At 43.3% G+C, this 144179-nt stretch overlaps 2 protein-coding genes across 2 annotated transcripts; both read right to left on the bottom strand.

Annotated features, from left to right (window-relative positions):
• Positions 1–34637: 34637 nt before the first annotated feature.
• Positions 34638–89636, bottom strand: LOC126088231 (monocarboxylate transporter 12-B-like). Its single transcript, XM_049906359.1, has 4 exons — positions 89168–89636; positions 71000–71311; positions 42750–42941; positions 34638–35863 (listed from the first exon to the last, which is right to left on the bottom strand). Exons 1-4 carry the CDS (start codon positions 89634–89636, stop codon positions 35739–35741), a joined length of 1098 nt encoding a protein of 365 aa, XP_049762316.1. The 3' UTR covers positions 34638–35738.
• A 2490-nt stretch (positions 89637–92126) lies between these two features.
• On the bottom strand, positions 92127–120038 carry LOC126088230 (monocarboxylate transporter 1-like). Its single transcript, XM_049906358.1, has 5 exons — positions 119926–120038; positions 108167–108264; positions 102547–102673; positions 95337–95480; positions 92127–92290 (listed from the first exon to the last, which is right to left on the bottom strand). Exons 2-5 carry the CDS (start codon positions 108254–108256, stop codon positions 92127–92129), a joined length of 525 nt encoding a protein of 174 aa, XP_049762315.1. The 5' UTR covers positions 108257–108264; positions 119926–120038.
• Positions 120039–144179: the final 24141 nt, after the last annotated feature.

Genomic DNA, 144179 nt, shown 5'->3' with positions numbered 1-144179 from the left:
CATACTTGACCTCTTATTGCTAGCAACAAATATTCCTGAGTTAATAACGAGCATCAAAACGGATGCAGGGATTAGTACGCACATGGTTGTAGTAGCGAGACTATATACCGTAACTCCCGAACCCACTAAAAATTTATGAAAAATAAATCTATTCAAAAAAGCAGATAAAAATTCACTTGACTCCTTTCGCAGATAGGTCCTCCACTGCTTCCAAATTAACACTGTAAGTGTAGACCAGTTGTGGCTTGCAATCAAAGAAATAGTATCGACAGAAAATGAGCGATTTATAACAAATAAATTATCAAACGACGCAGGTATCCACCATGGTACACAAAACAGGTCAGAACACTGTTGCAGAAACAACGAAGAAAGCATTCCAAATTTAATGGGAAGCAAAATCCCCAATATTGGCGATCTTTTACAGAAGCTCGTAATTTAGCGCGGACTTCAATGTGAGATGCTTATAATAGTTACCGCAACGCAACTTTATCTGGAAACTTGGCAGAAAATCCAAAGAGAATCTGGTCGTACGTAAAGTATTCCATAACCCGAATCAAGAGCAGCTGCCAACCTGAGCAACCTGAATAACACAGAAGTAGAGTAGTGAAGCAACTTAAATCACTCAATAAAAGCAATTCTTCCGATCGAGAGTGTATACCAGTAAGAGTCCTTTCAGAGTATGTTGATGCAATAGCTCCGTACTTACAATGCTATACAACTACTCGTTCGGCGAAAGATCCGTAACCGAAGACTGGAAAGCTGAGCAGGTCACGGCAATAATCAAGAGAGACAATAGGAAGAATCCACTAAATTATAGCCCATATCATTAACGTCAATATGCAGCAGGATTTTGGAACATATATATGTTCGAGCATCATGAATTACCTGGAAGAGAACGGTCTATTGATACACAGTCAACCAGGTTCAAATTATTCAAATGGCTTTGAGCACTATGGGACTTAACTTCTGAGGTCATCAGTCGCCTAGAACTTAGAACTACTTAAACATAACGAACCTAAGGACATCACACACACCCATGCCCGAGGCAGGATTCGAACCTGCGACCGCAGCGGTCGCGTGGTTCCAGACTGTAGCGCCTAGAACCGCTCGACCACCACGGCCGACGTCAACCAGGATTTAGTAAACAAAGTTCTTGTGAAACACAACTAGCTCTTTGCTCACACTAAGTGTTGGGTGCTGTCAGCATGGGATTTCAAATTAATTCCGTATTTATAGATTTCCAGAAGGATTTTGACACCGTACCTCACATGAGGATTGTAATCAAATTTCCACTTAGTTAAGTGACTGGATTCGTGATTTCCTGTTAGAGAGGTCACAGTTCGTAGTAATTGACGGAAAGTCACCAAGTAAAAGAGAAATGATTTCTGGAATTCCCCATGGTGGTGTCATAGGTCCTCTGCTGTTCCTCACCTATATAAACGATTTACAGTACAATCTGAGCAGCGGTGTTAGGAGGTTATTTGCAGATGATGCTGTCGTTTAGGGTGTAGTTAAGTCACCACAAGTTCAAAACAAATTGCAAAACTATTTAGAAAGGATATCTGTATGATACGAAAATTGGCAATTCACTCTAAGTAATGAAAAGTGTGAGGTCGTCCACGCGAGCGTTAAAAACAATCCGTTAAATATCGGTTCACGACAAATGAATCAGAAAGAACACATAAAAATGTAGTGGGTAAGGAAAATCGTAGACTAAGTTTTATTGGCAGAACACTTAGACGCAACAGATCTAATATAGAGATTGCCTGCACCACGCTTGTCCGTCCTCTTTCGGAGTTCCGCAGCGCAGTGTCAGATCCTTACCACATAGGATGAACGCAGTACATCGAAATAGTTCATAGAAATGCAGCACGTTGTCTATTATCGTGAAATAGTGGAGGGAGTGTTACGGACATGGTACAGGATTTGGGATAGACATAATTAAAACAAAGGCATTTCTCGTTGAGTCAGCATCTTTTCACGAAAATTCAATCACCAACTCTCTCCTCCGATAGCGAAAATGCTTTTTTGTTGACGCTAAGCTTCATAGAGAGAAACGATCGTCAAAATAAAATAAGGGAAATCAGAGCTCGCACGGAAAGATATAGGTGTTCGTTTTCCTTCACTGGCTGTTATAGAGTGGAATAATAGAGAATTATTGTGAGGGTGATTCGATGAACCCTTCGCCAGGCACTTAAACGTGATTTGTAGAGTATTCATGTAGATGTAGATGAAGAGGAAAATTTTGAAACATTTCAGAATCCTGGGCATCAATGTGAATCTTTGGATTAAATAAACAATGCGTCGGTACTTACTGGTGAACGGGACAAAAAAACATTCCGCGCCTGTACAATAACTTTTAGTGGTGAATAGACAATAACCAGATCCAAACGTTGCAATTTTTGTGCTGTCCGTGGCGGGACAGGCAAGGCACTACAGAACAAAGGCGGTAAAGGTTGATGATCTACAATCAAATAGAACTTCGTAACGCCATAGATAATGGCGACTGCCTCTTTTTCACGCTGACTGTAATTGCACTGTGATCTGTTCGGAGTTTTCGAGGCAAAATCAATGGATCTATTGCATTAACCCATGCTATGGGAGAGCACAGTTGTCATCCCGTAAGAAGATGCATCTGCAGCTAACACAACAGTCTTAGCTGGATCAAAATGAGTCAGACCACGACTTAACAATGCTTCCTTTAGCCGCTGAAATGACTCCTGGCGTTCTTGGGACGACACAAACGGTTCATCCTTCTGTCACAAGTTGTTCAGCGGATCAGAAATTTGCACAGCGTTTGCAATAAACTCAACATAATACGAGAGTTTTTCCATGACGGCCTGAAAAGTTTTTAATCGCAGGCAAGTGCGAACTAGCAGAATGAATACTCCGTGTTGTTATAACATGTTCTAAATATTAAAGTTATTCGTGGAATAAGAAACACTTTCCCTTGTTTCCCTTTAAGTCAGCCACAGGAAGAACATGAAACCAATGGTCTAAACCTGCCAAATGATCAGCAGGCGTATCATCTGTGACGACAGTATCGTACAGGTAGCTTATACACGAAAGGACTTTGGCTGCTAATTTTTCCAGGAAAAGTTGAAAAATAGCAGGAGCTTGTGACGTCTCGTTTTGTCTAGGTTCGATGGTGATGGATGTCCCAGTCGAGATGACGTGGAACGGCGGTCGTCCATCACGACAACCCCAATCTGTAATTATTATAAAAACAAACTCCTCGCACGGTTTGGTTATTTTTCAGATACTGTCTCTCAAAACGGATATCAACGTCTCGATGGAGCAGCGCGCCGGAGTGTGTGCGCCGCTCTAGCTTGTAACTAAAGCAATGGTGTTCGATGTCTATCGATATTCTCCACTTATTAATATAGCGACTGCACCACTCGACAACGCGATGACTCCCTTGATCTGAAGTGATAACCAAAATTCCTTTGGGTGTTCGCGACAGACTTTTCAGTTTACGTGAACTTGCTGACAGTAGTTCTTATGCCCGATTTGAGAATGGGTATTCAAACGCTGAATATATGTCTTGAATCATCAATCCATCACCCAAGCCGATGTCACATCATGATTTTTGTGAGGATGTTGAGTTGTTAATTATTATTCCGTCGTCAAGGTGTCGCTACATCGCGTATTCAACAACTACACGACGTAATTCCAAAGATAACATACCCTTTGGCAATGTTCAGAATGCGTCGTATTTCGGTGTAAACATATTGCTGTTTATAGTTAAATTGTCACTAAATCACTTTTCACTTTTATGTTATCCGAATAATTAGTTAATTCCACAAATACATTTTAAATGCCCATTAAATGATGTATGCGTCACGCAGAATTGAAGTTGAATTAAAGTTTATTGTTCTTCGCAATTATTTTTTCCTACACTGAGCGCACACGCCGATTTTTCATTCAGTGAATTGCGACTGTTAGCATCAGCAATTCTGACTTTCACGATAGCTTCTGACAACACGACGCAGCTGTAAGTTCTTCGTGATTGAGTTTACTGTTGCTCACTCTAGTCTAATAATTGAGCTTATGTCGGTGATCAGTCTCTTTCTGTGTCCTTTGATGTTCGTGACAATTAAGTATTACGAAGACTAAGTCCCATCATAAATTAGCAATCACACGAGTTATTTTTCTGTCACATATATTAACTATCCCGTTATCTGTCTAAACGGTAAAGATGATTTTACTTTAGTCCGAGTTCTGACTAATACTTCCAACCGCAAAACTTTTAAACTTCAGATCGGTTTTAAAACAATCTAGTAGAGCTTAACATGGGTACTACTATTGCAGGAGTACAAGAGAGAAGCGAAGTTAACGTCTCCACTGCCGAATTACATTGTTACAGTGTAGTCACAGCGAACTTACAGCTAAATGCGGCTACAACTCTGTCAGTTTATAGTCTGGGCTTTAACCTTTGTAAATAATAATTTTTTGAATTATTTCTTTAAAGTTTGTTTCGTATCATATGGTATTCTTTCATTCAGTCCTTTATTTATGATAAGCATTAGTATTTACGTAACATTCTTGTTACTCAAACTGTCAAGAGTGCAAATTTTGTCAGTAGCTGTCATCACTGTCAGTCAGGATGACAGATTTTTCTATTTCTTTTTGCAACAAAAGGGTGTTTATTATGGGTTCCATAATTGGTGTGTTACAAGCTGAAGCATTTACAAATGGTAGTCAATGAAACTGGAGCCAACATAGGTGCATGTTGATCACAAAATATCTCTTGGACTGATCATCCAGTGCGCCCCAGGTAAATCAGTCTAGGCGCTGTCCGAGTCTGTCCATTAATTCCTCCTATCATGGGAGAGGAAATAAATCCACGGTAGTCTGTGGATTTACTGTGGTTTTGAAATCAGTACGCAGCTGACAGCTTGTTGCACAAGTCAGAAACATTTATATGAGGCACTGAGACATGAATTTATGAGACATTGGAATAAATCAAACAAGTCTAAATAAAAAATGTCTGCACTGCTTTTAGAACATAGCACATGAAATGATACACGGTTTGTAATGTCACGAAAAGTTACTGGTAAACTACATAGAATAGAAGTAGGCTTCCGTAGAAGTGAGCCACCAATGATTTCATAGTTGTCTTTATTGATTCGAGAAGCAGATGCAGCTGTTAGTAATATAAACTTAATAACTTTATTCTCTTTTGAGCAACTCGTAACAGCGCAAGAATTTCGTTTTTCTTCCTGTGGACTACAGCAGAAGTCCTCTGCGAAGCGGAAACGTCTGCCGGAGTATGTGCTTGTAGTAAGTATTTGCCTGGACGCGATAACATGTACTCTCTGCGAGCTACACGGTCGCCTTGTGATTGATTGACAATGTGAATCGTAGTGCTGTAAAAATACCATCTGGATACGACCTTGCTTACCACAGTGGAAACTTTGCGGTACGAACAGTAAATGATTGTCTATCACGTCTAGAAAAAACACTGAGGACAAGATTTTCTCACATTGTTCGGAAGTACACCGTGAGCACTACTAGACTGAAAAGACCTACTTCTTCTTTTGCCATTGATTTGATCTTTGTTTTTATTCATTCTTACATTCAATTTACATTGAGTACCTGGTGTACTATGACCAAGAGAAATAAATGGAGACTCAAAACCAACTTCAGATGTTTCCGCAATGCTTTGAGACTCCACAATAGAAAAAGCTGTTGTTGATGATCACGTAGAAACTGAGCCTGAGTGGCACTAGACTCGGACATAAATAACTCGCCATTTGCCGCGGCATAAATAAATACATGGGAGCGTGTCTACATCGACGTCTCCAATTCGTGATACAGCTGGCGGCGACCGTCTTTATCGTTCATGCCGTCATGAGATACCGGCTTTTGCACCAGACGTTCTACGGACGTTAACACACAATGTTCTACCACCCCAACTGGAGTTTGTTACAAGACAGGTAAGCACTCGGTTTTCGTACAAACCCAAAAATTTAGCTCAGCGCAGGTAATTGTACAAAACTATTAATGAAAATCACAAACCAAAGTAAAATCAGCGTCATTGTGGCACTCGTTGGCCATGCAGGATTTACAGCTAATGAGACAAATCTGGAACAGTGGGATGAACTGAAACTTCTCTTTACCCTTGCAGAAAATGAAGATACATTTTATACAGCTGCGTAGCTGTATAACACAATGGAGTGCCCAGCTTACAAAGGCCTCTTAATTTTTCTACGAAATGAACTAAAGCGCTTTCTGCAGAGTGAATTTTGTTTTCCGAAATGACGGAACTGAGCCACTTAAAGCATTGAAAGATATGTTTATGTTCCTCAAATCTGTACTTAAAACATTGTTGTCCCTTTTGAATTAGCAGAGGTTGAAAATACCGCTAGATGTAAATTACTTTATTTTGAGACGACCGGTTTCGGACTGTTATAAGACCATCCTCAGGTGTCGCATCTTTGCTGTGGTCTCCGAGCGCCGCGTGTACCAGGCGCGGTGTGCTGCCTATGAGCGCAGAACAGCGGATCAGCAAAAAGATTTCGAACCCTCTCTTTTTAACTTTCAGAACTATATAATACATAGTTCCGCCATTTACTTGGGTTATGGCTTCGAATTTAGACCAAAGAGTTTTTAAAACCGGAAGAATCTGCTCATGTACATGAACAATGCAAGTAATTTTTGTTGTACTGTGCAGTAAGTTGCAAAACCGCACACCAGAAAATACTTATGTTACGAACATGATAATCGTTTTTCATCCTTCTTCTGCAGCATCACAACAGAAACCAGACGTCCTTCCGGTCGCCTCAGATTTCAGCAGATAAAAGTTAAATGGGTCAGTTGGCGATGCTGTGTCAGAATGGAAAAACCTGCAAAATTAGCTGTGGAAAAAGACATTGAAAACCATATCATTCTGATCTCACGTTCTGAACGATAAAAATACGGCTGGGAATGGCCCGTTTGGTGATATTGCAAACTTTGCCTTAGGAATGTTACCAGTTCCTAATCACATTCCACAGTGGAACGTGTCTTCTCGGTTTTTAACCTTTTTGAAAATAAACATAGAAATAGGTTATCGTTGTAACTGACAAATAGTTTTGAGCCGTGCGTGGCTCATGTTCAGGCCATCTATTATGTAACATCTTCTTCTACCGTACGGCCGCCTCGTCATTTTAAATTGCAATTACTGGTGTCACTGAATTCCTGTCTTGCCTTCCCGTGAGTGGCAGCAGCAGCGCGTATCGATATTTGCTCTACCGTATTATCTTTGCTGGAGGGCTATTACTTCCCGGTCGTCGTGTGTCGTAGAGGCGAGTTCGGACCTGGCAGTCCTCGAGTTCGAACGCGGCAGAAGTGTCGGGTTGGAGCTGCAATGAGCTCCGGATAGTCTAGACTCGCCCGACCGTAGCTGACACACATGGTCTGAGTGTCAACGACCTTGGTTGGATGTTGGTCGGTCGTCTGGTCAGACGACTTGTGTTTCGTCACCGACTGTCTTTCGGCTTGGTGTGTGTGTCCACCTGTGATTTGTTCGAGTTGTTCATCAGTGATTCGTTTTACGGGTGTTTGAGTTTCTTGTGGCAGTGTTTCCTGGAACACTGTGTACACTGTGTCAGTTCGACTGAACAATGCTTTAAATGCTGTAATACTGTCTGCGTACTGCAGTAGCCAGTTGGTCGGTTGCGGGAGAGCAGCGAGTGAGTGTTTTCTTACCGTGTTTGTGCCGTCCGGCACGGCGTGTAGTTTAACAGCCGTTGCGATGTTCATGTATGTCATTCGTCATTGTGCCCTGGCTTGTTAACATGCCAATATTTGAAGGTGAGTGTTACTGGTCTCTCGCCTCCCTGGCATTTTACACTCCTGGAAATAGAAAAAAGAACACATTGACACCGGTGTGTCAGACCCACCATACTTGCTCCGGACACTGCGAGAGGGCTGTACAAGCAATGATCACACGCACAGCACAGCGGACACACCAGGAACCGCGGTGTTGGCCGTCGAATGGCGCTAGCTGCGCAGCATTTGTGCACCGCCGCCGTCAGTGTCAGCCAGTTTGCCGTGGCATACGGAGCTCCATCGCAGTCTTTAACACTGGTAGCATGCCGCGACAGCGTGGACGTGAACCGTATGTGCAGTTGACGGACTTTGAGCGAGGGCGTATAGTGGGCATGCGGGAGGCCGGGTGGACGTACCGCCGAATTGCTCAACACGTGGGGCGTGAGGTCTCCACAGTACATCGATGTTGTCGCCAGTGGTCGGCGGAAGGTGCACGTGCCCGTCGACCTGGGACCGGACCGCAGCGACGCACGGATGCACGCCAAGACCGTAGGATCCTACGCAGTGCCGTAGGGGACCGCACCGCCACTTCCCAGCAAATTAGGGACACTGTTGCTCCTGGGGTATCGGCGAGGACCATTCGCAACCGTCTCCATGAAGCTGGGCTACGGTCCCGCACACCGTTAGGCCGTCTTCCGCTCACGCCCCAACATCGTGCAGCCCGCCTCCAGTGGTGTCGCGACAGGCGTGAATGGAGGGACGAATGGAGACGTGTCGTCTTCAGCGATGAGAGTCGCTTCTGCCTTGGTGCCAATGATGGTCGTATGCGTGTTTGGCGCCGTGCAGGTGAGCGCCACAATCAGGACTGCATACGACCGAGGCACACAGGGCCAACACCCGGCATCATGGTGTGGGGAGCGATCTCCTACACTGGCCGTACACCACTGGTGATCGTCGAGGGGACAGTGAATAGTGCACGGTACATCCAAACCGTCATCGAACCCATCGTTCTACCATTCCTAGACCGGCAAGGGAACTTGCTGTTCCAACAGGACAATGCACGTCCGCATGTATCCCGTGCCACCCAACGTGCTCTAGAAGGTGTAAGTCAACTACCCTGGCCAGCAAGATCTCCGGATCTGTCCCCCATTGAGCATGTTTGGGACTGGATGAAGCGTCGTCTCACGCGGTCTGCACGTCCAGCACGAACGCTGGTCCAACTGAGGCGCCAGGTGGAAATGGCATGGCAAGCCGTTCCACAGGACTACATTCAGCATCTCTACGATCGTCTCCATGGGAGAATAGCAGCCTGCATTGCTGCGAAAGGTGGATATACACTGTACTAGTGCCGACATTGTGCATGCTCTGTTGCCTGTGTCTATGTGCCTGTGGTTCTGTCAGTGTAATCATGTGATGTATCTGACGCCAGGAATGTGTCAATAAAGTTTCCCTTTCCTGGGACAATGAATTCACGGTGTTCTTATTTCAATTTCCGGGGGTGTAGTTGTAGTGCTTTCGGCCTGATGGCCGAAATCAGGTAGGTAGTTGGTTGGTTCGTCTGCTGTCTGTCGGTTGGGTCACCTCTCGATTTAGAGATTGTTACTCAGGCTGGCTGTCTCGCCTAAACGGGCGTTAGTTTTACAATTCCAGGTCGACCCTTCGAAACTTCTGAGCACCGTTCCGTGTTTGTTACATAGTAACTTCCCTGTATGAGTTTTAGTATTTTGGTTAATGTGTGGCCTTCTGCCGAGTTTTAATATCTCCTGAATTAATGTTCTTGTCTTGCACTTAAGGCAAGAGATAGTTATTCTTAATTATATATGAAATGTTTTATGGTACGACCATCTGCCTTTCAAAATTGAAACCTTTCTTTTAGGGCTTCAGCCGTTAATTTATTTGCTGATGTGCGGCCTTCAGCCGAGTGTTGATATCTCTTAAATTAATGTTCTTGTCTTTCCCTTAAGGCATAAGATTGTGATACTTTTGTTTGCTTGAAATGTTTTAAAGATAAGACCTTCTGCCTTTTGATTGAAATTTTTTTTTTTTTTGCTTGTTACGCGACCTTCAGCCCAGTTCCATTAAAATTAAATTGCTAAGGCCTTCAGCCGATTAGATTGAAGATTTAGAAAATATTCTTGGCTGAAACCTCCAGAAGAACCTTGTATTTCAGTTTTGCTTATGTCTTGTGTCTGGGATTTTGAATGTGGCCTTCAGCCGATCTAAAGTTAATCAAAGGAGGTCGATTAAAATTTTGAGTGTTTTGCATCGTTGTTGTAACATTGTGTATTGATAAATGAAGCTTATATGATGAGTCCAACTGACAGCAACTCATTTTGGCCCCTTTACACAACCTAATCCGTTCTGGCCTGCTAGCCCAGGCATTTCAAATTTGTTAACTACGCGTCTCAGAGAACAAGACAAAGTAAGCAGGCTATGGCAAGTGAAACATCACCTCCAACAAGGGTTTGCACAGGCGGGTGACGTTTTGCAATCTCTCTGGACGTCGACAAAAAAAAAGGAGTCGTACCCTAAACAAATCTAATTTGAATAAATGAATGAAGAATAATGGCGTACATAAATAAAAAGAAACTAAAATTAATGTTAAATATTGAACCGTAAAACTACTACTGGTTCACGAGAGGTTATTAATCACAATTAATACACAATATGTAAAGTGGAAGTAGATGCCAAGGAATAACTGGTGATATTACACACAATTTTCATTAACACTCTTTATTCAAATGTGGTGCAAGACTTGACGATATTTAAAAAAAAAACAACAATCATTTAACGAGTAAGTCACAATTTACGATAGGAGAGGACTTTTAAATTATTAAATTAGTATAAAAAATTTCACGCCAGTAAAAGGCAAGTACAGGCAAGCAATTTAACGTATACAATGCGACGCTGCATAATATTTCAAACTCAGCTAAATTACAGGTGAATTTTACTCCATTAATAAATGAATACAATTTGAATATATGACTTCACTTTTGGGCGGACGAACTTCCCATTTGGTTACAACGGCGGCCGCCCACAACAGCCTCACTCAGGCTCATTAAATCGCGCAGAATCTAACTTTTCTGCATCATATAAAGACAATCCTGTTTACAAAAGTTCTCAAAATAGAAAAACCAAAACGCATGAGTCATGCACACGGGGTGGGGGGGATACTCACAGTTAATAACATTAACATTTCCAAAATATATAAAGAACAAATTTTACAAATTTATGACATTTAACTTGCGGCAAACACACACGCTCGCAAGGTAGGACTTGCGAACTTTTACAACATTTTCCTTTCAAGGCAACCATTTCTACCTGTCATGAAATGGCAAACTTTTGCATGGCAAGAAAACACACAAATAACCAACTACCTGTATAAAACACATAAGCACGTTGAGTAAAAGCCTTAAAAGTTATTGCAATGAAAAAAAGCACACCACAGTATTTGCTGACTAGAAACAATATTTAAAAAAATCCACTACGTGCATTCACAGCCTTGCTTGACTGTAGCCAAATACACATAAAGACGAATTTACGTAAGTTACAGCTTCCAGATGAGCAGGAATTCGTTATGCAACTGACTAGTTTTTACAACGAGGCAAAAGGAATTTTTCTTCTTTCTTAGAGTACCTTTTACACGTGAGTCTAGTAATATTAGTTATGGCAGGCGAGAGAATGGATCAGGTCTTAGTGCCTTGCGTTTTAAACAGTACTGCCGTTGGTGCCTTAGACTTTCACATACATCGCAGAGGCTAACAATCTAATAACTCGTAGGTAAACTGGGAGGGGAAAGAAGCAATCCAAACCACAGATCTTACTCTGACTCCCCACCCTCCCCGCCGTTTCGTCCTCAAAAGGGGACAAACGGACCACCCTTTCTAATATTACCACCTTCTCGCGGGTGGGCAGACGAGAATGGATGGCGGGAAACCCCCAAAATATACGGCTGGTATAATTAGCAAGAATAAGTAAATTGAATTCAATTAAACTTCATAAAATCTGTAAACAATCAATACTCAACTTCTGGTGCGACTCCCAGGACTGAACCAATGCAGCACCTCCAAATGCTCTGCCGAGCCGCCCGCTGCCAGGCGTTTCAACGGACGCAGGAAGGCGCGCCGATTTTCAGAACCTCCTCGCCGGTCGACAGCATACGGCCGAACTGCAAATTAGGCCCCTTGCGAACCCACGCTCAGGAAGATTCCTTTCGCGAAGAGCAGTTAACGCCCCATACCACGTCGCCGCTGCTCGCGTCACTTAGCTGATGCCGAGGTCTGCGTGCTGTCCCTCTAGCACCGGCAGAGAAGTTGCTTCTTGATGTCCCGACTGCCAACTCTCCACGAGAGCCCATACAGCCACCTCTTAAACCCACGCGAACCGCCCACTTTTTCCCTTTCCCGCTAGAGGGAGACACAAAAGCCTTCAATTGCGACAACGGCGCCACCGCCAGAAAACGGAGGGCGACTGCTTCATGTTACGCGCTGCGGCGCGCTTTTCAAAGCGAACATTACAACGGTTTAAATATGCCTGTACACACTTACCTTACGTTACATTTATTTTTCTTGCTTTGGCATCACCGAATTCCTGTATGACGCCCTTGTAATCCAAATTCAACCATACTTTCTTCATTATAAGAATAAACATGATTTAAACAAATATAGACGCGATGATTGGTCTGCAGCCTTAGTATACGTACACTGGTGTTGTTACGCTCTTGCAAGTAGGTCCTACCTATATGTTCGATGTCTTACAACTCTGTTACAATAAATGAAACTTTAAGATATTCTGACTATTAACAGCCATCGCACCGCCCTCAGATTTAGTTGTAAGTTGGCACAGTGGATAGGCCTTGAAAAACTGACCACAGATCAATCAAGAAAACAGGTAGAAATTGTGTGGAACTATGAAAAAATAAGCAAAATATACAAACTGAGTAGTCCGTGTTGAAGATAAGCAACATAAATGAGAGCGAGAACTCAGGAGCGCCGTGGTCCTGTGGTTAGCGTGAGCTGCTGTTGAACAAGAGGTCCTTTGTTCAAGTCTGCCCTCGAGTGAAAAATTTAATTTTTTATTTTCAGCACGTGTTCAGATTTGCTTGGACATATGCAGGATTTGACGGTCTACACACGGAAAAATTTGAAAACGTTAAAAACATATGTTTTGACAGAGCACAGGGAAAACTATGCTACTGTGAAACTTGCATTCATTTGTTGTAGTTTATGTGACAAACTCTTATGTTTTCATCACTTTTTTGTGAGTGAGTATCACATCCACAAGGAAACCTAAGTCAGGCAAGGTAGAAGAATCTTTTTACCCATTCGCCAAGTGTACAAGTTAGGTGGGTCGACAACATATTCCTGAAATGTGACGCACATGCCGTCACCAGTGTCGTATAGAATATAACAGACGTGTTTTCCTGTGGAGGAATCGGTTGACCTATGACCTTGCGATCAAATGTTTTCGGTTCCCATTGGAGAGGCACGTCCTTTCGTCTACTAATCTCACAGTTTTGCGGTGCGGTCGGAAAACACAGACACTAAACTTATTACAGTGAACAGAGCCGTCAATGAACGAACGGACAGAACATAACTTTGCGAAAATAAGAAAGTAAACTTTTCGCTCGAGGGAAAACTTGAACCAAGGACCTCTCGTTCCGCAGCTGCTCACACTAACCACGGGACCACGGCGCTCCTGAGCTCAGATTATCCTTGATGTGACATACACTCCTGGAAATTGAAATAAGAACACCGTGATTTCATTGTCCCAGGAAGGGGAAACTTTATTGACACATTCCTGGGGTCAGCTACATCACATGATCACACTGACAGAACCACAGGCACATAGACACAGGCAACAGAGCATGCACAATGTCGGCACTAGTACAGTGTATATCCACCTTTCGCAGCAATGCAGGCTGCTATTCTCCCATGGAGACGATCGTAGAGATGCTGGATGTAGTCCTGTGGAACGGCTTGCCATGCCATTTCCACCTGGCGCCTCAGTTGGACCAGCGTTCGTGCTGGACGTGCAGACCGCGTGAGACGATGCTTCATCCAGTCCCAAACATGCTCAATGGGGGACAGATTCGAAGATCTTGCTGGCCAGGGTAGTTGACTTACACCTTCTAGAGCACGTTGGGTGGCACGGGATACATGCGGACGTGCATTGTCCTGTTGGAACAGCAAGTTCCCTTGCCGGTCTAGGAATGGTAGAACGATGGGTTCGATGACGGTTTGGATGTACCGTGCACTATTCAGTGTCCCCTCGACGATCACCAGTGTAGGAGATCGCTCCCCACACCATGATGCCGGGTGTTGGCCCTGTGTGCCTCGGTCGTATGCAGTCCTGATTGTGGCGCTCACCTGCACGGCGCCAAACACGCATACGACCATCATTGGCACCAAGGCAGAGGCGACTCTCATCGCTGAAGACGACACGTCTCCATTCGTCCCTCCATTCACGCCTGTCGCGACACCACTGGAGGCGGGCTGCACGATGTTGGGGCGTGAGCGGAAGACGGCCTAACGGTGTGCGGGACCGTAGCCCAGCTTCATGGAGACGGTTGCGAATGGTCCTCGCCGATACCCCAGGAGCAACAGTGTCCCTAATTTGCTGGGAAGTGGCGGTGCGGTCCCCTACGGCACTGCGTAGGATCCTACGGTCTTGGCGTGCATCCGTGCGTCGCTGCGGTCCGGTCCCAGGTCGACGGGCACGTGCACCTTCCGCCGACCACTGGCGACAACATCGATGTACTGTGGAGACCTCACGCCCCACGTGTTGAGCAATTCGGCGGTACGTCCACCCGGCCTCCCGCATACCCACTATACGCCCTCGCTCAAAGTCCGTCAACTGCACATACGGTTCACGTCCACGCTGTCGCGACATGCTACCAGTGTTAAAGACTGCGATGGAGCTCCGTATGCCACGGCAAACTGGCTGACACTGACGGCGGCGGTGCACAAATGCTGCGCAGCTAGCGCCATTCGACGGCCAACACCGCGGTTCCTGGTGTGTCCGCTGTGCCGTGCGTGTGATCATTGCTTGTACAGCCCTCTCGCAGTGTCCGGAGCAAGTATGGTGGGTCTGACACACCGGTGTCAATGTGTTCTTTTTTCCATTTCCAGGAGTGTATTATCCGCATGGACCACTTAGTTTGTATATTTTGCTTATTTTTTTCATAGTTCCACACAATTTCTTCCTGTTTTCTCGATTGATCTGTGTTCAGTTTTTCAAGGCCTATGCACTGTGCCAACTTATAACTAAATCTGAGGGGGGTGCGATGGGGAGGTTCCCTTGTTAGTCACACCTTAGGTATGTAGTTTTTATTTCAAAATTCGTGATCAGTCTCACTCACTGTGCTGTCGTGCTTTGTCGAGCAGTTAATACGTACTGTGTAATTGGCGGACTCTGCTTCGTGCTCCATACTGTTACATCCCCTTGGAACACCGTTAGTGACGAGACTCGAACTCGGTGCCTTTGCCTTTCGCGGACAAGTGCTCTACCGACTGAGCTAACCAAGCACGACTCGCGACCTTTCCTCACAACTTAACTCTGCTGGTACATCGGCTCCTATCTTCCTAACTTCACAGAAGCTCTCTTGCCAACATTGCGGAGCTAGCACTCCTGGCAGAAAGGATACTGCAGAGTCATGGCTTAGCCATAGCCTGGGGGATGTCTGCATGAATACTACCGAACCGAACGAGGTGGCGCATTTGGGGTGACGACGGTTCAATCCCTCGTACGACCACCCTCATTAAGGGTTCCGTAATTTCCCTAAATCCGTCCAGGCAAATGCCGGGATGGTTCCTTTGAAAGGGCACGGCCGAATTCCTTCCCCGACCTTCCGTAATGCGATGTGTCCGATGACTTCGCTGTCTGGTCTCGTCCCCCCAAACAACCGAACCCATCTACCGAACTATCATTCTTGTAGAATGATAGTTCGGTAGAATTCATGAATCTATGGTACAAATCTTGCTTTGCTAACCCATCTGTTTGTTCATTTCGGAATTCCTAAATCTTTTAAATGTAAAATTCATGAAATATATGCTAATTAACATATCTAATCATCATTTTAATGAAAATTACAGGTGTTCTTGTTTCTAATAAAATGTTGCGTGCAACATTACCGTACTACTGCACTTCAAAGATATACTGTTTCTCTGCTCGTCTATTTTTAAGGTCGTAAATGTTAACTGCTCACACCACTGCAGGTTAGCTGGACCAGCAGGCTAGCCAGAGCTGTCCTAGTTAAATGCTCCGGTAAAGTTGTTGTCCCGTATTGTCGCTCAATCGATGTGCGCGTAACGCACAGCAGCAAACGCATCGCTATTACCGTACTTAACTGTACTCGAGACAGCTTGACTTCCGCTCCAAGGGAAAGGAAATCCAATGAGATTCTAGAAAACGCGGAAGAATACATGGTTTAATGTTTACCTAGGTTTATTCTCAAGATGAACACGGAATAGTAGTTCTTCAATCGACACCCGTCGCCAGACCACACAGTCGTGCCTGTCCCACTGTTGAATTCGGTACATTTAATCAGTTTAAGCTTCAAAGACATTCTTTCTACACTTGCCACTGTCACTGGTTGTTTTAGCACAATTCCTAGGACTACACTTACGTTGATCGCCAAGTCATACTCCAGAATGAGTTTCAAAGTTTAAGATGGTGTGCTACCGTGCTATATCAACATTGCGACCAATTTAACTTCATCTTGAAAGTCAGGAAGATGAGGTCCTTGGCTGGCCCATGACTAAAACTACAGCACAATTTGGAACATTTGATTGTTGGAACGTCAGGTCACATGTCTTAAACTGCACTAATGTCATACAATATGTGAAAAAGCTGACTGCGGCTTTAAGCTGTTTAAAACTCTCGCTGAGAGCACATTTTGTAACATCCAGTACTTCAAAGTAAAAATCTATTTGTGCTGCGTTTCTGGATCTTCAATTTTCTCATCTCCCCCCAGATGCTGGAACTGTTTCTTCTCATAAATCTTCCGGATCTCAATTGTTCCACATATGGTTAGGTTTCCTATATCGAGTTGGGTTGCTAGTTTATTAGTATGTAGCAGGTTCTCTTGAAATCTGGAGTACTAACTGCAATTGTGAAATACTCTGTGTCCTAAAGTACGTCAGTGAGTTTCAATAAAATGGCTCTGAGCACTATGGGACTTAACATCTGTGGTCATCAGTCCCCTAGAACTTAGAACTACTTAAACCTAACTAACCTAAGGACATCACACACATCCATGCCAGAAGCAGGATTCGAACCTGCGACCGTAGCAGCCGCGCGGCTCCGGACTGACTTTCAATACTTCTGTGGTAATACTATGTAGCTTTATGCTGAAAACATTAATATGGAGTACTGTATCATACCATATCATTACTGAACAAAGGAACTTATGTCGGGAATAAGATTTGACAGATGGTTCTTATTTTCGTCTCTGATTATTTCAAATATTTCAAACAGTGTATCACAGACCTCTTCTATGTTTTATTTACATCTACATCATACCCCACAAGGTACAGTACGTAACAGCGTGTGGCCAAGAGTGTGTCTGGTAAAACTAATTGATCTTCCCTTCCCTATTCCACTTGCGAATGGCTCGTGGGAGTCTCCATCTTAGCTTCAGTTCTCGTGTTCATGTCTTGAGATGTATGTGGGTGGATGTAATATGTTGTCCTATTATCCCTGGAAAGTTCTCTCTCGAAACTTCAACAGTAAACCTCTCCGTGACGCACAACGCCTCTCTGACAACGCGTGGCACTGGAGTTTGTTGAACATATCGGTGACGGTCTCGCGCCAGCTAAACAACCGTTGGACCTGCTCTCTCTGTTCTGCTAGTTCTACTTAAGAATCGGTCCAACAACCGCCTTGTAAACCTTTTCTTTCGTGGATGAGTTACATTTCCTTAAGATTATTACCACGAATCTCTGTCTGGCGTCAGCTTTTCTTACTATTTGCTTCATGTGGTCATTCCACTTAAGGACGCTCTGGATAGTTACGCATAGATGTTTTACGGCAGATACCGTTTCCAGCAATTTGTCATCAATATTGTAATTGTACAACAGTGCATTTCTTTTCCTGCGTAAGCTCAATAAATTACATTTATTTTTGTTCAAGGTCAACTGCCAGTGAATGCACCATCCGCCAGTCCTCCGTAGACCATTCTCCAAATCGTTATTGTCCTCATGGTATTCCTACTTTCTTGTAGACAACCACAGCATCTGCGAGAAGCCTTAAAGAGCTTCCGACACTTTCCACTGGATCTTTTATGTACGTTGTAACAGAACACTTACCTCTACATCGGCGCTTTTGTTCCGTTAAGAGCGACATGTTGCGTTCCACCTGGAACGAAGTCTTGAATCCTGTCGCAAATTTGGTCAGACACTCGGTGAGTTCATATTTTTTTTTCATTAAACTACAGTTGGGACGGCGCTAAATGCCTTCCTGAAGTCAAGGAACACGGCATCAAACTGAGCATCTTGTCTACAGTGTTACAGTGAGGAACACAGCGAGCTGAGTTTCCCAAGATCTCTGTCGCGGAATCCATGTTGAATTTTACAGAACATATTTCCGTTCTTCAAAAACGTAGTTTGAGCGTAATACATGTTCCATAATTCGACAACAGACTGACGTCAATGATATAGGCCTATAGTTACGTGCGTCTGTAGTACAGCCCTTCTTGAAAACAGGATTGATGTGCACTTTTTTCCAATCACTTGATACCCTTCGTTGCTCCAGCTATCTACGATAAACTGGAGATAGAAAGGGAGCAAGTTCTTTCTTTAGAGAATCTTACTGCTATCTAAATTCGCCCTGATGCCTTTCCACTACTAAGCGAGTGTAGCTGCCTTCCTACTCCGCGATCGATTATCTCAATAACCGCCATTTCTATGTTCATATGTTGATTGAAAGTAGGGAAGTTTCGGAAGACTGAATTCAGTATTTTGGCCTTCTCTTTGTTATCTCCTGTTGAGGTTCCAGGATGATCACTGAGTGAATTAATAGAGGATTTCTAACCGTCTAATGATGTTTCGTACGACCAAAACCTTTTCGTGGTTTTACTCAGATTGGTTGTTAAAATTTTACTTTTACATTGCTCTCGTTAGTTTACAGGGGCGACTGCGTCAACTCCGCTTCCCATCGTGTTGCTTTCAGTGGCTTCAACGTTAGGGCAGATATATGACGGTTCAAGACTGCCCACCTTAGCGTAGGCACAGAACAACAGTCATAAATTTTTCTCACCATACAAAAGAGCGTCAATATCAGTGTGGAATTCACATTAAAGAAACGCACTGTTATTATCATTTTCGCAGGACAAGAAATGTCTGGTGTGCACTCCAAATTTGCACTGTAATATTTAACAGCTTTCAGGAGAGATTGCATTTTGGTTTTAATTTTGTGATTGAGAAAGTGAAATATTGCATTTTATATATTTTCCCAGATAATAATGAGACTTATTTTCAACACTAGATGTTCTCCCAGAACTGAAATAAATTTTCCAAATAATCCGTCCAACTTTAAGAACGTTTCCTGGTTGTGAGTAAACGGCTTGTCTGAAGTTCCTCTTCAACGAAGACACTGTGAAGCCAACACATTTACACTGCTGCTTTTGCGCATTCAATATCTCCAGAGTTCCAGCATCGATAATATTGACAACTTTTAATCTTTTGCTGAGCTCCATCCACTTTTGGTGTGATTCCGAGTACACTTGGATGCTACCGTGGCTGCAAAAGTTCTCAGAAATGTGCTATCAGTTACTGTAACCACCTGAAGTGAGCAATATTTTAATGTTAGAAAAAACAATGTTAGAAAAAACAATAGCGCCTTCTGAATAAACTGACCATATTCTCTGAGCAATTTCACCATTTCACAAACTGTAATTGTAGGTTTTAGAAGTAGAGCGACAGTTAGAATCATCCTTAGACTAATTCAGTAATCTGATCAGGAGGGCCTCTTTCGACTAAGGTTGTCCTAACAAAATCATTTGTTTTTCCAGGCTGTTTTGCGGGATCTGAATCTACTGCATAACTTCCAATTTGATTGTCAGACGTGCAGTTGTTAGACTAGGCTCGAACAGTGTCGCATTCATATACAACGACCGTTTTACACTGTGACGTTGAAGGAACATCACTTACCAAAGGCTTGGACTGATTTATGTCTGCATCTGCATTCGTGCCTGGAGCATCTTGTTCAAAACCTTTAACTTGAAAAAATTATCTAATGAAAATTTCAATTTTTATCTACATTTTCTCTTTCAGCTGCTCTTTTCCTATACTGACTTCTCAAGACGCGCTTCCTGCCGTCAGACATTGTGAGACTTTATAGCATTCGCAGTATAGCCTAAAGAAAACACGTCTCACTGCGAAAGTCTTTTCACATTAAACCACTAAAGCCCGGACACTATCAGCCGACCATACAAATATTAACTTTTAATTCAATCATTGGACTCGTCTTTACTGGACTGCCTACAGGAGGGATATAATACCGGTGACAGAAACTTCTTCACCTGCACGATTATTGTTCGAAGTCAACAGATAATAATGAATTGTGTTTAGCAAATGAAATATGTTTCCAACAGCACAGCACATTTGGACCTGTATCAGCGGCACAGACCACAGTTCGACCACCATATCACAGTTCACTCGGTACTGAACTGTTAGTTGTAGTCAAAACAAAGCAAGTGAACATTGTTACTCTACAATGAAGTTGCCAACCTACGCGTCGGATGCTCGCAACCGGGAGGAGAGTTTCCAACACCGTCTTGGAAACTGAACGGTAATACTGGTGACAACGGTAACGGCAATCGTCGGCGCTTCTGCTGTACAAAGTAGGTCATACGACAGCAAATGACTTACCCTTAAATGCTTTATTTTTATTTGTTGAAAAAAATGCATATACCGCAAGCACCTCTTTAGTGTGTCAACCTATACTAGCAAGTTTTATGTAAAGGCAAGTCGTTGCTTAACGTTTTACCGAAAAACTCGAAAAGTTCTTATCCGCTTTACTTAAGAATTTTTACACAATACTTTAATAAACGTTCGGATGAGAACACACATACACACACACACACACACACACACACACATATATATATATATATATATATATATATATATATATATATAGCGTGAGCTCATCCGTTTTGCAAAATTCTCGAAAAATTCTTGACCGATTTACTTCCTATTTTTATACCAATAAAAGTTCGAACAGATGTAGGCTACATATTTAATATACAGATAAGACATAAATGATAATTATGCGCAGCAAAAACGTTTAAAAATTGTTGTCAGGTTGACATCAAAAAAATTTTCATGATTGATAAACCTTTGGACAGACGTAGGTTACTTATTTGTTTTATATGTATGGTTATAAATGTATATATCTATACTATTAGATAATGTCAAAACATTTTTTAACGTTGTTACCAAAAATCTCGAAAAGTTATTGACTAACTTATTTTAAATTTTTACACAGTGGTCTAATAATCTCTCGAATGGAAAATAGGCAATATTTGTTGCAATATATATATATATATATATATATATATATATATATATATATATATATATATATATACACTCTTGGAAATTGAAATAAGAACACCGTGAATTCATTGTCCCAGGAAGGGGAAACTTTATTGACACATTCCTGGGGTCAGATACATCACATGATCACACTGACAGAACCACAGGCACATAGACACAGGCAACAGAGCATGCACAATGTCGGCACTAGTACAGTGTATATCCACCTTTCGCAGCAATGCAGGCTGCTATTCTCCCATGGAGACGATCGTAGAGATGCTGGATGTAGTCCTGTGGAACGGCTTGCCATGCCATTTCCACCTGGCGCCTCAGTTGGACCAGCGTTCGTGCTGGACGTGCAGACCGCGTGAGACGACGCTTCATCCAGTCCCAAACATGCTCAATGGGGGACAGATCCGGAGATCTTGCTGGCCAGGGTAGTTGACTTACACCTTCTAGAGCACGTTGGGTGGCACGGGATACATGCGGACGTGCATTGTCCTGTTGGAACAGCAAGTTCCCTTGCCGGTCTAGGAATGGTAGAACGATGGGTTCGATGACGGTTTGGATGTACCGTGCACTATTCAGTGTCCCCTCGACGATCACCAGTGGTGTACGGCCAGTGTAGGAGATCGCTCCCCACACCATGATGCCAGGTGTTGGCCCTGTGTGCCTCGGTCGTATGCAGTCCTGATTGTGGCGCTCACCTGCACGGCGCCAAACACGCATACGACCATCATTGGCACCAAGGCAGAAGCGACTCTCATCGCTGAAGACGACACGTCTCCATTCGTCCCTCCATTCACGCCTGTCGCGACACCACTGGAGGCGGGCTGCACGATGTTGGGGCGTGAGCGGAAGACGGCCTAACGGTGTGCGGGACCGTAGCCCAGCTTCATGGAGACGGTTGCGAATGGTCCTCGCCGATACCCCAGGAGCAACAGTGTCCCTAATTTGCTGGGAAGTGGCGGTGCGGTCCCCTACGGCACTGCGTAGGATCCTACGGTCTTGGCGTGCATCCGTGCGTCGCTGCGGTCCGGTCCCAGGTCGACGGGCACGTGCACCTTCCGCCGACCACTGGCGACAACATCGATGTACTGTGGAGACCTCACGCCCCACGTGTTGAGCAATTCGGCGGTACGTCCACCCGGCCTCCCGCATGCCCACTATACGCCCTCGCTCAAAGTCCGTCAACTGCACATACGGTTCACGTCCACGCTGTCGCGGCATGCTACCAGTGTTAAAGACTGCGATGGAGCTCCGTATGCCACGGCAAACTGGCTGACACTGACGGCGGCGGTGCACAAATGCTGCGCAGCTAGCGCCATTCGACGGCCAACACCGCGGTTCCTGGTGTGTCCGCTGTGCCGTGCGTGTGATCATTGCTTGTACAGCCCTCTCGCAGTGTCCGGAGCAAGTATGGTGGGTCTGACACACCGGTGTCAATGTGTTCTTTTTTCCATTTCCAGGAGTGTATGTTGTTACCAAAATTCCCGAAACGATCTTGACTAATTGACGTCAGACATTCACACGATACTCTTACAAACATTTTGAGAGACATAGGCTATGATAGGGAAATGTATTTAGCAACAATCTCTGACACTCTTGAGCAACGTACTTCAAATATCCACACGACACTATATAAACATCCAAACAGAAATAGGCTACATATTTATTTAAACGACAATGTACAGGTTTCTTGTTAAAACAAACTACGAGAATGGAAAGGCTGTGCTGTGTTGTAAAAACTGGCGTTTTAGTTTTCTTTCTCGCTGTCGGTTTTAACAGAAAACAGAACAATGTATTTTGTCATATCCACTTATGATGTGAAAACAACGACTACTACTACGAAATCGTCCCAAGCCTTGTAATCCCAAGTATTTGCAGTTTAAAACTACGTGAAAACTATCCTCACTGATCCAGGAGATGAAGAAGTCTCCAGTGGATTTACCCACTCATTTTAAGCGACTTGATTTCCCAATCAAGATTTTGTTTGCAATAACAATAAAGTAGACTAATGGTGAGGGAGTTGGGAATGTGTTGGATAGAGAGGGAAGGAGGAAATTGACAAAGAGTGGTGGAAGGAGGACAGAGAGAGGGGGGGGGAGAAAAAATGGGCGGAGATAGGATGAAAATGTGCTGGACGGAGAGTGCGGAGTAGGAGAAGATGGACAAAAAGAGGGGGAGGAAGGAATGAGCAGAGAGAGGAGGAAAGAATACTTATTTAGCAACTGCAAAACGTAGCCGGGTTCGCTAGTAGTACATAAAGAGAAAACGGCTGTGGTAGGGTATGGAGAAGGTGTGCTTTCCGAGATGCCACGTTTGCGATTCTTGGCTCAAAACAAAGTTTTGAAAGTACTTTCATTTATTGTAGTGAAGGGTAACAATTAAATTCCAAATGAAGTTTTTGAGACGCAAACAGTCTGAAATACCGTGAAACTGAATAAACAGTTAGTGTAGTGCAGTTTTGTTGCTTCAGCTAAAAAATAACGGTTTATAGGTTTTTCCCGTATTCTCTTAATATTAATATCTATTTATTATGGGTTCAACACAGAGAAGTAACTGGGAATGGGGGATAACTTAAAAGAAACTACAAACGAAGGAGGAAAAACTAGAGGAGTGTTGTAAGAAGAAGACTAATGCAAATGGTATTAATGGCGGATCGCAAGAAGAGGTAGTGGTGACGGATGGATGCCGTGCATCTTTCCACGTTTAAACGCCGCTTAATCTCCACAATGTCAGGGTTCAAAAGACTTTGACGTGTGACGAGCAGCGCATATTTCACTTTTTAAATATTGGTTACAATTTTGCTCAGCGATATTGCTACATGTGTTTAAGGCTACTGTATAATAATAACTATTAGTTGATCATACGTTGATATGTACCTTTATTTCTTTTTTCGGTTCTGTAGTTGCTTTCAGGCTGACGTAGGTACTTCTCAAGTACTGGGTAGGTGCATGGTAGACGTTGAGTGGGCCACACTGCCACTAGCAAGCTTTGCAATTTTGAAAGACACACCAGCTCCGCCGCTTCGTTTGTCATCCATATCACAATACAGTAGATAGTTTCCGGCAAGACAATAGACTTTATGAATGATTTGTCTTTCCGACTTTTTATCATACTTCTCCGTTGATGCAAAACCTTCAATGTCTTGTTTAATTCATTCTTTTTAAAAACCTTACAATTTAAGATTTTGGAGCCCCCAAAAACCTGCCAGCCTTTGCGGTGGCGCTATTCGCTGCCTCCCTACCCCCCTCCCCCGCCCCCCACCTCCCCCGCCTACACCTCTGGATCCGGCCTGATCGCTATTTCTGTGTAACTGCTAAGCGAGGAGAACGGCGTGTGTATAGACTGATGGTGACAGTAGTTTCTGCTCTAGTAGTGATACAAACAGTTATGAATTTAGTTATAAACTGCATCAAGACAAGTACTCAACCTTGACAGGTACATATTACTTGTCGAGCCATACACTTGTCATACAACTTGTCGAGGTATCTAGTTAACTTGTCACCCAAGTACTCACCCTTGTCAGGTACACATTACTTGTCGAGCCACACATATGTCATACAACTTGATAAGGCATACATAGCTTGTCAGAAAAGCACTCATCCTTGTCCACATTACTTACAGCTACTCATTACTTGTCGAGCAATACACTTAACATGTCTGTGAAAAACTTAACCTTGTTAGGTACACATTACTTGTCGAGCCCTACACTCCACTTGTCGAGCAAAGCATCAACATTACTTAAAACACGCATGAATAAGCAGACATCGCGTAGATTATTCTTCGCATGTTTTGTGTTAGGCGATTCATCTCAGTATTAAGATATAAATAGTTCCCATCCTGAGGTTATGACCAGAGCTTGTGTGAAGCTGGTATATCAGAAGTGGAAATTCCTCTAAAATGTTCCATACAGAGAATACCTCTTACCCGCTAACACCAAGCGAAGTGCCGCAGTGCTTAGCGCACTCGACTCACATTCTGGAGGACGACGGTTCAAATCCGCGTTCGACCTTTCTGATTTATGTATTCCGTGATTTCCCTAAATCACTACTGGCCGATTTCCTTCTTCATCCTCGAAGCAATCCGAGGTTCTCCTACAGCTCTAATGGCCTCAATGGTGACGAGGCGTTGAACACTAATCATCCTTCCTTCCTTCCTTCCTTCTTATCCATTAACACTTCGCCTGGTATTTGTCTGAAGTCCCTGACCCTTCGACGAGTCATTACACGAGAGACCGCTCGACATCTATAGGCAGGGAAAGAAACGTAACAAACAAATTCCATATTGCATCTGTTTAATAAGAATGTAGCGTCACACAATCGTTGAGAACACACTGGTTATTAATGTCATTAATGGCGAAATTGAAGATGCAGTACTGTTGAATTGTATGAATGCACACTGCTTACTAATTTCGCTAAAGTTGTGTCGACTGATGACCGGTATGACCTTGCTTCCTTCGATTTCTTTTCCTGTACAGTCCCTTCAGAGTTTTATTTACATCCAACTTCTTCAACCCTGTGTCTGCTTCTTCTACAGCGTTTGCTCTCTGTGGCTCGCTTTAGTAATTTCAAAGTAATTCTCCGATGCCTTAACACATATACTATCATACTGCCGATTCTTCTACTTCTTCCACATAATCCCTTCCTCGACGATTCTGCGGGGAACTTCTACATTTCGTATCTTACCAGCTCACTAAATTTAAAGTTCAAGCATCTTCCTGTTACACCACATCCGAAATACTTTGATTCTCCTCATTTCTGGTATTCTCACATTCCATGATTCATTTCTATACAGTGCTATCCTTCAGACGTACCTACTCAGACATTTCTTCATCAAACGAAGGCCTACGTTTGATGGTTCAAATGGCTCTGAGCACTATGGGACTCAACATCTTAGGTCATAAGTCCCCTAGAACTTAGAACTACTTAAACCTAATTAACCTAAGGACATCGCACACACCGATGCCCGAGGCAGGATTCGAACCTGCGACCGTAGCAGTCCCGCGGCCTACGTTTGATATTAGGACATTTCTTTTAGCGAGGAAAGCGGTGTTCCTGGCCAATCTCATTTCTGCTATTTCTCAATACATTCATCTTTCTTTGATGTAAGGTATGGAGCACAAATTTCGACCTCTTAGAACGTTAGGACCTGTATAACTCCTGGAAGATTACGGAAAAGTTTAGAAACTGTTATGTATATTCCTGAATTTATGCTCCACATGAAGGCAAGTTACAATTAAAGTGTTGTAACATATTATATCCAGTATTTGACATAAACATTAACGTTGTAAAAACAGAAACACAAAAAGAGTGTTGTAATTTTGCCCCTCACGAAAATTCTCTAAGGTTCTATTAATTTAAATGTAGTTTGCCATTCTAACATTGCCAGGGATTTTCACTATTATGAATCACTTGAATGTCATGAATGAACAATCTTTTCAAGCTTTTTCAGCTTTCCAAAGACGTGTACCTTATGACTTTGTATGCCAGTATAGGTAAACAGCATGTTTCGTGATAACAAACTAAGAATTTTGTGCAACGAATCCATTTCTCTCCCTCTGCTTTTTCCAATACCAAAAGAAATAAAAAAACATTTCTTATAAATACCACATGAAATCTGTGTTTAATAACTGTTCTCAGTTTTGTCTCCGGGGCGAAAATAAGAAGTGCATGGGGGAAGAAATTACGAACATTTTCAGATTAATTACGTTGGCCGTTACAGCAGCATAAACAAAACCCTTGACTATCACAGTTACACACCCTAGACTTCAACACACGATTGAAATGTAGCCCAGTATTTCACAAAAAGATTTGCAGGCTGTTAATGTGATCGCTACACTAACTCACCTTGTTATAAAACAATGAATCCCTTCATACATGCAAGCTACACGTGCTCTACACAACGAACTTTGTCAACAACACAGTGGACGTATATTCGATACACGCACCTAATTCTGTGTGACCAACTGTGGAAACCGAAAATTTCTAAGGAGACGAAATTAGGAGTGGAGCTTCAATGAGGCTGAACATGGATCACTGAATTTTGTTATTACTATCCTCCCATTTGTTCTAACCCTTGTCCTAAACCTTTCTTTTTCTTCCCTTGTTGTTTCGTCGCTGCGCAGGATGAACAACAGGGGAGAAACGCCTAATCCTTATACTATGCCCTTTTTAATCTGAACACTTATCTCTTGAGCTTCCATTGATATTGTTCCCTCTTGTTTATTATTCATATTGTATATTACCCAACTTTCGCTATAGTTTATACCTGTACATAGCGCCAATAAATGAATGGTTTGCCCTGCAACTGTTACGGTGTCGTACACACTATTGTGTTTTATCGTATGTAGTGTGTTAAATTAGTTAGATATGTGTACACATATCGTGGCTTTTGTTTATCTTTAAACGATCTGAATATGTTTGATAATTGCACGATGCCGATATTAGTGCAATGGGAGACATTTCAAACACTAAGCTCTAGCAGATTCCACCACCCTTAAGTATATCAAGCGTTCATCTAATATTTATTAATTTTATCACAGCTTCAGCGTTTAAGGAATACATAAACTTTACGAATCCACGGTAGAAAATTTATCTATTTTATAGTGTATTAGGACACGTACTATAGTTTATCTCAAGAATTTCAAGTAACAAATATCTTAAGTACCCTATCTACATCTGTGTATGTTCTGGCGTATAGTTCAAGTTTCTGCCACTAGTTGGCACTTTCGTCGCAGCACTGCAGTCATTCACGATGCCAGAAAATAAAAAATCCCAGATGACGAGAGGCTACGCCCCCATATCTATCAAGTGACAAACTACATCCTCCTTAACTACGACATCATCATCATCATCATCATCATCATCATCACCATCACCATCATGTGAAACATGACACCCTCTCATTCCATCTCCTCCCTTCCCCCTCCGCATTCCCTCTAAAGTCAATAAGAGTGTAGTATTTAAACAGAGAATCACAGTGTAGCATTTTAGTGGCCATTAAAAGAGTGTATCACACTGTAGCTCAAGAGCATCCACCTCGACTGTGTTCAAAAGAATCTCAAGGATCTGAAATTTTTGTGCCACATGGAAAATTATGAAGGGGAGACCGGGGCTAGTAAGCATATGGCATAAGAATGAGATTTTCACTCTGCAGCGGAGTGTGCGCTGATATGAAACTTCCTGGCAGATTAAAACTGTGTGCCCGACGGAGACTCGAACTCGGGACCTTTGCCTATCGCGGGCAAGTGCATGTTTGGAAGGTAGGAGACGAGATACTGGCAGAAGTAAAGCTGTGAGGGCCGGGCGTGAGTCGTGCTTTGGTAGCTCAGATCGATAGAGCACTTGCCCGCGAAAGGCAAAGGTCCCGAGTTCGACTCTCGGTCGGGCACACAGTTTTAATCTGCCAGGAAGTTTCATATGGCATACGTTAGCAAACAGCTTCTTTCTTCTACGGCTATAAGAACTGAGCGCTAGGATCGCAACAGTCAAATTTACAAACGGCGTTGTACTTTCCATTGTAGTTTAAGTCTGACGAGAACTCCCAGAGAGGAAGGACTTCATGTTTCTAGTTTCTAAGACGGGAGAGTATTTTTTTTTTTTCACTGTAATGTTTTGTTATTACGTGAGCTCTAGAATCCGTCGGAATTTTAAGCAGCTGTGACGGGTAGAGGAGACAATAATAATTGTATTCAAGTACTGAACTGCTTCGTAAAACTTTTTATATAGCGGTGAGGCATCTATCTTGTCTAATATGTGTTGTTGGGACAAGTTGGCATCTTAGCTTAAGGGCATGTTGGCGTAGACCACGTGACGTATGCCATCTTACCCCTCACTGACATTTCTTTCACATAGGTATCTGCTGAAGTTTTTTAACTGCTTTCTGATACATTTCGTTGAAGTTTGCCTGTGAGGAATTACAAGAGAAAGACGGAACGAGCAAACCATACTGCTCGGAACGTAAAGAATGCCATACGTGCTTACATTATCGACAAAAGAATCCTAGACACCTCAGCAGAGGAACTCAACATCCCTGTACGGAGCTTAGCTAGATATTGCCTAGAAGCGAGAGAATTTGATGCTTCTACTGATGAAGCCCCTTATGTTCTAAGTGGATATAAAACTCCTAGGAAGGTATGTATCAGCCAAGTGACATAACTTTAAAAAAATACTTATGTAAGCTCTTCCCTGTAGGTCTATTGAACTCCAAGGCCATATATCTTGCTACCACACATGCCTGACATAATATTAGATTCTCAACTGACGACATACTTCGTATTTTGTGTGACAAGTTTTCTCTCTTGAACAGGAGTATCTATTAAGTGAATACCATAAGAAAGCCTCAGATATTTATTTCGGCTTAAGCCCGAAGGACGTTAGAAAATTTTCTTTTCAATACGCTACCAAAAATGAAGTTAACGTATCACATTCTTGGGAGGAAAAGAAAATGGCGATTTCATGAGGAGGCGTCAGAGTTTATCCATCCGAACACCTGGAGCCACAAGTCTAGCCAGGGCCACAAGTTTTAATGAAGAAAATGTGAACAACTTCTTCAGTTTGGTTAAAAAGATTTAAGTTAGACTGAAGTTGCAAGCTCAGGATATACGGAAAATGGATAAAACGGGGATCACAACTTTACAGATAACAGACAGAGTGGGGGCACGGAAAGGTTTTAAAGAAATTGAAAGGATAACCTCTGCTGAAAGAGGCAGTCTCGCAAGCCTAGCAATGTGTGTATCAGCTGGAGATAATGCTATCCGTTTGTTCTTTATATTTCTTAGAGCAAAATAAAACCAAATTTTGTTCTAGAAGCTCCAGGTGGCTCTGACAATGATGCCAACAAGTCAGGTTGGATAATACACTCCTGGAAATGGAAAAAAGAACACATTGATACCGGTGTGTCAGACCCACCATACTTGCTCCGGACACTGCGAAAGGGCTGTACAAGCAATTATCACACGCACGGCACAGCGGACACACCAGGAACCGCGGTGTTGGCCATCGAATGGCGCTAGCTGCGCAGCATTTGTGCACCGCCGCCGTCAGTGTCAGCCAGTTTGCCGTGGCATACGGAGCTCCATCGCAGTCTTAACACTGGTAGCATGCCGCGACAGCGTGGACGTGAACCGTATGTGCAGTTGACGGACTTTGAACGAGGGCGTATAGTGGGCATGCGGGAGGCCAGGTGGACGTACCGCCGAATTGCTCAACACGTGGGGCGTGAGGTCTCCACAGTACATCGATGTTGTCGCCAGTGGTCGGCGGAAGGTGCACGTGCCCGTCGACCTGGGACCGGACCGCAGCGACGCACGGATGCACGCCAAGACCGTAGGATCCTACGCAGTGCCGTAGGGGACCGCACCGCCACTTCCCATCAAATTAGGGACACTGTTGCTCCTGGGGTATCGGCGAGGACCATTCGCAACCGTCTCCATGAAGCTGGGCTACGGTCCCGCACACCGTTAGGCCGTCTTCCGCTCACGCCCCAACATCGTGCAGCCCGCCTCCAGTGGTGTCGCGTGAATGGAGGGACGAATGGAGACGTGTCGTCTTCGCCGATGAGAGTCGCTTCTGCCTTGGTGCCAATGATGGTCGTATGCGTGTTTGGCGCCGTGCAGGTGAGCGCCACAATCAGGACTGCATACGACTGAGGCACACAGGGCCAACACCCGGCATCATGGTGTGGGGAGCGATCTCCTACACTGGCCGTACACCACTGGTGATCGTCGAGGGGACACTGAATAGTGCACGGTACATCCAAACCGTCATCGAACCCATCGTTCTACCATTCCTAGACCGGCAAGGGAACTTGCTGTTCCAACAGGACAATGCACGTCCGCATGTATCCCGTGCCACCCAACGTGCTCTAGAAGGTGTAAGTCAACTACCCTGGCCAGCAAGATCTCCGGATCTGTCCCCCATTGAGCATGTTTGGGACTGGATGAAGCGTCGTCTCACGCGGTCTGCACGTCCAGCACGAACGCTGGTCCAACTGAGGCGCCAGGTGGAAATGGCATGGCAAGCCGTTCCACAGGACTACATCCAGCATCTCTACGATCGTCTCCATGGGAGAATAGCAGCCTGCATTGCTGCGAAAGGTGGATATACACTGTACTAGTGCCGACATTGTGCATGCTCTGTTGCCTGTGTCTATGTGCCTGTGGTTCTGTCAGTGTGATAATGTGATGTACCTGACCCCAGGAATGTGTCAATAAAGTTTCCCCTTCCGGGAACAATGAATTCACGGTGTTCTTATTTCAATTTCCAGGAGTGTAGAAACAAATTTTATTAAGTTCTCCAAGCACTTCATTCGCTATTCTAAAAGTTCGAAGAATCACCCAACACTTCTACTGCTTGACATCCACGACTCTCATTTGTCTATTGAAGCACTTGATTTACTGAAAGAAAGTGGGATGGTTGTTCTATCATTTCCCCCACACTGCAGTCATAAATTGCAGCTTTTGGACCGGAGTGTGTTTGGGACACTTAAAAACTATACTGCTTGTGGTGCTTGGATGAGTAATCGTCCTGGCCAAACGATTTCACTTTATGACATACCTAGCATTGTGAAGCTGCTTTTGCACTGCAACAACCCCATCCAGTATCACCACAGGGTTAGAGTAAGCGGCATTTGATCTTTGAATCCTGACATATTTCATGAATTCGACTTTCTGCCATCATCTGGCACTGATCGCCCGCCTCCTGATGGTGTCCAGACTGTGAATTCCGACGTTGTAATTGGTCCGCTCCCCCAGTCTAGTCCTTCCACTCCAAGCACACCATCATCGTCCCGAATTGTAACACCAGATGAAATTCACCCTTTTCCAAAATCAGGCTCACGAAAACTGTGTAGCTGTGGCAGGAAAAGGAGACATACTGCTATCTTGACAGACATTCCCACCAAAAAAGAAAGCAAGTCTCAAGTAGTAAGCCTATTTTAGAGAAGACAGGCATAAGAGCTGTAACTCAAAAAATGAGGAAGGGAAAACATTTTCAGGGAAATGATTCAGTGATGATGGAATCTGAACACGAAACGACAGATGCAATAAGCTGTGATGATTCGGAGGACAGCGTCGTTTTCCCACTAAGTACAGACACTGAAGAGCAATATGGGCCCAAGTCTCCACCATATCGATAATACCAGTCAACACCGACTACTAAAGAGGACACCACGAATGTAGGTCAAGAAGACAATTCGGTGCAGTATCACGTGGAAGACTGTGTGATGGTGCAGTATAGTGCACATCTGTGTCCTGGAAAGATATCGGAAATTGATGGTGATGAAATACTTATTTCCACAATGGTGAAAGAAAAGAAATATTGGCGATGGCCTGACGTTCCTGGCTCGATTTAGTAGCAAAATCGTGCGAAAACTAAAATCACCAGTTCAAGTGAGCAATCGACCTATTATCTTGGTGGACACGAAGTTATGATTCTATAATTTCGTTGCTATTTTTTATTTTATTATCATATAACTTTTCTGTGTTCATTTACTAACTTAATTATATTTTAATATTGTTGGCATTTTGACAGACACTAATACAGTATGTACTAGCAAATGAAAGATCTAAAAGTAAGAAAGTGCCAACACAATTTGTCCTTCATATGGTATTGAAATAAAAGAATCGTAGTTACTAACTTGTGCCTATTCCTCAGAACCTGTTAACCATGCCAACTTACCTCATCACGTTTACCAACGTGTCTCACATGTGGGGTAAATTGGGATAGTTGTAACATTTTAGTAAACTTTTTTTACGAATTAAGCATGCAATTCTAAGTGATGCTTTCATAATAAGTTAATAGCCAAGGGATACCACTATCTGCAGTATCGATCATAAAAGCGAAAAGTACTATAGGAAAAACTAGAAAAATCGTAAAGTAATATACTGAACATGCAACTGTAAAACCAGTGCTTCAAATATGAATTCCCAAATTAAGTGCTTGACTGTTATGTACATACCCAAAGACATGTGACTAAAAATAACATGCTACAAAGGCAACTAACATTTCATGATTAGATTCAAGGGCGATGATATAGCAAAAGTAATCTGACAAAGCCCATAACGCATGGAACAAATATTGACTGAAATACTATGCTAAGCTGGCAAGCATACAGACAAGTAGGTAGTCTAAAGTACTGGCAGCTAGCGGGAGAATGTAATTAGTTCCTTTTCTAGGTCTACACTTGGTGTAGACCTCAATGTAGTACAGATTAAATAATTCCACATGTACATTTTTCTATACATTTGTCTCAGGGCAATGGTATCTCCATATCTGAAATTTGTAAAGTGCGCTGCCATTTCAATCTCATGCTATTTTTTGGTGGTTTATAGCACAAACTGTCATCACCTGTCATTTTTATAAGTTTACCAGTAAAGTTTCATCTTGCACCATTTTTGGAGCATCAAAAATAATCCATCATGGATTACACTAGAAAAAATAATCTTTGTATTGAAGAGCCTAACATTGCTTTTTACTTGCATTCCAACTATTCCTGTTAGAGGCTATGTTCAAAACGAGATTTCGAGAAATGCTTTAACATTTACCAAATGGAATTTTGGTGCCAAGGCTCTCCAAAATCTTTGCAGACTGTATCTCCCATTATCACACACCTAATAATACCATAAATCTGGTCAAACTATGTGGTGTATTGAATACTTAAACTACATAACTTTGTAACACACAAGGAGAAGTTCCTAACACAAATAGATTACATTCAACACGACTTGACCAAAGAATGTGGTGGAACGAGACAGATATGAAACATGTCCAAAGGTAGTGGTTGAACAAGACACAAACGGAAAATCGATATCTCGAAAATATAATCTTTCTCAGCAAAATAAATGTATTTATAGTAATAAATAATGATTTTCAGTACAAAACACATGCAGGTCTCTTATCATAAAACACAAATATAATTACAAATCCCTGACTGCGAACAAAAATCAAATTTTGCATGAAAATAAAATTACGTTACTTCTCAAAATATGTATGACTTCCAACACAAAACACACATGACAGTATTATCTTAATCCTTCTATAAGATTTTTTGTTGGCAACCAAAGTTTGATCTTTGTACCACGCTTTGCAAGCACAATGGGCATACAAATTAAATATTTCTACATAGAAATTGTGTGTATTAATTACAAAAATTCATACGGTTCACACTACTGAAATACTTTACAGGTTGGTCGACGACTATAGTCTATTATTTGTAACATGCATTAAATTAATGAAAAAACATAAAATAGGTTCTATATAGTGCTGAAAAACACACAAGGGCACTATAACTCATCCAATTTACAGCTTAAAGTGCACTTTTCCATGATAATTGCCATGTTATTCCAACAGCATTGGCATTCACATCATCCCTTACTTCCAAAAAGCAGTTTGAGGTAGTTCATCCATATATTTTTCTATGCTCGGAATGGATTTATCAAAGAAATATGTTCAGAATGCTGCTTTTTTGAATTTCTTCTTCAACAGTTAGTAATTTCATTGTCATTTGAATTAATGTCTACTGCTTTTGAAGCTAGCAAGGACAAAAATTGCTCTACCAATGCATTCAGGTTATTCCAGTAGACATATACGATATCTACTGAAGATTCGTTGGAGATTAACTTCCAATTTATTATAAACTTCGTCTTCCTCATCATGACCACCTTCTTCTACTTTTTGCTCATCGTCATCTTCCTCACTGTAATCTTCATCTTCATGATCTCCACCAATACATCCAGCTTCTTTTTTCACATACGTATGGTTCTCTTTGTAATTAACGTCTTCTTCTTCATCATGCTTCTTCATCATGCTCTGTCTTCTTCTCCACACAATATACGAGATATGGTGCATCTTGGTGGAGTCATTACCTCTGAAATACTTGTCTGGGTGTCTGTGCAGCTTGGGAGGTTTCTCATCTTTGAGTTGAGTGCCCAGCCTCAACTCTGCAACTAGTCTGTGGACACTTTCTATTAGCTGACTTCCTGGGCTCAAGTCTTTATGTGTCGGATGAACGGAAATTGGTACTTTGACATTCTCTATACAAGGAAAGCCTAATACATAAAGAAACTAAATAAATTCTGAGATATTGGCAGAACACAAGACACGTCTTTTTAACTCGTGGTTTGTACAACACAGTTATCAAGCTATATCATGCAGAGCACATAGAGAAATTATTAAGAATCATTACCAAGTGTCGTTTCGGAGCACGACTTTTTCACGTACTATGTCTGTAACTAAGCTATATGACGGATCTCACCTCAGTCTTTATGTGCTACAACGTTCATAGTACTAAGTGAAAAATTATTTTGTTACATCATCTCCTCATTCCAGTGTTGACACAAACAAAAGTGTATTTTCCCTGGTACAGGAACAATGTTATGTATAAAAATCATGACAGTTTTGTTAGTTAAACTTATGACACCAGTCATAAGATGGCCCAAATTCATCTCTTGCGGCGACACCAGTGCAGTACGCCTTCGACGAGCCAGGAAAACATTGCTATTGCCACCAGGACTGACAGCAGGTGCATACACAGTGGATAGTTCTCAGTCTCATCACGGACGTATCCTGAAAGGAAGAAAAATTTCATGCACTCTCGACTAGTTACAAGTAATGAGATTACGTCTAGGACATTTTTCTTATAGGTATTAAAGTGAACCACTATCATCATTTTTATTGGCAAATCACTACGTTTAGTATCAGTATTTGAGCACTTCTGCAGTTACAAGGCTTCTGTTCTAAGTAATGATAGAGTGTAGAGAGTGAAACTGTCTCTACCCACAACAATGAGACCCGCAATTCTCTCAGCAAATCTCACACTAGTCGTCCGTGCTACATTCCGCGTAAACCACCATTGAGCCAAAGGGATTGTACGGGTACTGGCGCCCTCAGGGGCTCACAGTGGTCTGGCACTGCCTCCCGCCCTCCCCCACCCCACCCATATTCTTTGGCACTAGGGAATGTCAGCCAGGAGTTCCCCTCAACCGTCCTAACCCTTCTGGTGACGCTCATTACAAACCAAGATACGTGCAGCAGCACGGCCTGTTGACCTTGTTTCGATGGTATTGTCTATGTTAGTCTCGTTTTTGGTAAAGTTTCATAATTAGTGAGAAGAAAAAAGGCGAGAAGTTATCGCTAAAATGAAAATGTAATTAATCCTTACGTTTCAAACCACAGAGAGAGACTGTTAGTGTTTCATTGAAACATAAAGCGGCCCCCATTGTCTGTTTTGTGACATAAAATACAAGTGTCGATGTAGCATAAATTGACGCCGGCTATGGGGGCAACGAAATGGCGGACAGGCATTGGCAATGAGTACGGCAAAGATCCTGATTTAGACTTTGAAGACATCGCTATGAAACCAGTGGTGCAATGAATGGAAAACTTCTAACGTCTTTAGGGGGCAGCCATAATGAAATTTTTATCCTTGGGTCTCAGTATACAGTGGTATACAGTGGTATTTCAAAATATCCAAAGCAGGTTTTCTGTAATGGCGACACGCCGAAAATTTAAGCACGAACGCTACAGAAATAGAGTGCAGCGACTCGGAAAGACGGACTTCCGCTACTCTGAGTGTGAAGAGGAAGAAAATCTCAACTATATGATAGTTTTCTGTCAACGAGGAAGACAGGCGACAAATACTTCTAACCTGCAGTTGAGGAGCATGAAATACAGCAGACAATTCAACGTGAAAACGCTTCTGGCAAAAGCATACAACAAAATTCTCATATTGTTGTCATATTACCTTGCGGTGTCGAAAGTCGAAGTCATACGATGTCTAATTCTTCAACAGAAGAGATGCAAAACCTTAAAGGGACTTTAGTTTATTAATTAACTGTTTATGAATATGTCTTTGTAGGTCGGGCGCTGATAACCTCGCTGTTGTCCGCCCTAAAACACTAATAATCATCATCATAATCATCTTTGTAGGTTTTTTATAATTTCTATGTTTTTATCGCGTTTGTACGAAATCTTATGGACGTAACCAGTGCGATTCAATGACATCATGGTAAATTCATCACGTAGATTTGTGACTGAAATGATGTACATGGCTTGACTGTATGAGTCTGGGACTAAGTGAGTAAACAAGAAAATTTTTCAAACACGGTGTAACGAAAATGAACGTCGCAAATTGCAGGACAGATTCCTCTTCATGAAAAACAAACATGAACAGAACATACCAGCATACCATAAGCAACTCTTTCTCATGGGAGATGTTCATTATGCGCTCCGTGGGTATTGCTAAATGCATCAGTCCGCCATCGTAGTGAACCCCGGATGCAGTGATGTATCCCTGGAGTACTGCTTATGATTTCGCAGCCTTCCATAACAGCTCTGAGGATCTTGTACGGGGTTTCCGTACGTAAAAGCTTCCAAATGCTCCCACAAATAAAAGTCCAGTGGAGGCCATACAACTGATCCGTCTCTACCTATCCATCTGTCATCGAATCAGTTGTTTAGAAGCCGACGGTTCAAAAAAATGGCTCTCAGCACTATGGGACTTAACATCCGAGGTCATCAGTCCCCTAGAACTAAGAACTACTTAAACCTAAATAACCTTAGGACATCACACACATCCATGCCCGAGGCAGGATTCGAACCTGCGACCATAGCAGCAGCGCGGTTCCGGACTGAAGCGCCTAGAACAGCTCGGCTATCGCGGCCGGCTGAAGCCGACGGACATTAACACTAAAATGAGGACGTGCTCCATCGTGCATAAAGTACCTGTTTTGTCGTGCAGCTAAAGGCACATCTGCTAACAGATCAGGTTCAACACTCTTTATGAAAATATGGCCACTTTGTCCGTTGAGCCTGGGTGGAAAAAGTTGAGGCCCTAAAAAGTTGTCACCAACAATGCGGCCCAGACATTGACAGACAATCTGTTGATGACTTGCTTCAACAGCTGCGTGAATATTAACGTCTACACAAACATGCCGACTGTGAAAATTTACAATCTGATGTCGCTGAAACGATGCCTGATCTGTGAACAGCACTGTTGCTCTAAAATAAGGGTTGACACTTCGTTGAATAAACCATTCACAGAAGAGCACCCGTGCAGGAAAATCAGTTGCTGATATTGCCTGCACGTGCTGTAAATGGTTTGGATACAACTGGTCCACTTGCATCAGTAGCCATACGGTCACGTGGTCGACATTCATTGTCGCAGCTGCATGTCTCGTACTGACACTAGTGTCGTCATCAACTGCGTGAAAAATTTCAACCTCCTGTTGCGATGTCCCCGTCCTTCTAGTCCCCTCTCGGTCGTGAATATCAGGCTTAAATGTCCCATGTTCCATAAGACGAAGATCAATGACTAAAGACGTTTTTTCTGTCGCGGCACCTCCGTCCTGCAAATCTTTCCCGGTACAAATGTTCAGCGCAAGCGCCATTGCCGTCAGCTAATTTATACATCAAAGGGGATCAGTCATCTCTGCGTTTCTGTATGCTGCCAATACACGAGCAAAGTCTGTGATTAACTCTACGTACTAACACGTGTGCTTGGAACGGTCGTACGATCGATCACTGGAACAGTTGTTACCTGTAAACAAGCATTGACGTACGTTGCATGGCAACAGGGAGATGTGAAACAAAACACAGGCGGTGCACAACGTAACCAGACTTCACCAAGAGCCCATGTCCTTCATGGTTCTGTCATTGTGTGTTTCCCATAAGTAATGTGTTGGAGAAAATAAATTATAACATGGAAACAAAGTGTTTTCAGACACATGCTCATACAGTATAAATTTCTTCACCTACGTGAGAGGAATGTATCTTGCAATTTGTGCCGTACATTTTTGTTACATCCTGTATTTTCATTATGGCCCTATGTTTGTAAAAATGAAAGCCAGTAAAACAAGGTAAAAATTATACGAGGTGACTTTTACAATCGTACTAGGAGAAACTGGTCATCAGTTTGAATACTGACGTAAGTAAAGCCACACTTCTCGAGCTAAGATGAAATATGACAGTTTTTTAATTGGTTACTATTATTTATAACGCATTATACGGTTTTGACGTCGATTTTACCTCTTCGTTGTGATGTAGAGGAGAAAAATCATGTGCTGCAGAATGATGCTGAAATGAAACTAACCTATCACATAGCGTTTGAAACAGTGAAATCTGCACCTCCTTTCAGCTGTGGAGAATTTTTGAAAGAACTGTTTCTGGCTGGCACGACATTTTTGTATCCGGCGGAAATTCGTCTTGTAAAACAGTTGCTCTCTCAAGCAGCACGGTTAGAAGACAGGTGTCTCGGAAATAGGAAACTAAAATATTAATTTATTCAATCGAAGGAGATAATGTCAGTGTTTTCCTCTTGGCCATGTTTACTCTGCGTGGATGGTGTAATACTAACTCAGTGTGGGTGTCTATTGAAGCAGCCGCTTACATAGTGACTGTGAGGATCCTTGAACGTCGGCAGTAATACAGCAACTACCATTTTTTTATCTATTATTTTTTATGCCAGTACACTATTCGAGGTTTCTCCGACCTTCAACTGCCGTAATACGTATTTAAATCTTCAGGTAGCACATCGTTAAAAACAACGACTGCAGTTTGAATGTAGCAGTTTCTCTGTGCGAAATAACAATTTTATTTTGCTACTAAACTTCGCGAGTTGTATATTTACAATATATTACTCGTTACTTGTATTCGCTTTCTGTTCTGCTTGAGATTGCTCCAGTTTTTCGCATTTGCAATCGTGACTCAGATATTTTTTCTTTTTACGTTCCAGAAAAACTGCACAGTATTCGTCATGTTGCCGAATGACGTACTTGTTTACATGGAAAAATTACGATTGTGGTCAAAGTTATGTGCTGCCGACAGGTTCTGAAATACCTGATGAAGTCGGTTGGTTGTATACATGAAATATTTTAGTTGGCGCTTCTGTGTGACAAAATAATAGAAACTGTTTAGCAGGAATATACTGAGTGCTACGTTTATTAATCTACTAAGTGCAGTAGTGACATCATTACTGAAGTATACTGAATATTACAGAATTTCAATTTTTAGATCATGTGAAAGCTTAAATTTAAAAAAAATCAATGTATCAGTTTAACTGTAATACTTTCAGAACCCGTAAGCAAAATGCAATTTTGACCATGGAGATATTTTTCGTATTGAACAATCATATCAGTCAGCAACATAGCGGATACTGCGCTGTCTATGTGAAACGTTCAAGGAGAAAGAGTTTATGTCACGACTATTTATGCGGAAAATATGATAAATATCGAGCAGAACAGAAATTGAAAGAAATGTTCAAATGGGTGTGAAATCTAAAGGGACTTAACTGCTAAGGTCATCAGTCCCTAAGCTTACACATTACTTAACCTAAATTATCCTTAGTACGAACACACACACACCCATGTACAAGGGACGACTCGAACCTCCGCCGGGTTGAGCGGCATAGTCCATGCGTCTTAGACCACTCGGCTAATCGCGCGCGGCACAGAAATTGATAATATTTAACGATCAAGCTATTGTAAATGTACAACTCGCTAAGTTTAGGAGATAACGAAATAGTCATTTTGCACAGAACATCTGCAGCATCCAAATTACAGAGTATGTTTTTAACGATATGCTAACTGAGATTTAAATATATAAGCTACTTAACAGCTGCTAAGGAACAGAGACATTGTTGGACAGGTATAATCACTTGTCACAGTTAAGAGGTGTTAGTCAGAGAACATCGATCTGCACCGCTGTTGTCGATCGCAACCAACACGCTCAGTGGACCAACGAACTCTTTCTCGAGGATGGCGCGATTGACGTGGCATACGTGGAACAGGCTTCCGTGCATACAAGCTAGCCTGATTTAATTACCGCGAAATGTCTCTGACAGAGACTCATATACAGATAGCGGTTGCTATGTCTTCAGCGATCTGACTAGGAGTGAGATGTCTGTTCTTTTTCGTCACTAGAGCTACTTGTCGACCCTTCTACAGTGTGGTGTTCCGTATACGACCACCGATATGCTTCCGCATAGTATTCCCACATTCCCACCTTTAGCCGCCTTTTTTAAGCGCGAGATGCCAGTTCTGGGAAGCGCGGGGTAGCCGCGAGGTCTAAAGGCGTCGTGTCACGGTCCTCCCCCCCCCCCCCCAACACACACACACACCCTCGCCGTCGGAGGTTCGAGTCCTCCCTTGGGCATGGTTGTTTGTGTCGTCCTTCGCGTAAGTTAGCGAAAGTTAAGTAGTGTGTAAACTTAGGGACCGATGACCTCAGCAGTTTGGTCCCATAAGTCCTTACCACAAATTTCCACTTCTGGACACACTGTGGCCACACAAGTGATACTTTGACCGATTTCGAGCCGTTCGACCTTCGTCCACGATCGTAATCTCTCGAATGATGTGTTGCAGACATATTGCCGTATCACACAGAGCGACGCACTTATTGGTTTCACCATAACATTCGTCAAACAACGTTCTGCACGATGTGTCAAATGTAGACCGTTCGTGCACAGGCTTCGCTGTACACATCCGACCCTCTACATTTCCTTTTACGACCATTGGTCGGGTATTCGTAGACATAATCGGTGTTCTGTAACAACTGACAGTTGTTCCTTAGATATTGTCAATCGTTCCTTGCCATTGTCAAGCAGTGTACTACGTCAAACGAAGATGGGCAAAACCCATAAATAACGATACAAAAAAGTTACCAGTCGCTGTATTACTTAAGTAGTACAATAGAGAGCCATGGCGCTCAACAAGTATTAAAATGTATAACGTAACGTATAATTTTGTATCTGAAAGACTCCTCACATTATTTGTTCCACATCTTCCTGGCTTAGTCTCTAGTTCTTCATAGTAAATTATAATCTATTATTACTCCATCGCATGTGAACTCCTTAGCAAAAACATCTAGCGTTTCGTTCCCCTTAATGTGGCTTTAACGGGACGTAATTGCCCATCTACTGACTGTCGTGGCATATGATTAATACATTCTTTATGTCGTATGGTACAGGCTGATACGGGTTAAATGAACCTTCGGAGAGATTCTGAGCGATTTAAACAACAGTGGAGTTCACTAACTAAAGAACGTCCTGTCTAAGATCGTTCATTGAAAAATTACGTGATGTTAAAAATGACGCACTTGTTACATACGGTGGAAATGGTAATGAGCGGTTGGCGTCATTGGCCGGGAGGCCCCTTACGGGGCACGTCCGGCCGCCTTAGTGCAGGTCTCATTACCTTCGACGCCACATTGGGTGACCTGCGCTCCGGATGGGGATGAAATGATGATGATGATGACAACACAACAGCCAGTCCCTGAGCGGAGAAAATCCCCAACCCAGCCAGGAATCGAACCCGGGCCCCTTAGAACGGCAGTCCGTCACCGTGATCATTCAGCTATCGGGCTGAACCATACATGCGGTACACTCCCACGATATACGTAATGTTGAGTGCTGGGAAATATTAGGTGTCCCGTGTATGACGCCAGACCCGACCCTTACCTATGATGGGCCCCACGGCGAGCAGCATGAATCCGGTGCAGACCATGTTGAGCCCCACGGCGCCTGGCAGCTTCTCCTCGGGACACACTTCGGCGACGCACAGGTTGTTGTTGACGACGGCGGCGCCGCGAGAGAAGCCGCAGAGCGCGTTCCACACGCACAGTGGCACCATCCCGGTGCTCATCGCGATTGCTGAGAACAAGACGTCATGACTTATTATAAGGTATGGTCAACAATCCTACTTAAATTTACCTACTCCTCTTAGAAGTAATGCACAGTGGTCAAAATAAATGTTGCATATTGATTTATTGCCAATCTGGACATAATAGGAAGCCGGCCTGTGTGGCAGAGCGATACTAGGTGCTTCAGTCTGGAACCGCGCGACCACTACGGTCGCAGGTTCAAATCCTGCCTCGGGCATGGATGGAAGTGATGTCAAAAAAATGGTTCAAATGGCTCTGAGCACTATGGGACTTAATTTCTGAGGTCATCAGTCCCCTAAAACTTACAACTACTTAAACCTAACTAACCTAAGGACACCACACACATCCATGTCCGAGGTAGGATTCGAACCTGCGATGTGTGATGTCCTTAGATTAGTTAGGTTTAAGTAGTTCTACGTTCTAGGGGACTGATGACCCCAGATGGTAAGTCCCATAGTATTTAGAGCCATTTGAACCATTTGAACCATAATAGGAAACAGAATTTGTTTTGTACTGTCAGATACAGCCACAAGAATACGAAAAAAGGGAGATAAGCACATTTACACTTGATCAACACTATCAAAGGAACAGAAATAAAGTCTTACAAAAAATTCTATCTGTACTACAGTTTATTTTCAATTTCATATTGCATAAAACATTGTTTATGAACCCATTGACCCTCCTCATAACTGGAGAGACTTTTGAAATCTGTTAGGCATATTCCTTACCAAATTGTCCAGATAAGTCTGTGAGATATTCCTGCATTCCTCCACATCGGCCTCTCTGTTCTCTCTGGTGGGACGGTACGATTACCAACCGCTCGTTTTAGCATGGCCCATGCATTTTCAATGCAGTTGAGATCTGGAGAATATGGGGGCCATTCCATCCGACTGCATTCTCCAATAGGAAAGTGTTCGTAAGCCTGTGACGTTGAGGGCCCGCATTGTCGTCCATCAGCGGCAATCCCGCTCAAATATATTCACCAAATGGAGCCGCAGTGCCTGCAAGGATGTCATTCCGATTCTTCAGACCAGTCGTCTTCCCATGAATTGGCACAAGGGCCTCAAAAAGGGTGGCGATCTACGACACAGCTGGGTGCCGTTGACGTTGTTGTCGTAGCCTCCAATCACGAATATCAGTACTGCAAGTGTGGGGGCTGTTGCGCGTCTCATCAGAAAAGAGTGTAGTGTCCCACTGCTGCTAAGCTCAAAAAAGTGATGGCATGCCCATGCGATACAAGCCCCACATCTAACCCAATTTAGAAGTGGAGCCTTGAAAGATCTTCTGACACGTTATCCCTATTCCTGGAGCCTATTTCGTATCATCTGCGTTGACGCGTGGACTTCTGTAGCTGTTTGGAACTGTCACCGTGGTCGTGTCGCATTGTGTTGAGGGTGTCTACTTGTAGATGTCGGTCCTGCCCACCTGTTTGATGTTTTTCCTCGGTCACTATTGTGACGTCATCAGCTGACCCTATCGCTAGAAACTTCCTGCAGATTCTACAGGCACCACATTGACCCACAGCGACATTCGCTGCGACGGCCGCCTGTCTCATTCGCTGCCCCACTGGGAAGCTATACGGAACCTCTGATCACACATTGTTGTTGTCCGAACCATCCTGAAGCAACACAACTCTAGGGTACTGCAACGTTTACAGGTGACAAGGTGGCCATACACTGCGCATATTGCCCCCCTCACGGTAGAAACATCTAATTCTTCCGCTATAATTACATTAAAACAAACCATTGTATTGGTACCATAACATGTGCCTGGATCACAACATTCAGTTTTAAGGCTTCGGCAATATACACATTTATTCTGAGCACTGTATTTACATAACGTCACGTATGTCTGCGAATTTTAGCATATTCATTGTAGCTTTCGATGATTATTAGTAGCGTGCATAAGTTCCAGGAGTGAACCACATTTTGATAGCGGAAATATATTAAACATGTAAGTACATAAAACATGCAAAGTCTACAAATAACATCTTTTGCAAATATCACCTAACGGAATCTGCATATGAGACTGTTCGTTTTTCTTGTATTGTCCCCATATATGTGCTTTCGTAAGCATATTTCATCTGATGATGATGACTCGAAAAACTTCATAAATGAAGTTTTTAGCAATCAAGAGGTTTCCATGGAATTAGTACATGCCACATAAAACAGCAACCGGTCACTTTTTTGGAATAGTTATTTATTCATTCCATGAACCTGTTATCGAACCTTTTTAGGATCAACTTCAGATGAGCCTAAAGCCTAATGCTGAACTTGCTCTTTGAAGGAAAGATGGAACATGTTATAAATGCATCGCCATGTGTAATGTTTATCTATCAATTTAGATCCAAAATTTAGTTTTGTAGTTGCTGCGACAGTGTGGGCGGCCAGGTCGTTGCCAATTGGCGTGATATGTATGATCCCCTTAAGATTTGTTTCAGCGCAAATTTGCTCGATTAATGAATTCGCTGATTCTGCCTGTCCATTAAAGGTGCTCTTGAGGACATAAAAATAAATCAGATATTACTAGGAACCAATACTTTAATTCTTCCTTCCTCACTTTTCTTCGAAAATCCAACACACCCACCCAAAACAAAAAGGTATGGAAGGGGTGGAGACAGCGTCAAGTAACATGCTAACACCGTGAAGAAAATAAGAATTATGTTTCGTCGGTATCTTCTGTAATTACGAAATGGGACGTGAAAAAGGGCATGTCTGCTTACTGCGGGAAAGAGAGGAGCATGCAGAGGCGTTCCACTGTGGATTTCTTTCTAAAAGCTGGACATAGTTACCCCTGACATAAAATTACCACGGTAGCCTATTCACAGTAAGATAAAACTTGGATGTATTAAATTTTGTATTCAAGTGCAATAGATCTTTACCGAGAAATGCTCTTATATACCATTTATAGCATGAAGTGCAATAGGTCTGTACTGAGAAACGCTGTGATGTACCTCTTTCACTTGCAGTATGGTATTTTGAGCGAATTTACTAGCTGCATAAATACGGAAATAGTTTTTAATTTCCTTTTCCTTTGTAGAAACTCCGATTTGGGAAACCCTTTCAGGGAGTGCAGATGCAAGACACGGATTATCTTCCTGGTATTACTAAGGGACATAAATTGTTCCCTGTGGAAGAGTGCTCCGATATAAACGTAGGTGTGGTAGCACGTTAGCTTTATCACAGTTCTTGACGTTATATCAATATTTACATAATGAGATTTTCACTCTGCAGCGGAGTGTGCGCTGATATGAAAGTTCCTGGCAGATTAAAACTGTGTGCCCGACCGAGACTCGAACTCGGGACCATTGCCTTTCGCGGGCAAGTGCTCTACCATCTGAGCTACCGAAGCACGACTCACGCCCGGTACTCACAGCTTTACTTCGGTGCGGTAGAGCACTTGCCCGCGAAAGGCAAAGGTCCCGAGTTCGAGTCTCGGTCGGGCACACAGTTTTAATCTGCCAGGAAGTTTAATATTTACATATTTAAAAATATAATAACTGTTAAGAGATGTCGTGTCTAAGAACATGATCTCAATGTACCCGAAGTGTTCGTAGCACATGACAGACAAGATGGAATAGATAATATCACTAAAGACAGAAAGACGAAAAAACTAACTACTGAATAACGATTTTAATTCTGCTCAGGTTTACTGCCGAGCTAAAACGTTGGTTCTGTGCGAAAGTTTGCCATGGAGGCTCGCTATCATCTTCAGGTGACTGTTGACGACTCATGGACTACGGCTGAACGTTCTTCGGTTATCTTACCGGCCCTCCCAACACCTGCTGCCGCCACAGCAATGGGATTTTCCTTCTTGTGACCCATCCCGCTTCACACACTGTCCACAGAAAGCCTATCCCAGACTCCCCATGATTCCTAAGACGTAATTCGTCTTTCTGTTTATCAGATTCTTGCCATTCGGGATTTTAAACGCTTGTGTTGCAAGCGACCAAAAAAAAAAAAATAAATCACTCTCCGAGAAACATCGTTTTTCCATAGGCTACGGCGTGGCCATCTCCTACGTGGGGCTCCGCAAGGACCGAGTGTATGGTTGTGGGAGCTGTGCGAACGCTGTTTACGTTTGGTGTATCGAGCTTCATACTTCCAAAAACATGCCTTGACACACTGGCATAGGATACGGGAGACTTAAAACTTACAGTGGACTGGATCGTTTTTTACTGATCATCATAAATCCAAGGTTTCGGGAAGTTGACCGAAACCACACACTTCGTGTTACGCGCTCATAGGTGTCTGCCGATCTTCTTCAACTCGTTGCCTAAGTACGAAGTGTATGTAGCCGCCTCTGTTCTCCCTCTCGTCCTCTTTCGTGGGTGACAGTAGCTAGGCTGAGAGCCCAGCAAAGTACCTGCATTGGTGATCAGAGTGTGGGATATAGGGTTCTGCAAACAGGGTTTTCCGATTATTGTTTTCGTTTGGAAGGTGACCAGGAAGAAAGAAGATCTGCTCACTGGATGGGTGAATCAAGATACAGGTTGAAGAAGGTACGCGGATGTGGAAAGCGAAGCGATGTAAAAGTCTGTGTAGAATTTCCAGGCATGTACCAAACAGGGTTGGGGCTGATTGTGCTCCGTAATACAAATCCTTATGAGGTAGCGTTATGCTGGCACAGCTAACATACAAGACAAAATTTTAAGGCTTTCGTGGCCACCTGTTGACAAACTGCCTATTGGATTCTGTCTCCCGTTCTTCGGCCGACGTTCCTCTAATGATTTTGATGGCTTTTCGCCAGCACGAGTGGCTGGCATTGTCAAAGCTTCACCCTCCATTGCCGGTGGTGAACTGGAGCCGAGCTCGCGACCGCAGACTATATGTACCTGGCGCGCCAACATGCGAGAGCTTCTCCGCGGTTATTTCCGGTGCGGTTCTCCTCTTGCTACCTGCGGCGGTCGTTCGCTGCAGTACGGAAAGCCAGGATCCGTTTACCTTAAGGCTTTCCTCTTTCATGTTGAAGCTGTTCGCGTGTTTTTGTATTTCTACAGCTTCTCTGAACAAGCGCTTGTGATGTTGCTTCACTACAGCCAGAACTTCCATGTCGGCGAATTTTATTACGTGGTCGGTCTCACTCAGTGGGTGCTCTGCCACGGCCTATTTTTCCACCTGGCCAAACCTGCCATGTCGCTTATGTTCTTCGATCCTGGTGTTGATTGATCGTCCAGTCATTCCGACATAAACTTTTCTAGATGTGCTGGTAATAAGGGGTGGCGAAAACCTGTGACACAGCGTGTATCGATAACCGACACACACGGACCTATACCTGGCTGTAGAGAAGCACTATCACACGCCCTTGTTCAGAGAAGCTGTAGAAATACAAAAACACGGGAACAGCTTCAACAAGAAAGAGGAAAGCCTTAAGGTAAACGGATCCTGGCTTCCCGTACTGCAGCGAACGACCGCCGCAGGTAGCAAGAGGAGAACCGCACCGGAAATGACCGCGGAGAAGCCCTCGGACGTTGGCGCGCCTGGTACATATAGTCTGCGGACGCGAGCTCGGCTCCAGTTCACCACCGGCAATGAAGGGTGAAGCTTTGACAATGCCAGCCACTCGTGCTAGCGAAACGTCAGTAAAATCGTTAGATGAACGTCGGCTGAAGAACCCGAGACAGAAGCCAATAGGCAATTTGTTAACATAGAAGAGTATGCACGAAGAGAAACTAGACATCCTGTACACCATTGCCACTTAATAGTAACAGAACAAACTGTGATGTTTACTCCATCCAGCCGATGTTTCACTAAAAAAGAGGGGCTGTTTCTGCTGCTAGCAACAGCCAATCATGTCAGCCATTAGAGAAACAAAAGAAATTTCCCCGAATATCCCGTTATATAAAAGAAGCAAAAACTCTCCAAATCAATAAATACAACGTAGAATATAAGCATCTTAGACCTTATCAATCCCATGCCTCTTTTCATCTTAAACCTGCGCGCTCCTTCAAATCAACTACCTCACCACATGTACTTTAGAGCCACTTCAGCGTCACCCTACGTCTCTGAATCATTAATGTATAGAAGATCTGCAAACATTCACTTAAACTTCATATCTACCAAACCTTACATAGATAAGATTTCATTACTGTTAATTCTACTGATGGACACTTTGAAGCCTACCAGTACCATACCAGTCTGCCTCTGAAATGATGGTCGAAGTGGATGATGATGGCCATGCGGGGAATACGCGTTCGACTCCTGGTACTGTCCGGTTTCTATGCGTAGTGAGAGGACAGAAAGGTGGTGCACTCAGCATCATAACACCAATTAGAAGCTACATGAAGAGCAGTAGCGGCATCAGGCCTGCTAAACCTTCAATCCTATGTCACTGGAGAAGAATGACACGGCGGTCTGTCCGACCAATTACCCGTCTCTGGCCAAAACAGCGGTGCTTCATTCCATGCCAACCTCAGCTCACCATTTCAGTAAAACATGCCCAACGTTGCTGATTCTCATCTCATTGGTCAGGGATGGAATCGCAGCTGATAAGATCGAAGCGTAAATAATGACAGATCTTGAAATCTGAACTGCCGTTCGCATCTGTAACAATGATTTTTCCACGTATCTCATTTTCCCTTTAGAGAATCCCCAACGATCATCTTATCCATATATGATCCTTCACATACCTGAAATATCACAACATAGCACCATCCAAGTGTAGTCACTATAGAAGGGCTCGTGGATTAAGGCACAGCACACCTGAGGATGGGCTTATAACAGACACCGTCGTGAGAAAGTAAAGTAATTTACAATTGAAGCGGTATTTTCAACCTCTGCTATAACGCTCAGTTGCGGATGTTCTTCCAACAGGATTGTTTGTAGCTTAATCGTTCTGCCAAGTACCCAACCGTTTCCATCTTTTTTTACTACCTTAACAGTCACCTAATACACCTACCTGTCGTGCTGTTGCTGTTGTGTCGGGCCGTTTTTTGGTACGAGCGGACGTAAAAGTGAAATTCAAATCGCAGCAACACTGAAAATCTAAGCGACCATCTGATGTGGCGAAAGATATAACGCTAGGAAGTAGAAAATCGATTCATAATCAGTCTTACAAATCGAACCTAGACACTTCAAAATCTACCGAAAGACATGAGACGCAATAATTTAAATTCAAGGAAAGTGTGAGTACACGTGAGAAGAGACAACTGGACGACGGAGAGGAACACAGAAAGAGCGATGTATTCGAGGCCGAACTTGGTATTTGACTGAGTTGCTGCGTAAGAATAGAGGATGGGAATGCCCCTTTCTTCACTGTTCTCTCAGGCGTCAGTCAAGGCTGCATTTTGTCATCACTGCTTTTTATGTTAGTCGTTGATTCCATAATCATAAAAACTACAGACAACTTCAACACGAGAATACATCTGAATGAGGAAATTTGACTTACGGATCAGGATTTTGCTGACAACATAGTTTTTCTGCCACAAATCCCACAAAGTGTACAACTAATGAGTACAATAATTATCTTGAGGTGGAAGTTCTTTTCTTCCGTGTTTGCTTTAATAATACATATATTTTTGGACAGGGTTCGCCGTTAACAACACACAATTTTGTTTTTTAAATGGCTCTGAGCACTATGGGACTTAACATCTGAGGTCATCAGTCCCCTAGAACTTAGAACTACTTAAACCTAACTAACCTAAGGACATCACACACATCCATGACCGAAGCAGAAATCGAACCTGCGACCGTAGCGGTCGCGCGGTTCCAGACTTGAGTGCCTAGAACCGCTCGGCCACACTGGCCGGCTTTTGTTTTTTAACCCAAACATGTTTCACTGCAGTTGCAGCATCTTCAGTGGGCTTTTATTTTTCATCTGTTAAAGATAAAGAGTGTTATTTGCTGTTTGTATACATGTAGCTATTAGTTTTTAAATCGTAATTACTGATATTTCAAAAAACACATAACTTATGAATTCATACCTTTCTTTGTTACCATATGGTGTGGTTTTTCTGATGTGTTGTGTTACTACAGTGACCGTTTTTTTCCACAGTTTGCCATCTGCAAAGACTTATACCTTAAAGTAGATAAATTGTTTAAGCTAAAATTAAGATTTAAAATCTTGTTATTTCTATGCCAGAATTTATTTAATTTTATGTGTGTGTGTGTGTGTGTGTGTGTCTATTTACATAATGTTTCGCTTAAATTTTCTCTTTATTCATCATAGAAGTGAAACATTTTCTTTTTATTCATCGTATAAGTGAAACATTATCTAAATAGACACACACACACACCCACACCCACACACACACACACACACACACACACACACACACACACACACACTAAAAATTAAATAAATTCAGGTATAGAAATAACAAGTTTTCAAATCGTAATTTTATCTTAAACAATTTATCTACTTTAAGGTAGAAGTGGTTGTAGATGACAAACTGTGGAACAAAACGGTCAGTGTAGTAACACAACACATCAGAAAAACCACACCATGTGGTAAGAAAAAAGTATGAATTCATAAGTTATGTGTTTTTTCAAATATCTGTAATTACGATTTAAAAACTAATAGCTACATGTATACAAACAGCAAATAACACTCTTTATCTTTAACGGATGAAAAATAAAAGCCCACTGAAGATGCTAGAACTGCAGGGAAACATGTTTGGGTTAAAAAACAAAATTGTGTTTTACTAAAGGCGGACCCTATCCAAAAACTTAGGTAATAAGTACAATGGTGGATGGAATGGCAGTTCAACAGGAGTCAAATTGTAGTGCAACAGAACGTACCACGAGGTGCCCATCGTTTCCCATATCTCGCCAGCCTTATCTGTAACAACGGCAAAGTAGATGCAGACATCAGCAGCCTAGACACAAACGCTTCTATAGTCTCCAGTCAAATGCGATCCATATGGCTCTATAACTACGTCTACAAAGTTCCAGCTTCACTCTTCTGTCATCTTACTAATGGCCATGTACGCTTGTGAGACCGGGAAAATGTCAGGAAATTCGGCACATAAGCTCAATGTTTTTCACCAACGATCCTTGAGGCAAATTTTGAACGTAAATTTCCACAAGAAAGTTTCAAATGATGAAATTCAGAGAAGTGGACAACGCAGCCTGCACAAAATCGTTGCTGAAAGGAGACTGAAGCTTGCGGGGCATGTTCTACATATGAAAGATGGAATCATTCCCAAAACTGCACTATTGTGGAAAATAATGGACAGATACAAAAGTAGAGGAAGACCTCGCAACTGCCAATCCTAACTCTTGCTCCAAACCAACGAACCCAGCCCCGCAATATCCTCCCTAAATGAACCCAAGGTTACTACCATGTTGACTGGAATTTTTATAATGAGAACAGCTACACCCAGATCTAACACCAGCCCTGTACCTTCCAATCCCTCCATCACTGCTTCCGTCATATAGGTCACCTTGACTGAAGTTGATGCTAAGCGCTTACGCATTCGTTCCGTCTACCCAAACTAATATCCTGCCAATGCCTACAATACAATGAGCACCATCAAATCCAGTTCGAAAACAGTATTTTAGAATCTTTTTTTATAACTCGATTTGGGTCTTCTATGAACCCCGTAAATAATAACTACTTCTGATTTAACATTCGGTTTTTTAAATAATTCTTCATTCAATCGGAGTGCTGTTGTTTCCGAATTTCCGATCACTCTGTTATTTAATTATTAGTTAATGCATCTAGGGATGATACGTTTGAATATACAATGCGTGCTTTTCACTGCTGTCCTACATATAGCATTCCTCTATATCGTACGAATCAATATGATAGCAAGCTGGTTCCCGCACAGCGAAATTTCAAGCGTTCTAGTGTGGTACTTTCCCGTTATGAGATAAGGAGTTTCCTTGGAAATTCCGCGGAATTGTGTAACATGGATTATCTGCCGAAGTAAATTATCTCTAAATGTATCACCTGCTTACTGAAGTTATTTTGACAGATACGACAGCTGTCACATGTTTAAACTTCTGATCGGCTGGGCCGTTTTGATTACAAGTAACGTTGTCTATGTTTTGGGTGTCATCCCCTTCTGCGAGCAATGGAAAGTTCTTCCTCTTTTATAAAGGAGTTCCTTTTACCGTAATTCTCTTAACATTAAAACAATATAGTGTATTTTCTGCTGTTAAAAATACATACTGATATTTGAAATTAAGTTATTATGAGACGTCATCAGAGACTATTGCGAAATTAAAAGATCTAAAGTTCTGCGAACAATTTCTCAACATTTTCTGAAAGACTTTCATCGATCGCTCTCACAAGTCCACAGCATTCCCTTTCAGTACCATTCAGTTACCAAGGTGGTTGCTGATAACCACGACCAGAACGCATTTTTTCTAAAGACAAAACTAAAAACGAAGTAGCATCTGAAAACGGCATGTGTTGATCAGTATCGGAATGGTTACCGCAGACACATCCCTATGTGGCCAATCATCCTTATGATGGTTCCATCTATGTTCTTTGCATATTGTATAGTACCTGTTTTTTCCTACAGCATTCACCTATTTTTCCGAGGATTTACAAAAAGTTGCCCCACTCTACCTTTTTAAACGCTTCCTCTAGGCCAACAAATCCTAAATAGGTTTTTCAATTTTTCTTTCGTCTTGCGAGAATGCTAAGGAAATGCGCTAAGGTGATCACTTATACATCCCTATTTCGACCAATACTCTCGGTCTAACGCTTTTATCGAGTTGCATAAACGGGAGAGACAGTATTCAAGTAAGAGCTGTTGGCTTTATCAAGGATCAGTTACCGCGAGACTGTTGCAGAAATGCTTAGGTAGTCAGCTCTCCAACTTCGTAGTGTTGCTCAACAACGCTTCAGACCATGAGTCTCTGTTCTCAATTTGTCCCTCAAGACCCTCTCCATACATCCTCAAAGTCTCCCGGTGTGATTTTTTGACACACTGCATACGTAAACACAGCGGACAAAAAGCTATCAACCCCAAGATACGTTTCGCTAATGCCGTGTAACAAAGCCTTCAAAATGACCTCAATTAGGAGAGGCAAGGTTCTCTGATAAATGTTTAAAAGTAGATCTGAACCCTGTGAATGGGAAGAAGCATGTATTGCGTCCACATATGAAAAGATTACCGGAAAGAATGCAAAAATTACAGAGGGTTTAATGTGATGCCTTCAGAAGCTAGATGGTACGATAGAGCCTTAAAGAAGCGGATAGAAGAGCTCGTAGGAGAAAGAGGAGTAAAATGGATTTCTACCTGGAAGCTCCTATACTGACGGGATATTTACCTCATGAAACTTAACTGAGAAGAGAATGGCTACAAATCGACTACTCATATGTTATTCACGAATATGCATAAAGCTTGCGACAAGGTCCTGCTAAGTAAGATGTGGGAGAGCATGTTGAAGAATAATATCTGTAACATACGCATTAGCTGTGAGAGAATTTTATAGTCGATGCACCAGTCATGCAAAGAAGAATAAACGGGTAACTGTTGAATTTAAAATCAAAAAAGGACTCCAACTCTCTTCAAAATCTATTTAGAGGTTGCTTTACGAGAATGTAAATGTAAATGCGGTGCTACGGGAATTCCTGTTGGAATAGAAACGTTGTGTTTCTTACTTTTTGCGGACGACAAACTGATCATTCTAACAAATGTTGAAGATGTTGAATATATGTTACGCAAACTCAGAGAACGATATGACAGTTACCGTCTTTCAGTACGTCTTGCAAAACAGGATATCTTGCGGTGAAAGAAAATGAGACAATGGATTTGGTAACAGATGTTGTCGAGGTAAAAGAAGCAAAGCTTTTAAATATCTCTGGGTAACACTACCTGTTTGTGGAAGGAGCACAGAAGAAATAAAATTCTGCCTTATAGAATAAAGAAGTAATAATCAATATAAAAAAGTAATATACCACAGAACTGTGGACAGTATTACTAAATATGAGCCAGAAACCTAGAAAAATAATGAAAGAGGTAAACAGAGGCTTCTTGCAATGGAAATGGGCTACAGAAGGATGAATATCGGAATATCGAGATTGGATCCTACAAGAAATGAGGAAATACACTCCTGGAAATGGAAAAAAGAACACATTGACACCGGTGTGTCAGACCCACCATACTTGCTCCGGACACTGCGAGAGGGCTGTACAAGCAATGATCACACGCACGGCACAGCGGACACACCAGGAACCGCGGTGTTGGCCGTCGAATGGCGCTAGCTGCGCAGCATTTGTGCACCGCCGCCGTCAGTGTCAGCCAGTTTGCCGTGGCATACGGAGCTCCATCGCAGTCTTTAACACTGGTAGCATGCCGCGACAGCGTGGACGTGAACCGTATGTGCAGTTGACGGACTTTGAGCGAGGGCGTACAGTGGGCATGCGGGAGGCCGGGTGGACGTACCGCCGAATTGCTCAACACGTGGGGCGTGAGGTCTCCACAGTACATCGATGTTGTCGCCAGTGGTCGGCGGAAGGTGCACGTGCCCGTCGACCTGGGACCGGACCGCAGCGACGCACGGATGCACGCCAAGACCGTAGGATCCTACGCAGTGCCGTAGGGGACCGCACCGCCACTTCCCAGCAAATTAGGGACACTGATGTTCCTGGGGTATCGGCGAGGACCATTCGCAACCGTCTCCATGAAGCTGGGCTACGGTCCCGCACACCGTTAGGCCGTCTTCCGCTCACGCCCCAACATCGTGCAGCCCGCCTCCAGTGGTGTCGCGACAGGCGTGAATGGAGGGACGAATGGAGACGTGTCGTCTTCAGCGATGAGAGTCGCTTCTGCCTTGGTGCCAATGATGGTCGTATGCGTGTTTTGCGCCGTGCAGGTGAGTGCCACAATCAGGACTGCATACGACCGAGGCACAGAGGGCCAACACCCGGCATCATGGTGTGGGGAGCGATCTCCTACACTGGCCGTACACCACTGGTTATCGTCGAGGGGACACTGAATAGTGCACGGTACATCCAAACCGTCATCGAACCCATCGTTCTACCATTCCTAGACCGGCAAGGGAACTTGCTGTTCCAACAGGACAATGCACGTCCGCATGTATCCCGTGCCATCCAACGTGCTCTAGAAGGTGTAAGTCAACTACCCTGGCCAGCAAGATCTCCGGATCTGTCCCCCATTGAGCATGTTTGGGACTGGATGAAGCGTCGTCTCACGCGGTCTGCACGTCCAGCACGAACGCTGGTCCAACTGAGGCGCCAGGTGGAAATGGCATGGCAAGCCGTTCCACAGGACTACATCCAGCATCTCTACGATCGTCTCCATGGGAGAATAGCAGCCTGCATTGCTGCGAAAGGTGGATATACACTGTACTAGTGCCGACATTGTGCATGCTCTGTTGCCTGTGTCTATGTGCCTGTGGTTCTGTCAGTGTGATCATGTGATGTATCTGACCCCAGGAATGTGTCAATAAAGTTTCCCCTTCCTGGGACAATGAATTCACGGTGTTCTTATTTCAATTTCCAGGAGTGTACGTAGGAAAACGGAAATTCTGCCTTATAGAATAAAGAAATAATAATCAATATAAAAAAGTAATATACCACAGAGCTGTGGACAGTATTACTAAATATGAGTCAGAAACCTAGAAAATTAATGAAAGAGGTAAACAGAGGCTTCTTGCAATGGAAATGGGCTACAGAAGGATGAATAGCGGAATATCGAGATTGGATCCTACACGAAATGAGGAAATACGTAGGAAAACGGAAGTTGAAAAACTATTATAAAGACAACTGAATCAGAAACACTATTTTAGTACGGAGATCTTGAAAGGGTGTGTGGCACAAGAGGGTAGAGACGATTATGGTGATGGATATCCCCTGGATGAAGGAAAAGTGGTGGACTGGCAAGAACACGGAAACAGTGTATATATTAAGCAATGCCGAATACACGTTAGCAATATGGAGACTGGATGGTAGGGAAGCAACTGAAAATGGGAAGCGAGTAATGATGACAGCTGTACTAAACTCGCATATATTTATAGAGTAATTCACCCATCCCTACCGCTGCGTTTTTTGCAACTTGCAACACCTTCAAATATCATGCGCAAGGTTTTCATATTACATCGCTCGCTACGCGCAAACCGTCAGCCCTACAGAAAAGAAGAACAGGACATTTTGATAGGAAATATGATGCAGTTTAATTACGTGGGAATCCGTGTTTGCTGGAGGCCACAGTTTTCGAGTTATTCAGGAAAAACGCGTTTGAAGGCTAATTTTGTACGTTTTTCATCAATGTTTCGAGAACTAAAGCCTCTATCGGAGACGAATTCCAGTACAGATTTTAACTACATTCAATTTCCTACAAAAAGACTGAGTTCATTTCTTGTGTAGGGCTAATAATTCGCACAAAGAGAGCGAGAGAATATGAAAATCTTTCGCTAGTATTTGAAGGTGTTATGTGTTGCATAAGACTCAGTGGTAGAGGCAGCTGAAACAAAAAATGGTTCAAATGGCTCTGAGCACTATGGGACTTAACTGCTGAGGTCATCAGTCCCCTAGAACTTAGAACTACTTAAACCTAACTAACCTAAGGACAGCACACACCTTCATGCCCGAGGCAGGATTCGAACCTGCGCCCGTAGCAGTCGCGCGGTTCCAGACTGTAGCGCCTAGTACCGCTTAGCCATTCCGGCCGGCCCGCAGCTTAATCACCCTACACATATATTCTACATCTGAAATATGATGTCTTTTCAAAATTTCGCGCCAGTCGCATAAGAGTGGCGCTAGTAGGACGCAAATCAGGTTTACTGAAAATACACGTTTAAATGGTCGATAGCATTAGCTACCTTTGAGATTGGACTTCGTGATCTGATGTTAGTCAAGAACACCTTAAAGGGGACAAAGACACTATTAACAACACTGATTTTGAACGAGGTAGTGTAATAGGGATATGAGACAGGAGATGCTCCTTCTGCGATATTGGGAACGACTTGGAACGGATGTAGGCACTGTAAATGACTGGTGGCAGCAGTGGCTACGAGAATGCACGGTCTGAAGAAGACTGGGGATTCCAGACGGCCACTTGGCCTAGAGAGTGAAAACCGTTGTGTTCGCTGTATGGCTCTGGCGCATCATATGCATCTGCATCAGAGCAGCAGTTGGAACCCCAGTGACACAAGGAACAGATATAAATCAGTTACTTCAGGGACAGCTTCGAGTCAGACGCCCTGTAGTGGACATTCCGCTGGCCCCAAACCACGGCCATTTGCGCCTTCAGTGGTGTCAACAGAGAGCTCATTAAAGGGCAGGGTGGAGGTCTGTTGTGTTTTCTGATGAAACCTGGCTCCGTCTCAGTGCCAATGATGGCCGTGTGTTAGTTAGGCCAGCTGAGGGCCTGCAATCAACTTGTTCGCACGCTAGATACACTGGACCAGTACACTGAGTTATAGCCTAGGGTGCGTTTTTGTATGACAGCAAGAAACTCTCGTGATTATCCCACGCACTCTGATAGCATACTTGTACGTTAATCTGGTGATTCGACTTGTTCTGCTACCATTCACGAGCACCATTCCAGTGGGGTTTTCAGACAGGGTAACTGTCGGCCACATACCGCTGTTCTAAACAAACATACTCTGCAGACAGTCGGCATGTTGCCTCGGCCAGACCGATCACCACATCCAATTGAGAACATATGGGACATTGTAGAACGACTACTCCAGCGTCATCCGTAACCAGCATTTACTGTCCCTGTACCGACTAACCAAGTACAGCAGGCATGGAATTCCAGCCCAGAAACTGCGATCTGTGCGACGCAATGTATGCACTTTTGTATGCTTGCATTCAACATTCTAGCGATTACACCGGTTGTTCATGTACCAACATTTCAAATTTGGAATGGCTCATGTTACAGTCAAATTATCTATGATCTAGCAATGTTGGTAACTTAAATATGTTACCTATACAAATGTATTCCCGAAATTTCTTTTCTTTACACTGATTATTATTGGTGTTGCTATTTTTTCTGTCATTATAACTCTCAAGTAATCCCAGACTTTTCTGTGGGGTTCAGATCAGTTGTGGAGGGCTCCAGTCGGTGTGCGATAGGGTCCCTGAGTATTCATCAGTCTGGCAACATATGTGTGCATCCTTGTGAACACGGATGTTGTCATCTTGGAATATGGCAATGTCAACAGCATTCTCATCAGGAAGCTGCAGAAGAAAGGACAACTGTTGGTCACCAAGAATGTTCAAATAAACGTTCTGCCTCATTTTCACGGCAACATGAATGAGAGGCCCTAGTCATGGTACGGAAAACACCTCCAAAACGTCGCCGGCCGCAGTGGCCGAACGGTTCTAGGCGCTTCAGTCTGGAACTGCGCAACCACTATGGCCGCAGGTTCAAATCCTGTCTCGGGCATGGATGTGTGTGATGTCCTTAGGTTAGTTAGGTTTAAATAGTTCTAAGTTTAGGGGACTGATGACCTCCGATGTTAAGTCCCATAGTGCTCAGAGCCATTTGAGCCACTTGAACGCAAAACGTCGCGGAATCGTCCACGAATTAGTGTATACTTTCCATAAAATGCACATGAACATCTTATAAGTCCGTCATTGCACGCCTCCAGTCGATCGCTTTCACGTTTCTGTGTTGTTTTACCCAAAGAAAAAATGGTTCAAATGGCTATGAGCACTATGGGACTTAACTTCTGAGATCATCATTCAATTCCCCTACAACTTAGAACTACTTAAACCTAACTAACCTAAGGACATCAGACACATCCATGCCCGAGCCAGGATTCGAACCTGCGACGTAGCGGTCGCGCGGTTCCAGACTTTTGCGCCTAGAACCGCTCGGCCACTCCGGATGGCTTATCCAAAGAAGACATGCAGCCTTACCAGTCACTGTGAGCAACGGCTGTTGCAAGGCACACGACTTCAGATGTCCATTACAAACAAAGTTCGCTTGGACTTTGGTTAATATGGATTTGCGTTCACTGGCATCAGCAACTGCTGTCATTTTTTATATGGACAGTAACTGAAAAGGCCCCTATCGCTTTCATCGTTTTTAGCCCTATTTTCACCTCCGCTTCCCTTATAAATTCGCCGTTAGACGTAGGTAGCTTGTTTAATACTGATGCTGAACGTTTCAATTTATGTGCGCAGCGATAGCTCTGCAACTGCATTATTCGTTTATTGACATGATGCTTCGTAATACTTACATTTTTCATTTCATCTGACGTCGTTATTTTTGTGCAGTATTGTTATTTATATTATTTTTGTACTGTTTCTCTTTTAATTAATGTTTTCAGTTTGTTTATTTCATTCGATTTTGCAATGTTTTTAAATTGTGTTCAGCATGAAGTTCGTGAGTTACTGAAAAATATTTGTGACACATACTATTTTAGCGAAAGTAGCAGCGGTTCAGAAAGTTACAGTGATGTTCAGCAGCGGTTCAGAAAGTGACAGTGATGTTCTTGCTGGTACATTGAAAGTGAAGACAGATCGTAAAATACACAGTGTACTGAAGTCATTCCATCTGAAATCCTATAGCTGCTACTTCATGCATTTCACGATGTGCCTGGACCGAAGCATATGCCGCGAGTGGGATGTTCTGCAGTTGAATATTCCAATTTAGTTTTCACAGCAATGTTACTGCAACTAATTGTCACCAAAACAAATCGCTCAGCTAAGCAATTTATTTATAAACATCTTGCGCCTATATCCAGCCCATATGAAGAAATAGAATTATGTCACAATAGATGAGATAAGAGGTTTTATAGCAGGATTGTTGAATATGGGACTCAACAAAAGACCTACATTGTTTTCATATTGGAGCGTAAAACCATCTAAGGCACTTCCATGCTATGGTAAAATGTTCTCTGCTTTACTCGTAAAACACAAGTGTTAGGTGATAAAGAACTGCAGACATTAGGCAGACTGTAATGTACTGTCCAGTTATAATAATTAGTATTCCTGCAAATAATATCGAAAACTTTACTTTTCTTAGGTTACTTTATTCAGCGATTTTTTATAGAGTTTGGAGACTTTGTTTAAATCACGAGCAGTGTCAGTTATATGGGACCAAAAACAAACTTATAACAGTTTTAAAAAATTCATCTCCTTTCATCACTTACAAACAATTTTTAGTGAAGAAACACGACAATCTGGGTATACCATAATAACTACATACTTCTGTGGGTAAGGGGTATTTTTCATATTTTTAAATACAATGGAGCATACGGTATGGTAATTCAAATACAAAACAGCTTGATAGCATAAAACGTTTGACATTTTTGGCGTCCACCACTCAAATGGTTGACTGCAAAATGGGTAAGACAACGTGCTTACTTCGTATTAGACGGCTGTAACTGGTACATCATTCTTTGTCGACATATTAAGATTAGGCGTGGGCACACAGTCAACTTTGGCAACTTCAGTCGTGATGTGGTCACGGGAACGAGCAAACACGAGGTTTCCTTTCTACCATGCCGCGCTGGGTAACCGCGCAGTCTTTGACGCCTTGGCACGGTTAGCGCGGCTCCCCCCCTTCGCAGGTTCGAGTCCTCCCTCGGGCATGGTTGAGTGTTTTTTGCTTAGCATAAGTTTGTTTAAGTTAAACTAAGTGGTGTGAAAGACTAGGAATCGGTGACCTCAGCAGTTTGCTCCCATACGAACTTACCACCACCACCTTTCTTTCATTCTGTTACGTTTCTATTTCGATATATTTCGATCCACCTTAATGTGGTGATTCGGTCACATCAACTGCCACAGGGAGATCATTTAAGTGTTATGACTAACGTCTGTGATTGTTGGTCATCTCTACACGATTTACCGAATTCCAATTAGAGCAGTGTTACTGATATTTTATTCAGTGGTCCTACACGTGCGGCATAGGATACGTCAAGTGTTGATTGAAGTGTTGATCTCGGAAGTAGCTGGCAGCTGTAGTTCTACGATTGTGTATCTATATACACAAAGCCCCACAGAAATTGGTATAGGCATGTGTATTCAAATACAGAGATGTGTAAGCAAGCATAATACGGCGCTGCGGTTGGAAACGCCCATATAAGGCAACAAGTGAAACTTCCTGGCAGATTAAAACTGTGTGCCGGACCGAGACTCGAACCGGGACTTTTTCCTTTCGCGGGAAAGTGCTCTACCATCTAAGCTACCCAAGCAAGACTCACGCCCCGTCCTCACAGCTTTACTTCTGCCAGTACCTCCTCTCCTACCTTCCAAACTGGCAGAAGTAAAGCCTCATCTCCTACCTTCCAAACTGGCAGAAGTAAAGCTGTGAGGACGAGGCGTAAGTCGTCCTTGGGTAGCTCAGATGGTAGCGCACTTGCCCACGAAAGGCAAAGGTCCCGAGTTCGAGTCTCGGTCCGGCACACAGTTTTAATCTGCCAGGAAGTTTCATATCAGCGCACACTCCGCTGCAGAGTGAAATTCTCATTAAGGCAACAAGTGTCTGGCGCAGTTTTTAGATCGGTTACTTCTGCTACAATGGCAGGTCATCAAGATTTAATTGAGTTTGATGATGATGTTGATGATGTTTTGGTTTGTGGGGCGCTCAACTGCGTGGTTATCAGCGCCCGTACAATTACCCAGTCTTTGCTCAGTCCAATTTCGCCACTTTCCTGGATGATGATGAAATGATGACGACAACACAAACACCCAGTCATCTCGAGGCAGGTGAAAATCCCTGACCCCGCCGGGAATCGAACCCGGGACCCCGTGCTCGGGAAGCGAGAACGCTACCGCGAGACCACGAGCGGCGGACAATTGAGTTTGAACGTGGTGTTATAGTCGGCCCACGAGGCATGGGACACACATCTCCGAGGCAGAGACGAAGCGGGGATTTTCCCATACGACCATTTCACGAGTATATCGTGAATACCAGGATTACGCTAAAACCCCAAATCTGCAACATCACTGCGGCCTGCAAGAACGTGACCAACGACGAACGAAGAGAATCGTTCAACATGACAAAAGTGCAACCACGCCTCAAATTGTAGCAGACTTTAATGCTGGGCCATCAACAAAATGTCAGCATACGAACCATTTAACGAAATATCGTATGGGCTTTAGGAGCCGAAGGGCCACTCTTGTACTCTTGATGACTACACGACACCAAGGTTTACGCGTCGCCTGGGACCATCAACACCGACAATGGACTGTTGATGACTGGTAACATGTTGCCTGGTCAGACGAGTCTCGTTTCAAATTGTGTTAAGCGGATGGACGTGTACGGCTATGGAGACAACCTCGTGAATCCATGGACCCTGCATGTCAGCAGAGACTGTTCAAGCTGGTGGAGGCTCTGCAATGGTGTGAGGAGTGTTCATCTGGAGTGACATGGGACCCCCTGATACGTCTAGATACGACTCTGACAGGTGACAAGAACGTAAGCATCCTGTCTGATTACCTGCATCTATTCATGTCCATTGTGCATTCCTACGGAGTGGGGCAATTACATAAAGACAATACGACACCTCACACGTCCTGTAGTGCTACAGAGTGGCTTCGAGAACACTCTTCTGAATCTAAACACTTCCGCTGGCCACCAAAATCCCCAGGCATGAATAATAATTCATAATGCATGTGACCATTTTTTTCCTTTATTGTTATTTTAAACACCTTGTACAAAGGTGGGCTGTCAGCAGCATAGTACGCTGCTCTTCAGCCTCGAGTGGTACAATATAAGACATAAAGGGGGGGGGGGGCACAGATGATACAATACAAATGGCGGGCGAAAAACTATAGACACAGAAAACAATATACATGAAGCCGTTGACGCTGGACAAGAAAAAACACTAAAACCTGTTGACACGGCCCACGAACACTGATGACTGCGACGGCACATGTGAACGGTGGGGAGTGATGGCGAAAGAACACTAAACACAAACACGAAGGCACACGCACGAGACACTGATGGCGATGATCTCCAGCGTGCGAATGTCCACTGACCTTGTACGAGTCCAGGGAGCTGCCAAGAGAGGAGGAGGGGGGTGGGAGAGGGAGAGGGGAGAGCAGAGATGCCAAGGGCAGGTGAGATAGGGGGGAGGAAGGAAGGGAGGAGGGGGGTAGGGGAAGCCTAGAGGAAGAGGGGTGGAGGAAGGGGGGATGGAGGGAAAAGGAGAGAGAAGGGAGGGAGGGTGCCCAAAGGAAAAACCACAGGAAGTGGGAGGGGAGGATCAAAGTTGGTAGGAGGGGTAGATGGAGGGGAAGAGGACATCATCAGAGAGGGGGAGCTGGCGGAAGCCACCTTGGGAGAGGGTAAGGAGGGTGGAGAGATGGAGAGCATGTGGGATGTGGAGATACAGGCGCGGCAGCCGGCGGGGGTGGGAGAGAATGGGTGAGACAAGCAGGTGAGGAGGATCGAGTTTACGGGAGGTGTAGATGATCCATATTCTTTAGAGGAAAAGGAGGAGGTGGGGGAACAGAATGAGGTCATACAGGATCCACGTGTGGGAGGGGAGATGGATGCGATAGGCGAGGCGGAGAGCATGGTGTTCAAGGATCTGAAGGGATTTGTAAAGGGTAGGGGGGGGCAGAGATCCAGGCAGGATGGGCGTAACAGGGCGGATGAGGGATTTATAGGTGTGGAGTATGGTGGAGGGGTCAAGACCCCACGTACGGCCGGAAAGGAGCTCGAGGAGACGGAGTCAGGATCGTGCCTTGGCTTGGATTGTCTGGAGATGGGGGGTCCAGGAGAGCCGACGGTCGAGAGTGACGCCAAGGCACTTAAGGGTGGGGGTGAGTGCGATAGGATGCCCATAGATGATTAGATAGAAATCGAGGAGGTGGAAGGAAGGGATGGTTTTGCCTACAATGATCGCCTGGGTTTTGTAAGGATTGACTTTAAGTAACCACTGGTTGCACCAAGCGGTGGACTGGTCAAGATGGGATTGGAGAAAGTGTTGGGAACACTGCAGGGTGGGGGCAAGGGCGAGGAAGGCGGTGTCATCAGCAAACTGGAGAAGGTGGACGGGGGTGATGGCGGCGGCATGACTGCCGTATACAAAAGGTACAGAAGGGGCTCCGTCCGGAGCCTTGGGGCACACCGGTGGAGGGAAAAAAGGTGTAGGAATCCGTGTTATGGATGGTGACGCAGGAAGGACGTTGGGAGAGAAAGGAGCCGATCAGACGGACGTAGTTAATAGGAAGGGCTAAGGTTTGGAGCTTGAAGAGGAGACCGAAATGCCACATGCGGTCATAGGCACGTTCGAGGTCCAGGGAGGGGAAGATCGTGGAGCGATGGGAATTAGGCTGTTCGGAAAGGAGATGAGTGAGAAGAAGGGTCATCGGAAGAGAGGGACGGCTGAAAGCCACACTGGGTAATGGGAATCAGGCGGTGCTGGTGGAGACGCTGGTGAATGCGTCAGGTGAGGATGGATTCCAGGACCTTGCTGAGACCGAGGTAAGGCTGATGGGACAGTAGGACGAGATGGCGGACGGCGGTTTACCGGGTTTAAGGAACAACAGGATGTGGGAGGTTTTCCACAGGTCGGGATAGTAGCCAGTGGACAGGACTACATTGAGGTGGAGAGGAAAGAGACAGGAGCTTCACGAAGGTGACGGTAGGTGCCACGATCGTGACCAGGAGCGGTGTCGCGTTTTGTGCGGAGTGTAGCAATGAGATCCTGTGTAGTGATAGGGGCATTGAGTTCTGTGTGTGCCATGTTGTACAAGTACTGGGAACCAGGTGCGAGGGGGGGGGGGGGACAGAGGTGTCAATTCGATCGCGGACATCCTGGAAGAGGGAGTAATCGAACTGGGGATCGTCGGGGTTGGAAAAGACATCGGAGAGGTAGGAGGCAAAGTGATTGGTCTTGCTAAGGGTGTCAGGAAAGGGGTGATCATCATGGAGAAGAGGATAGTAGGGGAGGGTTTATTCCGGTAAGGCGACGGAAGGCTGACCAGAACTTGGACGAGTTTATAGGAAGGGTAGCATTTAAACGGGTGCATGTCTGTCGTCAGTCCCTGCGTTTCCTAGCCGCGAGCAACTTTCGGATGTGTCGCTGGAGTTGCCAGTGGCGTCACGCGTGTGGAGGAAGGCACAGTAGAGACGGCGGGATTCACGGAGGAGGAGGACGGCCTGTGGGGATAAGGTAGGACGGTGGGGGTGGATGGCGACAGTAGGGACGTGGGCCTCCACAGTCTCAGACAAGGTCTGCTGGAGAAAGCAGAATTTCGATCCCTATCATCTGTCACTACATCAAGCACTTGACGACCGTGATTTCGAATGTCGTACAGAATTTCGTCGGTTTGACCTTCAGAAACTGAGAGGTGACCCTACGTTTTCCTATCGTGGGCTCTTTACCGATGAAGCATCGTTTACTAACCGCACTAATGTAAATATGGATAACGTACACTACTGGGCAGCTGAAAATCCACACTACATTCGTTAGGTGCAACATCAACGACCGTGGATCGTAGACGTTTGGTGTGCAATCATAGGAAGCTACATTGTGGGACCTCACTTCATCTCAGGCGTTCTAAATGAACATTCGTACGCACACTTTTTGACGAATAGTCTTCTGGTTCTCCTAGAAGAGATACCACTCGATATTCGACAGCATATTTGGCTGCAACAACGCGGTTGTCCAGCTCATTCGTCCTGCTTTGAAACGAAAATACTGAATGACATCTTTCCTGGAAGTTGAATTGGGCCAAATTCTGTTGTGAAATGGCCTGTGAGGTCACCCGATTTGACTGCTCTTGATTTATTTCTTTGGGGAGCACTCAAAGGTGCACTCTATGGCAAAGCCTCAACTACGCGAGACTATGTGTGTCGTCGAATCGCCAGTGCATGCTCTACAATATCATCCACTGTAATTACACCTGTTCATCGTCGTTTAGAACGGCGATTGAAAATGTGCCTTTGAGTCCATTGTCAACAGCTTCACCACAAGCTTAAATAAAGGATAAAGCTATTTTTCGGAAAACAAAATTTATGTTATGTGATTTGTGTGGTTGCCAAATCATTGTTAGCAATTTGTTTATTCATTTACGTGTGCACGAAATTGCATTGCAATGTGAAATAAGTCGTCAACATTTACTACACGTAGCTGATAACAGTGTCTTTACGCGCTGACGTTCAGCATGAAACGACGTCTCTTTATTTTGCGGTGTACAGGTGGTGACCAAAGTATTTTCAATAAAGCGTCTAGTTCAATTGAGGTATCGCATATGGTATAATTTTGTGCAGTGTAGGTACAGACAGTTGTCCGACATCATGTATTTTACCTCTAACAAGGGAACCTCCCAATCGCACCTCCCTCGGATTTAGTTATAAGTTGGCACAGTGGATAGGCCTTGAAAAACTGAACACAGATCAATCGAGAAAACAGGAAGAAGTTGTGCGGAACTATGAAAAAAATAAGCAAAATATACAAACTGAGTAGTCCATGCGCAACATAGGCAACTACAAGTAAAAAGCAAGCTTGTGGGTGCCGTGGTCCCGCGGTTAGCGTGAGCAGCTGCGGAGCGAGAGGTCCTTGGTTGAAGCCTTCCCTCGGGTGAAAAGATTAACTTTTAATTTTCAGTTTATGTGACAAACGCTTATGTTTTCATCATGTGACAAACGCTTATGTTTTCATCACTTTTTTGGGAGTGATTATCACATCCACAAGAAAACCTAAATCGCGGAAGGTCGAAGAATCTTTTTACCCATTCGCCAAGTGTACAAGTTAGGTGAGTCGACAACATATTCCTGTCATATGAGGCACATGCCGTCGCCAGTGTCGTATAGAATATATCAGATGTGTTTTCCTGTGGAGGAATCGGTTGACCTATGACCTTGCGACCAAATGTTTTCGGTTCCCATTGGAGTGGCACGTCCTTTCGTCTACTAATCGCACGGTTTTGCGATGCAGTCGCAAAACACAGACACTAAACTTATTACAGTGAACAGAGACGTCAGTGAACGAACGGACAGATCATAACTTTGCGAAGACAAAGAAAGTAAAAATTTTCATCCGAGGGTAGACTTGAACCAAGGACCTCTCATTCCGCAGGTGCTCGCGCTAACCACGAGACCACGGTGCTCCTGAGCTCACACTACCCTTGATGTTGCTTATCATTCACATGGACTACACAGTTTGTATATTTGGCTTATTTTTTCATAGTTCCACACAACTTCTTCCTGTTTTCTCGATTGATCTGTGTTTAGTTTTTCAAGGCCTATCGAATGTGCCAACCTATAACTAAATCTGAGGGAGGTGCGATGGGGAGGTTCCCTTGTAAGAAGCACACAGCCACGCACAGGAAAAAATAGGTGAAATCTTCCTTCTAATATACAGATGTTGAACACAGAATTTGCATTAGCAGGGTGCAAAACCTTTTCATTTTAGAAAAAGGAACTCTTTATTTCTTTCTTTCAGCTCACGTAAATCTGTAGGACACAAAAGTGTGAAATAGTTTTCCTAAGCCCTTTGTGATACCCTAGATTCTAGCTCATGTCCTATTTCCATATCTAACATTCGTAGGTGAACTTGCATCTAGGTCGTAAGTTGGTTGAAGGGTAAATAAATCTTTATTCTCGAAGCTCAGGCCTACCTTTACGGTGTACAACTACCCAGCTTGGTTCGAGACGCCTACTTGACAGTGTTTGAACGCAAATGCCATTTCCGGACACGTGCTCTCGCATTGTAGGACATGTCTCGAATTTTTTTACGACTGCTTTGAACGTGAGCATTTACGAACGCTATATCACAGTAATTGCCTTCTCAGGAGCTATCAAATGCAGCTATAAAAAGTATACGATTCTATTTAAGAAAAGGTATTTGCTGCAGTATCTCCTTTGATTAACTAACTGACTCCGTCTAACTAACTCCGTAAGAGTTTGAGCAACGTGAGTGCAGGGACATGTCCGAAAGAGCAGATACCATCTTCATACAGATAAGGCTTACCGGCCAATGATCTTCTTCAGTGCGGATGCACTCACATTGCTCAACTCTTACGGGAATCGGTAGATTGACTGCCGTGAGTAATGAGTATAGAGGGGAGGGACACTACAAATGTAGTATATGATCACAAAGTTGGAAATGTGTGTCTCACGGGGAGCGTGCCAGAGATAAGTCCCTGCAGTCGCACTACCCTCTGTGTCCTAGATGACTCAGTCGGATAGAGCGTCTGCTATGTGAGCAGGAGATCCCGGGTTCGAGTCACTGTCGGGACATACATTTTCAACTGTCCCTGTTGATATTTATCAACGCCTGTAGGAAGCTAATGGTCTGGATTTCATTTCAATTTCATTCTTCGAGAGCCGCAAGATCTCCAATGCTATCTGTTCTTTCTGACGTGTCCAAAAGAACAGATACCATCTTCATATACATTGTACATTGGTTGAGAAAATAAATAAGTAGACAGTGGATACTTGGAGGCTATGAGAGGCATTGACAATCAGTGTAGGAAATTTTCTGGCAGTTTCTTTATCGCTTCACTTCATTACTGCTTGATTTAACAAATTTCGGAAAACTTGATTAAACAGAACGTATACTACAATATGAGCGGTTGGGAACAACAAAATGAATCAGTGATCGGATGCTTTCCCGGCGGATGTGGAGCCCTGGAAACAAAATGAATCAACTTTGCGTGCAATACTTTCGAGTCCATAGCTCCCTGCACCGCTGCATCCTGGAAACCAAATGGAAAAAGCTCATATATCTCACTGTCCAAACAGCTGATGGCCGAAAGCACAACAGCCGAATGTCAATCAGTGTAGGCTTTCAGGGCCGGTAGTGTCTTCACTTAACAGCTTCGGGTTGATATGCTGTGGTCAATGCATAAAAAATTCCCCTAACGTTTCATCTCCGAGTGCGGGAGACATCTTCAGAGATAAAGCAGCGAACTTCAACTAAAACTAGAGGAAGCGCCGATTGCATAGACAGTGTAGAGAGCACAACAGTCCATCACATTATGTCGGCTACGATGCTATCTGTGGTAACACCAACATTCTTGTCTGAAAGTAACGATCATCACTCTCACAGTGCAACGCTGACATCCAAATCGAGAAATATCGACCACGGATGTCCAAAGAAAGCTACGCATAGCGGCCTTTACCTTCATAAAAATTCTATCACGCCAGACAAAAAAGATGTATGTTCAAAACCCTGGTAGACTTGAACATCTACGGTCGAGATTCAAGAAGAATCGTTATTCCAACAAGGAGATAGATTGAGCACATCACCCAAACGAGAGGATCAAGATCAACGATGAACAACGGCTGCCGAAAGAGAAAGGTTTTCTTCCGTTCATTAGTAAGATTACAGACATAATTGGGAAAAGGTTGAGCAAGTATGGTGTGACCCACCAGAAACATAAAAATCTTTTTTTAAAAAGACGAATGACATAGTTTGGCTACACCGGGTGTATGTAAAATTCCCTGTAGTTGTGAAATGGTTTGCACGGGTACCACTCGAATGCTCGAACACAAGAGGAATTTCCATCTGGGAGGTATTGATAAATCGGCCGTAGAGGAAAATTTTTACGAAGAAGGTGATCACGAAATAAAATGCAGTCAGACGAGCGTCATATTGAAAACATCACGTTATCATGCACGCGTATGAAGGAGGACTATTGAAATTTATAGACACTGGAATAATTTTACAGAAAAGAGGAAGGTGCCGAATTAGATAAAATTTGGGAGCCACCGTAGCACCATAAAATGGACGATCGGTGATTTTCAGTCGAGAATGTCGGCATTACTAGTGTTATTCTTGTAGCCGACGTCATGTGGTGGAGTGGAGTGGCCTCAGTATTGCCTATATATTCGGCGCTCCCTCGACTTCTGGTTGAAGTTCGCAGTTTTGTTCCTGACGATGTCCCTCGCAGTTGGAGTTGAAACGTTAGGCTAAAGTTTTATGCTTCGATCATGGCCTATCAACCCGTAAGTTTTTTTGTGAAACCGAACGTCAATTCATAGGCTTACCCAAAATCTTACTGCGCCAGTGTGCCAGTGATTTAGTTGCCACAAGATTGGTATAGTGGAAATTCATCTAGCCTCATATCGTGCTTTACGACACGATGCCAGTAATGATGAAAGGGAGTGGACAAACTGAATCCCATCGGAACAGCATTTTCGGTGCTAACAGGCTTCACACTCCAATAAGTGAAGGACCTGTGTTGGGGCTAGCTGGTTAGTCGTACACTCACCTGATCGCGTGAGGGCCATGAAGCAGGCTCCGAGGAAGAAGGTGTACCTCGCCCTGGCCTTGATGCGGTCCGTGATGGGAGGCACGGTGAGGCGCGACACGAAGTCGCCGGCGGCCATCATGGTGAGGCAGAGCGCCGTGTCTGTCATCGAGAGACCCACGTGGCGCTGCAGGTAGAACGGCAGCAGCAGCGAGTAGTTGACAGTCGAAGTCATCATGCACGCCGTACCCAGTAAGACGTTCAGGTACACCCGGTTCCGCAGCAGGTCCAGGTCCATGAAGGCCACCACGCGGCGCCAGATCGGCTGCGACTCTACGGCAACACAAAAGATACTGTCAGATTCAGCGAGTCTTCGTTGCTTTACTGCGCCATACATGTCTTGCAGTAAGGCCTAGTCCATCAAGTCCACCAACCCCCTTCCGTAATGACTGTGATTCTGCAACAACGCAAAAGATAGTTTCAGATTCAAATGGTTCAAATGGCTCTGAGCACTATGGGACTCAACATCTTAGGTCCCCTAGAACTTAGAACTACTTAAACCTAACTAACCTAAGGACATCAAACACACCCATGCCCGAGGCAGGATTCGAACCTGCGACCGTAGCAGTCCCGCGGTTCCGGACTGCAGCGCCAGAACCGCACGGCCACCGCGGCCGGCTCCGTTTCAGATTCTGCAAGTCGTTACAGCTCCTTTGGACAAGCCACAGTAGGTCCTGGAAAACCAAAACGATTGTAATTCTGCAACGATCGACAGTCTGACATTCTGTATATTTCCCATACCGTACTGCACTTTCGCATACAGCACAGTAGGTTCAAGTCCTTTAGGGCCGCTACGCTCTATCAAACGGTTGCAACTATGCAACAACCAAATAGATTGTTACAGATTCTCCAGATTTTTCTTTCGTTATAACGCTTTTTGTACGTCCCGCAATACGGCCAGTTTCACCAAGAACGCAACATGCCACCGAAATGGCTGCACTTCTGCAACCAAGAGCAGATAGTGTTGTGTTGTTATTGTTCACTCTTTATTACGATTTTTGATATATCATAGTAGGCTGAGTTCGATCAAACCACAATGCCCCATCGAAAAGGCTGTGATTCCTTGACAGCGCAAACGATAATTTCAGGTTCTAAAAGTCCTTCACTTTAATAGTCGTTCCGTACGTCCCACATTAGAAACAGTTCCATAAAGGCCACAACCCTGTGACACATTGTCTATACTTCCGTAAAAAACTGAAAAATAACTATAACAAAGTCATTCATTCACTATAGTTTTTTTTTCGTATTCCACAGCAAGTCTGTCCCCCATGCTGACCACTAGTCAGGATAGGATCATACAGAGTATGTCCACAGATAAGTGATTGGTTCGGTGAATACTTGACTAATAAAACCCAATACTTTAAAGAAGACGTCGAATATTCAATAGTAACGAAACAAATGTCAGATGGGCCCTAAGGGAAAGTTTAATATTCTCATCATATAAAAAAACCTTTTCACAGAGCGGGTCTGCAGCACCATCATATTTTCCACTGATGATGCTATGATCAACAGGAAAGTACCGTTGTTGAACGATCGCAAGGAATTGCAGAATATCTTGGAGAAAATCTCCGTTTCACGTAATGAATAGAAGTCCTGTTTCAAAGTGGTTGGTTGCAAGTTAATGCCACGACAAAGAGAAATTTCCCCATAGTATCCGATCGAAAGATTAATGGTGTGCTTCTTGGGCAATTCACATCGCTGAAGTGTTAAGGGTTAATACTAAGAAGCGATGTAAAACGTGACGAAGACGTAAATTCAGTATTAGGGAATGAGAATAGAACGATGTGTCTGAAGCGTTCTAGGAAACTGCAATGCATCTGTAAAGGAAATCGCATCCAATACACTAATGCCTCTGTTATACAGTTGTAGCGTGTGCATTCCGTATGAAGTAAGTGTGAAAACAGATGTCGATTACGCTGCTAGGATCGTAGCAGTTCAGTGTAGCCCTTACGAAAGTGTAACAAAAAATGCTCGGGGAACTTAAATGGGAAGTCGTGGAAGATAACGTAGTTATCATGAAAATACGTTGGGTATATTTAGAGAACCAATATTAGACGGAGACTGTGGGCTCATTCTGCTGCCACCATCGTACGCAGTGTTTGACCAAAAGTATCTGGACACCTATCAATGGACATTTATATGGCATGTGTCCACCCTTCGCCTTTTGAGTACATTGCTGGGCACATTCAGTGAGGTATCTGAATGTCTGTGGAGGATTGGTAGCCCATTATTCCTCAAGAGCCATAACTACAGAAGGTAGTGATTTGTCGTTGAAGGTGGCATCCGGTACGAAATCGACGTTCTAAGCCATCACACAGAAATTGCATTTCGTTCAATGTCAAACAAATTGAAAAAATAAATATTCCCTATATTGTGCGTATTCGCGAAAAATTTCTGTTATGATTTTATACAACTTATGATGCAAACCGATCTAGTCTGTATTTAATGTAGCGCGATAGCCTAGTTAGGCATATTAAGAACATCTGTAGGATATGCTGCAACGAAAAATGACTTCGTATAACAACAGACAGTCAGCAGCGGTACTGGCGTGCGCGTCGTAGAGGGCAGTGGCTGCATCTGAACTCCGTGAGCGCTGATTTCGGAACCTTTATTAATGTTGTGTGGGAATTTGAAGTTAGGATTTAACACGAACCGTGAACTATTTTAGAAGACAAAGAATAGAAGAATGTGGACTGTTTTGTCTACTTCGTTTAAGAAGTTGTGGAAACGCGATTCAGCACGATGCATCGTTAAGCACCTGGCAGATTGTTCCGTTATTAAAGGAGACAGACGTTGGTAATTTAGATCGCGGATATGGACTTGGGAGAGGATGAAAACCTTTAGCAAAAGGACCGGCTGAAGTGTGTGGACTTAAGTATAGCTACTTCGAACGGTGTTGAACCATAAACGGTGACAATATAAACTGTGACTTTCCGAACTGTGGTACAGGGCAACAGACGAAACAAACGATCAGCGATTACGTGCACGATAACAGCAGACTAACATCAGAACAGAAATTGTAAGGATCATTCACAAGTTTTATTTGTGACGAAAGTCAATAAATATGCTCGTCCCAGGAAAATAAAGTGGAAGGGGGCGTATACATTCTATGTACAGATTTACAGTGTTTATGTTGCATATCGATACTTCGTCGTGCTTCAGATATCTGAGTCGTGATCGATAGATCATAATGTTCTCGAAGTGCGGTTGGTGAAAACTTGTGTTTCATACGGCATCAGCAGCATAGTAAGAAGAAATTCGCCATTGTGGTCGACTGTCATCTTTCCTGGTCCAGCAGAAGACGCAAAGATTATTGCTCTGTACGTCAGAGAACTGACTCCCAACCCAGGCGCAGCGTGAAGGTATGTCTTTGCAGTTCCACTGCAATTCCATCTCTGGAGAAGGCAATTACAACAAACCAACTGCGTCGTAGGAAATCAAATGTACGAAATTTTCTCAAGTGTATAACCAACAGTATTTTGTAAGCATCATAAAAACGTCTTTGACCCTAGTGGGAAACGGAACATTTGTGTAGCAGCAGGAAATTACTATAAATTATTTAGTAACGCATTTCTGTTCAAACCTCGCGAATGGTTTCAACTTCACTGTATCATAACATTCAACATCAACGTGTATATAGTATCACAGTTTAAACATTTGATGAAGCTTTCTGATGTGACGTAGCTGATTACTCATATATCATATAATTAATGTAATGGGTGACATACGTTAGAATATTATAAGACAGTGCAATACCCTTAAAAACTTCACAGATCCTTCAGTTGCATGAAGAACTGACGGATAACCTGTCTAACAACAAAATAGCTTATATCCACACTGTTTAATAAATTTTATTTCTTTATGTAGCTCACTGCTATTACTTTTATTCTTATTGTCATTGGCTCTGAGTACTATGGGACTTAACTTCTAAGGTCATCAGTCCCCTAGAACTTAGAACTACTTAAACCTAACTAACCTAAGAACATCACACACATCCATTCCCGAGGCAGGATTCGAACCTGCGACCGTAGCGGTCACGCGGTTCCAGACTGTAGCGCCTTTAACCGCTTGGCCACACCGGCCGACGTTATTGTCATTGTCTTACTTGTTTTTGTCGACTGACAGACTATAAGTGATACGAGTGTATGTGTTTATTACTCGTTTTCTTCCTGTGATAGTCTCAGTAATTAAATGGTAATTGGAGGAGAGACTGGGAATTAGTGCAGTCCAGGTGTTTGACTGGTGGAATAAAATAAGAGGTGATTAGTTCCCAAGATCACACACATTTATATTTGAATTATCATGTTTTAACCATATGGTAACTAAAGACGTCTAGTTCTTAGTGAACAGAACCACCATTTAGAACAGGGACAAATAGTTTGATATGTGTTTATGAGAACGGATTATTCCCTTTCTAAACGCAAGCGAGTTGCCTGAGTAATAGGAGACCTCCATTGTTATTAACAACTTTTCAGCTAAATAACATTACTACAAAGAAACAGATACATTTTAGGCTTTAATGAGTCGAATACAATCCTTTAAACTGCACGATGACGACATGACTCGACAGACTCTCCATATTTATTCTTCGAAGTGTGCATTTCACAGTTTAATTGATGGATGTTTCTTGATAAGTCTCCTTACGTGATGCGATTCTACTGTGGGGTTAGCTCTTTGTCAATAATCTTTAACTTATCTCTGTGACTTGAAGAGCCCAGTTTATTGTAAATTTCCATCCACAGCAGTCATTATTAATATTTTTCAAACAGGATGACGGCAATTGTAAAACTTGTCATTGTGGTTCCTTTTGGCTTTCTGGGCAGCACACCCTGCAGCGCTATCCAATAAACGTATATCTACAATTCTGCATAGAAAGTGGCGCTCCACCCTCGAAAATCAGTCAAGAACTGTAAACTATAATAAAATACACCATGGATGCATCTCTAGCGATTGTGTATGGTTCTTCAAAGTATTTACATCAGCATCGTTGTCCCAGGCAGTTCTTTTCTATGGAACGAGAACAGGTTACCAACACTTACGCCACTAGTATTTTTCGTTTAAGATTTCAAAGAACTATTTTTTTATTCCTCTGACGTCCGTACAATCTTTATCCTAAAGATTTGGCTCAGACAAACAAATTATAATGTTTACACTTGTATTCATTTCGATCCCCATCTGAGATACTAAGGTAAAGTCAGCCCTAGTTTGAGGAACAGACCACGAGAAAACACCACATTTCCATCCTGGGCAAGGTCCTACTGGAGTTCGTTTGCTCATTCCACATGTGTGTCACGTGGACACGTGTGATGAGTTATTTACAGTCTGACGAAGTGATTATGTTGCTCTAATGTGGGGTAGCACCAAGGTGATTTTGATGCTTAATGGCTTTGTCCGACGGACACGAGGAGGAAAATCAAATTTCAGGAAGAGTTTTCGGTGTAATGTTCATAGTTAAGGACTTGGATCGATTTTGGTAACATGAATGACCTTGAGAAATCAGCTGTTCCGGTTATCCATTTGGTCCGCACGATGACTGTTTCTCTTCAGTTCAATATATGACATACATAAGTCCTTCCTAAGGCTAATATTTCTTTTCCTTCGCTGCACAAACAGTCACTCCGTCCAAATAACACGATGTTTTTAGAAACGAGACGGAACCTGACAAACCAAGAATTTTAAAATCGGGTGCGCGTTTAAATGGGGTGGAAATCTGTTGCCGAAGAAAAAATCTGGCAGCTAGAACTGGATTTACAAAATCAGTTTTGAAGTATTTAAAAGACAAGTAAGGAACTGCATTGGGAAGCAGGTTTGCGAAAACTGACTTTGGGAGACGTTTGGAAATTAACCCAGGACACTGGCGCACAGTCTCTTGATCGGGAACTGTACGTTTCCACCTCTCCTTCACCTGCCGGCTAAATATTGCGAAAATTTCTTCCACTATTAAGATTCGAAATGGCTACTTGGTAAGAGAGCGCCACTGCACTGGCGTGTGTTAGCGATCTCGGCTACGGAGGAAGAGTAGAAGTTCAAACGTTTTAAGTGTATTTTTTTGCAAGACGCGCTTTCAGGCCCGCTGTGTTCTCATTATTCTGCTATATGTCCCTAGAATTGTCCTAAATTTGTTCCTAATGCCAAAACACGGAGAAAATGTTTCAAACATATAACCAGAAATGCATGGTAGAAGAAATGCAAGCAAGGCATTCTTTGATTTGAAACCGCTGCTGAGACGTTGTTGTTAATGCACACATGTAAGGTCTAGAAATGAAGTGTGATCAGTGTGTCTCATACTTATCCATCTCAAACAGCTACAAAAAATTCTTACTCTGAAACAGAATAATGGAAAAAGTGATTGTCTTCAAAGAAGGAAAGACCATGATTGCTGCTTGCCATGCTGTACTTCATCTCAAGGACCAGCCATTTTTATCTGTTACGAAACAGGAAGACCCGTTGATGATGTAGACCTGTTGACGGTGTTGACATTTCTTCCTCAACAGCACTGAAAGTTCTAGACTAAACTTAAAACATCTGGTCGTTAGAAGAAAAAAGAAATCAATATTGAAAGATTTACTTTCTGAGTTAGTTCATAATTTTTTTCGCAGAGAGCGGGAATCAGTAATTAAAGGTTTATTTTCTAATTTGTCTCATTATTTTTGTAATGATGAGGTGATCAGCATATTTCTACGGTATCAGAATGCATCTCAATTTTTTGGATTCAAGTAAGGTTCTCCTGACTAATATCAAATCTGGAATTTAGAATGTTTGACATTTCCATTCTTGTCATATACAAGATGATGCAGCCCTCAGTTTTATATCTGACCCGAAAACATCTATCCGTCTGGTATGTTCAGCAAACGCTAACAGTATCTTAGATTTACCGCCTCACCGTAATTGTTATAATATTATTAAACAGTGGAAATGATGAGTGTGCTGTCTAGATGATTAGATATTGAAACGCCGACGAAACACTGAGGTGACATTGTGACCGCGTTAAGACTTACGCATGCTACATTCTGCAACAGTTATGTTGCAGTGAACAGCAGCGTGTTGGGTAAGGACGGACCGAACGTTGCGGCCAAGTCTTGCGTGTAAGGTGCGGCGTTCGAATCATTAACATTTGTTTGGTTTTACACTACGCACGTAATGTACGTGAAATATTGTCTTTTTACGCAAACTGTATATGAATGGACGTGCCATAAGAAGGGCCTATTTGACAGCAGGCCGGGCAAATATGAAAGAGAAATAAGGAGTATAAAACTGCACTTATTTTATCATATCAACAGATTCTCGAAGTGATGACCGTTTTGGTTTACACACATCTGGGTACAATGCTGCATAGATATTTTCGCGCACCGAAACATTCGCGGTACTACTGACCTGTATGTTTCCATGATGAGGTCGGAATTTTCCGGCACTTGATTATGAACTACCTGTCTCAAATACCCCAACAGGAAGAAATAATGAAATAATGATGTGGCATTGTGCAAGTCTTATTTCAGGTGACGCCACATTGGGCTACCTGAGTGTCGGTGACGATGAGAAGGACAGGACAACAGCCAGTCCAGAAGCGGAGAAAGTCTCCAACCCAGCCGGGAATCGAACCCAGACCTGCTGCATGGTAGGTACACACGTTACCAGTCAGCTTAGCAGGCGGACAATAGGAAAAAGGCTGATGGTGTTGGATCAGGTGATCTGGCAGTCCAAGTCACAGGCGTTCCTCCTCCTATCCATATCCCTAGAAGTTCCTCCTTCAAATGGTTAACAACAGGCAAAATCGAATGTGGCGGAACTCTATCTTGTTGAAACCACATCGTTAAACAAACTTGCAATGGTACATCCTCCATCAGTAGTGGAACTTACTGACACAGAAATCGCAGGTATTGTATGCGAGTCAAACGGACCTCAAACAAATGCGATCCAATAAAGCGGTCACCTAAGATTCCACACCAAACATTCGCTCCCCATAGTTACCTGTTCTGTCCATTATAATTATCCGGGCTGTTATGCCGTCGTCGGTTGATGAATTCTGTGTCAATTCCCAACGTTTCGTCCCCGTCTGCAGAGGACATCTTCAAGGGGATCTGTCGCTCTATGGAAGGTCCAACTCACCCACTGGCTCGCTACTGACTACCTGTTGCATCAAGTGAGGATTGTCAGTACACCAATAGTGCAATTCTGACGACTGATGGTTCCATCATTGTGGAATCGCGATTCGTCCGAGAGCAAGACGTACGATAGGAATTCTGCATCATTTCCCGGAATGCCTAATAGCCATTGACAGAAATTCATTCGAGCTTCGAAATCCCACCCGTGGAGCTCTTGGTGTGACAGTAGATGGTATGGATGAAATTTATGTGTATGCAGTATTCACCATACATGCAACTGGATGGTGTTCAACAATTGAGACATTGCCCTTGTACTCATGTATGGATTAGTAAGAGCTGTATCCAAGACGGGCTTTTGCAACGTGTTACGGTCCTCTCTCTCACGGATGATACTTTTTGAATCACGGCTGTTGTCGTTACACGTCTTTCAGCACAACTGGAATGTCTTTGCAGCCAGGTGCCGCCTGCCTAGATACCGTTCCTGAGTCATAAGTACTGCCTACATCACATTTTCTTGCTTTACCATAAATAACACGCACGTCAACGTATTCGTTTGTGAAAAACCTGACAACTGACGGAAGAGACCATATTCAGGCCATATACCAGTGCAATGTGCACAGGACACAGTATCAATAACAGCGACGTTTTCGTGTTTGAATGTGGCAAACGTTGGCCTGTGTGCTTACGCATTAACACATCATACCGACGCAAAATTTTCTGAACAATGTTGGATCCGAACCTTTGATAACACGTTTCAATGAGTGCTTGGCCAGGGCTTAACCAGAGGCGCCATGTCATTCTGTTGGAAGCATATTTGCACTACGAATAGCTCAGATACATACTTCGTCACTTCGTTGTTTAATACATTATTTGCTTCACTGTCACCTCATTTTAAACATTAATTTCGCTCTTAGTTACACCCAGTCACTAGGCACCACATATTACCATAGTTACGTGGTAGATGGACGTAGAAAAATGATTTAAAGAAATGATGTTTTACAAACAGAGTATACCACCTTTCAGGTGTGTTCATTCCTCGTTTGCAATATGAGCTTACTGATATTAATATTATAAAGTAAGTTAACAGGAGAATGTCAACTTTATGACAACCTCACAAGTTTGTTGGACTGCATCAGACAATTTCGGTAGGGGCACCCAAATCATCACTTGGGACAAGCGAACAGATCTATGTAAGAATGCGTTATCGAACCCATGTTTATTGGGATTTTTGTTTTTATCGTCACTATCGCCTCCCATGATATTCGAGACTTTTTAAGACCATTTTATAATTAAAATTTGCCACTATTCTTAAATAATCATTATATATGTATATATAAGGACCATTTTAATCCATAGTGGAAAATAAATTGGGACAGGGATGAGATACAGCAAAACGTTGTAGATAAAAGTCGGAGGAGACAAAGAAGGCCTCGCATTGCTATTAACGGCCTCGAAAGTGATTTTCAAGAGGACTGAGAGATTGAAGAGAGTTTTTTAAAATGGGAACGTTAAAATTTGATTCAAGATTTGAAAAGAATGGCATATTTTACGTATAACATGATACATTATTCAAAGTCATGGTAAGGTTCAACCAAGGTCAAATAAGCAAATATGTTTTTAGTTGTAGTAGTGATTAACGCGAAATACGCAGGGATACATCAAAATCAAATGTTAGACGCAGATTGTAAGGGGCATAAGGGCCCACGTGTCATTATCGATAATCTTGACTTTAAAGGTAATTTTCTAAGGTCATTCGAAGGCTGAGTTTTATTTCATAGAAACCCCTATTTATGATGTCGGATTAGGAAAGAGCAAACATATTTGTACCTTAATTCTTAATTAAGGTGTTTATTGCCAAAAACAAATACTAAACAAGCGTGTAAGTGTTAATGTGGCATTTTCAGGGCAGAGCAAACATTAATAAAAAGTAGATCGTTCATTTAAAAATCGTTGAATGAGTCCCGGAAATCTCATTTGCCGGGATGCCCCTTCCAGTTTGTATCAAAAATTGCATTTGCTGTGTCCCTTCTCCATTCTCAGTTACTCCCTGCTAGAACTAAAACGTATTTGCTTATTTGACCTTCACTGAACTAGCCATAACCTTGAATAGTGCGTCATTTTATACGTTGCCGCTATTTTCAAATATTGAACCAAATATTAGTGTCCCCACTTGAAAAAAATCACGTTCAAGGTCACAGCCATTAGCAGCAATGCGTGACCCTCTTTGACACGTAGAACTTTTATCTCAAACATTTTGTTGTATCTCATCTCTATCCCGAGTCATTGCCCAGTGTGGACTAAAATGGTCCACCGTATATATGCAACGACGAGGACAAATGTTCGAAGGCCACGGTCTTCCGCATATTAATATGCAGCTTCTCACCGACAAAACTGCGTAATGCTTCGGCCACACTCTTGGCGAAGTTGAAAATATACTAATACGTACATATCTGGTAGGAAGAACACGGGGTTCTCTATGGTGATTCAGAAGGAATGGCACATGATTTGTCAATTGATTCATTAGTGAAAGTAAACCGAAAGAATCCTATGAACATGTGTCTGATTTTCGATCGTTACGGAACTTCAGTGGGTTGAAGATTACACACACCCATGAATGGTTATGAAACACGTGTGAATATTACCTATCGAAATACCGTGTAGGCGCTGTGATTGATAGAAAAATGGTGGAACAAATGGCTGATGTATCCTACAAGAGGTGTTCAGGAAGTGGCACGTAAAGTGCCCTCCGCCACACACCGCCGGGTGGCTTGCGGAGTATAAATGTAGATATAAATGTAGATGTAGAAGTCCTCCACCCTTATCAACGCACTTGTCAACACTTTGGAGGGTGTGTTTCGTTGCGTATAGAACATCAACTCGGTGGGCCTCAATTCGGGCAACACATTGGTGATGTGAATGGCAAGTGCTTCACGTGTATCCACCTTTGAGAACACATCCCCTGTAACTACCCTCATAAACAGAAGTATAATGGGGTTAGATCGAGTCATGGCGGGGCAGATAATGTGTCGGCCACGGCCAATCGACCGTCGATGGTTCAAATGGTTCAAATGGCTCTGAGCACTATGGGACTCAACTGCTGAGGTCATTAGTCCCCTAGAACTTAGAACTAGTTAAACCTAACTAACCTAAGGACATCACACACATCCATGCCCGAGGCAGGATTCGAACCTGCGACCGTAGCGGTCTCGCGGTTCCAGACTGCAGCGCCAGAACCGCGCGGCCACTTCGGCCGGCAATCGACCGTTGAGGAAACATGTTACTTAGGTACTGGGGTACTTGTCTGGTACAGTGAATCGGTGATCCATCATGTTGCAGGTACATTTCCCGTCGTTCCTCTAATTTTACGTCTTCCAAAAGTGGAGGGAGGTCTTCTATCAGGAAATGTGCGTATGAAGCGGATGTCATGTGATTTGGCAGGGACACAGGCCCTATGATCACGTCATCAATCATACCACACCAGACGTTCACTGAGAACCTAACATGGAATGTTGTTTCCCTAGTGTCATGTGGGTTCTCCATCGCCCATGTATGAGAATTGTGGGTGTTCATGATACAATTGCGCATAAAGGTAGACTCCTCTGAAGTCTGCTGCAATCGTTCACAACATTGTTGTCTGCTTATTGAGTAACCTGTATGCAGATGGTGCACGAACTGCAGATGGAACGGGTGCAAGCCCTCGGAATTAACGGACGCCACACTCGCGTTTTGTGGAATAACGAGCTGACGGCTTATACGCCGTGGTGGGACTCAAGTCAGTCGTAATACCGCAGTAATTTCTTGCCTTTCCTCAGCTCACTGGATGATCTCACAGCCTGATGTTACATGTACATTGGGCAGAGTTTCAGATTCACGTAATTTGAAAAACCCTGGGCAATATTTTGGCACAGTGGTTCGTCGGTCAGGGAAACGTATAACGCATCTGGTATTGTCACAGACGCACAGCACACAAACAAGATGTCTGCGTATTATACGCAACTGCATGTAGGTATTCACTGACACAATGGACTTGCTCAATTAAACAACACTCAAGCACGACACGCACACAGTCTTACAAGTGCTGACTGATCCAAACCACGACTGCACACTGAGTATGCTTGCAGCTGTTGCATGGTGCGATGTTACATGCTGCCCTCTGTTGGAAGACCGCCACATACCTTGTGGAATGGATCAGTCATTTTTCCCACCGTTATTCTGTCCACCACAGCGCCTACACAGCATTTCGGTAATTAATATTCACACTAGTCTTCATATCCATTCATGGATGAGTAAACCTTCAACCTGCTCCAGTTCTTAAATATCGAAAATCGTACATGCATGTTCATAGGACTTTTTTGGTTTATTTTCATATGCAGAATCATTTGTGACATTTCTCTTGACTTATTCTTTATATGTTTCCAAGACTTTTTTACTTGTTTCTATGTCCGCCCCTGTAGCTGAGTGGTCAGTGCGACGGACTGTCACGCCAAGGGGCGCGGGTTAGAATTCCGCTGGGTCGGAGAATTTCTCCGCTCAGGGACTGGGTGTTGTGTTGTCTTCATCATCGTCATCTCATCCCCGTCGACGCGCAAGTCGCCGAAGTGGCGTCAAAGCAAAAGACTGGACCAGGTTTTTGTGTCAAGTAACACCGGAAAACTTCAGGCACAGGACTGGTTCCTTATGTAGAAATAAGTGAAAACTGTTTGTCTGGTAAACATGGGTTCTGTCTTACGTACCTTTGGAGGTATTAGCTCTTCATCTTCCCTACTATGAAACAGAACTTCTACTGCAAGATCTTTGACTTACATATTTTGGGAGCATGAATTATTGACCAAAACAAGAAAGATTTATCTAGTAAACATGGGATCTAAAATGCATATTTTAACATCTGTGAGTACTTGCTCATCTTCGCTAGTGTGAAACACATCTCTTCTACTGAGCAACCACTCACAGTTCTTAAGGTACGCATTTTAGAGCCTATGTTTACTAGACATTTTTTTCTTACTTTGGTCCATTCTACCTCCTTCCAAAACATGGAGAGCAGAGAGCTTGCGCTAGAAGAGATGCGGTTCAATTATTGAAGATGAGCAGGTGCTCTTATCTCTTAACGTATGAACCTTAGAGTCCTTGTTTACTAAACATTTTTCTGCTTTTTTTTAAGGAACTTGTCTGTAAAGTTTGTCATATTTTGCGTTTGAACCTATGTCCAGAAACGTACCATTTCCGTGCTACAACCATATGAAACCGTGTTGGTGACGAGACCACTTTTACAAGCAATTTGTCAGGCGTGACCCAGTACACCACTTGTTTTACAATGCCACCCATTAACAAGCAAAGAAACAAAAAGGAAACGAAATCAGTTTTCATAAACACCGTTGTTTATAGTTAATTATGGTGTGCGTCGTCTCCTTAGAGCACCACAATCACGCCTGCTGACGGTGAAGGTACCCCTTTCGCGAAACCGTTGCGTAATTGTGGCAGAAGGGGTGTGCGTTGAAGCTGGACGCTGTGATAACGTTCTTGATAAAGCTTCACCATACGTAAGGATCATGTCGGTGTATTCTACAAACGTGTACTCAACCATGTTGCTCTAACACGTATAGACACATGAATGACGTTCGAACCAGGCCAGAGAGGCAGGATAATGATATCAGCCGATCCGACGTAAGCACTCCCTACCATGACTACCCTTTTACATACCTACCTCGCAAACATGTTTTCAAACGGCTGTAGCATCGAAACGGTAAGTTTTCGGTCTAGGGTTCCAGTTCAGAAATTGTCTGCTCAGTCCCCTCTACAAGTCCTCGATTTAGAAAATTTACGGAAATATTACCAATAGATGGCGCTATAAGCGATTTAACGTGAATGGGGTCAGCTACGAATAACAAATGAATCGCAGTACGACGGCTGCGGTTTGAGTTGCACATTGCACCATCCGAACTGTTCAACGTGCATAACTACACAATTACGGCAGTCAACAGTTGTGGCATTGTTACTTAAGTAGTTATCTACCACGGACAGGTCGTACCATATCGGATGGTAAAATCGGTTTTTAATTGTCTCGAATCCAAAAACGACATAGAAAGGAAAACAACTTCAGTTTTCAATTGTCCTGGAGCCAAAAACCGCATAGATATGGCAGACAGCTTTTTTAATCTTTTAAAGCAACTGAAGCATTGTACTTCATTGCGACATAATTTTGTAAAAATATTTCCTGACTGGGACTAGCTTCATTCTACAACACAACGGATATCCGGCGACGGCGACGAAATCGAGAGAATACCATATAAACCAGGTGGGGACATATCTTGGACACTACACGTACACTTGTACTTAAGCCAAGAAACACGGCAACAGGGACAACACTGTCTCACCAGTACGGTATCAGATCTTATGCCCGTGTTTATTGCTGGTTTCTATCGTCATTGTTATTAAAATACCACCGATCGCTTTCCCCATTTTCTATATTTCAAACCAATGCAATTTTACGAAAAACATTACTCCTTTATTTAAAGAAAGGTTTATTTAAAAACGAAATATTTGAAGTTGCTGTTATGGCTAATTGATTTTTCGTTTTTTTTTCTTGCTTGTTAGTAAAAAATAAGAAACACTTTTGACATCCGAGACCGAAATACTGAAAACTACCTATTATTCAGAAATAAAATACCTGTATCGGTTTTGAGCGGTCGGTTTTTCGCTCCCCGGCAGTGGCATCCGATACGTTGTTCGGCCGATTTTTGCCGTGTGTTAAGGGCACAAGTTCTCCAGCACCCTACAAGGTGAACAGTGAACAACCCCTGTTTGTCCACACACGATAGGTGTTTACTGTGCAGTGATTGACAGTAGCAGAAGGCGTGAGTCATCCTCCTGTTTGGGCGTTACTACGTGAACAACTGCTGTATGCATAGCATCTTCAGCGAGCCCAGGTACTAAGGCCAGAACAGCACAGTAGCAGATCACAGTTCTGCCAGTGACTCTTGCAGAAGTATGATGCAGAGCACTGTTTTCGTCGAAGATTTTATTTACTGACGGGGCGGTGTCACAAGAGTTAGCGTTGTGAACTTCCATAACCAGTACTGTGGGCTGATAGAAAACCCTATGCAGCAGCAGAAAGAGGGCATCAACATCGTTTTTTGTCAACGTGTAGGCAGAACTTCTGGATGATAACTCGCTAGGGCCATACATCCTACCTCAAAGATTAAATGAAGCTCAATATTATCAATTACTTATTAACGTATTGCAGACCTTGTTGGAAGATGTGCCATATCAGCAGAGACTAAGCATGTTTAAGCACGATGGCACACCAGCACATTTCCTCCGCAATAAGCGTGAACATCTTATACTGATGTTTCAGGACCGCTAGCTTTGTCAGGGACGCCCATATTGTCCTTCCCGTTTCCCAGACTTCAGTCTGCTATATTCGCGGTTGTGGGGAAGCTTGAAGGCATTAGTTTACGCAACCCCAGTCAACAATTTCCAGACACTTTAGGATTGTGTCGTTAGCATATGCCAGCACTTTCAGCAGAGTTCAAATGGCTCTGAGCACTATGCGACTTAACTGCTGAGGTCATCAGTCGCCTAGAACTTCGAACTAATTAAACCTAACTAACCTAAGGACATCACACACATCCATGCCCGAGGCAGGATTCGACCCTGCGACCGTAGCGGTCACGCGGTTCCAAACTGAAGCGCTAGAACCGCAAGGCCACACCGGCCGGCTTTCAGCAGAGCGGTGTATTGCCCTGGACGGACGTCAGGTTGAGCATCTTCTATAAAAAGTGTCATGAATGGACGTCAGGTTGAACCTACCCTACGAAGACGTGTACAGGTCGCAGAAAGTACACTTTTCCAGACCCATGTGTAATTCTCTTTTTCTCATGTTATTATTACTATAACCTCCTACAATACTCGACAATACTGGTGTTACTTGGCGAACAAGTGAGCATATCTTAAAAAGTATGCGTTTCCAGACCCTTTTCAGTCGGTATGAAGAGGTGGGTACTACAACCTTTCAAAATATTGGACACTACTTTTACTTTGTTAATCTCAATAGGCACTGTTCCATTTAAAAAGTGTATGCACAAAAAATACAGTTTTTATGTATTATTACAATCTATTGATAGGCTAACAGTACGAGCTCTTGACTACCAATCAGTTCTGTGGAAACGGCACGTCAATAGCATTTTCCGTTTTTACAATATTTGCGGCGCAAGTTTTATAGAGTGATCCAAAAGTTTAACATTTGAAAAGCACTAATTCACGGAATAACGTATGTAGAGACGTAAAAACTGACACACATGTCTGAAATGACTTGCGGTTTTATTGAAACCAACAACGAGTACAAAACATGACGAACAGATGGGGCCGGATGCCGCATGAGAATCAAATATAAAATGAGCTGTAATAAGAGAGGTGCAGTCAGATCATCTTTAGCCAGGCTGATAAACACCTGCTGGAAGGTAAAAGTTTTAGGAAGGATGGTATGCCATCCTATACTGCTATACATATCAAAGATCTCTTCTGCACATCACTTGGTGAGGAGCGCGTACTCACTCGCCACATCCGTCATTCTTGACCCACCACGTTCCCAGACTTCGTGTGTGTGATTACTGATTGTGGCGTTACCTTAAATCGCAAGTCTACTCTGATCTTCCGACCTCATTACGGATGATAACAGACAACTTCCGTAAGCAATTTCTCACCATACGCTGGGCAGTGCTGTACACAACTTCGTCCTCTGACTACGAATATTGTCGATGAAGGCCGAGATGCTGAAACGATGGTGTTGGCTAAAGATAAAAAGGGATGGTCTTAGCCAAAAATCAATTGTTATGCTAATTATTGATTTTCAGTCATATGAAACGCCACCTTTTGGTTAACTTTTTTCGTTTTCAATAAATTCTTATGTCGTTTCAAGCAAGGTTGTCAAATATTTCTTCTCTAGCTACATTCTTCCTTGAAGTATTGAAAGAATTTTAAAATTTTAAGGACTTTCGGGTCACTATACAGGGTGGTCCATTGCTCGTGACTGGGCCAAATATCTCACGAAATAAGCGTCAAACGAAAAAACTACAAAGAACCGAAACTTATCTAGCCTGAAGGGGGAAACCAGATGGCGCTATGGTTGGCCCGCTAGATGCGGATACCATAGGTCAAACGGATATCAAATGCGTTTTTTTTTAAATAGGAACCCCCATTTTTCATTACATATTAGTGTAGTACGTATAGAAATATGAATGTTTTAGCTGGACCACTTTTTTCGCTTTGTGATAGGTGGCGCCTGTAATAGTCACAAACATATGGCTCACAATTTTAGACGAACAGTTGATAACATTTAGGTTTTTTAAATTAAAATACAGAACGTAGGTACGTTTGAACATTTTATTTCCGTTGTTCCAATCTGATACATGTACCTTTGTGAAGTTATCATTTCTGAGAACGCATGCTGTTACAGCGTGATTACCTGTAAATACCACATTAATGCAATAAATGCTCAAAATGATGTCCATCAACCTCAATGCATTTGGCAATACTGCAGAGAAAAGAAAATTGCGGTATAACTAAATTGAATGAAGGATTCGGTTGCTAGGACACATTCTTGGGTATGAAAGTATAGCCTGTTTGCTTATGAAGGGAAGTGTTTTGGCCAGCCGGTGTGGCCGAGCAGTTCTAGGCGCTTCAGTCCAGAACCGCGTGACCGCTACGGTCGCAGGTTCGAATCCTGTCTCGGGCATGGATGTGTGTGATGTCGTTAGGTTAGTTAGGTTTAAGTAGTTCTAAGTTCTAGGGTACTGATATCCTCCGATGTTAAGTCCCATAGTGCTCAGAGCCATTTGAACCATTTCGAAGTATCTGGGGTAAAAATCTACAGGGAGACTGACTGTGCTAAGCATGCTGAAGTGGATGAAGGTTGCAGTAGACGCGCAGACGCGAAGAAACCTGCACAGGATAGACTGGCATGAAGAACTGCGTCAAACCAATCATCGGACTGATGACGAGAGGCGGGTGAGGCAGTGGTGCGGCTACTCACTGTCCTGGAAGGTGCCCGCTGGCGCTCCCGCGCCCTCTTCCTCGTCCTCCTCCCAGGTGGGCCGCAGGCGCATGCGGCGGTCCTCGGGCACGACGTCGGCCATGTCGCCCACCTCGGAGCTGGCCAGCGACGCCATGGAGGCGTTCCTCCTGGGCCGGCGCGGCCGCACCTCGTCGCCGGGCTCGGACTCGCCCTTGAGCAGCGTCAGCTCGTTGGCCACAGGGCGGCGCTCGGCGTGCCACTCCACGGGGTGGAAGAACAGCGAGCCGAGCGGCCCGTGCATGGCCACCCCGCCCAGCACGAGCAGCGCGCCGCTGAAGCCGTACGTCTCGAGCAGCAGCCGCACCACGTGAGGCATCGCCATCTGGCCGCAGTTGGCGCCCGCCATCGACAGCCCCACGGCGCGGCCGCGAGACTCCACGAAGTACGTCTTGACCGCCAGGAAGCCCGACGGCGTGAACAGGCCCATCCCCAGACCTGGTACAGCACAGCAACGAGGCCGTTACATAACGTGGGGTCGGCAGAGTTACTTGAAACTATGTGTGTTGCGCTGCACTTGGGCGCTCACATTGCTACATACTGGCAACCATTTTGTAAGCTTGGTGCAGTCAAGTGCGGCCTCGAGATTCGAGTACACACATATAACCAGGTACACCAGGGCAGGTAAATGAAATGCAGTTACTCGCGCTTGCCTCTTCCACATACCAGGTGCACAACTCTTATGAAACTAATGTCAACCTAATAATTTATCAGCTATGCATGTATGACTTATTCGTTTGTATTATTGGCTATATTGAATATTAATGAACCTAATAAGTTGAGTGAGCAATAGTCTCTGGAAGTCCCTGGATGTGATGGTCATCTGTCGCCCTAGACGGCTCTGCTGTCATCCTGTGTGGCAGTTTACTCATCTGGAAACATTGTTTCTGCAATACTGAACATCTTACCTGGACACAGTTAACTTAGGACAGCCCAATTAATCCATTCCGCTGTGATATGATCCGTGTTCTTGCACAAATTACCATCATATTTTCCTAAGGCAGTTTACTTGTAACTTGCTGTCATGTTCAGTGCAGTAAGGTGTGGGCTGTCTTTTCATATTTGATAGGGCCGGCCGGGGTGGCCGAGCGGTTCTAGGCACAACAGTCTGGAACCGCGCGACCGCTACGGTCGCAGGTTCGAATCCTGCCTCGGGTATGGCTGTGTGTGATGTCCTTAGGTTAGTTAGGTTTAAGTAGTTCTAAGTTCTAGGGGACTGATGACCTCAGCAGTTAAGTCCCATAGTGCTCAGAGTCATTTGAACCATATTTGATAGCATGGAGTGGTTAATTAAAGTAGGAGGAAGTTCTACCCTGAAAACGGGTAGTACAATTTGTTTGCCCTAACGTAATGGAAAAAGTAGCACTGTATGGTCTTAAAGAGACAAGAACAATGTTAAGCCATACCTCATATACTTCTTAAGATATTGACTGATGTATATGGAAATGAGGGGAGGGGGTGTGCCTTGATCTAAAAGAGTGAATTCAAACCTTTGGAATTATTAATGGTTACTCTTATATCAAGGAAATTTTGACTGCGTAACAAACAATGTTCTTAAGTGATACTGTCCGCTACGAAATGAAGAGTTGATAATAACTTAGCAGACAAAAGATCAGCATTGGTGGGGACTTTGCAAGCTAGCCTGTGGTGTCTGCAAAACGACACAAAAATTCGAAACCTCGATACTCATGAGGTGCCACGATTATCAATAGCGCAAGGATATCTGACTTTCGTAACTAGTGGCCCCAGTGTGGATTATTCCTGAGTTGGCTAAATTGACATAAAATTAATTTCTTCAAACCCACAACAATATAAACGACATCGTAGGGAATGAGAATGGGTGTCTATGAAAAAATTGATAACAAGGACCTATGGTATCACAAAGCGATTTATTAACTAATATAAAGGACAAAAGAGAACTAACATACAGAAACTTCAACCGTGCAACATTTCATTAACGTGAACTCAGGTTGTTTGGCAATAGACCTGGGGAGCCTACTAGAATTTACATGTAAATGAGACTGGCTGCTGTAAGTCGAAGGGTGTCAATCTAGGCAAGCACACTCTGCTGTATTGTTCCACGGATTGCTCTCACATCAAAATATGATTAACCATGCAATGGACGGTTGTAGTGACTACTGCCAGTACGAGGCTACTTTGGAAAAAGATGGTCGTGAAAACGATTGATAGGCTTCTGAATTTGCCGAAGCTGCGCAACATTACCGATATAGCTAATGAAAGACGAGATGCTGCCGTCTGCGTGCAGGCTCTGCCGAAGTGTCGTACTACGGGAGATGACCCTATGTCCTCCAGTGATTGCCTCACGTCTGTGAAAATATAAAGTTTCGTCCGGGTGTCCAGACGTCTTTACAACTAACTACGCTCTCCGTAGAAATGGAAGAACTCAAGCGACTATACTCCACGGCGGTCGAGGAGCTAGTCGCCTCTGCCTTTTGCTCAAAACCTTCTGAAAAACAGCCATTCCCCCGATGTTCTCGAATAAACCTATCATAGGCCAGCAGTGTTTACCGTGCCAATCATGTTTACTAGCAAGGAGACCCGATCTTCCTCAACCAAACACTGCAGTGCAGTACACATTCTGTTCTCCGAGAAAACAGCACACAATGGCTGGAGGTCCTGCAGCCGAAACCCCAACGCATTTCACAAGATGAGGAAAGCTTCCTAGTGAAAACAAGCTCTGTGTCATCCATAAAACGATTTAGAGGGCGCCAATTTGGCGAGGCGCGGCGGCATCTAAGAAAGGCGACATCTGGAGAAATTCGTCATCCCTATTCACAAGATACGCTGTTCTTGTTATAAACAGTTTAGCCGAGCGCCAGCCCGACGCCGCTGTATCTGGATCCACACGCGGAATGAGGAGACCAGACTCCTACACCACGTCCACTCTCAAATTAAGCGTTTAGACAGTCGGCAGGATTCCCGGCGCCGCCAGTTTCCAAAGAAGTGTCATTTCGCATTCAACCATGATGTTCCCACCCTCTTGCTTGGCCGCTAGTGTAACAAGGTCGGCCACCAGAATGGGTGCCGATAAAACACTGCCCGCCGGGTCCACGACCCGCTTCGCTGAGTGCAAAGGAATCCGCCAACTTCCTTGCTGCTTGAGGAAAGTTCTAAAGCTATCCCTAATGCAACAGCCACCTCCAGTGTCCAAAAATCTATCTCTATAGCCGAGTTCAATTGTACTACTGCTGCTCAAGTCATGCAAGTACTGTGAGATCAATCAGTGCTTTACCCTAACCCTAATAGTCCATCAGATTAATATCAATCAGGGAAAATACATCAAAGGCGAATGAAGATGTATGACAATCACCGACGCTACGGTCGCAGGTTCGAATCCTGCCTCGGGCATGGATGTGTGTGATGTCCTGAGGTTAGTTAGGTTTAAGTAGTTCTAAGTTCTAGGGGACGTATGATCACAGATGTTAAGTCCCATAGTGCTCAGAGCCATTTGAACCATTTGAACAACCACCGAAACAAAATGAAAGGGGAGGTGCCCGACAGGTATTACCATGGCAGTGGCCTGCCCAAAAGGCACTACCATCTTTCAATTTTATAAGATTGTGTGTGATCCAACATGCTGCAACAGAGATAAGCGTTGCTGAGGGCAAATAACAAGAGAGAAAATCGCTATTAGTCATTCACAGAGATTCGCGGGGCTAATAAATTTACAATTTTGTTAACCGATTTACATGGAATCAGGACAGAGTGAGAGAAAAATGGATATTAGTTACAAAATTGGAGCGAGAGAACAAACATATTGGTCAACCTAAAACAGCACAGTGTAAAGAATTTAGCTTGCGACACGTATGACAAATATTTCAGCAATTCGGTCAACAAGCATTTGCATTACGTCTCACCGTCATTGCCTCGTGGTACAGCTGCACAGTGCGTCCCCACCGGCTAACACATCCATTTCCCCTGAGAGGAAGCACTTTCTGGCGCACATTTCGGCCAATCATGGGCTTAACTTCTGGGCCCAACGCAACGACCCAATTGGCTCACGCCAAAAGTGCACCTTATGGATCCCCTATCCGTCCGTTTTAACTGACGGATTTTCTAGAAAGAACACAAAGCCTCTACTGTGATACCGCGACGTTGTTCCACCGACCCCCTCCAAGTCATATAAGCTCCAAGACAGATAGAGTTGCTGTGCTCTACCACCATCCACCATTCGACTCCTTCTTCCCCCCCTCCCTCTCCTCCCCCCTCCCTCTCCTCCCCCCTCCCTCAGCCCTGCTACTGCCCTGTACGTTCCAACAGTTCAGCCCCCCTCGTTGATTATCAATAGCGTTCTATATAAAACTGAAAGATACATCAGACAATAAATACGTACAAATTTAAACATGAAAAGATGATGTGGAGGCTGTGTATGAACAAACATCAACAAAAGTAATCTCGATATGACATGCAGGTGTGTCGCTATTATGACTGTTGCTGTACCCATCTGAGGGACGCACCTGATGTGGTTTGTAAGAATGCACACAGGGTATCTATGAAAAACAGGTGCTCCGTCTAATGGCTCACTATACCACAACATACGTTTACACTCCGTGGATGCTGACGTTCCATCTGACGGATTGTTAACAGACCAGTAGCGCGTGTTTCGGTGTCTTACCTGGCCATTATTGGTAAATGTAGCTTCATCACTAAACAACACATATGATACATCTGGAGTACCTCGTCTTAATAACCATGTACAAAAGTTAACACGATTCTCATAATCGTTTCCATACAGCTCTTGATGGAGAGAGGTGTGATCGAGATGGAAACTATGTCGATGGAGAACGCGTAGGACACTTGCCTGACTTACTAGTATGCCACTTCCCTGTGTGAAAGCGCGGGTCCTAACATGCGGATCAATAACACTTTCTCATAACTGGTTGAAGAGACTGATAAGTAATTGCCGAGATGGTTGACGTCTATTGTGAAATCTTGCTACAAACACCGTACTAGAATGAACTGCTTTCTTCCTACACTCTCTGAAGAAAGTGCTTTCTCTGCATTGGCAAATGAAATTGTCCACTCACGACCTACGGCTTGGACCGTCGCACTCAAGGAACACACAAGCACAATATAAGCAAACATAACAGCATCGTAGCTAGCAACTATGCCGGTTGAATGGCACAAACAAGTGTCGGCGTGCAAACTTTTAAAAATACGATATCTTGTAAATGACTGGCACTAGAATCCGGCAAAAAAACCACTGGCATTTAATTTAGGCAACTTTTAGTTTGCTCGTGTGAATAGGCATTGTTGCATTTAACAAAGTGCATGTTTCCACGGAAACACTTTCTACGAGACCCGACTATCAATCCATTCTGTGAAAGCTGCACATCAATAGCATTTCCCATTTCCGAAATATTTCCGGTGAACATTTTCGGTGATTCAGCTTAGATGTATTCATGGATGTATAGTGAACCATTTACAACACATCAAAGAGTGGAACTTCCTGTAAATCCATATAGACAACGTACGAACTGTACTGCTGTCTCTACAGGCTTTTTTAGATTTTCACAACAGTTTTCCTCATACAACTACACATGTTTTGGACCCAAGATGCTTGCATGGCGTTGTAAAGAGACAAATGCATTTATACTGTTATTTTTACCACCATTAGTGTCTTGACAACATAAATTAAAAAAAAATTAAGATGTAATTACGATATTATGTAACGTGCTTTTGAGCAGGAAATTGTTGATGATTAATGTAAAGTCTGTACTAGAAAACAATACAGAAACTGGAATAAACATCGCCCTCACACAATACCTAGCGTGTACTATGTTTGAAGGTGCACCGTGTAGTTTAGGTCATCCTTGGCTTACGAAATAGTACAGTGAAACAGTTTGCAAATGGTACTTTAACTTCAGAATGCGCGCAAACCCATACATTCAACAAAACGAAATGAGGGAAAGGAAACCACAGTGATACGTATACACTGAGTGAAAAACTAGAACGAAGGAACACGATTATCGGAGTGGACAAGAAAAAATAGCAGCTCGTAATGGAAACCAGTTATTCAAAGTAGCAGAATAGCTTAAATTCTGAACAATGAGAACTCGATTATGCGATTGCTCGCAAGTTTACATTGAACTTTTTGATTTTGTCTTACCTACGAAGATGCTGTAGGTGATGATGATGTGAATAATGGAATTGGCGAAGCTGGTGAGCACCAGGCCGGTCACCACGAAGCACCCTCCAGTGACAGCCACCTGCCGCATCGAGAACTTCTTCAGCAGCGGTCCGGTAAGTAGACCTGAAAAGACACGTTTCTTCCCGTCAGCTCAAAAAGTTAGGAGTGATAAAACTGTGTTCTGAATTGAAAATGTGTTATTCATTGATCTGAAAATGAAATAGTGCGAGTTAACTTCAAAAAGCAAAGTTACACATTATTATGGCAGATAAAGTAACTTTCAGCGAACGCTGCACTATACTTCGAAATGACACAGGTACATGACACACTTTTTCAACACAGTCATTTAATCTCTGTAAACAAGGGTAGGAAAGTTCTAGCAAACGTTCAGTTCTCCGTCGATAGAAATCGAGTCTATGGTGTTTGAACCATTCGAAAACTGCTGCATGTACGTCCTCATCGTTGGAAAACCTTCCCCCAGATGTTCTTTCAGCTTGCCAAAAATATTGCGTGAAAATTCTCGTCTGTGGTCGATGTCGATGTTCTTCTTTTCTGATCTGCTTCACCCACATCTTTGTCGCCTTGGCACTATTTCACAGTGGCTGGACACCACATTGCTTTGGTCTGTATTCACTGTCCAGTGACATTAATGTGACCACCTACCAAATGTCTGGAAGGTTATATGTCGGCTCTCAGTGAACGTTCTGTTACGGTACTGGCACGCAAATCCCAATCTTTGTCGCCGATGAACAGCAGTCAGCATGGGTGCGTGAGCAAGGCGCCTACTGCAGAGCCCCATATACAGCAACGTTTTCCGAATGTTAATTGAAAAGACGCTGTTGGTAGCCCCTTGACTCACTTGGGCTGTTTATGGCTCAACAGTTACACTGTATTCGCCCGGCCACAGCGACCCGTTGACAAACTTAGCCGATATGAAATCTCCTGGCAGTGGCTGTGGCTGTGGCTAAGTCATGTCTCCGCAATATGCTTTCTTTCAGGAGTGCTAGTTCTCCAAGGTTCCAGGAGAGCTTCTGTGAAGTTTGGAAGGTAGAGACGAGGTACTGGCAGAAGTAAAGCTGTGAGGACGGGGCGTGAGTCGTGCTTGGGTAGCTCAGCTGGTAGAGCACTTGCCTGCGAAAGGCAAAGGTCCCGACTTCGAGTCTCGGTCCGGCACACAGTTTTAATCTGTCAGGAAGTTTCATATCAGCGCACATTCCGCTGCAGAGTGAAAATGTCATCCCGTTTCTCATATGCTTCCACCCTATTCCGGAAAGCCAATGATCATACCCCGATGGACGTCAGATAAATCGCATTACGACTACGACTGCACTGTTTTCTGCGTCGCTTCGACAGGCTTTGAGTACCCTCACTGCTAGTGCTGCCACTTTCCGGCTGTGAGTAGCTCTTGGCTTTGAGGACGAAACTAGGTGGTGAACATATTAATATGATTGGACAATGTACTATCATAATTTCTAGGTGAATCTGGGTGTAACATAAACGTTATGGTAATAGCAGTCGTTCTGCTCTGCCTACGTCAGGTCTGGAGTACGTTGAGGCGCCACTTAACTCGCAAACTGTGATGCACCGGCTATCCGTACCTCAGCAGAACTGTACCTACAAGAAACCAAGAATGTGAACTTTCCTCCGGGATACATCAGACTGACATCTTGGCAGAGGAGGAATTGGCTTGACGAACTCGTAGTCTGTGAAACGCTTCAGTGTGCCAGACAGTTCGGATGTCAATGCTGTCAACAGCTGTTACACGGTCATTTGGTGGACAAGGGCAGCCTTAAATGCAGCTGCTGCTGTCTGACGCTGTGGAAGCGTAATTTTTCTGGAAAATAGCCAATGATCGTCGACCACGGCAGCTGGTCACATCCAGGAGGCTTCTCCAAGGCAAGTCCCTCGGCACTGACATGAATGAGTGTCACAGAAGTGTCTTGCTCCTACTGGGGTGCTGATAATGCAGATCGGTGAGTGGCAGCAGCCGATGCTCAGTGTCCTGGAGAACCGTCTTCTGCTCGAAATCGTTTATCCTGTTACAATAGTGTCGCTAAATCAATGTCATCTTTCTTGAATCTGTTTAAATTTAAGTCACAAGATCACCTCTGTTAGACTATTCTGTAGACGTACTGATCTGTTACGGCACTTGTATCATACCTCTCGATTCCTTCGACATCTTTGGCAATCATATCTGATAAGAACCTTAAAGAGTTATCTATCCAGTTACATTAACTAATGTGCTACACCTTTCCAGAACCCTTCCATCAAATCTGTACCTCCTATATGACTTCTCTACATTAGAAATGGCCGGCCGGTGTGGCCGTGCGGTTCTAGGCGCTTCAGTCTGGAGCCGCGTGACCGCTACGTCGCTGGTTCGAATCCTGCCTCGGGCATGGATGTCTGTGATGTCCTTGGGTTAATTAGGTTTAAGTAGTTCTAACTTGTATGGGACTGATGACCACAGATGTTAATTTTCATAGTGCTCAGAGCCATTTGAACCATTTTTGAACATTAGAAGTGAATTCTTTATTCTGTTACGTATGGCATCTCAAACAGCCAGCTCCACTCGTGGGATATAATTTCTTTTTATGTTGTCTGGGACAAAAGACATTACCGCAGCAGTAAAGGGGACAGCTTTGTGGGGAGGGGGGTGGGAGGGAGGGGGTAAACGTTTCGCTTGGTTGTATTGCGGTTCCCTGAACTGGAAATCCCCTCCCAAACGGTTCCAATTGATACCGTCTCTGCTTCGATACCAGCGTGCACTACTTTCTGGGACAAGGAATGAAATATATAAAGAACAAATTTGGAATCACTTCATTAGAGGTAGATGCACAGTATATGCAAAGCAATTCATTGCCTTTAGTCTCTTGCTATCAAATAGGCATATTAGGACTTCATAATTTAATCCAGAACATATTGTTCCAGAAACTTATCAAATGCAAACGTAGGCCCTCGGTTCGTATCAATGTTTCCGTGGGATTTCCCATGATGGCGGAATTGGTAGTGCCCTGCCGAGTATTCCTAGCATGGAACCCGACTGCTTCGTATCCAGAATGCTTAAATTTGTCTAAAACAACTAAAATAAAGGAAATAAAAAAAAACGTTATCTGAATTGTGTGGAGCTCAGACAGTTCGTTCCAGCGTTCGAGGTAGACAATGAAGTATACAAAAAGAGGTTGCCCCTTTACCCCATTCCTGTCTCACTGGAGATTGATTGAATAGCAGCGATAGCTCTTCACCTGTGTTCCCATCTACTATGGTAAAGAATGAAAGATGAAAAAGTAAAATTATAAATAAGAATTCGCAGTTTCAAATACATAGACTGAGTGTTCTACAGTATGAAACTTCATTACGTTTGATAGACATTGCAGTATCTCCATGTAGTGGATAAACGGTTTGATGTGTTAAGCACAAATTTTGCATGCCTCCTTCTTACTTACTCAGATGAAAATGGTTATCTTCTTCTACACAAATAAAAAACTGTAAAACCGTCGTGTCTGTTTGTTTGAACACGCTAATCTCCAAATGTATCAGAAGAACCTTAATGGTGTTTTCACAGGTAATTTGACAGTAGCTTGCGGGAACATATATGCTTCATTTCATCAAAAGCGGATCATGGAAAGAAGTTATTCTAATTCAAAATTTTCTAAACGTGAAAGTCTTTTTTCTGTTACCTATTCACAACAAAATCGCTGAACCGATATGGAAGAAATTTGGTGCGGATATAACCTGAACGCAGAAGAAGAACGTACGCTTCTTCAGAAAGTGTGTCGTACGAGATATTTATTGATTTGAAGAGTATTACGCGAATTAGGGAAAAATATTTACTTGTTGAAAAAGTTATTTATTCTTCGGATTTTGAGTTTTATCATATTTATGAAAATGCTTTTAATGGAAAATTCTTGTATTGATTGATACATAATATGATTCACTATAACGAATACAATGCATGTATAATCCTCAAAGTGTTAAATCCTCACTTTTGTACTATAATATAATATATATGAGAGTAGGTCTGTTAAGTTTTCACGACTAAACCGCTGAGCAAATTTCGATGAAATTTGGCATGGAGCTTGAACCATGAGGAGAAACGTAGGCTGCTTTAGAAAGAAAAAGAAAAAAGAAAAGTCGACACCAAATAGTGTGAAGTAACGGACGGAATATCTTTTTTACGTCAGTGACCATAAACCATATTAAAAATAATTAAATTTGTTGTATAATGTACACATTATATAATGTACACCTACTACAGTAGCACTGTGCAGAGATGCACCCTTCTGCCCATGCCTGCCCCCATGCACCTCACGGTGGCAACTCTGTGCGCATGTTGCATTATCATGCAATGGGTAATTGGCTAAGCATGGAGGTGGGGTTGCGCATCATGAGCTATGATTACCCAAACTTGTAGACACTTGAGGCCACCTGTCATTTTTGCATGTACAATAGATTACTTTCTCGTCATCACTCATCATACACAGACAGAAAAAAAATGCGAAGCCAAGAAGAAGTTGTGCAATATAAACGAAAGTTGGTAGGCGTGTTTCTACATCTGAAAGGTGATTTATATTCAAATTTCACACCAATAACATAAGAATGGCGATAATAGCGCCGCTATGAGGATGCAAATCAGGCTTTCTTTAAATTCACGCTATTACGATTGTGTGCGTTAGTTACCTTTGAGACTGGACATGGTGAGACGATGTTAATCAAGAATTCCCTTAAGGGGTCAAAGACGCCATTATCAGTACCTCACTGAGATTGATCGAGGTCATGTAATATGTCTGCAAGAAGCTTGATGTTCCTCCTACAATACTGCAGAAAGACTTTTTCTGGAATGTAGCCACTGCACATGACTATAGAAAGCAGTGTTCAGGGGAATGTACAGTCGCAAGAAGATCGGGCTCCAGACGGATACGTGGCACTACCGAGAGGAAGACCATCGAGTTCGATGTATGGCTCTGGCGCATTGCACTGTATCTGCAGCAGCAATTTGAACAGCAGTGCATACCACAGTGACAATTCTGTTCAATTCCGTTTCAATTTATTTGTTACCTGGAAACGTTAAACAGGTCGTACATATTCAATAAACACTGACAATTCAGTTCAATTCCGATCAATTTATTGGCTCGAATTTTTACCAGTTATCTGGAAACTTTAAACAGGTCATACATGTTGAATAATCATGGTGACATACAATGATTTATATATTATATACAGTAATAATAATGATCCGTTGGTAATATTAATACAGGAGTAAGAAAATCGAAAATAATTAGATAAAAAATAATGAAATGTTACAAATAGGGTAATTCACGGATGGCGCTGAGCCATGCAGCCGAGTTGTTTGCATTCCACAGACGCCAAACCACTACCATTGGCGACTTAAGTGATGTCAAGTGAGAGCTTATTGGAAGGTAGAGTGGAGGTCTGTTGTATTTTCTGATGAAAACTGGTTCCGTCTTGGCGCCAGTGATGGCCGTGTGTTGGTTAGAAAGAGCACTGTAGAGGACTTGCAACCAATCTGTCCAATTCTAGACCAACTCGACCAACACCTGGAGTTATGGTCTGAGATGAGATTTCGTAAGACAGCAGGAGCAGTCTCGAGGTTATTCCACGCAGCCTGGCTGCAAATTTGTACGTCAGTTTGTTGATTCGACCTGTTGTACCGCCATTCGTGAGCGGAATTCTAAGGGGTGTTTTCCAGCTGTATAACGCTCGCCCATTTACTGCAGCTGTAATCCAACATGCTCTACAAAGTGCCGACATGTTGCCTTGACCTGATCGGTCGCCGTCACTGTCTCCAAGAGATCGCATTTGAGGCATCACCGGACGACGACTCCAACGTCATCCACAACCAGCACTAGCCATTTCTGTATTGACCGACCAGGTGAACAGGCATGGAACTCCAGCCCACAAACCGGCATTCGGCACCTGTACAACACAAGGCATGGCTGTCTGCGTTCATTATTTTGGTTGTTGGCTGTTTATTAATGCACCAGAATTTCATACCTGCAATGGCATATCTCACGCTTACATTAACCTGTGATCTTGCAATGTTAATCACCCATACATGTTATCTAGACAAAAGTACAGTAGAGCGTCGATTATCCGAACGTCAGTCAACCAAACGACAGCTTAACCGAACTGTGTATCGCTCGCACCTGTTACTCTCCCACCCTACCGTCCGTCATCCCCCTCACTCCCAAACCAAGTTTCCCACAGCAGTCGCCGCACTGGGCCACCGCTGGCTGAACGTTGCTTCTAATGGGGCCTTCACAAGGCGCTGCTGACCGTCCAAGCCGCCAGTCGCTGTGTTTCAACAATCAGCACACTTCTGTTGGCTTGGCACTGGCAGTAGAAGTAGCAGCAGTATCAAAGCTGTTCACAGCAACAGCTGCGCCAGTTTAGAGTTGAGGCGTGCCGCTCCGCGCAGTTTGATGGATTGCGCGCCCCCAAGAAGAGCTTCTCACTGTGCAAACAGTCACCTTCTGTTCTCTGGTACGACCACTTGTGTGCTGCTGCGTGAAGAAGTGAACTTGACGATACAAAATGCTTAAACGTAAACGTGTTGTCCTTTCTATGAGGGACAAGTACGAGATTATTACTATATATTCTTCCTGAAGCTGCCTTTGTATTTTACTTTGTAATACTAAAAGAGATGCCTGTTATTATGAATAAATTTACTGTACAGTACTTCTTTTTGGCAAACAAACATGTACAGTTTGATTATCCGAACAAACCAGTTTTTCGAACACCCATGTCCCCCAATTACTTCGGATAATCGACGCTCTACTGTATTTCCGAAATTTCATTACTCTACATTAATTATTTTTTGGCACTGCGATTTTTTTTCCGTGTGTGTATCAGAACTACTGGTATGTGAAATAAACTGTAGGTAACAACTAGTAGAGCGCTAAGGTCACATAGGTTTGATTGAGATAGTATTAACCCAACATTAAAATTAATTTCAGAATCTCAATTTCGACCTAGGATACAGAACGGCTTTCTTTGGTTTTCAGATGAATCCGGTACATCCGCTTTTAAAACTTCGAATCCTTCCATTGCCAGTTCACTGTGATAAGGTCTGAAAAACAACTAAACCTGCCCACTTGGGTATATCATAAGAAATGAAAAAAAGACAGCAACAAGTAGACAACAATATAATGAGATTATCTCTCGTACTCACCAGAGAAATTCATGACTGCCGTCATAACGTTCATTATGACGGCTGCACTTGTTGTCTCATGTCCCATCGAGATCAGCTTTTGTCCAAACAATACGCTGAACACGGAGATGAGGGCTTGACTGGTCATCTGCAGAGAAACAATAAAACATAAGCAATGGCATCGTAAGAGTCGTCTGCACAGGATATTGACTATGGCACGTTGTAGTAATAGCACGTTTCATTATCATGTATTGATACCATTTGGTTCTTCTACTCCTGATTGTCCCAGGACTCAAATATTAGTTACTTATATTATTTTTTGTATCTCGGCGATGTCTTACGCCTTTCAAATTATTATTTACAATGACAAATCTGCAATTACAGTCTGCAGTCATAGATTAGGAAAGTATATACAAAGAATAATCAGTGATTTTATCTCTAGTGTCAATTACATGGTAAATGGCTGTTCTATAGGTAGAGGGCGTTAAAAATGCGAAGCTGGTTCCTCTTTAATCATGTGATGTCAGTAAACTTGCTTACGGAAAAGCGGTATGAACTTGTTTCAGGAACAATTTCACAAGAATTTGCGGAAGGTGATTTGCTTTGTGAATGCAAGTTTCCCCACAGTGTTTTTAATGTAAAAATAATGCTACGTTTATCGGAAACACTGAGTAGCTCGGTTATTAAAGAACTATTGTTTTCATAACAGGCATTTGGGAGAGGCATTAAGCACCACAGTCTGATCGTTGTATCGTTTAGTTTCATAATTAATTGCTACTGATCTTCTGTAATTAAGAGAGGAGCCAACTGGAAAATTACTAGATGTAGTGGGCTACCCTACTGATTTTTTAAATTCCTAAATTTTCGTGGCTGCAACATTGTTTAAGTCTGACTTCCACTGACAGTCATCTAGTTTATACTGAGATTCTTACAGAAATACGATCATTCTGTTTGTTAAGCAAAGGGATAATCTGTTGCTGGCCAAACTTGAATTATTGCGATTCCAAAAATAACGAAATACAAAAACCTAGAAGATGAATTTTTATCTATACTTAGCATTATTTGCGAACAGACCTCTTGTAGGACACTGAAGATGTAAATCATTTTGCATTAAATGTTATTTTAAGTGGGTTTATGTTTAATTCAGATGCGTGTAACATTTCGTCAAACTAAAAAAAAAAGTGTCTGAAGACAGTTCATATAAATAAGGCTGAAAACTTTTTCCACAAATGGGGATAGCAGCTGTTGTTCATACGTGGTCATACTCGTAAATGCTGTTCGCACGTTGGGAATACAAGCGCCAAATTCTATGGCTGTTTCAAAATTTTTTCACCACAGCCAAGGCTAAAAACCTACCATGAAGGCTTTTCAGCGGTCAGTGTAATGTCGAAATTTCATTGTCGCTTGACGTGCTCAACAAGAAAATGTACGTCGGAAATTATCTGCGAATAGTGTACTAGCATTATCTTAATCAGGATTTGAGTCTGCTTTTAATGCTACTGGCTTGTCTGAGAACAACTGTATAAGCCAATCTGAAAAATTTTCACTAAAAGATAAATAGAACAGTGCTTAACAGTAAATGTATTTACTTTAAGAAGAGCGGACATATACGTTCAGGGAAACGATGGAGACATACAGAGAATAAGAATATTAATAAAATTGCTGCCTTTCTTGTCTAATGGTCTGTTTCCTTCATTCGTATTAAAGAGTCAAGTTTCTTACCTTATTTATTGTTTTCATGTCATCATTTGTACAGGAACCCTTACCCCAAGCCTGTGTGTTCATGTTGTTTCCCATTGCTCATAACTATGGACCCTTAAGTTCGTAAGGAGATGGTACCTAAACTTTCCTCATTTTTTTCTCCAGAAAAAACACTACATGTGTCATTAATCTTTATTTCTATTAATATTCGTATTTGTGGTGTTGTCAAGCATCGAGATAGGTGCAAGAAGTATTGACCACTGCAGAGATACTGCACAGCAAAGCCATATCATGAGGCGCCAATGAGATGCTACGGAGAAGCCGTGCCTCCCGTAGTTCCGAGCGGCCACGGCCGCGCCCCTGCCACGAAATAGCGCTGTCAGAGACCAGGAGGGCACTTCGGTTCGAGTTCTGATCCTGCCCACTTCCAGGAAGTTCCTGTCGGAGTAACGTCGTTCTGCTGCCTTCTCGCCGTGACACAGCCAGTACAAACCGTCGAGGAGTGAAGAGGCATCCTTCTCCTGTGATCTGTGTCTACGCCCCATTGCTATCAGAACTGTGTCAGTAGGTGTCTACGAACTAGCGTTTCCTAGTGACTGTGGTGAAGCCACGTTACAGCCACTATGAACTTGTATCAATTTGCGACTCAATAATTGTGGCTCATTTAGTGTTTTCTGTACCGCAAGTCCACGTGTGCAGTTTCATAGCTACAGCCGAGCCTGGCGAGGAAAGACAAGTTTCGTAGTGACTAATAAAGTATTACTTATTCTGAGTCCTCTAATAACTGTGTTATTACTAGTCATCTCAGTGTCCACGAAATCGGACAAAAAATCTAAACTATAGAGATGCGACCATGAGTATTGGTGTCGGTCAGTCTTTTCATATTCACCCTTCAGTGTGACGTATTTTTCCCATCGATGATTGTTTTTTATCCGAACCATCAGTATTCTGATTGGTTTGATGCGGCCCGTAACCAATTCCTCTCCTGTGACAAACTCTTCGTCCCAGACTAGAGCCTGCAACCTACGTCGTCAATTATGAATGACTTGGTAGCATCCGGTAACCTTCCATAAGATTTCCGCAGGATGCTCTTGTGACAGTCTGTGCAGTGCGAGCATAAACGATTAGCACCACACCATGGCTATCCCAAGGAACACTGTGAATCAAAAATGGCTCTGAGCACTATGGGACTTAACATCTATGGTCATCAGTCCCCTAGAACTTAGAACTACTTAAACCTAACTAACCTAAGGACATCACACAACACCCAGCCATCACGGGGCAGAGAAAATCCCTGACCCCGCCGGGAATCGAACCCGGGAACCCGGGCGTGGGAAGCGAGAACGCTACCGCACGACCACGAGATGCGGGCGAACACTGTGAATCACCTTGCCTCACTGTGGTTGAGTCTTTTCCATTTTGGTGATGTTGAAACCTCATGTTGCCATTGCTTACTTTGCTGTTTTGTTTCCCAGCACTATTTCATAGTGACTAAGAGGCTAAAGAAGCCATGTGGATTGACCTGAGACAGATGGACTACTTCCGCTGCTGTCTGAGTTCGCCGGGGTTTTTGAACAGCTGTGAGCTGTCGTGGCACTCAGAAATCGACGAATTTTGTTCAAAATGTCATGAAAACATGTTAAAAATTAATCCATTATGGATCTTTCACGTTTTTCACTGTCACCTCGACTGTGGATCGCCTGTCTTTCCAATCTAGTTCCTTTCGCAGTGAGTTGGTATGACATTTAGACAGGCTTGTTTAACTAAGCTGGAGGCGACTGCGTCAACTAACTATTGTCTCATATGACGGTGCATTGTTGTCGTACACGTCCACCAACAATACATGGACTGTGGCAACGTTGTTCCCCATCAAATGCAGAAATCGAATTACCGCCCGTTACTCGACTTTATCAATAAGTTTGGCGAATGTTTTTGGCTTGTCTAGTGACGTGCTTCAATACCGGGGGGCGAAGATTTAAATCTCTACATATAAAAGGCAATGACATGACTAACAAACTGACTGAATGAACCACCATCGCCCAGCCCAAACCGGTAAGGACAGCAACTTAAAATTTGGAGAAGGCGTGGATCTTATACTGTAGGTGTCGTTTAAGAAGAGATTTTTCGAAATTCCAACACTAAGGGGAGTGAAATAGGGGATGCAGGTTTTTTTTTCTTTTTGAGAAATGTCGCTATTAGGTTAATTTGGAGATTAGACCTACGACAATTGGTATTTGGTTCCTCGGTCATAAATAAAGAAATACGTGTTTCAGTATTTTAGGAAATGTAACCCTATGGGAGCGAAATAGTGCGTGAAAGCTTTATTTGAAAATATATTGTTGAACAACTACTGAAGTATTTTTAAGCTACATATATGAACATTGGTATCTGACTTCTCGGTTACAAATAAAAAAAAATAGTGTTTCAGTGTTTCGTGAAATTGAACCCCTAAGGGTTGAAATAGGTGATGAGAACTTTATGGAAAATATTTTATTACGAAACCATTTTCAAAGCTAAATCTATGAAAATTTAAACTTCGGTTTCAGTTATAATTAAAAATATAAGTGTTTCACTGTTTTTGGAAATTCAGACCCTGTGGGGGTGAAATGATGGATAAAAGTTTTCATGCAAATCTTTCATTGTGTAAGCATTTTTGAAGATAAATCTATGATCGTTTGTACTGGCTTCTCTGCTAGAAATAAGAGATACGCTTGTAATGCTTCTCTAAATTCAACCCCTAAGGGAGTGAAACAGAGTGTGAAACGTTTTATGAAAATATTTTATTGCGAAAACATTTTTAAAGATAAATATCTGAAAATTTATGCGTGACTTCTCGGTTACAAATGAAAGAATACGTGTTTCAACTTTTTTCGAAAATAAGACCCTTAGGGGACGAAATAGGGTCAGACTGATTCACTAACTCATCATCGCCCAGCCCAAACCTTTAAGGATAGAAACTTCAGGTTTGGATAGGGTGTAGATCTTACACTGTAGGCATCATTTAAGAAGGGACTGCTCGAAATTTCACTGCTAAGGGGGTGAAATTGGCGATGAAGACCTTTTTAAAAGTAAGTCGGTGTTAAGGGAATTTTAAAACTAGAACTATGAAAACTGGTATCTGGTTTCTCAGTCAGAAAATAAAATAATATGTGTTTCAGCATATTTGGTAGTTCAGCCACCAAAGGGATAAAATAGCGAAAATAAATAATTACTAAAGAACTACTTAAGGATTTTTCAATGCTACGTCTATGACAACTGGTATTTGACTTCTTAGTCAAAAGTAAAAAAAAAATCGTGTTTTTGTGTTTCTGGAAATTCAACCTCTAAGGGAGTGCACTACGGCATGAAATTTTTTAAGAAAATACTACATTAAAATTGTAAAGTTTAATTTTTTGAAAACTGGTATCTCATTTCTCAGCTAGGTATAAAGAAATATTTGTTAGGAGTGCGAATTGCTATGGAAATATCTCCACAAGAACGCAAAAGGCACAATTAATAAAAACACTCGCTTCTTGGTCAGAAGTATATTAGGAAAAGACCATGCTGATATGATCTTAATTAAGGTGAAAACATTAAAATATGTTGAAATTTATGAACAAGTTAAAAATTCGATTAAATAAAAACAAAAAATGTCTTCCATGCATCTGTAGTCAAACAAAATATTAATCACGTAACTTTATTCCTAGGTGATAAGTAAAACTTCACGATTGCCTCTCGTTGAAAGTAAGCTAAGATAATCGCTCTTTGTAAATGACTGTTATTTTGAGAATTGGTACCGACAACAATTCTCTACACACTATTTGGGCATCGCAAACAAATGTCTGATTTGCACTTCATTAACCGCTAATTGTTCTCCTTGTGTTCTATTAGAACCAATGTTCTATAGAATTAGAACAGGGCATTAATTTGATGACTTGAAAAGTTGAGGCGCAGTACTTACGTAATTTAGGGCGACCCCCAGGACCACCATCCAGCCCCAGCCTCCATCAGGTGGAATGATTTCATATTCAGCTGTTTTCGTCGCAGTCATCTTCGCATCTGAAAAAATACGTTAACAGTTGATACTGTTGGAGGATAAGCACTTTCCAGGTATGACAGTACATTAGTCATCCATGAAGACATTCAGAAAACTTACGTATTGTGTTAAATAAGAAATTGTTGATCACTTAACTAGAATCAGCCCACGTAACACAACTCTAAATAGCACTAAAATATACGGCGTCAATGAGCACTTGTTAACAGTTCCAAAATAACTGTTAAGTAGTGCAGAACAACGAAATAAGTGGTCATATTTGGTCCTCGTGGGTCTCACAACTGCTTCAAAACAGCCACGTGACAGTGGATATAGTATCTTTAGAGGATTAACTCATATTACAGGTTCAGTACTGATACCATTTGTGATGCGACAAACGTCAATAGGGACGGAAGGTTACGTACGAGGAATTCACTGAGGTCGCTACGACAGAAGTCAGCTTTGGTAAACTGCTAGTTGGGTTACCTATCTGCAGGCATGAACTACTTCGATCTGACAGTATGCAGTGGATGATATGACTACCTGTTCTGACACGCCTGACCCCTAGTGGTGCGCATCTACGCCGCGACGTGTGTTACGATTCGTAGCCTGGAGAGAAGCTCTGTCTACTGATGTCATTGTTTTTGGTATGCCTTGTACTTTTCGCGAAATATTATTCTGAAACTCTGGAGCTCATCTCAATAAACTATGCACGAAGTTTTGCAGTCTCCCCGACTTCAGGGCGACAACCATATCGAGTTTCCTTAAGTGTACTAATAGATAGCAGCCTTTTCTATAAGCTAGAGGTAGAAAATACCGTTTCAGTTGTAAATTTGTCTTATTATCACGACCGGTTTCGGGCTCTCGTAAGACCATCCTCAGGAGTCGCAACTGTACTGTGGCCCCCGAGCGCCGCGGTGGACGTGTAATAGGCGCGGTTTGCTAGCCATGGACGCAGAACAGGGAGTCTATAAGGAAAATGAGGCAAGTTTTGGTTAAAGAGTAGTGCTTACCGTTCGAGTGCATAATCTTTCACTGTCACGAAAGACCATGAGTGGACTAAGGCATGATTTCCTCACAGTGGCGATACATAACAGAGAATTATGTGTTTGCCACTTCTTGAAAATACCCACGGGTCCACATACACCGGATTCCAAAACACACGCGTTTCCCTTTCACATATACATTGCATTGTTCTGATTAGTTTTTTCCCCCAATGATACTGCGTAATGCACTTCCACCGACTGCAATATCGATTCAGGTCACAATTAATTAATTCACATCTCCGAAGGCACAAATTGTACTTAACTCACATTCGAGCCACTTACATTCAGTTAAAAATTATTTACAACAGTCTTGATCGCATAAAAGATATCAGTCACTTATGATCATCTTCATACCAGACTTTGCAATGTAGACAACGTTACAATTTAGAGGGACATAGCAACAATGAAAGTTAAAAAAAAAAATAAGACTAAAAATCATTGGAACATTTATGCCCTCAGGTGACAGCGGGCGAAGCGCGAACTGCCTGTGTAAAGGTACAAAGGTCAATTACCCGTGAAAAGGCACAAACGTCAACTGCTGAATAGCGTGGGAGAAGCTCCACACAACGCCTGCACATGAAGTCAGTAGGAGCGAATGAGGCGAAACCTAAAGTAAAAACGTGTCAAAAGTATTAAAATAATAAATCCGAGACTAAAAGACAGGGATGATACATCAGAAAACATTGGCTTTAACTTCTGTGAGCTTTAGTTAATTACTAAAAGAGTGGAAAAAAGAAATACGGAAACCAATTGTGCAACAGTTTCCAACTACATAACCTATCCCCGATATTCGACCCTTTTTGGTCTGTGTTGACTGGGATTTCTCGCCACCAGAATAGTCGGGTACTTCGTTAAAACTATTAATTCAAATCCGCCCGTGAGGATACCCAAACAAAAATGACTTTCGTAAGCGTTACGCTAAGACTAATTGCATCGACAATTCGATCCAAACTTATCACTTAAAGACACTGTAGTGTCTTAGTCAGGAGGTCAGGGTGCCTGACGAATACAACGATGCAATTTGTCCATTTTATACCTTTAAAATTCAGAAAATTGTGGCATACAATTTAGAGAAATTTCAGTTTTACTACTTATAAGTGCTCGAATAAGCCCGTGGAATAATAAAGCCACTCAATGAAGATCAAAAAGGGTTGAATGTGGGAAATAATTCGTGGAGTAGCAAATTTTTTTACAGCACTATTAGAGAGTGCCATGAACAGCGTACTAGAAATCCTGTCTGGTGAGAGATTCGTGGGCGAGGAGATGCTTTTGAGGGTCACTTTTGTACGTTTTTCTTAAATAACTTGAAATCTACGGCCTGTAGTGGAAATGTGTCCCAGTAGAAATTATAACTACACTCATGCTCATAAATTAAGGATAATGCTGATACATGGAGAAATAGCGCTCTGGTGGGCGGTGTGCGGGTTTAAATCACCTCGGGGTATGACCATGCGGTGCATTTGGCCTGCGGTCGTCACACGGTGGCATTGGCAGCAGTCCACATATGCTGAGGTTTGTTGGTGCGTTTCAGAGTACAGTGCAGCGACTAACTCATATTTATGACGTTATGAGGGGTAGAATACTAGGGCGACTGGAAGCTTGTCAAACACAGCGGGTCGCAGCACAGGACCTCCGTGTGTCACAAAGTTTGATCTCAGGATTATGGCAACGATGCCAGCAGACATGAAACGTGTCCAGTGGCTGCAGTACCGGACGTCCACATTGTACAACACCACAAGAAGACCGATATCTCACGATCAGAGCCCGCAAGTGGCCACGGAGTACTGCAGGTTGCCTTGCTTGGGACCTTACCGCAGCCACTGAAACAGTTGTCTCCAGACACACAGTCGACAGACGACTGACCGGACATGGAGACCTGCAAGGTGCATTCCACTGACCCCTGGTCAAAGGAGAGCCCGTAAAGCCTGGTGTCAAGAACACTGTACATGATCATTGGAACACTTGTCCCAGGTTATGTTCACAGACGAGTCCAGGTATAGTCTGAACAGAGATAATACCCGGGTTTGCATCTGGCGTGAATCAGGAACCAGGTACCAACCCCTTAATGTCCTTGAAAGGGACCTGTATGGAGGTCATGGTCTGATGATGTGGAGTGGGATTATGATTGGTGCACGTACACCCCTGCATGTCTTTGACAGAGGAACTGTAACAGGTCAGGTGTATCGGGAAGTCATTTTGCACCAGTATGTCCGCCTTTTCAGGGGTGCAGTGGGTCCCGCCTTCCTCCTGATGGATGATAACGCACGGCCCCACCGAGCTGCCAGTGACGAGGAGTACCTTGAAACAGAAGATATCAGGCGAATGGAGTGGCCTGACTGCTCTCCAGACCTAAACCCCATCGTGCATGTCTGGGATGCTCTCGGTCGACGTTTCGCTGCTCGTCTTCAAATCCCTAGGACACTTCAGGCGCTCCGACAGGCACTGGTGCAAGAATGGGAGGCTATACCCCAGCAGTTGCTGGTCCACCTGGTCCAGAGTATGCCAACGCGTTGTGCGGCCTGTGTACGTGTGCATGGTGATCATATCCCATATTGATGTGGGGGTACATACGAAGGAAAAAGTGCGTTTTGTAGTGCATGTTTTCGGGACGGTTTCCTCAACTTATCACCAATACGGACTTACAGATCTGTGTCGTGTGTGTCCCCTATGTGCCTATGCTATTAACGCCAGTTTTGTGTAGTGCCACGTTGTGTGGCACCACATTCTGCAATTATCCTTGATTTATGAGAATGAGTGTAAATATTATACAAAAAGCTCGTGCTCGTATTTTTGTAATGCAAATAGTTAGCACGTAGCGAGCGACAGAATATGAAAATCTCACGTGTGTCTTTTGAAGGCCAGATGTAATATTTAGGGATGCATAAAACGACATCGACAGGCGGGAACACATAATCACCCAGAAACATTATCGAAAAAGACCATTTGGTGATGCATGTGTTGTAATGTGCAGATGCATGATGTTGCATGGGCGTACTGACCTCCACATCTTTGAACACGGCCTGTTGAACAGTCAACGCTATTGTGACCTTGTACTCGTTCCCCATTTGTGTATTGTCAGAGGGTGGATTCATTTCTATGGATGACAGTGCGCGACCGTATCGAACAGACGGATGAAAGAGCTCTTGGAACGACAGGATATTAAGTGAATGGACTGGTCTGCCCGTTAATCCAACTTAAGGGGGGTAGGACGTCAAGCGGGCCGACTTGGAGCAGGAGAGACACCACAGGACATTTTAATTTCCACTGTTTATACATTCACAAATAAATTCACAAAACTTTAACAACATGACCAGGAAGGAGTCCTCAATCCTTCCTGGTCATGGTGACAAAGTTTTATGAATTTATTTGTAAAAGTGTAGACAGTGGAAATTGAAATGTCCTGTGATGACTCTTATGCTCCAAGTCGGCCCGTTTGACGTCCTACACCCCCCCCCCTCTTAAAATTTCATCAAATACGTGTAGGATGAGTTAGGGTGACATACTGCATGAGGTGTATATGCACCAACAATACAGCTGTTGTGAAACGCACAGGTGGGGGAATCATAAACCGCTGTGGCTTCAGGGTAATTATCGTCTTTGAATAAAAACGTCAATTCTGTTCGTATCATTACGTATTTCTTTCAGTTACCTTCTCTAATATATGTGCTGCTTTAAGCTGTCACCAAAGATGTAATGCCAAAGATCTTGCGAAGATAGATAGTAGGCGATCAATCAAGCTTACCTATCACGAGAGAGACCAGCGACGCATCAACAAGCTACAGCCACAACGCCCTCTCGACCGCAAGTTTTTTGGCCGGCACCGCTGACTGGAAGGCTTCACTCACTACCACAGTTACTAACTCAGTACAGTAATCCAGGTTGGCATCTGTCATTCAGTTGCGGAGCGGCGTAGTTCAGCACAGGCTACACCAGTACGTGGCGTCCAGATTAATGTGATAGCAAGAGTACCGATATTGTCTGCAAAGGGGCTATTACGGAAGAGCTTGTACCACAACACATGGACCTTGTTAAAGTTACGTAGCAGCTATCTGTTCGTGTAAATAAAGAACCATATTAATCCACGTGTGCATTTGTGTTGTAGAAAGAAGATACCAGCCATTCATAACCACATCCTTTACCTCGCTTCCTTAGGGCAAGACTCTACAGTGGCGACGAGGACACAACAGTACACTACAGTAGTTCCTTCAATGTATGGCCCAAGCTTCATCCAATGATATTACTTGGCAGTGAAGCATCACGCGACAGCTACTTTCGTCCTTTTGCAAACCAGTGTAGGTGAATGTAGGTTGACCGAACAACGTGAGGGTCCACCGCATACTGACGAGCAGCGCCGGTGCTTCGTCACATTTCTTGCCCATTTGACCCTGAGGCTGAGTTGCCAGGTGCACGCTTCGCTGTCTAGTGACGGGAAGTGGCGTGTCAGACTGTAAACGAGGATATGACCAGCAGATTACAGCCAGCAATCTCTGACAAATAACCAGATAACTACCGATAACGCCGACACGTCTGTTATTGACAAGAGTAATTTTCCGCGATATAACGACGACACAATCTATGACCTATTTAGCATTTTTTATTTCAGATTACATACATCAGAGAAGAGGAATCTGTGGCACAACTTAACTAGAAGAACAGATCGGTTGGAAGTACACATTTTGAGGCATCAAAGGATCATCAATTTAGTACTGGAGGAAAGCGTGGGGAGTAAAAATCGCAGAGGAAGACCAAGGGATGAATACACTAAACAGATTCAGAAGGACGTAGGTTGCAGTGGTTACTCGGACATGAAGAGGCTTGCACAGGATAGTGTAGCATGGCGAGCTTTATCAAACTAGTCTCTGGACTGAAGGCCACAACAACAACAACATCAGATTTCATAAATATATACGAGGAAATATAAGTGTGTTTGTCTTAAGGCTCGGTGAAGGTTTATTCTGTCTTCTCCAACAGTAACACAGCTGCTTGCCTAATTCGTTTTTCCATCAGCTTCATCATAACCATCGTCGTCATATATTAGAGCTAGTGGCATAATACACCACAAAACTGTTCACAACAAATTCTTAAAAGTGGTCAGTATTTCGTTTTCCCACGGACTTCATTGCACACCAGTTTTTTTCCGTACGTTGAACATGACCGTTCTGTTTATTCCGTACTCTATTTTTTATATCTGCACCCGAACGCATAGTTAAATCCCAACTAATACCAACGTTACTCTTATGATCTAGGTCCGAGTCTCCTGCTACATTGCAGTAAAACCTCTTTTACGAAAAAATCAGACTGTCTAATATGGTCGGCAGACAGAATGCAACTTTTGCACCCGTGCAACAACGATGGAAGAACAACTTTGTTTAGTTTGGGAAGTGTTTCGTTAAGAGCATTACGTTTTAATGTTTGTCGCGTTATACCACAGAAATGCCTAAATCTTTGAAGATTGATTTCATCATCGTCCTATTTTGTATGGTTACAATCATGTCCCAAATATTTCAGTTCAATTATTTTTTGATTATATAGATCTTAAAGCATGGATTTAGAGCCCATGTTTACTAAACATTTTTTTCTTGGTTTGGTGTAAGGAACCTGTGCTGCAATGGGAATTTAATTATTGGTTCACATGGCTCTCAGCACTATGGGACTTAACATCTTAGGTCATCAGTCCCCTAGACTTAGAACTACTTAAACCTAACTAACCTAAGGACATCACACACATCCATACCCGAGGCAGGATTCGAACCTGCACCGTAGCAGCAGCGCGGTTCCGGACTGAAGTGCCTAGAACCGTTCGGCCACAGTGGCCGGCTTAATTTAGTTACTCCCTGTATATGGTTTTGTTTATACATCGCTGTCTCTATTTCATTTCCACCACATCCCGTTGTCGTCAGCAAATAGAAATTTGTGAAATTTAGACTTTTGTGTTTCAGTCTGAACTATTTAGTTGTTGGCTCAAGAAATACGTTTTGCTGTTCTCAAATTCGGCCATGAAAACGGTAACTGCCTGCAGTGTCACCCTGTTTTGGGTGTTTTTTATCTTGCCCCGAAGTTCCTTATGAATAAAGAAGTTCCTAAGATATTGTGTTTGTGACCAGAAACGAACAGGTAAATGAAGAGACCATCTTCAAACTACAAACCAAGGTATGGTGTGTCGTGGAGGATACATGGTGTGAGACGGCCGCGGTGGTCTCGCAGTTCTAGGCGCGCAGTCCGGAACCGTGCGACTGCTACGGTCGCAGGTTCGAATCCTGCCTCGGGCATGGCTGTGTGTGATGTCCTTAGGTTAGTTAGGTTTAAGTAGTTCTAAGTTCTAGGGGACTGATGACCACAGCAGTTGAGTCCCATAGTGCTCAGAGCCATTTGAACCATTTGATATATGGTGTGAAAAAGACTCCATCACTCCATTCCTCTGTCTGTCGTCTCCCCTCCTCAACCCTTTCTCCAAACATCTCCTTTCCGAATGTGCTAAAGAGGGTTTGCATACGTATAATCCCGAATTTTTGCATTATTAACCTCATGGTAGACCTAATTACGCCAAATGCATGTGAGGGCGTGTGATGTATTGCTTGGTTCGCCCATAGCCAAAATTTTAAGGACAAACCTGTCGATGAGATAAGTAGCGTCTCACATTGGAAAATGTTCGTCTTTGAACAAACGATGCAGTGACGAATCGCGCAGCTCTTCTTCCAAATTCTCTCTCCTTTCCTTTGATCCAACATGATTAAGATACCAGATATGAGTTTTATAGAGGATAAACTACTTTCTTCAGTGGATGAACAACATTTCATTATATGTTTTCTTCATGTTCAACCAGGCCTGTCTTCTTCACATTTGAATTTACGTAGTTCTGTGGTAAAAAGATGGGCGAGAATATTGTTAAGTATTTGACCCTCCTAGTCAATTCAAATGCCATAGTTTACTAAGGACTTCAATCTGGACGGCGATTTTTATACATATTTTACACATCACTGTTTCTGCGTTTCCAAACATCACTTCACGATCTTTTGTTACATGTCCAACTACACAAATCTGATGATGTCATAACAAATGCCGAATTTAGTTATTCGTGAAATACAAAAATGATTTAATATCTAGACTGAATTCATCAGTAAAAGTGATAAAACTATCTTTGCCTCTTACACTGATATTATGTATTGTGTTCTTAAATTTTCTGATACAAAAAAGTTAATCCGCGTGCGGGTTTTAGATGCAGACAGAGAAACATACATTTATAACGGTGATTGAAAATCATACCATACATAAGATCAAACTGTAGTTAAAGCTAGTTTGTTCTGAAAAATTTTCCTCTGTTTTATTATTTGATATACTGACACACTCATGTTTAGAAAAAGCAGAACACCTTAAACGACTAGAGATATGATGCTCATATTCGTAGGACATGGAAATTAGCTCGGTCTGAAGAAATGATTAGCATTTCAGTCATCTCAGTTCAACATGTATCCTATTGCTTAGTAGGCGCAGGGTCCGCTATGGGCCCTGATTACTTGTTTCATGCGTGATGGCATCGACGCGTATGAGGCGTGTATGGCGTCCTATGGTGTAGCCATCCATGCTGCATTCACCTGATTGCAAAGTTCATCTGTGGTGGTTGGGAAGGGGTCACAGTGCTGTGACCGTCTTTTCACCATATCTCAAACATTTTCGATTCGAGAGCCAGGGCAAAAGGCTGACATCCTGTGACACCATGAAGTCACGTGTTCGAGCAGCAAAATGCGGTCGTGCATTGCCTTGCTAATAAATGGCGTCTGGGGAGTTGTGCAGAAAGGGTATGGCTACAGGTTGCAGGATGTCATCCACGAAGGTCACACTACTTGCAGGGCACTAGGAACCTCCAATTGTGATTTGTGGTTGTGCCCAGCAGCACCCCACACCTTAAGGTCTTGAGATGGATCAGTATGTCTCGTGCGAATGCAATCACTGTGACGTTGATAGCCTTGCCTGCTGCGAACTAAAATGCGCCCATCATTTGGAGACAATCAGAACCTGGATTAGTCCGAAAACACTGTCTGATGCCATTCCTGTCCCCAATGACGTCGTTCCGTACTCCATTGGCGTCTACTATATTTCTGCACTTTCGTCAAGGGTAGGCGGAGAAGTGGAGAAGCGCATTTAACCCATGTCGTAATAACGGAGACAGACAGTGTACGATATGATCCACTGTTCCATTGTTGCGCCAGAGCCGAGGAGGCAGCAGAGCTGTCATGCAATGCCTTTCGGATGAGGTGTCGATCTTTCCGGGGCCTCTGCGTCCCGACCCATCTCGTCGAGTTAAGCGGCCTTCCGTGGACCATTCTGCACACATCCGTTGCACTGCCGAAACACTTCTTCCGACATGAACAGTAACTTCCCGAATCTGTCCATCACATCCTTTCATAACAATAATGCGCTGTCATTCAAACTCCCTTGTTTGGCGGTACGGTTCGCGCATACTTCTGCGAGGCATCCTGCGCGTCTGCTCAAGTCACACTGATCCACTACCTTGGGTTTATATCGACAAAGAGAGACGTAAGCACAATTTACCGGTAGGTGGTGTTGCGCCGTGATATAGATGTTGACCTTGACACGGCGGGCTGACATGGTTCAAATGCTAATCATTTCTGCAGAACATACTAATGTGCACCCCGCGTGAATATGAACGCTGTATTTCTAGTCGAAATTAGAATTAATTTTAATACCTTCAGCTGCTGACGGGCGTTGATATATATCAACGGAGACAGGTGAAAATGTGTGCCCCGACCGGGACTCGAACCCGGGATCTCCTGCTTTCGTGGCAGACGCTCTGTCCATCTGAGCCACTGAGGACACAGTGCGACTGCAGGGACTATATCACGCACGCCTCCCGCGAGACCCACATTCTCACCTTGTATGTCAGCACACTGCATTCTTAGTGTCCCACCCCAACGCACTCATTACTCGTGGAAGACATTCTTACCAAATCCCGTAAGAGTTCGGGGAATATGTGTGCATCGGCAAAGAAGAAGAAGGTCATGGTCGGTATTGCCAGAACTATATACTTATATGGATAAGGTGTCTGTTCTTTCGGACATGTCCGAAAAAACAGACACCATATACATATAAGTATCTATTTCTAGTCGGTCGAAGCGTTCTGTTTTTTCTCAACACGAACTTAGTTTATGTGCAATGCCACATTACTGGAGAACTAATAACAAGGGAGACACTAATACGTGGAGAACACATCCAACACAGAGTGCTGTTATACAAGCAGGAGGTATCCACTCGTATTGTGGAGGTGACCTTAGGCAACGTTTGGAAACAGCGCGACTGCTGGTTCTTTCAATGCAATCTAAAGTTATCACCCGCCTTACTTAATATCTATGATGATGTTACGGATTTCTGTGCTTTTCCTAGAATGGAGATGTTGTATGAATTCGCATGTAGTATTTTTCAGTTTACTCTTCTGTAGGTAACATTTCCGCCTCATGTTAAGAAACGTGTTTGGTGCACAACATAAATGAAGAATGCTCAGTTTGACAGTTTCTCAACCACTGTCAAGACCTGACAAACTTTAGCATTATGAACATGTAAGCTGTAATAGCTTGTAGTTTAATTATTTGTTGCGCTTAATATTGTCCATTTCGTAAAGTGTAATTTCAACCAAAGAGTTTGGTGTACAAAATCGTATGCAACTGGATTGTATCTTTTCTTATAATGTTTGGTTATCTAAGAACTAGTGTCCATTATATACGCAAGTCAGTTGTTTCCCGGAGATGGCCTAATAAGCCGAAAACTAGTTAGAAATAAATGTCAGAAGAACAAAAGAAGTGAACTTCTTATTCAACCTTAAATATAGAATTGTTCTACCAAGAAGTGACGGAAGAATCTATAAATAGCTTTTAAGTCCAATTTCTTCTCTTGCAACCTTTACTTTTCCACATCGAAGCTATAGAATTTCATTATATTTTACACTATTTGTTTCTGGTTTGGTCGTCACCTACCTGCCAGTAGTAAGTGCGAATGTTGAGAAGTTTTTTTGAAATGTGGAATAAACATCGAAGAATCTGTTCGTTTTCAACTACGGAGAATCTGGAATAAATCTATCGTGAAATACTGCGACGGTAAGTGTTCCCTATTGTTCGGTCCTACAGCACGTTAATGGAGTTCCATATTTTTTCTTAATCCAGTCCCTAGAAATTCACAAGAATTCTTTGGGGTGTTTGTACACGATGTTAGCATAACTCTTTCGAATCCTAATTGTTGAAGAAGTATCCAACACAAGTATCTGAGCACCGAAAGTGTGACTCAACATTTACAATCACTACGCGCCAGTGATGTTCGTCGTAAACCTTTACGCATTGTGGAAGCATCTGCGACCACTGACGGAGTTACTAAGTTCGACAGCTCTCCTGGTACTGTCCGAAAGGAATATGCTAAGAGCTGGCAGTAGAATTTCCGTGTTTCTCCTTCATACTCGCTATGGCCCATAACCGAATAATATTTCCTATAGAATTCCTCAGTAATCGTCACGACACCTAAATATTATAATACAGTGAAGAAAATTCCATCTTAGTATTTCAGCAGGTCACACCTCACCAGTTATAAAACCTTACAATATAAAGAGACGAGATGATGACTAGTGAAGTATTTTCTTACCTGCAGAATTTACTATGTCCAATCACGAGTGCCGAGTAGCGTCCTACTGTTCTGAAGCAGTTGAGGATTGCCACTGAGAGCGTCGTTCAAAGTCTGACTGGTCGCTGTCGCTTCGTATCTGACACTAGCTCATCATCTTGATAACTACTCGTCCCCGTAACACGGACTGCTACCGTGATGTATGATGTTGCAATGAACAAGCACACTTGTCTGACTGCGAGATGCCACATGGATACGGCGGAGAAGCTTATCGCGGAAGTGCACACCAGCTGATCGTCACATGATCCACGCCATGCGGTGGTCTTAATCATTCACCAGTCACATGATCAACTAAGGCATCTGCTTTCATACTTCCGGGTTCTTTCTGTCGACGACTGAAAGTCTTTGTGAATTTGTGAGCTAATAATATCATGATAATATCTTTATAGGCTACAGCCAATATTGCAATTAATTCTTATCCAAATACACAAGGTGTCCATTTTACGTCACTGACTCCCTCTATACCTCGAGTGAACCTTTGCGTTACACTTTTTCACATTTCCTAGCTTCAAACTTCCGACATTCCGATCTCCGATTGGCAGCATGCCCTCCTCGACAGGGCCATTGCTGATGATTTTTATTCAGAATGCAAACAGTGACTAGGTTCGAACTCGGGACTTCGGACGTTTTGATGAATAGCTAGCAATGCTAGCCTGAGAACACTGGTAGTCAGTACATACTGTACTTCAGTTAGGCGAATTATTGGAAACAGGAGATAATGTTGTCTTCTGAATAATTATTTGGTTATCAGCAAGGTACAGAGTGCTTATTTGTGAATGTCCTGGTATTAATCTGACGCCATGTTAGCTAACCCGATTCCATTGTATTAACAACATGGTATGTATAAGGGATCCAGTAGATGAAAGCCTACGGCCTTGTCACAATACTGATCTATCTTCAGTTTCTCTGAGTTGAAACACCTCGTTTTTCCGTGATGTTCCAAAGCTTGCTTCTGTTCACTTTAACGAAAGCCTTCTCATAATCTATGAACGTGATGTATATGTCCAGGTTTTATTCTCGTCGTTTTTCACTTAACTGGAGTGCAGTTGTAACAGTGTCTCTTTGTAAATCCATTTGGTTCCTCCATTACAAAGACATGAGTTATCAATCCGATTCTCTTCTTAATAATTCTTGGCAAAGTTCGTAAGAATCGTTTAGTACCCTTGTGCTCCCGGGGTCTCGCAGGTGTATCTTCTCATTTTTTTAATAGACTGGCATCATCTCCGCTATCTTCAGTGATTCATTTACTACCATTGTCTTTGGGCACTTGCTTAAGAGGTGTAATATCCCCAATTGTAGCTTTGATCAACTGTAGTTAAGGAGTTCTGCGTTGGTTCTTTCAGGCCGAGCAGCTATATAACTACTGAGATGGTTGAAAATACTATTAAAAGGATAGATTGACATGTACTATATAGCGTAGATGTTGAGTTTCATATTGGTACAACAAAAAGTCGGTCAAACAAGTAAGCCTTCGGCCAAACAGGACTTCATCCGAATTAGACAACGTACACGCTACTGTCTAATTCGGAAGGCTTGCTTGTTTGACAGACTTTTTGTTGTTTCAATATGCAACTCAACACCTCCGCTATATAGTGAATAGCAATCTATCCTTTTCATAGTACTGTCACTATTGCATCCTAGATTTTCATTGTTATGATTGAAAATGTAGCTGTGCTAAATCGTTTAGACGTAATAGAACTTAAATCTGAATTCCTCAATTATGTATTGGATTTCTTCCTTTAGAGTTTTCATCCAGTGTTATTCCCTGATGTCTTAACACAGACATATCCTCTCATCCTGCCCCTTCTTCCACACATGCCCTTTCTTACCGATTCTGCATACGGCCTTCTCATTTATTATCTTATCAGCCCACATAGTTTTCAGTATCCTACTGTCACACCGTATCTGAAATGCTTCAATTTGCTCTCCAGGCGCTCCCAATGCCTGTGATTGAGTTACACATAAAGTACATTCTCAGGTATTTCTTCACAAAATTAATGCCTATTTTTTATTTAGTAAATCGTTTTTAGCTAGCAATGGGCACTAGCTGTTCTGGTTTCTGTTAAACTTACTTTTTTCTGCTCTTGATTTTATCGCCAGTATCCTTTCAATCTTAATTTCAATCTTACCTCTGAACCCTTCTTTTACCTCCATCATTGTTTCTCCTATGTATGGGTTGAACAGGAGGGAACAAATAGTGCATCCTTACACTGCATCCTACTTAGTATGACCACTGAACTCTTGACGTTCAATTTTTATTTCCCCCTCTTTTGAAAGTGAGTTTTGAATTTTATTATAAGAATGCATTTTTTAATTATTTCAATCACTTTAAGACGTTATCACTCATTCAGTTCATGTAATAACGAATTTTACATGTTACGACTTTAAACTATCATAACTTGACAACGGAAAAGATTATGGGATTAAAAAACTGATTCTTACTTTATGCCTATATATATCCTTGAAACGTTTGAACTGATCCGTGCAATTTTAAAGTATGGATGTGACGCGCTTCAAAAACCTTCCAGAACTTTTATTTCCTTGCACATAACATCCAAACGAAGCAAGATTTTTAAAGCGCTTGAAACTTATCCATGGTCTGATACAAAGGTGGACCAAATTTGAACCATCAATTTCGCTCCAGTCCTATTTGCTGAAGGATAACGGTTTCTGCACATAAAATCCGAACGAGTGAAATTGTTTTTAGTTCTAAAATCCGGACGATGCACATGCAAATGGTGCTATTAGTTGAGCATTATTTTCAGCCCAACTAAAATATTTTGGAAAAGGAATAAATTGATTCATACAATTTACCTGGATGCCAGCTCCGATTCAAACCTTGTTTAATATACTGTAACAGATGTTCGAATGGCCACTGGTTCCGGCTAAACCAAAGGCTTAACGCCATGTTCCTAGCTCAAACAGGAAGTGAATACCAAGAACGCCCCTCCACCCTTCTCCACCTTCATCCCCCAAACGCTGCGATTCTGCGGGCAGCCTTTTCATGCATTCACTGATCAGTCAAAACATTATGACCACTGCCCACCACGACGTTGGGTGCCGCCTGATGGCATTGCGTGGACATGCCGCGGTAACGGCGGGCGGAGCAGTTCTGGGTGGGGGGGGGGGGGGGGGGGGGAAATCACCCTAGCAAAGATATGGCCTGTAAATGGGGATGTCCATTGAGATAACCGACTTCGACAAAGGGCATATTATTATTATAAATTTTGGAAACATAGTCTATGGAGAGCAGCAACCTGATCCTATATTTACGTTAAAATGAACAGTCGAGATCGCAATAATATTTCTGTATTAACCGGTTGCGGCTTATGCAAAAGTCATATTCTGAAGATGGTTTGTACATAAGCCGAAACCGGTTAATAAAGAAATACACTCCTGGAAATTGAAATAAGAACACCGTGAATTCATTATCCCAGGAAGGGGAAACTTTATTGACACATTCCTGGGTCAGATACATCACATGATCACACTGACAGAACCACAGGCACATAGACACAGGCAACAGAGCATGCACAATGTCGGCACTAGTACAGTGTATATCCACCTTTCGCAGCAATGCAGGCTGCTATTCTCCCATGGAGACGATCGTAGAGATGCTGGATGTAGTCCTGTGGAACGGCTTGCCATGCCATTTCCACCTGGCGCCTCAGTTGGACCAGCGTTCGTGCTGGACGTGCAGACCGCGTGAGACGACGCTTCATCCAGTCCCAAACATGCTCAATGGGGGACAGATCCGGAGATCTTGCTGGCCAGGGTAGTTGACTTACACCTTCTAGACCACGTTGGGTGGCACGGGATACATGCGGACGTGCATTGTCCTGTTGGAACAGCAAGTTCCCTTGCCGGTCTAGGAATGGTAGAACGATGGGTTCGATGACGGTTTGGATGTACCGTGCACTATTCAGTGTCCCCTCGACGATCACCAGTGGTGTGCGGCCAGTGTAGGAGATCGCTCCCCACACCATGATGCCGGGTGTTGGCCCTGTGTGCCTCGGTCGTATGCAGTCCTGATTGTGGCGCTCACCTGCACGGCGCCAAACACGCATACGACCATAATTGGCACCAAGGCAGAAGCGACTCTCATCGCTGAAGACGACACGTCTCCATTCGTCCCTCCATTCACGCCTGTCGCGACACCACTGGAGGCGGGCTGCACGATGTTGGGGCGTGAGCGGAAGACGGCCTAACGGTGTGTGGGACCGTAGCCCAGCTTCATGGAGACGGTTGCGAATGGTCCTCGCCGATACCCCAGGAGCAACAGTGTCCCTAATTTGCTGGGAAGTGGCGGTGCGGTCCCCTACGGCACTGCGTAGGATCCTACGGTCTTGGCGTGCATCCGTGCGTCGCTGCGGTCCGGTCCCAGGTCGACGGGCACGTGCACCTTCCGCCGACCACTGGCGACAACATCGATGTACTGTGGAGACCTCACGCCCCACGTGTTGAGCAATTCGGCGGTACGTCCACCCGGCCTCCCGCATGCCCACTATACGCCCTCGCTCAAAGTCCGTCAACTGCACATACGGTTCACGTCCACGCTGTCGCGGCATGCTACCAGTGTTAAAGACTGCGATGGAGCTCCGTATGCCACGGCAAACTGGCTGACACTGACGGCGGCGGTGCACAAATGCTGTGGAGCTAGCGCCATTCGACGGCCAACACCGCGGTTCCTGGTGCGTCCCCTGTGCCGTGCGTGTGATCATTGCTTGTACAGCCCTCTCGCAGTGTCCGGAGCAAGTATGGTGGGTCTGACACACCGGTGTCAATGTGTTCTTTTTTCCTTTTCCAGGAGTGTATTATTGCGAGCTCGACTGTTCATTTTATCGTAGATTACTACTACGCAGAGCCTTTGAACGAGTACATCGAAAACGTCCAAGTGGTTGAGTGTTCACAAGCTACTATCGTGAGCGTATACAGAAAGAGGTAGGGCAGCGAACCTACTACCAAGCGCTAAATGGTCGAACGTCCACGGCTCTTCACAGAACGTAAGTTTCGGAGGCTTGTCTGCTCTGTAAATGAACTGAATGACATGGTCAGTTACAATTTCAATTGTCAGGGGACCATAGGGATTTGACCGTGGATCAATGAAAACGAGTAGGCTCTTCGGGTGAATCATATTTTTGCTACAATAGATCGATGGTCGTCTCCACAGATGACATCATCGAAAAGTACAGCGCACAATGGACACAGGTTGGTCGGAGCAGCATTAGACAGTGGGAGACATTCTCCTGCACTTGCATGGGACCTGTGGTAGTAGTCGGAGAAAATCTGACAGCCGCGAACCACCTGCACCCCTTCATGTCTGATGTCTTCCCCGACGGCGGTGCCTTCTTTTAGCAGTATAACTGTTAGTATCACGGAGCTACAGTGGTTCGGTGAGCATTATAGTGAACTCACGTTGATGTCTCGGTGACCAAATCTGCCTGATGTGAATCCTATGGAACCTATCTTGGTCGCTATCTGGCACCATCACCGCGTACGCAAATAAGCGGTCCGTTATGTGCGCCCATTACATACCTGTGCGTAGACATCTAGTGCCACATATCTCCAAAACCTACCAACTGACTGTCGGTCCCTGATACGCAGATCAGGATTACTTCGTGTGGGGACCCTCAAGTCTAATGCATAGCGCAATAACCCTCATAGTCTAGAAGATCTGCAGCATAACATTTCGCATCAGACTGCAGCAATTCCAGCAGTCCAGATTTGATACGCCTTCAGTAACTTGTTGACAAAGGCCCAGAAGTGCCACGAGATGAATGGTGGTCACTTTCAGCATCTGCTGTAGTCAGTTTAGTACTGGTTTTCCTTTCCTCTGCTGTTGTTCTTTGTACTCTGGAAGTCTGTTTTCCGGATCATTTTTATTCGCCTGTGCATACTGCCTGTAAACAATTCTTTGCTCTCCAACTGGTATAATATCGTACACGTGTGCAGTGTATTAGATTAGTTAAATAAGCTTACACATAGCACGACTTCTACTTATTTTTAAAACAGCTAAACATGTTCGATACTTCATGAGGCCAGTACTCAGTGTAAAGGATCTGTGATGTTAGATTTCAATTAAAGACATTTAAAAAATTCAGTACTAGTAAATTTCTCCATTTGGCAGCATGTCAAGCCTTCATGTGTATTTGCAAAGTTTGTCACAGGTTAAACGTTAAAACAACACCTAATCCTTACTAAGCCACAATAACAAATTTAGTTTCGTAAAATCATGTTGTGGCGCATACTGCAATTTATCCTAATAATTTCAAGTAATAAAATAATATATGTCTAATTGAAAAGATTATGTCCAACAACGTGCAACTGCAGTTACCTACTTGACAATGAGTCTCTGTGGAAATTTTTCTTCAGGCATGGAAGGGATGAAAGGGGTATGTTGTTTTAATACCCCTTTTATCATTTTATCTTCTCCTAATTTACTACTGTTTTATTTAATATTTCTATCAGGCTTATATTTTTTTATCACAGACCGATTCTTGACGCTTGGAGGCGGAATCCTGCTTGGTATTTGGATATTGGACTTAATTTTATTTTACGTTTAGTTATTGTTGCTAGCAGCTTCATTTCTTTCACATATATCAAGTCCCAGTGCACTCACCTGCGTGAGATGGGAACATGGCAATGTAGCTTCAATTTAGTCAATTCCATTATTTCTTTCTCTGGGTGCTGTGGGAGAATTCATTGGTTTTCTTTAACTCTGGCTGCTGGCTGCGCTTCTCAACGTTAGAATGGAACCTTGCAGCCGTTTTTAAAAATCAATTCGTCTCATTGGCTCTGTAGAATCCTGTGCACAACTTTGTACGTCATTCTGGAATATTTCTCTGATCAGAAACAACCTGGGACAGATCACTGTGCTTCTCCAACCTTTTTAGTTCGCTTAGTGGTCCACGCTTTTTAGCAGGCCTAGAAAGTACTTGCTACGCCGCAGAATGAACGGACGCTGGATACAGCAACCTGTGAGGATTGTTAATTTTCGAGCGACATTCAGGCCTGTGGAGCTAGTCAGTACACATGTTCTGATTTTAAGTCGGTTTCAGATTTATAAGCTAAATCGCATGTAAAGTTGTTGGTGTCAGCACCATCAGGAGTAGGTAAAACTGTGAAGTTATGGATTCTGGCCCTAGATGGGCCAATCGGGCCCCACCGACCGCCGTGCGATCCTCCATCAATGGCGTCATTGGATGCTGTATGGACGGCTATGTGGCCAGGACACTGTTCTCCCTATCGTTTTCGGGTTTCTTGGTCATGGGTGCGCTACTAATCGGTCGAGTAACTCCTCAGTCTGCCTCGCGAGGCTAAGTGCACAGGAGTAGGGAATGACTGACAGTATTTCTTATTTGTATTAACCTTTGCGTGTGACGTTTGTTTCATATGGAACGGAAGGAAACACCACCAGGTTGTTGCGTGGGCTTGTAATATCTCAAATCGTCGCACTGTGATACCCATGATAAGTTTCACACTACGTAATTCCTTGCGCAACATCATCATTTGTAGCTAGGTGGACGAAACATTAATTCGTTTTGTTCTCGATACTGAGAAGAGTAAATCTGTGCTGTCTCATAACATGGTGTAGAAATCATGTGGTGTGAGGCCACTGCAAATTTGACAATAACCAACTTGCCTGGGGAGAACTCAGGTCTACTAGTGTAATGAGTAGACCACGGATTTTTAGGTCGTAAAAAAGTGTGTTTTAGGCACCTAAAATAGGCTCCTTCAGTAGTTCATTTAGGCTATATAAAACCTATAATAGGCTCTAATAAAAATGATGCAGAGAAAATAAAAATAAACTATAATACACAGTGTTGACAGTATGAATATCGTAGTAGTCATTAAAAAGAGGAGAATGAATATTTACACAGTTACACAGCACAGCAATCTACAACAATAATGCTGAACATAACTCCAAATATTTTTGAGTTCCTGCAAGAAAAAGATCTCCGTAAAAAAGATGTGGCAATGGTTTAATTAATACATTTGTAGTTTAACATATTCTTACCATAGTTGGCTGCACAATAAATAACCAAAATCTTTTCTAGGTTTTCTAGTGAAAAACTGTGGCGCTTGTCAGTCAGAATCAATTTATACGCTGAAAAAGACGTACTGTATCAACAGATGTGGCAGGGGCGTACTTCATTTTCGGCACATGTTGGACAGGAATGCTTCAGTCAGGAGTGCTGGATTTTCCACTAAGTATGTCGGCAGCTGCGCACAACTCCTTCAGGCCAGTCTTCTTCTGCAACACCGTTTGCATTTTTGCCCGTAATTTTTCTCCTACTTCACCTGGTGCTTCATTAATTTTCATTTTGACTTCTTCAAGCAAAGAAATATTGTCGTAGATAGGTCTCCCTGATCCTTCTAATTGTGAAATTATTCTTGCCATAAATGTGTAGTGGGCCCTAATGTAAGATAAGCCCCGTTTTAAAGAAGAATCTTTGAGTAACTCCACTGCTGCAGTTACGGATGCAGCATCCTCCGGTATATTTTCAACCACCTTCTGGACAACTGAGAGATGCGTACTATAGTATTCTGCTGCTATCAGCCATGTGCCCCAGCGGGTGACAACAGGCTCTGGCGGCAATGGAACATCTGGAAGCTGTTCTTTGAGTGCCTGTATTCTTGATGGTGCCTTAACAAAAATTTTCTTCACCATAGATATTACTCCATTTACTTTAGGAAATGGTAGCCTTATTTGCTCTGCTATGCGGTTGGTCCCATGCACTACACAAGTTACGTGCAGCATCAATGGGTAGAATACTTTTAATAGTTGAAACGCTGCTATCATATATGCAGCAGCATCAGTGACGGCCAGAAGCACCTTATTCTCATCCACTCAGTTTGGGTATAGCACCTTAAGCCCATTGTTCACAAACAGTGCTATTATTTGTTGGTTAGTTGTTGCAAGCTGTTTTGAGTAAATGAAATGAGCCCTGGATGGAGCATCTGAATCTAGCTTGCCAATAATGAGGTTCGCAATGTAACGGCCAAGACTGTCAGTTGTTTCATCCACAGAAATCCATATACAAGGTTCTCCAACATCTTCTCGGATTCTGTGCAGTGCAGCATTGTAAGCTGATTCCACATAATTCTTACGTAAAGTTGACTCTGCAGGAATATACTGATGGCAGTACTTCTCAAGAAAACCTTTGAAAATAGAGTTTTCTAGTTTCCGAAAGGGGATGTTTGCTACCACAAGTGCATGACACAAATCACTGCAGAACTTGTTTTTTTCGTAGGATTCACCAGATTTATTGATTAAAAGAGTTTGCTTCAATTTTGACTTTCGTTCAACATTAGCTTTATGTGCGATTCCATCTGCATGCTGAGTTAAATGAGATTTCTTAACACTAAAACCCTAATACGAGAGAAAAGGGAAATGCAGTTTAGAATCGCATATAAAGAGTATTTCGTATTACTAAAGGATAGCGATAAAAAAGAATACTAAGTGACAGGAAAATAGGCAGTCTAGGGAAAACATCAACTAACCTCCTTGTTGCATACTTGGCAGAAAATAATTTTCCCATCTGTTGTATAATGCGGAAAATCTTGCAGCCACTGCCTTATATGAGTAGACTTTGAACTAGCTGTTTTCGGCATGGCGTAGTATTCTCACACAGAAACTAGAATCTATTTTGTAATTAGAACGTCAGTAACACTTAACACGTCGGTCGCTACACAATGTGCTGATTTGTTTTCGCTGGGAAAAAGTGAACGATGACTTGTTTTCCTGGTTTTTTCTGTGGTGCATGGGAGCGGTATGGGAAGTACCGTACTCGTTGCTGGGCATATGGCACCTGACACATGGCCACCCCTTCTGAACAAGCGAATAGAATCTACCGGTGCTTCAGATGAAAACATCTCACTGCTGGCAAACTATTTTTGGAACCAGAAAATTCACGTATAATACCTTTCACGAAACAGAGTAGTTTGATAGGACTGCCTGTAGACAGCAGCGAGAAAATGCGCGAAGGGCAGTAATTAAGCTATAGAGGGCGTCTACGATTAACATTGCGATTTTTTAATCCGTGCTCAGCTTAAGGCCCATGAAACCGTTTCTTTGCGAAAATACACAGCTGGCCAGAATCCTACGAACGAAATATTTTCAAATATAACATTTAGTACTACCACGTTCGATTCTAATGTGTAACTCATATCTTTGACCGGTTTCCATTCGCCCACCGAAGTTAAGCACTGTCGCGCTCGGCGCGTACTTGGATGGATGACCATTCAACCGTGCCGAGTGCTGTTGGTGGTAAGGCAAGCAAAGGAATTGTAAACAGTCTCTAACGACCTTCGTCTTCGACGAGACGTAAAGCCCTAAGTTTACTTCCTTTTTATAATCTTTGAAAACACAAGAACTCTATGTTAGATTAACGAAATAGGTACTTTTTAGGATTTTGATGCCGAAATAGGCAAAATTAGGCGTCAACGTCGAAATACGCAATTTTATGTCGTATAAAACTAACGGTATTCAGTTTAGTTAGTCATGAAACGCATAAGTACCAATTTATATGCAAATTGGAGCTTAGGAAAAAAAATAGGTTTTAACCTAAAGATCCGTGATCTATTTTTTACATATGAATAATAAAACACCTATATAGAGTATTTGGTATTAACAGGGATAGCCATATAAAAAAATAAAAAAAGACCGAAGTGTTAGGCAAATACGAAGCATGAGCGCATATCAACTAGCCACCTTGCTGCACGCTGGGCAGAAAATATTTTTTCCATCTGTCGTATAGTGTGGAAAAACTTGGAGCCACTGTCTTATATGATGAAATAGGCACTTTTTAGGATAATAAAGCCGAAATAGGCAAGAATAGGCACTAAAGTCGAAATAGGCTTTTTTAGGTCCTATAGAATAAACGCTATTAAGTGTAAATAGTCATGAAACGCATAAGCACAAAATTTTATGCAAATAGGCACTCAGGAACAAAATAGGTTTTTACCTAAAATCCACGATCTGGTAATGAGTACCAGTACTCATTGTACTCCATGAATAATCTGGCGGGTCCATAGAATTTATCCTAGTCTGGAATAACTACTCTGATTCTGCCTGGATTCCTTGCGTTTTTGCATGTCCGTATATCCATTTTGAAGTAGATGACTATCCGAAGAGTATGAAGAGGTTTTCCGTGCTGAGTTCCCATGTAAATTGACAATTTCCACTCCTCCCTCGTGAATACATAATGAACGAAAGTAATATAAGATGGTTTATGTTATGCATTTGTTCAATCTGTCGTTAAAGTTTGCCATAAATAACCAGACTTCTGAATGTAGGTTAACTATTATTCGAGATTATTCCAGTTCCCTTTCCTTTAGAGAAGATTTGTTTGATGTCAGTAATCTACCAAAGAATACGGGCACTGAATGAACTTAAATGGACTCTACATTGCATGGTCCGGTCGGATCTTTGCGTATTCATCGCGTTCGTTTGTTTTTCCTTTATCAGATCAATAAAAAGATGTAGGGCTTAAATGTTTTATTTTAGCAAGTTAGAATCCAGCACAACCAGTGACAGCAAATTTCAGAGTGGACAATTTAATGAAGGAATATGGTACAGTTAGGTTAAAACCGTTTGTATGCGGCTACAGTTGCTTCTGTCTGATCTACGCTGAAGAACCAAAGAAACTGGTACGCTTGCCTAATATCGTGTAGCGCCCCCGCGAGCACGTAGAAGTGCCGAAACACGACGTGGCATGGTCTCCACTAATATCAGAAATAGCACTGGAGGGAACTGACACCATGAATCTTGTAAGGCCGTCCATAAATCCGTAACAGTACGTGGGGGTGGAGATCTCTTCTGAACAGTACGTTGAAGGCATCCCATATATGCTCAATAATATTCATGCCTGGAAAGTTTGGTGGCCAGCGGAATTGTTTAAACCCAAAAGACTGTAGAAATTCTTTCAATCCATATGTGGCGTACAGCAAACCAGTGCTTAACAGTATTGGTTAAAAACAGTCTTGGTTGCAATTTTAGTATTTTATTTTTCAACGACGCGTTTCGCCTTATTTAGGCATCTTCAGGTTATCTTAATTTGGTATTTCTTAGAAGATTCCATTAGTCAGTGGAACCAAAGGGAGCCACTCTGCAGCAATTGTGGACGTCTGGGGTGTGGCGTTGCCCTGTTGGAATAGCGCAAGTCCGTGGGAGAACACAATGGAAATGAATGAATGCAGGTGATCAGAGAGGATGCGTACGTACATGTCACCTGTCGGAGTCGTATCTAGACGTAACAGGGGTCCCATATAACTCCAATTGCACACTCTCCACACTATTACAGAGCCCACACCAGATTTAACAGTCCCCTGCTGACATGCAGGGTCTGTGGATTCATGAGGTTGTCTCCATAGCCGTACACGCCCATCCGTTCGATGCAATTTGAAAAGAGATTCATTCGTCTGACCAGGCAACATGTTTCCAGTCATCAATAATTCAACGTCGGTGCTGACGAGCACAGGCAAGGTGTAAAGCTCTGCGTTGTGCAGCTTTGTGTCGTATCAAAGGTACAGGAGGGAGCCTTCGGCTTCGAAATCCCAAACCTATGCTGTTTCGTTGAATGGTTCGCACTCTGACACGTGTTATGGCCCGGCATTGAAATCTGCGTAAGGGATGCACGTCTGCCACATTAAACGATCTCTTCGGTCATCGTTAGCCCCAGTTTTGGAGGATTTTTTTCCGACCTCAGCGATGTCGGAGATTTGATGTTTTGTCAGATTCCTGATATTCATGGTACACCGTGAAATGGTCGTACGGGAAAATCCTCAGTTCATCGCTACCTCGAAGGCGCTGTGTGCCATCGCTCGTGTTCCGACTATAACACGACGTTCAAACTTACTTAAATCTTGATAACCCGCCATTGTAGCAGCAGTAACTGATCTAACAACTACGCTACACACTTGTTGTCTCATATAGGTGTTGGCGACTGCAGCGTCCTATTCTGCCTCTTTACATATTTGAATACGCATGCCTATACCAGTTTCTTTGGCGCATCAGTGTATATCTATACATACACTCCTGGAAATTGAAATAAGAACACCATGAATTCTTTGTCCCAGGAAGGGGAAACTTTATTGACACATTCCTGGGGTCAGATACATCACATGATCACACTGACAGAACCACAGGCACATAGACACAGGCAACAGAGCATGCACAATGTCGGCACTAGTACAGTGTATATCCACCTTTCGCAGCAATGCAGGCTGCTATTCTCCCATGGAGACGATCGTAGAGATGCTGTATGTAGTCCTGTGGAACGGCTTGCCATGCCATTTCCACCTCGCGCCTCAGTTGGACCAGCGTTCGTGCTGGACGTGCAGACCGCGTGAGACGACGCTTCATCCAGTCCCAAACATGCTCAATGGGGGACAGATCCGGAGATCTTGCTGGCCAGGGTAGTTGACTTACACCTTCTAGAGCATGTTGGGTGGCACGGGATACATGCGGACGTGCATTGTCCTGTTGGAACAGCAAGTTCCCTTGCCGGTCTAGGAATGGTAGAACGATGGGTTCGATGACGGTTTGGATGTACCGTGCACTATTCAGTGTCCCCTCGACGATCACCAGTGGTGTACGGCCAGTGTAGGAGATCGCTCTCCACACCATGATGCCGGATGTTGGCCCTGTGTGCCTCGGTCGTATGCAGTCCTGATTGTGGCGCTCACCTGCACGGCGCCAAACACGCATACGACCATCACTGGCACCAAGGCAGAAGCGACTCTCATCGCTGAAGACGACACGTCTCCATTCGTCCCTCCATTCACGCCTGTCGCGACACCACTGGAGGCGGGCTGCACGATGTTGGGGCGTGAGCGGAAGACGGCCTAACGGTGTGCGGGAGCGTAGCCCGGCTTCATGGAGACGGTTGCGAATGGTCCTCGCCGATACCCCAGGAGCAACAGTGTCCCTAATTTGCTGGGAAGTGGCGGTGCGGTCCCCTAAGGCACTGCGTAGGATCCTACGGTCTTGGCATGCATCCGTGCGTCGCTGCGGTCCAGTCCCAGGTCGACGGGCACGTGCACCTTCCGCCGACCACTGGCGACAACATCGATGTACTGTGGAGACCTCATGCCGCACGTGTTGAGCAATTCGGCGGTACGTCCACCCGGCCTCCCGCATGCCCACTATACGCCCTCGCTCAAAGTCCGTCAACTGCACATACGGTTCACGTCCACGCTGTCGCGGCATGCTACCAGTGTTAAAGACTGCGATGGAGCTCCGTATGCCACGGCAAACTGGCTGACACTGACGGCGGCGGTGCACAAATGCTGCGCAGCTAGCGCCATTCGACGGCCAACACCGCGGTTCCTGGTGTGTCCGCTGTGCCGTGCGTGTGATCATTGCTTGTACAGCCCTCTCGCAGTGTCCGGAGCAAGTATGGTGGGTCTGACACACCGGTGTCAATGTGTTCTTTTTTCCATTTCCAGGAGTGTATTACAAATCAAAGTCCCCTGTCGCGTTTCCCTGTCTGAATGTGAACACTGACCTCAGGAACAACTGCAGGGATTTTTATACGGTTTCTACGAATAGATGGAGTGATTCACAAATTTTGTATGTATAGTTTATAATTATAGTAATGCTAAGTGTATAATGTGTACATGTTACATGCACCAATTGGTGTTGGGAATGACATCTCGCTGCAAGGATCTGAGCAACTTTTCTTATTAAGCTTCTGTTATAATCTCTTGAATTTACATAGTTAATTCAGCATTGTAAATTGGAAATAATTTGTCGATTGATACAGTTCACTGTGGCTAGGTGTTACGGGGAGGCAGACTCCGGGCGTGTCTTGTTCGTGCAGCTTTGATCCGTTCCAGATCTCGACGCACTGTGTTGCTGCGTCTCGATGTTGATAGGTGCCCATAGGTTTGTTGTTGTTGTTAAACAGTTTCTTGATCGGTGTGGTGGATGACATTCACCAAAGTACTTTAAAAGCTGTCTCTAATGCAGTTATTAACAGATTCATAAAAATTTCTTGATTTTTGATATTTTGCAAGTTTTCTCATGTGGATACCTTAGATAAGTTACAAATTGTAATTTCTCAGTGTATGATGGACGGAGAACGTTGTGTGAACGACTACTCAAGTTGCGGTAGTTCTATTCCAGACAGAGTGACCTACAGGGGAGGCAGTATCTGGCGGAAATAACAGTAAACAGCCGCCGATTTCCAGTGAGCAGTGAAGGATGACTAGAATGTATACATGTCATATTACACGGTCCATTCACATTAATGTCACCACCTGTCGGAAGAATGAATAGCGGAATTTTGCAGCTCGGACGCGCGAGGAGAGAGTCAACGAGGTACTGGAAGGTAGCGGCAGGGATATGGAACGGTGCCGACACAGTCGCCGTCAACAGCTGCTCTAGATTTCTCGGTTGAGGATCAATGGTGCAAACAGGCTGTTAAAGGGGTTCCCTTAGATTCTCAGTTGGTTTTAAATACGGGGATTTTGATAGCCAGGAAGTATGGTAAATTCATCCTGGTGCTCTTCGAACCACGCATCTTCGCTGCAACCTGTGAGACACGTTGCACTGTCCTGCTAGTAGATGTCGTTGTGCAGAGGGAAAAACAAGCTGCATGCAGGAGCATACATCGCCCCGTACTTATGCCTATCCACTATTACTTCCAGAAAGACGACTGAGCGGTAGCTGGCTCGTGTTATGCTTTGCATTAAACCTTGCTTGCTATTCTGTGATTATTATCCTGCGGTTATTGCGATTATGCTGTTATCCTCTCTCTCCCCGCTAGTCACAGCACGTGTATCGATATTTCGTGCCCTTGTACTATCTTTGGCCTCGAGCTTATGGTTTCCAGCTGTGCCATGTGCGAGCAGTTGGTCGGTTGGCGTGGAGCAGCGAGGAAGTCTCCGTGGCGCGTGTCTTGTCGGACCTGCTGACGGCGCCCACGCGCGGTTGCAGTATGAGGGGCTGTTCCCATTGCTACGAGGTCCGTGGCTCACCGATCCCGGACACGAAAGTTGAGTCTTTACTTAATCTACCAGCCAGCCCCAACTGTTCACATTGTGTCTTCTGAATTTCGTTGTGGGCTGTTGGGACATTCCCGCGAGCAACAACGTGTGTTTTCAAGTGGCGAAATTCTAGCCGCCCTCCTGTGGAGTTTAACTTAACTTGATTATATTTGAATTGAAATCCACCAAGAGAATCTTCTGCCTTGTGGCCGTTTACGTTCCGGTTACCTTCCCTGGCCGTTGACGTAAATTCAGGCAGTGTATTATCCTCGTCGTGTTGCTGCTGTCCAGCACGGCATGTAGTTTGCCAGCTGAATGTGTAATTAGTTGTGGGCGGCGATACCTTCTGCGTTGTTCCATTCAACTCCCTGTTGTGTGCTGGTAGGGTGGAGCGTAAGTTATCCTGTCGCTTGGTCCGTTGACTGTCTGTCGGTTGAGTTGCCGTCGGATTGAGAATTGTTGGGCCGACTGCCTGTCTCACCTAAGAAAGCGTTAGTGTTTGAATTCCAGGGCGACCCTTGGAAACTTCTGAGCGCCGTTTGATGTGCTGCATGTTCTTATTCGTCCTTGTTATTTGTTTATGTATGGCTTCTAGCCGATTTTAAATTAAAGTTGTTTTGCCCTTAAGGCGTGAGATTGTTTGGGCCTTCAGCCTAATTTAGAGAAATGTTTTAAGATGAGACCTTCTGCCGTTTAAGATTCAAATTCTTGCATTTGAGTCTTTAGTGATTGGCCTTCAGCCGGTTTTAAATGTTTTGCCCTTGAGGAGTGAGATTGAATGGGGCACTTAGCCGGGAATTAAGTTCTAAAATTAATGTTTGGCCTGCTCTGTTTATAATGTTTTCTTTACTCTTGTAACGTTTTTCAAATGAATAAAGTAGTATGTTCGAGTGCAACTGACAGCCACTCATCTTGGTCCCTTTCCACAAATTAAACTATCTGTCCTGCCCTGCGGGTATGGCAGGGGATCTCAACGAGATCACCAAGGGAAGGCCACAAAAACATTCCCCACATCGTAACGCTCCGACTATCGTTGCAGCGTCTTTGCTCTCAGACTTTTCACGCCACACGCGCCTACGGCCATCAGTCCAATGGAGCATAAAACGTGATTAATCAGAAGAGGCTACCTGTCACGGTTCAATGGATGTTCAATAGTGGTACTGTCGTGCAAATGCCAGCTTTCGTCGCCCACGAACTGCAGTCTGCAGGAGTACATGAACCAGGTGCCTGCTGATGTGGCAGCAACGTTCGCTGAACTGTCGTTGAGGAAACACTGTTTGTAGCCCCTTCCTTCATACAGGCGGTCACTAACAACAGTTGCACGTCTGTTCACCCGTATACATCTCCGCAGACGTCGTTTACTCCTGTCATCAATTAACAGTTTCGAAACTGCTTCTGTCCCTGGCCCGAAAGCAAATGACCATGCCCTTTCGGACGTCAGATAAATTTCTCTGTTTCTGCATTACAGCAACGAGTGCAACTGTTTCCGCGTCCGAGCAACACGTTTTATACACCCTCCACTGCCAGTGCTACCACCTGCATCCTGTGACCGGTTATTTCTTGCTGCCGACATCGAACATAGGCGATGGTCACACTAATATGACGGGACCATCTATTAAAGAGAGGTCCCTACCTGGTTTTTTGGCTGTTCATGAAAACTATTTTTCACTGACAGATAAAATCTTTCACGAGGAAGATTCATCTGTGTAATTTATTATCGCTACAGCAGACCAGCCGCCTGTCCGTATATACACTATGTGATCAAAAGTATCCGGACACCTGACTGAAAATGAATTACAAGTTCGTGGTGCCCTCCATCGGTAATGCTTGAATTCAATACGGTGTTGGCCCACCCTTAGCCTTGATGGAAGCTTTCACTCTCGCAAGCATACGTTCAATCAGGTGGGCAATGCAGCCCATTATTCACGGAGTGCTGTACTGAGGAGAAGTATCGATGTCGTTCGGTGAAGCCTGGCACGAAGTCGGCGTTCCAAAACACCTCAAAGCTGTTCTGTATGATTCAGGTCATAACTATGTGCAGGTCAGTCCATTACAGGGATGTTATTGTCGTGTAACCACTCCGCCACAGGACGTGCATTATGAAAAGGTGCTCGATTGCGTTGAAAGATGCAATCGCCTTCCCCGAATTGCTCTTCAACAGTGATAAGCAAGAAAGTGCCTAAAACATCAGTGTGATAGTGCCACGCAAAACAACAAGGGGTGCAAGCGCCCTCGATGAAAAACATGACCACACCATAACACCACTACCTACGAATTTTACTGTTGGCACTAAACACGTTGTCAGATGACGTTCACCGGGCATTCGCCGTACCCACACCCTGCCATCGGATCGCCACATTGTGCACGGTGATTCGTAACTGCACACAACGTTTTTCCACTGTTCAATCATCCAATGTTTACGCTCCTTACACCAAACGAGGCGTCGTTTGCCATTTGCTCTCGTGATTTGTGGCTTATGAGCAGCCGCTCAACCATGAAATCAAAGTTTTCTCACCTGCCCGTAACTGTCATAGTACTTGCAGTGGATTCTGATGAAGTTTGGAATTCCTGTGGGATGGTCTGAATTGGTGTCTGCCTATCACACATTACGACCCTCTTCAACTATCGGCGATCTCTGTCAGTCAACGGACGAGGTCGGCCTGTACGATTTTGTGCTCTACGTGTCCTTTCACACTTCACCATCAAAACGAAAATAGTGGACCAAGGGGTGTTTAGGAGTGTCGAAATCTCACGTACAGACGTATGACACATCTAACATCCAATCACGTGACCACGTTCGAGGTCTCTGAGTTTCGCGGAGCGCCCCGTTCTGCTCTCTCACGATGTTTAATGACTACTGAGGTCGATGAGTTGGAATATCTGGCAGTAGGTGGCAGCACAATACACCTAACTTGAAAAACCTATGTTTTTTAGAGTTCTCGGATACTTTTGACCTCATAGTGAGTGCGAGACCAGGGTGGGTCACCAGAGTTACCTTAAATCAAACACTGGAGAAGTGATCACGACCAATGGTACTTTAGGACCAATAGAGTCTAGCTGTCTTGACACAGATGGTCTTGCGACACCATAAGTGACGCAATGTACTGAGGATCCACCCACTTGTTAATTTAATCAACGGCATGAGGAAGATGCTGCAATAAGGTAGAAACATACACTATGGAATTCTTTAACCAGACAGGACACCCAGAATAATATTAATGAAATTTTGCTACAGGTTTGATGTATTATACGCTATCTGTAGTTACCGCTTTGGCAGTGTTGCTGGAATAATGGAGGGCGCTCGTTTCCAGAGCAGGATGGTTAAGGCAACATACAAACACGGCGGCATATCTGCATATTTCACTTATTGGCACTGACCGTAGCTATTGCGATTATAATCTGTGCACGGTTCTCCAGTAAGGAATAAGGTTTCTTCAAGTTGTAACTACTTCAGTTACATAATTTTAGGCGAATCTGTTACTAACAACACGTAAATAGAACTGATTTTAATGGAAAATTCATTGTTTTAAATAGTCCGCGGGTTAACGACAGATTTGTTGATGAATATTTTTACTTTACAGACGAGCTTCATCTGAACTATAATCAATAATTGCAAAGTATTATCGTAGGTAGTTACCAATTCTTCTGCACAGACATTTGTACGGAAAACTCAAAGCATATGACCAATAAACCAAGAGGAGTGATCTGCAGTTCAGTGTTAATTCCAGAGAACGATCTAAACAATTGAAAAGCTCATGGAGCGTCGTCTGCTGTCACTTTGCGTTTTTCGAGTTTCTTTTGACAGAGTCCTGTGTCGATACAGAGCGCTGTAATTGCGAGCAAGACGAAGTCTTGATTTAAGCAAAGGAATCACCGAAAGCCCTGACAGAGACTTAGGAGCTTTGTGTGAAGTGTATCTTCACCTTTAGAGGTGAGAAATATCTTCGTGCGAAACATGAGAGACTCGCACCTTTAGTGTCACGTATTTGTTTACTTTGTTTACCTTGGTAATGACACTTAAATAACTAACTTTCATCCATTTGCGGCCTTTATAACTAGGGGTTGTCAGAGAACGAGGATTTCCGGTTTGGTTTCTCAACCAGTACACAATTTAAATCTGTCGCTCAATCACAGTAATCTGTGGATTTCATTTGTGAAGACCAACGTGCTAGCAGGGGATGTGGATAAAGAAGAATTTGCTATACTAGTGATGTTTCTCACCAGTGAAGCGATGCTAATGGCTGTTGTAAAGCCGGTTCCTGATTCGTGTTTTGAATTCCATTCTTTTACAGCGATGTTTGCTGCGATTTTATCTTTGGTTTCGAGATAATACATTTCTTAATCTTTTCTGTGTGTGAAAAACAAAAGACTACCTTTTAAATATTGTTGGGAATTCTAACAATTCGTCATTAAATAGCCATTTTAACAGCGAAATATGGAGAACATCGCGAGGGTTGGTACTGCGCTGGATTTCGAAGATTTTGTGAAGAGACGTGGTTGATTTGAAAGTGGAATTCCTCTCAAACGTTCCACTATTGGCGATCTTTTTCTTTAAGTCTTATTTGCTGTACGGACACTACGTGGAAATACTGTAATGGTAGCACCTTTCCTGTAGTGATACGTGTCGTGAAGTCTAGCAGCAGCTACGCGCGACGCAGTGCAGTGTTATTGGGATTGTATTACACGCCTACACAAGGCCACTGCCCACTGGCTCCGAAGAAATTTTTATCTAAACTATGTTGATTTGGTGCTTATGAAGTTTATGTGTTGGCAGATACAGAGATAAATGTGTCGGTTTAGTACGGCGATGTTAATTACAGTCATGTATGTCGAACTTTTCACCTGTGTATCTCCCGTTGCTATTGCTACCTCCCAAGCTCTATTTATCTTTGACAGCGAATTATCAACACTATTAGCGAAATCATTATGCGTACATATCTCAGGTTACTGTTGCACATTAGCATTCATCGGTTTCTCCTCTTAATGTTTAATTCTCTGTACATGTTGTCGAAGTACATTTGAGTTAATTAATAGCCAGTTTTCACAAATATTTGCGTAAGCTCGCTCCACCAGAGACTCTCTTCCTGACTCAATCGGCAGATTACGTTATCTCTGGATCTCACGTTACACGTATTTATAGAAAATGTCAAAATTATCACACATAAATAACCTCTCCAAATACCACTTACGATGTCACTTCAACATCAAAATGACAATCGACTAAGTATTCCGGTGCAATTTTTTTTTTACAGCCTATAGTAGTAAGTGTTAACTTCGCTTTGAATAAAGTGCGAAAAATATTAAAGATGCTGCTCGTTGTCAACTGTATGGCGAAGAAATTGACTTTGCGTTTGCATAAATTCTTTACAGACGGAAAATTCTTGATACCTCTTAACAGATTCAAATATTTTTGACGTCAATATATTTTTAGGCAAGTCAAAACTCTTCATAGAAACTTTACGCACTTCTAGATAATTTTATTTCATTCTCCTCATACAGCACGAGCCACCTAACGTGAACACCCAGGGCATGCGAGAGACCACAAGTGTCATGACTAACAGTATTACACAGACTGACTCTATACTATTCAAAGTTAAACGAAATTTCCTTTTATCTACTAAAATGTCGTTGCAGTCGTCAGTCGAGCGCGAGGCATCTTCTTCTTCCCCGTGGCCGTCGATGGGGTGGCGAAGTCGAGCAGATACTCTTATGGCTGACTGCGGAGTGAAGACTGCTGTCGTTGTTGATTTGTTTCTGCATCACTCACGCAACACAGTTTTAAAAAATCATTTTTGGACAACAGATAAAAAGACATGTTACGATACAGAAACAATAAGATATTTAACGGCAACACTTCAGTCACTTCACTGCTACGACTCTCCGTATTTACGCTGACCAAGAAAGCTATAGAGCAAACTCCTTGTCCCATTACAATACTCAGCTACTGTTTGTAAGTATTGCAGAATATATTTTGATTGTAGTTCTCATTTGCATAATAGTGTTTGTGTATGCTAGTTTCGAGTTGCTTTTAGTCAACTACTGAATCGACAGTGGTAGATTATCCTAGCCCTCTGCAACGTGCTTTAGGCGAGTATAACAATTGTTTCATTCGTGTGACATGTATTGTAAGATTCTCGTTGTAGCTAAACTTAGGTATCGCAGTGTGCGCTTGTTCAATATGACTAAAGTGAATTTTCCGATACTAGCGTTCATTTCTTTGTAAGTACTATTTTTAGTTGTTACTGTGATTTAGCGTTCTTCACTACAGCTGTAGAGCACTGTTTAGGATACTTGGTTCCATTTCGTTCGAAGAGATGTCTCTCATTTAACATTTTATTGATCACAAGGGTTGTAACACGAAATACTTTTTTCCGGTGTAATAAATTCTAGTTATCATAGCTGTCTGTCTCATTTACGTTTCTAAATGTCGCCAATCGTATGAAGTTGTAGTCGCTATACTTACGGCGACTGTCGATTGTTAACTACGTCACTGGCCAAACCCAATGTCTAGTATCGGAACTTCCTCTTTCTGTGGGTGACTCTGTTACATGTGTTTCCTTTATTAATTGGTAATACGTGTTAGCGTTCCACATAGCTGACAATGTAGCAGCAGTCTTACTCCTCAGGCAGTTACTTATCGCTAAAGTCTGTGATCACCGCTCGTTACCCTTCGGTCACTTAATTTAAGTGCAATAGTCAACCGTTATTCACAGAATGTGGTGTTGGAATATGTTCACACTAGTCGGAGGGAGGGGGACAATTCATTTTGCTGTAAATGCATTCCTATGCTGTTATCCGCTACAGAGAGGAAGTTGACATTTTAACGAAGCAAGTTGCATCTATACGAACTGTTCTGGATTTGAAATTGCCATATGTAGACTACTAAAATGCAAATACCACATCAAATGAAACCTCAGTTGCTTGTACTTGGCGAGATAAAGTCACGCAGGAAGAATGTGACCATATTCCAAATCAGTAGGAGTACTGCACAATTCCTGTATTCGTCACTAAATAAGAAGCCACAAGCTGACCAACGAACGGTTTTATTTGACGCGTTTCGGGTAGGAACCATCCTCAAATTCCCATGAACTTCCTTGTGATCAGAAATACATTGAAGAGACAAAGAAACTGGTACACCTGCCTAATATCGTGTAGGGCCCCCGCGAGAATGCACAAGTGCTTGGCTAATGTCTGGAGGGAACTGACACCATTAATCCTGCAGGGCCAGTCCATAATTCCGTAAGAGTACGACAGGGTGGACATCTCTTCTGAACAGGACGTTGCAAGGCGTCCCAGATATGTTAAATAATGTTCATGCATGGGGGGTTTGGTGGCCAGCGGAGGTGTTTAAACTTAGAATAGTGTTCCTGGAGCTACTCTGAAGCAATTCTGGACTTTTGGGGTGTCGCATTGTCCTGCTTGAATTGCGCAAATTCATCGGAATGCACAATGGACATAAATGGATGTAGGTGATCAGACAGGCTGTTTTCGTACGTCTCACCTGTCAGAGTCGTATATAGACGTATGATGTGTCCCATATCACTCCAATAGCCGGCGACCCACACCGTTACAGAGCCTCCATCTGCTTGAACAGTCCCTTGCTGACATGCAGGGTCCACGGATCCATGAGGTTGTCTCCATACCCGCTCACGTCCATCCGCTCGATACAATTTGAAACGAGACTCCTCTCCCGTGTAGGTGTTGACGGGTCGAGGAGAGGCGTAAAGCTTTGTGTCTTGCAGCCATCAAGGATACACGATTGAGCTTTCGATTCCGAAAGCGCATATCGATTGATGTTTCGTTGAATGGTTCGCACGCTGGCACTTTAATGGCCCAGTATTGAATTCTGCAGAAATTTGGGGAAGGTTGCACTTCTGTCACGTTGAACGATTCTCTTAAGTCGCCGTTGGACCCGTTCCGCAGGATCTTTTTCCGGCCGCAGGGATGTCGGAGATTTGACGTTTTATCGGATTTCTGATATTCACGTTACTCTCGTGAAATGGTCGTAAGGGAAATCCCCCACTTCATAGCTACCTCGGAGATGCCGTGTCCCATAGCCCGTACACCGACTATAGCACCACATTCGAAGTCACTTAAATCTTGGTAACCTGCCATTGTAGTAGCAGTAACGGTTCTAACAATTGCGCAGACACTTGTTGTCTTATATAGGCGCTGCCGTCCGCAGCACCGTATTTTGCCTGTTTACGTATCTCTGCATTTTA

The sequence above is a fragment of the Schistocerca cancellata genome, chromosome 6 (genome assembly GCF_023864275.1).
Source record: "Schistocerca cancellata isolate TAMUIC-IGC-003103 chromosome 6, iqSchCanc2.1, whole genome shotgun sequence".
Lineage (NCBI taxonomy): Eukaryota > Metazoa > Arthropoda > Insecta > Orthoptera > Acrididae > Schistocerca > Schistocerca cancellata.
The sequence above is the reverse complement of the archived record's forward strand: the minus strand, read 5'-3'. Positions and strand labels throughout refer to the sequence as shown.

Coding starts and splice junctions, on each gene's coding strand:
- LOC126088231 (XM_049906359.1), bottom strand. CDS start 89,636: ATGGGCCTGTTCACGCCGTCGGGCTTCCTGGCGGTCAAGACGTACTTC. Junction 71,312..89,167: donor AGCGGGCACCTTCCAGGACA/GTGAGTAGCCGC, acceptor GTGTTGCCGTAG/AGTCGCAGCCGATCTGGCGC. Junction 42,942..70,999: donor CATGGCCCTCACGCGATCAG/GTGAGTGTACGA, acceptor TCTTGTTCTCAG/CAATCGCGATGAGCACCGGG.
- LOC126088230 (XM_049906358.1), bottom strand. CDS start 108,256: ATGACTGCGACGAAAACAGCTGAATATGAAATCATTCCACCTGATGGA. Junction 102,674..108,166: donor TGGGGGTCGCCCTAAATTAC/GTAAGTACTGCG, acceptor GTTTCTCTGCAG/ATGACCAGTCAAGCCCTCAT. Junction 92,291..95,336: donor CACCTACAGCATCTTCGTAG/GTAAGACAAAAT, acceptor CTTTGCACTCAG/CGAAGCGGGTCGTGGACCCG.